The following is a 109,449-nucleotide window of genomic DNA, read 5'->3' on the forward strand; positions in this document are numbered from 1 at the left end:
AAATCAATTGAGGTTTTGTAAATTTATGAAGTTTGATTTGTTGCTATTTTTTTATCTTGGTAAGTTGCAGCACATTAATCATATGAAGACAGTAATGGGAACTTTGAGATTTAACAAATACAATTCCTATATTTGTTTTTAGGATTTTTTGAAAATCAAATTGCTCTTATGAATGTAAAAGTCAACTAATTGGTAATCAAAGGTATTATGCTCACTTTAGTCACTTTGTTTTTTCCTTTGAGGAAAAACCTGCAAAAAATTTTATGAAAGAAAATACATCCGAAAGAAACACTCGATCAAGAAAAATGACTGTGAATTCCTCAGGTATGGATGGGAAATTTGATTAGTGGAGGAACTACACCAACGTTATCAAGATTTGACTACTGATTGGTCCAATAGGTTAGATTAATGGTTTAAAAAACGGATCGGTGACCCAAATCGGGCACACAAAAAACCGATCCGGATTGACGAATCCGCGATTCGGATCGAGAATCGGGTGAATCGGTCAGAATAAAGCTTCAAAAAAATTCGAAAAAATTATTAAAATTCATTATAAATATTGTTTTTTAGGAATTCAATAAGAAATGAAGGTACTCTATTAAGAATTTTCATGTTTTTGAATGAATATGCGAATATTGATATGTTCTTTTCCTGCATGAACTGTCATTCAGAATTTAATTTATATCACACAAAAGGATAAACATATAATTATCATGGAATAAGTATATCAACATACATGAACTACAATAAAGCATAAAATTAGTAATATACGATCTGAAAATAAAATGATAGACGACGTTGTTGTTCTTCTTGGTCACGCTGGTGCCATTGATTGAATTCGTTTGACAATTCATTGATTCGATCTAAAAACGAATCATCGATATTAGTAGGCGTCTAACTATTCTCAAATCCCTGAGTGTTAGTGTTTTGTTGTGATCCCAATCCAAAATCCCCGAAGCTTGTCCATCCTTCATGCTCACCTGCATTGTCGTGTTCATCCCTATACTGTTGCTGTTGGGACTCGATATGTGAATAAAATGGTTGGGATAGGGTGGCCTCAGAATCATCATCTCTCTCATTTTCTCTTAGACCCTCTTCCCACTCTCTTTCATTAGGTACAATATCATCGACATCTCCGACGAATTGTGGATACGTTGATTGGTTGCTTCATCTTTCATGCTGCTCATCACTTTCTTCAAATTTTCAAAACAAAATTAACAAATTTTCAAAAAGTTCGATCATGGATTAAAAAAAAAAAATCACAAATTTTCAAAAATTCGATCATGGATTACCTAAAATTCGATCATGGATTACATAAAATTCGATTATGGATTACAAAAAAAAAAAACATAAAAAAACAAAAAATTCGATCGTGGATTACAAAAAAAGAAAAAAACAATTCGATCATGGATTACAAAAAATTCAATCATGGGTTACAAAAAAAAAAAAATTCGATCATGGATTACAAGAAAAAAAAAAAAAACATTTCGATCATGGATTACAAAAAATTCGATCATGGATTACAGAAAATTCTATCATGGATTACAAAAAATTCGATCATGGATTACCAAAAAAAAAAAAAAAAAAAATCTATCGTGGATTATAAAAAAAGAAAAAAACGATTCGATCATGGATTACAAAAAATTCAATCATGGATTACAAAAAACTCTATCATGGGTTACAAAAAAAACAAAAAACAAAAAATTCGATCATGGATTACAAAAAAAAAAACAAACATTTCGATCATGGATTACAAAAAAAAAACAAACATTTCGATCATGGATTACAAAACATTCGATCATGGATTACAAAAAATTCTATCATGGGTTACAAAAAATAAAAATAAAACAAAAAATTCGATCATGGATTACAAGAAAAAAAAACAAACATTTCGATCATGGATTACAAAAAATTCGATCATAGATTACAAAAAATTCTATCATGAGTTACAAAAAAAAAAAAAAAACAAAAAATTCGATCATGGATTACAAAAAAATCAGTCAAGTATTACAAAACATTCGATCATGGATTACAGGAAAAAAAAAAAAAAAAAAAAAAAAATTCTGTTCTTCACAGAGCCATTTCACATAAGCCATTTTAACTAAAAAATCCACCTCGAAGTGAATAAATTACATCCAATTGAGTACATTTTCTGATAAACAACAATATAAGGAATCAAAACCCTAAATTTTTAACACATTATTTCTAATATATCATGAAAAAACAAATCAAAAGGCAAAAAAAAAAAAAAAAAAACAGCGGAATTTTGTTTCTGCAGACATCTCTGTGTTCATCTCAAATTTCATGATGTAATTGACCAAATTATATAAAATTGAAAATTTTAAATCATAATAGACACAATAAAGATTAAAAACCCTACAAATTGAACTCATTATCTTCAAAATATGTCGTGAAATAAATCATATGGCGGAAAAAAAAAAAAACCCAAACTTCTTACTTGATTTTGTGAACCGAAGCCTTCAATCTCCAAAAAACTCTGTTTTTCTCAACGATTATCACAAATTAGTAACAAAAGGTTTTGATGCACAACTTTACGATCAAAATGCCTACAAATTTTGAAAGATTCATGCCCTATTTGGCATGAAACACAAGGAAAGGCGGAAACCCTAAAAGTGCAAGTTTCGTGATCCAAAAACACCAAAAATTTCAACCATTTAATCCGTGTAAAAGTTGAATAACACTGTTTACAGCCTGCAAATTAGATCACATGGCAAAAAAAACAAGAAAAATGATAAAAAATGACAAATTTCGAAGAATTCCGTGAAGAATACTGTGCAACCCGTGTTCTCCACGGACTCGCCTATTCCGTACGGTGAATCGGTGAGTCCCTGTAAAGAATCGTCCGGTTCTCTCTAGAACCGAAAGATTCCCGTTTTTTAATCCGATTCGATCCCCCATGACGATTCCCGAGTCGAACCGAGCGAGTCCGGTTTGACTCGACGTTTTTTTAAACACTAGGTTAGATTGCTAACCACTGTCTTCGCCAATTTGGTATAGAGCCAAATTCAGGTTTAATTGATCGATCAAAATTAATATTTAACCAAGTTTGATAAATCTTAAATGTTTTTTTTGTAATAATCCAGTAGGGATGATAGTGTTCCCTTCCTTTAGTTTAAGAATTAATTTTTTGAAGGTGGTAGTAAGGTGATATCAATGGAAATGGAAACCTCAACTCCTTTCCAACGGACCATATGTAACTCTAGATGAGTTGGATTGCTTAAATAGAACGACGTTCTTTTTAATATAATTCATATTTTTATGTTGTTAATTGTATGTTTTCTTTATTTTTGAGAATATTGGTATAACTATCGAATCAGTTGTTGGACAGATTTCGGTTAAACCAAACCCCAAACCAGCTTGGTGGCCTGTCTAATTAACAATATCTCGTGGAGAGAGAGAGAGAGAGAGAGAGAGAGAGTGTTAAGCACGCACATGCCCCCTCTTTCATAAATTGTAGGTGAAGTGTAAGCAGTCAGTACAGCTAACTACGTTTGTTTTGTTTATTTGCAAATGTTTATCCATTATTTGAAATATGGAAAAAGTTTATATAAGGATGCTACCTTATAATGTACATCTACTGCCCCTCAAAAATTCATCGGAAAAGATAGTTTTAATGTTGGAAAACACTTTGATTGATCATCTCGACAATGTTGGAAAACCCTTTGATTGATCATCTCGTCGAGACGTATAACCATGAAAAATAAAAAGATTTGAAGTCTTAAAAATAGTGTATTCTATGACATATTATCTACACTATTCATCTTCAAGATTTTCATATGTTTTATAGATCTACTTGATTTTAACCATTTTTGAAATTTAAAATTTTATAATTAGATATAAAAATAGATTTTGATATAATCCTAAAAACATTTTACATCAAAATTATATACCATGATAAAATTTGAAGGTGCACCTTACCTACCTACGGATGCATCCGTATGCAAACTGCACTCTTGAAATATTCAGGAAATATAGCAACTACATTTTTATAAAAGGAATTATCAAAATTTTAGCTGGTCATTTGAATCTCAGCCAGGATTTGGTGTTAAAATTCTACTTCTGAATTTACAAATAGAAGGCAACCTAATTGAGAAAAGGATCAGTTCATAAATAATTTTGTAAAACTATAAAAGTTGAATGCTTAGAAAATCAATTGATTATGAGACTCATTCTTAGCTCCCTTGAAGGTCTTCAGCTTTCCTATAATCTCATCAGCCAAGATCACACAAGAATAATCCCCCGATAGACTCTTAGCTCACAAAAAAAAGAAGAAAAAACTCAGCTTATCAAAACAAAACTTGATTCCTTCCTACTAAAAAAGGCAATAAATAATTTCACACAAACAATTAACAGTTAAATACAAACACGTCTAGTCCGGGGTGAGTCCCGATCCTCGCCCCCTCATATATGCTCGAATCACAAGATTCTCCGAAGCGTAAGTCATGAATGCCACTAATACCATACCACCACCAACCATTAGCCCTAATCTGCAAAAGTCGGCTACATTTGGTTAGAAATCTCAAAAAGTAATCCAAAACAGCTGATTTAATCTGCAATAATTAAATCTGATATGGCTACGGATCAGAACTAATGAGCAATATTAATCATATTTGTTGGAAATCCGAGAGAATACATCAAGGTAGCTGAAGAGAGCCAATAATGAGATTTGATAGCAGGCAAATTCTAGAAAACCAGGCTTGTTTTCCCAGTTCAAAGGCAGATAATATTCATGCTGATGCTAAAAATCTTGCATCCTATAGAGTTGCTATGAATGGTTTGAAGTCTCACTACCAAACTCTAAAACCCACAGACCAAAGAGCCCCAATTACACTGAGGTGGTCTCGGCTCTTTGAACTATTTTGACTCAGTACTCAAATCACACAACTGAGTTAATTTGGAAACGAAAACAAAATACCCCAGTTATCTAAAATAACCTCAATCTCTCTGGTTTTTGATAGTTTTACCTCGAGAAAAGAGCAGTGATCCCAAAGAGACAAGGTAATGATGGGGCAGCAATGGCCAAAAACCCCATCCCTAACCCATAATACCAGGTCACAGCATCACAACAGGATGCTTGGCGCTGATGCCCTGCATCACATGGTTATAGCACAGAGTTAATAATAGTTGGCATCTCTACTTACTGTAAAAACCAGTTAGCCAAATAATAAAATTGCCAAGAACCAATAAAACCCAACCAACCTTTTCCAGAGTTGTAGCGTGATGGAGACTCGGTGCCACTAGAAAAGGTTCCTTGATTTGATGATGACCTCCCACATTCATATATAATATGAAGATAGCTTCCAAATATGATGATAAAAAGAGCAAATGTCCACTCATAAAGCAGCGATAAACCAGTCCATGGCATCACCTGGCGTGGAATAATTGCAAATGCGGCCACAAGGGATGCTATGGCAGCACCAAAGCAAACCAAAACCGATATGCCTCCTAAATAAGGAGGTAGCTTGGCATTTGTTCCATTTGTGAACTGCTGAGACACCAGTTTCAGAGGTTTCAATTGCATGGTATAAGAGAAAAACTTCCCAATTTTTTTAAAAAATTACCAACTTAAGTAATCAAGTTTAATAAAGGATTCATATATCTTTAAACAAAAAAAAAAAAAAAAGACCACAAAAATCCAAATGATCAAGGTAACACCATTGACAATGGAAATGAATCCAATAATCTTTGTTATTTTAAGGCTGCTATCAATCCCTAGTATCCAAAAATTAATACCTGACCATTTATGACTAACTGGCAATGAATTTCATGAAACTCCCACTCTAGCTATTACATTTGGGTAACTAAGATGAATCTATTTATTTTATATCGATAATGATGAAAGGACTCACTAATCAGGAAAAATATTTATGAATATGAAAGGCTTGTTGTTCTTCATTGATATAAGAAGGTTTCATTTATCCTTCCCAAATAAAAAATCAGTACAATAACTATTTAAATAGAGTTGTAAAACTCCAACCAACAAAATAAATAAATTACTAAACAAATGCATGGCACAGTAGAAGGAAGAACAAATGACCTGTTGATTTGAGTTAGAAGAAACACCAATAGCGGAATAAGGAGCACCAGATCTACACTTGTAATAAAGATGCCTGATGTAATTGCATAAGGAGCCTCTACATAGTGCACCGAACAAATCCTTTTGCAGCTGATCATAGCATTGAATCACTTACTCTCAAAATTTCCCCAGTATTAATCTTTGAGCGCATATAATATTTGAGGGACAGGAAAAGATTGAACGAATTGTTAATATTTCAATCACTTGAACTCGTCTAGAAGTCAAGTTCAAACCTCAAAAAATGGGCGGTAGTAGCACGCAACCAGTGCAAGAAGGGGAATGAAAAAAAGGAACTTCACCAACAGCTCGTCATCAGCGTTATTGCCGCCGCCTGTGCCAGGAAGAGATTCCTTAAGTCCCACCCGAACATCCTATTGACACAATAATGAAAACTCAAATGTCAAGTTGAATAACAGCTATCATAAACAATAAGGTGTATAATACTTTTATAGCTCTTGAGTCATACTTTGAGATCTTGGTTTCTAGAGATTATGGAAATACATGTCCTTTTCACGAGAAATTATACAGACTTTCAAGCTTTGAAATATTAAAGAGAAAAACCAAAAAATCAGCAACAATTTCTCATCCAAATGACCAACATATCTTCAACCACTCATAAATTGCAGTGATAAATAATTTTACCATATCCCCTGCACAAAAGAATGACGAATACCTGCCACAAGTCAACAGGTTTTAACAGCCAAGCCGTCCACCAGTCCCATGGTTTTAGAGGACCGAGGGTGTAATGAATGATGCGCAGTTCCTTCTCATCTACCATCCACTGGAAGAAGAAAATCGTGAAAGGGAAAAATAATAAGAAGCACCTCTCAAGCCTGATGAAAACCAATAATACAAAATTGCATCCCAAAGCAGTGATTATAAATTGATCACTCCGATTCCATTGGCATTGGCACGAAACCCAAGAACTATAATACACATCTCCCAGAAGTTTCATTACCTTGTGAAATATATTTCAGGCCCAGATAAGAGAGGGTGAGGGGAGTGCTATATTCATTGAAAACTTAAATAACTAAAGTTGCCTAAACAAATCATGCATGCCACCAAATAGCAACATAATCCATATATTATGTGGAGAGTGCATCTATCAATACCTTATTTGCTAGCATGTACAGGCCAACATCAGCATTATATAAAGTTGAGAGCCTCTCCATTTCAGGTGTCAGTCTTGAATTTCTCACTTCTAATGATAAATTCGGCTCAAAGACATGTGCATTAGCAAACCCAGCATAATAAGAATTCAGGAAACCCTGATCTCCTGTCAATATCAAATAGTGGCATCAATCAGTGATTGGTAATAAATTACTACAAAGAAAATATCTCCAAAAATAGCATAACTTAAATAATAGATAATTAACTCAATGTATGAGTAGATGACAATCTATCATACTATCGTCAAACAATTATCAGGCAATAGGAACTAGTGATGAACACCACCTCCTGTGTAAGAGGGCAAGGTGTTCACTTTGCCCACCATATCCTTGAACAGTTCCTCAGATGGTTCCACCACCATGACTCCAGAGTTCATCCTTTCAGAATGTTTCAAGTTTGCACAGAACTTTCCACATTTAAAGAGATCCTCAATGCTTCTGAGAACAATTGTGTCTGCATCAAGATACACAACTGCACAAAGACTAGAAATAACGTGAGAAAACTTCTCTGTGGATACATCTCTAAAGTACCCAAAAACATCTGTAAAATAAACGAAGTACCGAAATCCACCTAATAGAAAACTGATAAAACCAAATCCAAACAAACTAGATCATTAAAAGTTTAAAGCGTAAACATGGAATTACAAGTTCAAGTCGCTAGAATAACTCAAAGCAATACCTTTCTTGTAGTTTGTCATATTAAATATTTTCAGTTTTGTATAGACACCCCAAAACCTCTTGGGTCTTTTAAGATTTGGATTGGCCAACAGGCTTATACGCTCCAGAATCCAGCCATCAGCCTGCAGATAAAAAAACTTTGTACATGAGGGAAAAAAGAACATGTGATGGCACATAAATCTTTACAAACTAAAAATAAAAAAAAAAATGATGAATGACTGCAATCAAATATATATAGTTTTTCTAAAAGTCCAGAGCTTCTCTACACCAAGTGCTGAATGCAAAATCCTAGTGGAACCACATAAAACAACATACCAATGGCAAAGAAGCAACAATCTTCAAACGTGTGAAACAACACTTGAAGTTTTGAACTTTGACATAATCCCTAGTATTCATCAGAGTACATCAGTTATTCAGTTCCAAGGATATTGCTTCTTAGCAATTAAAAAGTTATTTCAGTATCATATGTTCATGTAAAATATATGGTATGCCATGTGTGATTATATCAAATTGTTGACACTTAGCTAGATAAGCTCCTAACTATAAGGTGGTTCATGCCAAATTGCAATTTGGGCAATTTTGGAATTTTGTCACCTGCAATTTAACCACAAGGTATGTTTAATTTAAAATTTGAATGGATTGTCAATTGCAATGGGGTCCCAATTAAATTTTGTTCCAAAACCACTCCAAGTTTGCAAAATTCTCTCTCTCTCTCTCTCTCTCTCTCTCTCTCTCTCTCCACCACCACCACCACCGCTACCACTGACTGCCACCACAGCCACAACTACCAGCCCCACCAGGACACTTCCTCCACCACCATCACCAATCTGCTGCCACAACCACCACCATTACTCCACCGCTGCCGCCACCACCAACACAACCACCAGCCCCACCAGGACACTTCCTCCACCACCATCACTAATCTGCTGCCACAACCACCACCATTACTCCACTGCCGCCGCCAACACCACCACTACTACTATCAGACTGCTTCCAACACCACCATCGCAACACCCAATAACATATTGCAATTTAGACTAAAACAACCCAAGGCCCCAAGAAAGCAAATGATAATTAACCAATTTGCAATTTGCTCAATTACAATTTGATAGAAAATGCATTTTGACAAAATTTAAAATCAAATGGTACCTGATAATTCTCAAAAGACCATATTCATTGTAAGCTTGCATTACAACATGCCGTATAGATTGATAAATTTGCTCCAAAACCACCAGGGAATAACCTACGCTGTTTTGCATCAAAGTGAGCTAATTACGATCTGTAAATATTATTCATCCCAGCATCTGCCCAAATGCACAAGCTCCATTGAGTGTTTTATTTAGCATTGCCAACCGTCCAAGAGGGTAGGCATTTTCCTCAACTAAACAACCTAGTAGAACTCAAAAACAACCCCTAGCTACGTTCCAAACAACTTGAATAACAAACGGAAAACCTCAAATCTTCTATCATAATACTCTAAGAATGATCATCTCTTCCAACCTAACAACCTGATCAGCATCAATTTCCCATCCATGAGAACTCTCTACTTTCATTTTCTAATTGTTCACTCCCTAATTTCAAATTATTCAATAATTTCCTTTTTCTATCCCTAGGATATGATGCCATCCTTCTAAGCCTGCCAATCCTGAGTGATCCACTCCCACCCCAATCTTACTCACTTTCGAAACTCTGACTGGGCCCGCAAAATATTGATGCCAAAGAAACAAACAATCTTCTGCCACCTAAAGGCCTCACCAAATTAATTGGAAAAACCAAAGAGTCGGAAGCAAGAGCCTCCACTGTCAAATGTGCTGATACTTCATTTCTAGGAGAGAAGGCAATAGATTAAACTATATAAACCACCTCATTTGGCCATATTAAAAACTAAGATAAAATAAATGCGCAGAAAATAGTTTTCAATGAAGCTTTCTATTTGTGCACTTTTAGGAAAACTCTGAAAATTTGGCCACCAAAAGTTTGAGCAAATTTTGTCTGAAATTAAAAAAACTAAAATACATAGTTCAAGCCGACAAATTCCATAAAAAGAAAGAACCAATTATAAGGTTTATCAATTGGTTCCAACTTCATCCTTTACAAATTGGAAAGTAATTTAAATTTAGTTTTTACAGATAAACCATAGCCATCTTTCGACAGTTTTTGCATGGAAGGAAAAGAATAAGGGAGCAGCACAAATTTAGAAACAATCCATCCCTATTCGATAATGAGTTGAGCAAAAACACTGCCGTAAATAAGAACCAGAAAAACAGATAAGCAACACCAATATGCTAAATTTAAAAATATCTAAAAGCAGCTCATACTCCACCATAATGAAACTAGCAAAATGATTGCAATAAATAGGAAGAAAAACACATAAGCAATACAAACTTACACAACTAAAAGAAACACTTTCATACTACACAAAATAGCAGTCACCAAAATTTCTATAGGGACCCTTCCATAGCCGACTATCATCATCATCAAAAATGATAATTTCAGCTTCTTTTAAACAACCCATTAACCAACAACCAAAATATTGGCTTCTAAAATGGCATCCCTGACGATTATCCATTGATCCAATCGCCTTACTCATAACAAAGAAAAATAAAATACAATTGTCGAATGAAAACCATCAAAATCCGTTCTTCAGTATTCTGATCATATCATCCAAAACCCAAATTTTTATAGACTCACCTAACAAAACCAACCAAATTGATTAAACAAATAAGACATCCATCAATCTTTATTGACTAATTCAAGAAAACGCACTAAATCAATTCAACACTTAAATATTATTACTAATAACCAAAACTCATCAATTTCTCTAATGAAACTCACTAAAAAAATACACGAAACAATTAGAGAAAAGAAATACAAACAAGGAGAGTTAAATAAAGCCACACCTTTAAGAGACGATTTGCATAATCGGATACACCATCTGAAACCAGAACCACCATGTCCTTTGTCGATCCAGTGTCTCTTATTGACTTCCCCAAAACCCTAACACCCAAAAGGAATTCATCTCCATACAGAAGGGTCACATACGCCTCAGGTCTTGAATCATGGATTTTTTCACAAAAACCCAATTGAAAAAAGACAGAAAAAACCACAAAAACCCCAAGAATTGAACCAGAGAACCCCATCTCTAGCACCTTGAAAGAGCTTCACTTCCCTGATCCATAAACTGCTGCTACACTAACATGAATTCCTGCCAAGGTATAAGAAAACGTTTCTAAATTCTCAAACTAAATCGTATATAAATACATACAAATCCCTTAAAAACAAAGGAAAAAACAAGAAAAAAAAGAGGGAAAAATATTTAAAATAAAGAAAAGCAATTGAGTTTTGGTGTGAAGTTTCCATGTGCTGGTGGACATAGCGTACATGCCAGTTTTTTTTCTTTTTGGGTGAAAAATACCAAAAATGTCCTCTTGATTTACCAAAATACTAATTTTCAAAAACTAATATATAAAATAACCCTTAGGGTCACCAAATTATTTCATAAATGTTTTTTTGCTAATCAAAATTGTACATATTACTGGTTTCTAAAACAACCCTTAAGGTCACTAAAATATCATAAATGCCTTTTACTAATCAATTTGACAGCTTGATCAAATTGACTTTGAATTACAAGTTCATTCAATACGACTACTCTTCTTCTTATCATTATTTTGTGACATTAGATAAAGTGGGTTTCAATGATAGTTATCACTTATCAGTGTTTTAACCCCTTGAGAATCGGGTGTTGGATCGGTCCTCCACTCATCGGGTGTTGGATCGGTCCTCCAATCCATGTTGACGATTTTGATCTGGATTGGTTGATCTTTTGGGGTCATAAAATATTAAAATTAAATATTTTTTAAGGTCATTATGCGAGTTGCTGATTTTTTGGAGTCATATGATCTGAGGTGTTGATTCTCGAATGGAATCATCTAGTTCTCTGACAAAACCATGTGATTTTGTTCAAATCTAGTCCGGTATGAAATCGATCATGCGTGCTTACTGGTTCAAATCCAAAATTCTCAATCCAAATCAACAATTTTTAAAGCCTTGATTATTATAAACAGCTTATGCATGATCAATAGGGAAAACATTCTTGAAAGTATCATTTGAGAGCTGATTAATCATGAAATTATTACCGTAATATTATTGTTTTTTTTGTTACCATTATTTTCTAACATTAGACAAAGGGTGAGGTTTATATAAGGCGCTTTTCTTATACTATAGAAGTACAACATACTTTTATATTTTGCCTAAGGATATAGTTCCAGTGTGAGAAACCTTATTATAAAATTTAAATTTAAAAAATGGGATAGATTGAATAGATTTTTATAAACATTTAGAAATTTTAAATAGAAGTACAACATACTTTTATATTTTGCCTAGGGATATAGTGTGAGAAACCTTATTATAAAATTTAAATTTAAAAAATGGCATAGATTGAGTAGATTTATAAACAACTTAAAAATTTTAAAAAGGGTGTGGTTTATATAGAGCCGAGGCTCTAAACAATCAAAGTAACGCGCACATTCAAATAGTGTCAAGAAATGTGGTGTTAATAATGGAAATCTTTGTGATAGCTTTAAAATATATTTTAATATTTAATTATAAAATTTAAAGCTTAAAAAAATAGTGTAGAGCGAGCAGATCTATGGAAACTTGAAAGTATTAAAAATTGACGATCCAAAAATGTGTTACAAGATGCACTATTTCTAAATATTGAAATCCTTTTTTTCTCATGTCCATGCAGCTTGATGTCGAGATGATCAATTTGAGGATATTTGGGCATCAAAACAACTTCTTCTAGTGAAATTTTTGAGGTGGGCTCTAATATGATTGTTTAGAGACTCGGCTCTATATAAACTTTTTCCTTTTAAAATAGACCGTTCCAAATATCATGTTATAAGATTTATAATTTTTAAAGCTTGAAATTCTTTCTCTTCTTTATATCGACACATTTGAAAGTCGAGATGATCTATTACAGGTTTTCCAGCGTCGGAGCACTCTTCTGGACAATTTTTGAAGCCTACCCTATTAAATAGTATAAAGTTAGACCTTATATAAATTTGTTCCTTGGATAAAATCATAAGTGAAGAGGTTATGCATGGACACTTAGGACTAATGCTTGGATGCAGTGTTTTAAAAATCGGCGAGTCGAACCGGACTCGCCTGGTTCGACTCAAGAACCGGCACAGCCTGTATCGGTTCCGATACAAAACCGGGAATTGCTTAGTTCTAGATGAGAACCGTCGATTCCAATCCGGTTTTGTTCGGTTCAGCCCCTACACGCGTGCGACACGAACGTACAGGCGTGCGACACGTGTGAAGTTATCCTAATATTTCTATACAAACATTTTAATTTATATAACATAGGTATTTATATACTAAAGTGGAATACCCATTTTTCGATGTGGGACAATTTCCAAACATCATTAAATGAAAAAGGGAATTTAAATATATTTTATTAATCATCAAGTTATAATTACATATGGTGAGGTGGCATGGTGGTTAAAACCTTTGTGTTTTTGTGTAATGTCTCAAGGTCGAGTCCCCTTGTAAGCGTTACTTTTTTGTGTTGTATATAGTGTATAAATATTTTTGTAAATAATATAAAAAGCATAAAAAATAAAAAAGTTAATTTTTTGTATAGCAGTTAATTTTTGTTGTATATAGTGGTATAATTATTTTTTAAAATAATATGAAAGGCATAAAAAAATAAAACATAAAAAATTTATTCTATTTGAAATCTTCATCTTTCTACTAACAATCTCTTTCACTAAATTTATTATAGAAACCTAAAAAAATAAATTTTCAAAAATTTGAAGTGTTATTTCCAAAATTTATACGTATTTTATTAATTTTTACATTGATAACCAAATATTTTATTTTATTTATTAATTTTTACATTATAAATCATGTAATGTACTATTTTTCTTACAGTTGTCAGTAATACATTTTAAATTAGATAATATTATAAAATATTTTTAATTTGTTATTATTTGTCTAATAAAATAATTATAAAATATAAACTAATAATTATAATTTCAGTAGATAATATTATAATTAATTAGGTTTTAATAATTTTGGATTATAGTTAGTTAGGCTGTAATAATTTGGATTTTTTTAGCGGATTAGGGTTTTTCGTCAAAACGAGATTTTAATGGTCATTCTTTCATTGATTAGTCTACTCTTTATAATAGTCCATGTATAATTATATATTTTATCTATGATAATTCTATAATTTTTCTTTTATGTGATGCAAATTTAATTGTTAACATAAGTTTATACAGGAAAAGAACATCTCAATATTCACAAATTGATAAAAAAAATAAAAGTTAATAATGTAGTACCTTCAATTCTTATTGGATTCCTAAAAAAAATATTTATAATGAATTTTAATAATTTTTTTGAAGCTTTAACCTCACCGATTCAGCCGATTCCCGATCCGGATCGCCGATTCGTCTATCCGGATCGATTTTTGAAATGCAAGATCCGGGTCACCGATCCACTTTTTTAAACCATCGCTTGGATGTGTTAAAGGGCAAGTCATGAAGAGGTTGCATATGGTCGGGAGATTCCTACGTGCGTGTTAGCATTTGATATGGAAAACAAATGTTGGAAGCACTAATATCAAAACTTGCTTCCTGTCATACGTCCCTACACCATTTAAGAAAGGGAAACATTTAAATTTAGGTGACATCAACTTCCTTTTACAGTGAGATTTCAAGAAGAAATGCGAAGTCATGCGTGTCTGGATTTCTAAAATATAGATGTAGGTATTGCTCCATAGTGTATCAACACACACCAAAAACCGTAAGTGTCCTGGATCCGACCGGTCCATACCGGTTTTTTAATAGAACTGTTGGCTGGTTCTTTTAGAAAATTGGTACAGAGCAGCTCCACATTTTTTATTTTTTTAATCATTGAACTAGCTGATTCTTTGATAGATCGGAGAGAAGCGAACCCACTTAAATTTTAATTTTTTTTTTAGATTTTTTTGTATCACCGATGATAGGAAACCCAATGGGGCGATCCGGGTCAATGATCCGTTGTTTAAAACAAACGACTGAAGGTCTCTCCTTCGGTAGCACGAGTCATTAGGTAGTCAAGTTCATCATCAATAAATGAGAAAATGCACGTAATATAGAGTAGAGTTTTTAACTTCTAATATATAATATATGTAGGAAAAAAGTTTATTTTGAGCCGAGGTTATAAACAATTAAATTATAGTCCACCTAAAAATTTCACTATAAGAGGTTGTTTTGATGTCCAAATATCTTCAAATTGTTTATTTTCACATCAAGATGCATAAGAATGAGAAAAAATTCGATTTCAAGCCTTGTAACGCATTTTTGAACCGTCAATATTTTAGATTTTCAAGTTTCCATAGATCTTCTCGATCAACACTATTTTTTAAGCTTTAAATTTTATAATTAAAAATAAAAACATATTTCAAAGTCGTCACAAAGATTTCCAATATTGAATCCACATTTGTCAACACTAATTGAAGATGCGATTTACTTTGATTGTTGGCTCCATATAAATTGTTAAATAACAACAATAATATATTCAAAAAAAAGTTTACATAAAACCCAAGCTCTAAACAATCAAATTGGACCCTACCTCAAAAATTTCACTGGACATGTTGTTTTGATGGCCAAATATCTTCGAATTGATCATCTCAACATCAACATATATGGACATGAAAAAAAAATAGATTTAAAATTTGAAAATAGTATATTTTTTAAAAAGCATTTGTGGACCATCAATTTTCAAGGTTTTCATGCTTTATAAATCTGCCAATCTACACTATTTTTGAAGCTTTAAATTCTATAAATGAAGATGAAAATATATTTTATCTACACTATTTTTGAAGCTTTAAATTTTATAAATAAAGATGAAAATATATTTTAGTACAATCACTAAAATTTCCAATATTGCAACTACATTTCTTGATACTATTTGAAGGTAGGCTCTAATTTCATTGTTTAGAATATTCAAACCACACCCATATATCAATTGTTAAATAATTCATCTCTCACAAGTATTTTGATAAATTTCTTTAATAAATGAATAAATAAATAATACTAATTCATTAACATTAAGAATTAAGATATCGATTAATCATTTTTCAAGTTCAAAAGATATTGATGCAATTGTAAAATTGGTAATAATATTTTAGAAAAACGAAAGTCTACATTTGTGGTGTGGGGCCCATGGAGGTAAGATTGGTTTAGGGCGAGAGAAAGATGAAGTTAATGGCGTTGACTAATAGATGGGTATGGCATTTTGTAAGAAAGAAAAGATCATCGCGGTAGAAATAACGAAGAAAAACTTAATTGGGGGCTAACGGTCCAAAAGTTCTAAACTTGAGGGGGTACAAGGGATTTGCTGGGTTAATAGGGATGGAAGTTCAGGAGAGGAGGTAGAGGTCATTTTCCCTAATTAAAAATAGGCTATTTCCCAAATCTCCAAGTTTCCAAGAATCTAAGATCCAAACAATATTTGTTGGATCCAAACAAACAAGTCCAGCTTCTAAGACGATGGCTTCTATAACTGCAGCACTTTTGTCGTTGTTTGAAGGGCAACGTTGCTTTTGAAGCCACTGTTTCTAGAAAACACTTCTCTCTCTCTAGGAAAACATCACTTCTCTCTAAGAGAAAACACCATCTCGTAAGCTCTCTCTCTCTCTCTTGAAGACACAAGATCCTGTGAATGATCATGAAATGCAGCGTCATATCAAATGTTAAAACAAAGAAAGAAGAAAAATACTCTTATGAAGTTCAAAACTTTGGGCTATTGCCTGACAGCTACAACCAAAGGGGGCATAAAATGTAACGGCCCCATTAATACAGTTCCATGAGCTTTATTCAAACTTCCATTGCACTCAAAATCTTGAATGACTCAGAGAGAAAAGAGAAGAGAAGAGAAGAGAAGAGAAGAGAAATGGGGGGTGAGGCGAACCACAATGGTAGACAAGACAATACTGTGATCAGTTCAGGCATGAGTAGGCCAAGGACTTCTCCTCAGACAGCTCATCAGCAGTGGCATCTAACTTCTTCCTTGAAAAGTCATCAATTTGAAGACCTGCAAAAGAGAGAGAGAGATGATTGAGTAGAGTTTATATGAATAGGCTGATATACTGATCTGATTAAAAATTCATTTGTTGGATTCGAGAATCGCCCGTCAAACCACATAGTGAATATGGTGATTTTGGGTTGAAAACCCAGGAATCGCCAGATTCTCTTCATTTTCAAGTGTATTTTTTGTTTTATAAAATATAGCCTAGCTGACTTGGGAACCAGGTGAATGGCAATTGGATATAGAGTCAAAAATTGCATATGCAGATATGGTATTTCCAAAGTTCATTCCTTTTTTTACCCACTTTCCCATTTTTTGCCGTGTTCCAAAATTAGAGTGATTCATAAAAGTGGAAGAAACGAAAATGCTTACCCTGAACAATGGTCCATTCTCCATTGCGGCAAGTTACTGGGAAGGAGTAAATAAGACCAGGGGGCACATTGTAAGACCCATCAGAGTACACTCCCATAGACACCCATGTACCCTGTCAGAAAAAATAAAAATAAAATAAAATAATTTACAAGATTTATCAAAAAGAACAATAATTTTAATTAGGGATTTCAGACTACAAGGCCATTTACTTTTTAGTACAAGAACGTCTCACTCACCATTAGTTATTAGATGTGAAATCTGACAGCTTAAAGTTCGCTGTATAGTTTGAAAATTTTTATTTTGGACTCTGTGCCTAGTAAATGTAACACCCTCAGCAACCTGATTTCACACCTAGCAGTTGATAATGATTGTGACTTATATCAAAAGTCAACAGGCTTATCATATACATTCCTTTTCAGTGGGTGGCAAAATTTTTAAACATGTTTTCTAAAGATGAGATTAAATTCTAGACAAACAAGTAAAGAATCGAATAACTAGCCATATATGAACATAACATAACAGAAAAGAATTTAGCTGTCAGGCCAAGCACCAAGGACACAAGGTCGATCCAAAAGGATTGTATTTCCATATCAATTAGATAATAAAATAATAATAATCTTTCGAATGATGAGAGTCAATGAAATCGATGAAATAGAAAAACAAGAGATGAAATCAAGAGAGAGATTAGTGTAATAACCTCAGGAGTGCCAAGAACCCAATCACGAATGTGATCGCAAGCAGAGCTGGCAGCAGAGAGGGCACTTGAGAGCTTTCGAGCCTTGATGATTGCAGCGCCACGTTGTTGGACAGTTGTGATGAACTCGTCGTTCAACCTAAGGGATCCAAAGTATTATAAGAGTTAACGGAGAGAGAGAGAGAGCTATAGACTCACTGTTCAACCCAAGGGATCCAAAGTATGAGTTAATGGAGAGAGAGAGAGAGAGGTTCAACCTAAGGGATACAAAGTATAAGAGTTAATGGAGAGAGAGAGAGGCCCATGGTTAAGAAGTATGCATTGATTGGGTTCCCTGTTATCCCCTAAGGGTACCCAGCATCATTTCATTTTTATTTAGTTTTTATTGTAACTACTATATAGCTTATGGGGATCTATAAATACCAGTAGAACCCTAGCACACACGCGAACAGAGAGAGAAAGAGAGAGAGTGTATTTTGGGGATCACTTCTGTCTTGTAATGGAGTCCTTTGGAATCACTTAAACTCATCATGCTATGTCCTAAAAAGGAATATAATCTTATTCAGCTTAAACTACAGATGGATTGAACCTATTTCAAGAGTGCATGCGGATACTTTAGGAATCTATATCCTACTACTGCATTAGAACATCAACTAAGTATATCTAATATTGTATATAATTTGAGATTCAAATAATTAAGTTATGATGAAAATCCAAGTTCACATAATTGACAGGTTATCCGAAACAAAAACAACACAATAATAACAGTGGTATTACAACAGTAGATAGATAGAGAGAGAGAAGAGAGAGAGAGAGAGAGAGAGAGAAAGAGAGGGGAAGAGAGAGAGAGAGAGAGAAAGAGAGAGAGAGAGAGAGAAAGAGAGAGAGAGAGAGAGAGAGAGAGAGAGAGAGAGAGAGAGAGAGAGAGAGAGAGCTTTATACCATGCATCATCAGCAACAAGTTGGCGAACAGGCTTTTCTCCGCCTGGTGTCTTGACTGTTGCATGGTTAACATCAGGGTACTGAGTTGAAGAGTGGTTTCCCCAAATGATCACATTCTTAACATCAGAGACTTGGACATCTAGTCTCTCTGAGATCTGGCCAAGAGCCCTGTTATGGTCCAGTCGTGTGAGACAAGTGATGTTCTTCTCAGGAATCGATGGTGCAAACTCTTTCAAAATGAGTGCATTCGTGTTTGCCGGGTTAGCCACAACCAACACCTGCAAGTGCATCAAAAAATACGTAACTGTTAAGAGGAAGAAAGGGTGTGGCATAAATATTTCGAGATTGAAAGAACAAAGCTTTTATTGGTTTTGGAAAATGATGACTAAAATCCCCTAATTTAACATATATGACTATCAAACTCTTATGCCATAGAAAGAAACGGCAACATGAGCAACAGACTCTTTTTAAAGCAAGGTTTATAAAGAGTAGGTGCATAGGTCGACTTGGAAGTTCGAATCTCCCGATAGATGCATGTGTTTTTCTACACCTTAGGCTTTCGCTTAGTGGTAAACAATATCGGTTTGGGTGGTGAAGGTCAATGGTTCGAACCCTTGAAACTTGTCCCAAGAAGCGGACCTACCGCTTTTCTTTAAACCTAGACCTAAGGTAATATTATGCATCATTGGCATGCCTGACAGGGTAATAACAGATGGAATCTAATAAAAAGAAATCAGTTCTCTTATCATGAAATCACAAAATAAATGTTATTCTTTAATTGGAAAATCACTAGAAAAAGTTAATTATCCTGAACCCTTTTAAAACATGAGCACTAATTGACCTTGCAGTTTGCAGCTGCATGCTTTTCAAGAGCAGAGGCCTGGGACTTGTAGATGGAGACGTTCTTAGACATCACATCTTTCCTCTCCATTCCCTCTTTCCTTGGGAACCCACCAACCATGACTGCCACATTCACTCCAGTGCAAGCCTCAACAACATCGGTGGTAGCAATAACACCTGAAGAAAAAAAAAACCAATGATAAAATACGTTATTAAAACATTGCATTGTACTTGGAACCATAACCGCTCAAGCTATTGCAACTATGTAACTTAATACTAACTTGAGCATTTTATTACCATTAGGTTTGTGAAATGGCAAAAATGGCATCCAGTTTTTTTTTCCTTTTCGTCTGCATAATTCAATAACAGAGATGGATATGCTAATTTTTTAAGCAAATTAATGCACAATAGAAAAACCAAAATTTGTCTAGAACTACTTTTTTAATTGGTGAACAACAAATCCAAGTCATGCAGGGGAAGTGAGAAAATGGTGATATCACAAACAATAAGCCACAGAGAATGAGTCATTTTATGATTTCTCAATTGTATTACAAAAAATAAGAAGTTAATCCCTTAAAATCTGTCAATCTCAGTTATTAAGTCATTCAGTAGTATTTCTATGAACAAAATTTAAAAGAAGAAAAGGACATAAGACCTTTTAGAAGAGGAAATGCAGCATCTACTAGTTCCATTTTGACTCCATTCAAAGACTCGGCAGCAGGTGGAATATCAAGCAAGTGCAAAATAACGGGCTGATCAGGACCAAGCATCACTCCTCTGGCGATCATAGGAACAAGAGCATATCCAATTTGTCCTGTAAACCAAACAAATTTCTTCTCAAAATGTGCATAAAATTAAAGGAAATATGCAAATAATTTCACAAATATTCATTAAATTGAAAAACCGCAGTTTTGTTTTCATTTGGAGGGAGGGAGCATGTGGAAGAAGGCCAGGGTTTGGGAGCTGGTAGCGCAAGGAGGATGGGAAGAGAGGGAGGCATCCAAATATTGCAGGCAGAAAGAGAATGAGTAGAGAGAGAGCCAATCACAAAAAAAAAAAATACAGGAGCAAGAGGATGGAAAAATTGAGCCACTTTCAACATGGGACTCCAGTAGCCGTGCTGTTTGTGCAAAAAAAAAGAAAGAAGAAAAACCCAAGAAAATAAAGGTATTCAACAAGTATTTGCATTATAGATTTAGGACATGAAAGAGAAAAACAATGAATTCTATCAAACAAGAAGTTTGAGATGCAGTTGCGATCGCTACATCCAGGTTCTGATCCTCCAGAATCACAATTTAATGCTTGAAAAATTGGACTAGAAGTTCAGATTCTTCAGAAATAACGATTTATATGAATGCTTGAAAAAATGGCCTAGAAGTTCAGATTCTTCAGAAATAACGACTCATTAAAGCATTAAAATACATGTAAAACCAAAATAAAAGCTGATCCATACTAAATGGAGGAAATATTCATCACAAATCCAGGTGATCTCCACATTTGTAAAAGATATTAAAAACAACAAAAAACTGATCCATTACACATGAATTATATAAAGCTCAAGAATTAAACCAGTCTCCAGGAACTTGCCTTGGGCCATGTACTTGGCTGCGGCCCCAGGCGAGTTACTCACGTGAGGACTCAGGCCCGAGTCCTGTACAAGGCCAAATGCCCTAGAATAATTTGAAAAAGATAAAAAATATGAAAATAGAATAAAGGTAGTAAAACTAAAATAAAACCTAAAGAAACCTTAAAAAGCCCAAATAAGATTAAAAAAGTAGAGAAAAAATGGATTAAAAAATGATTTCTAGTTGGGAGCATTTCAAAAAATATAAAAAAAAAGGAATATATACAATGGGCATTATGGCAAAAACAATCACTAATCTCTGCCAAAAAGTCCAAATCACATACAAACTTTTTTTAGAACATTCCCACTTTTTTACAATTTTTTCGTTTTTTTTTTTATTTTAAATTATGTACTCCAAGTCATAAATACATGTTGGGGCAACTTGCCTCTGCCTCGGCCTAGTCCATGCTAAGTCCCGTAACACAGAATATTAGCTCTTCAGAAGAGCACCACAAATAGATCAACCAGAACTAAGAATGAATTAAATGCCCAAAAAAGCATTCAAGTGTAGCAATAGAAAATCAAACCCCTAATTATACCAGATCCAACACAGAATATAAATAAATGCTTTAATAGATTCCAAAATTTACATATCCTAGATTACAATACAATCAAAAGTAGCTGCAAGATGCCTTATGACCTGAATCCATCAGATCGTCTAAAAAATCTCCATAAAATAGCCAAATCACAGAAGAATCCATGCATGTCAAAGGAATCCAACAAACATAAAGTACAAGTGAAAATCACTAATCCACCTAAAAAATTTACAAAAACAGCACTAAATAAAAGACCTGGAATAAGCTAAAAAGTGCTCCTATAGTATCTAGACCTGATTCCAACAGATCCCTCAAAGAACAACAAAAGAGTACATAAAAACCAGATATCCAAAAAAAGAAAAAAGTACATAAAAATGTTTAATTTTAGATATAAAAACCCAAGATCATGATCAGTACAGTTAGATAGCTACCTTTTTATAAGATCGTCAAAAAGTAACCAAAATAGCAGTAAAAATCACCGAAAAATGCATGCATATGATACTGATCCATTAAAGCATGAAATTGAAAGGAAAATAAGAACCTGCTGCTCCAGTAACAAGGACTCTAACTGGTTCTTTCGCCATTGCTGAAGAGCTCGAAAACAAGATTGATAATCCCAAGAAAAGTGGAGCTTGGAGAAATGGGGAGCAGGACTCACTGTAAGAAAATGGAGCGGTTTATAAGGGAAAGTGGAAGTTTACGTATCCTCGTGTATTGTAACAATACCAATATAGTCCCCGTACAGTAAGGCATCGACTGCGCCTGGCGTGAACGCGCGGGAGGAAACTGTATAACAGACGGGATATTTTTCGACCCTCAACCAAACAGCTAAGCATTAGGGTACGTGGACTGGAGTTAGAGTGATCACGGCCATGATTCCAGTATGATTAAATCCGAACCTTTGATATCAATGAGTCAATCCATGTCTCTTTAGTGGTCCTGGGATGTCCATATCGGATGCCCTCTTGGTGCAAGTAGATTACACAAGAAAGATGGAGGAAGATAGTTTTTATTATTTTCTCTTGAACCCTTTTTTTTAAAAAGTTATTATTATTATTATTATTATTATTATTATTATTATTATTATTATTATTATTATTATTATTATTAGTAGTAGTAGTAGTTGACAACACATTTTTATTATTTTCTTTTGTTTTTATGTAAATAATTAGAAAAAATAAACAATGAGACCATTTATCTTTGGTATAAGGTGGTTCTAATAGATCTTCACCATTGGATGTGAAATTAGATGGCTACATTTTTTCCGTCGAACAAGCTCAAACTTCAAAAATAATTTTTCGAACTTTATAATACACTTAAGCTATCATATTTCACATCAAATGGTTGTAAGTAATTGTGACCTCCTTGTATCAAAAGTAAACCATCTTATTATATATATTCCCAAAAAACTATACAATAAACTTTGGAAAATTGTCAAACATTTGAAAATACAATAACATAAAAAAACTTAATAATCTAACATGATGTGTATTTTCTTGTAGAATGTTTAGCAATATGTGTAAATACTATATATTTGTAAACTAAAACGTTGAGTTTTTTTTTAGAAAAAGGGCATTTTGGATCGAGAATCGCTGCAGATTGAGAATAGGAACCCATCAACCTGGTTCCAACAAATTGATGTGATCCAAATGCAGTTCCCTAGTCCCCTAGTTTTGATAAGGAACTCGGCAAGTCTGTAAGGGAACTAGGGATCCAGACTTGCTGGATCGCTTTGTTCCCTCTCTCATATTTTTTATTACTTATTATTCTTTATTTTTAAAAAATTAATTTTTTTGCACTAGAAAATTGATTCGTTTCGCCAATCGAAATAATCAATTTACTAGTCTCGAACAAATTTTTGGAAGGTCAATTTGCCCCCTGTACAGTTTTTTAAAGGAAAATTATTTCACGCGGGTTGGACCGCATTTCTACATATGCGGTCCAGAGAGTATTAAGCATCCATCTTAAAGATGAATGCAAGCAGATTGTTCCATCTAAAAACAATGGAAACTAACCGTCCAAAATTTTTCTTACTAGAATTATTACTTCTAGTTTTTTAAAGTTCTTTACTTTTTCATATGCACGATCTCCATGTTAGAGATTACATGCCTTTAAAAATAAAGTCTTAAAATGCATCTCAAAAATATATTTATTAAGATGCCCGCATTTCTACATAGGTGGGCTTGGCTGCATAAAAACGGGGTCTTTTTTGAAATGCTCATCTTTAAGAAAGGGAATCTGACTTCTCTTTCTCTCTCTTAAAACAAAAATAAATAAGATCTTTTCTATGTTTCATACATTATTACTTAGGTATGTAATGGCCAAAATATAGTAGGGGTGGCAACGAGTCAAGTAGGATCCAAGTATTTGGACCTAAACCTAGGTTTATAAATTTAAAAAAATTTTAAAAAATATTTTTTATATTGTAAAATACATATATTTTATCTGGGTTATGTTAGATTAACCCAATAAGGTCCAAGCCAAACCCTGACCCAGTGGGTCGACCCAACCTAATTGTCACCCCTAGTTGTTCAATTCTTCCAAAAATTGTACATGAGTCACTTCCAAAACCTCTCTCTTTCTTTAGCATCCTTTTGGAATTTTATCAAATGACAAAAGGACTTTGAAAAAAGTGGAATTTTATGTCAACCGTCCATCCAAAGGGAAAATCTTCATCATCCATAGAGCTCATCGGACAGTCTAGATCTAATTTTCGATGAGTAAGAGCATGGAACTTCATGCGCTTCCTGCCTTTCGTCAGGTTCCCCGTCTTTCACATCACGGGATGGGTGCGAGTGGACACGTGGCACGATATGAACCGTTACGTTTTGGATGGCGCCTGACGTGTAAATTGGTATGCTGACTCAAAGGTTCGTTTCACGCGCCGCTCTAAATTTTGGCGAAATTTCGGTACTGCTAGGCAGTAAAGTTCTATTTTTTTCGCGAGAAATGGATGGTCTTCGTAATAATGTTAACAACATAGGCGATGGGTTCGTTGAATGGTATGGAATAAGAAAATTTATAATATTATTATTTTAAAAATATAAAATATATTACAAGGAGCTGCTCAACTTTATTGAGTCGATTGAACTAGCCAAAATCCAATAATTTAACAGTCCAAAATTGATAAATAATTGATTTTAATTAGTTTTTTACCAAAATCAATTTTTATTTTTGATTAGACTAGTTGAAGTACATGTCGACTGTCCGATTGATCGGGCTATTGCTTGATCTTGATGGCTATGATTGATATTATGTACTCAAAGAGTTGTTTCCTCTTTGGTAAAAGAAGGTAGCCATCACTCCGGATTGTTTGATTTTACTTCTCACGGTGTCGGATAATTAGAGTGATATTATATACTCAAAGAGTTATTTCCTCTTTGGTAAAAGAAGGTAGCCATCACTCCGGATTGTTTGATTTTACTTCTATGGGTGTCGGGTAATTAGAGTGGTCAGAAGTTCATTTTCCTTTTTTAGAACGTTGAGTAGTCAATAGTTCATTCCCAATTGTTTCACTTAATGGTTTCGGTTAATTGTGATATTTTTGTATCAAAAGTCGATTGTCACAGTTTTCCATTCAATTTTTGCTATGAAAATTGGCCAAATCATTCTTGAATGTACCTTTTTTTACTTTGTGAAAAAATCTACAACCAAATACAATAAGGAAAAGTATATGATAAGACCATTTATCTTTCATACAAGGTGGTCACAATTAATCTTGGCTTTTAGATTTGAAATTAGATGGCTGCATTTCTTTCATTGACCAAGCTCAAAGTTCAAAAGACTTTTTTTTGAACTTTGTGACACACACCAAGCTGTCAGATTTTACATCATATGATTGTATGTAATTCTGACCTTCTTGTATTAAAAGTAAATGGCCTCATTGTTTACAATTCTATACAATAAATGCAAAATTGAGAGTATGGATCCGACTGCCTTACTTAAGACCAATAGGCAACACTAATGAAACTGACGCTATATCTCTTTTGCAGAAGCAAAATTTATGGTATACTTCTGAGAGTAATTTCTGATTGAAGGGGACTCATCGAATGTAATACAATAGTCTACTGGAAAAGAGAGGGGCTCGTAGTGACTCAAATAGGTCTTAAGAGAGATTTGGAATAGAATCTCAGCAATGTTGTCAGATTCGCTTTTGGAGTCTTCTTAAGGTTGGTGAGAAAAATGAAGTAATTCAGTGCTTCAGCCAATTTGGGGGAAGATTATTTATTTATTTTCAATTTCATATAAATAAATTAGATATTTATATAAAAATATATTAAAATAATGCAAAAAATTAAAAATAAAAATTTCAATTTCTTTTAGATAGATATTTATTTTTTTCGGCTGAATCGGCCTGAAGTAGACTCAATTCTTACCGAAACAACCAGAAACAGACCTAATATGATTGAAACGGCAGCACCAAGTTTCGTTTCGCTTCGGTCTAGGTCTAAAATCTGAAGCTTCGACCACTTTGGCCTAAGCGGAGAGAATTTAACAACACTGAATCACGATGAGATGATCCTTTCCCTCATAGAATCCAACTAAATATAGTAAAATCGATGTTTGGCGAAAGGGTTACAATGCTTTAGAACTGTTCTACAAGACAGTTCAACCCCTCTTGTTAGGCATGCTCTTTGTTCATCAATGGAAAAGTCACTAGTGATTCAGATAATGAGTGTAGGGTTGGGGCATTTTAATCATTATTTTCATTATGTTTATGGAGACTGAAGTTATGATTTGGGCCACCTTTTTATCATGGTTAGATCAATGGGGAGGGACAATTAAAACTGGATTGAGAAATTAACCCTTGAATGGGAGATTGAAAACCAATGAGAGGAATCTGTGTAATGTTTGGAACAATTACAACTGGAGTTGAGGGTCCATTAGGTTTCAATAAGTGACTGCTGATTTCATACAAAAGGTCATTTTCTCCAAGCTGCCTATTGTAACATGCGATTGCTGGTCTATATCGTCCCTCATAACAATGTCTAACGAAACTACTATTCGCACTTCAAGCACAATCAACGGTACACCTCTATGGCTAAACTCGAATCGGAACGGTTAACTAGACAAGGGCCTAGAAGCGGTTCAACAGCCTAATCGATAAACCGTAATCGATAAACCGGAAGGTTCAATTGTTTTAACCGGGCAAGTCCTTGGCGGTCAAAAAAGTGTTCAAAGATAAAAAAAAATACAAAACAAATCTAATAAAATATAAAAAATATATTTAAAGAATGATCAAACAAAAAACATTCAAATGAAGTTGAAAATTAATGAAAAAATGGATTTTAAAGAATCAGTTTGTGCTAAGGGGTATTTTTTATTTTTTTAAAAAATTATGTTAAAATAAGTATTAATGGAAAAACAATTTCCAATCTTTTCCATAATGATGAGAAACATTAACAAATACATTACAAATAAAATTCTTTATTTTTGAGATTATATATATACGTATATATTTAAAATTTTAAATACCCTGATCGGTCACCAAAACCAGCCAATGGCCGGTTCCGATCTAACCGGGTAGTTACCGGTTTGACCGTCCGATTTCAATGACCTCTATACACCCAATTTGATATTTGTGCTGGAGTGATTATAATTTTTTTGTACGAAGGGCAATATTAAAAAAACTCTTTATTTTACTTATTTGAGAAACTATCAAGGAGTCAAAACCTTTTACAAAATCGTAAAGGGGGTCAAGACATCCTAATTTTAACTTTTCATTTCACTCAATTATCTCCTAAAAATATATCTTCAAACTTGCCCAAATTGCTCTTATTAAGCGTATTTTAGTAATTTGACCAACCATGAACTGGTAGTGGGGGAGTCATTGGCTACAAATAGCCCATTCCCTACCCTATATAGGGAGATTTTAGCAATTTTTTAGACTATCTTATCTTAATTGAGATGTTTTGACTTCCTTGATGACTTTGTAAAGGGTTGGATGTGATATTTGCCTACTTATTTTGGTGAGTTGGCATTTTATATTAGTGTTATTAGGATGGGAGCAACCACTGAACCAGTGAGAGGTTTGGTCTAGGCCAAACCAGTCCAACCACTAGTCAAGCTAATTAGACTATATTTTTAAAAAGGAAATAAAAATAGATAAAGTGGTTTAAAAAATATAAAATGTATTAAAAAATTTGCTCAACTTCAGGTCGAACTAGTTGGTCTAATCAGCCAAATCGGTCACTCATCGATTTCAGCTGGTTTATCACTAAACCCAATTTTTATCTTGGACCATACTAGTCAAGTCACTAGTCATTGGTCCAACATGTCAGACTACCGGTTGGTCCGGTCTTGATAACTACGTTTTATATGAGACATAACCTTTTTTTGAGAAAATATGAGATATAACTCTTATAAAACTTTTTAACCTTACACCATAGACCTAATGCCCTGCGACTAAAAGAAAGTTGGTTAGCTTCATTTAAGTTTAGGAAAAACCTATAATATGGGATCTAAGAATCTCCCTAACACAAATTGGGTGCAAAGGTCATGAGACCAATCCTTTTTAGCATTTTCAAAATATTGAGAGGAGACAAAAGATGGGGATAAAGTTACGATAACTTTGAGCGGCTTAAATCATTTTAAGACTTTAGCAATCAAATAGTGTTATAAATGCATTTGAAATTGTCTAAGAGACTATTTATCTTTTGTACATAGAGGTCACAAGTATTTGTAGAAATGAAATACAATCTACAAAAACAAGAAAGAAGAAACAAACACAAAAGAAAGAAACAACCAACCGTAACACAAAGGTATACGTGGTTCGGCAACTTGCTTACGTCCACGGGAGATGAGAGCTTCTTTATTGACAATGGAGAATAGGGTTACAATAGCTCTATTCCTCATGCCTCTCTGTTCCCTCTGATTGCAAAGATATCTGTGTTTTTCCCTTAACCCTAAAAACCCCCCATCGCAAAAATATATATTGAGTCCCAGATAGATGGTACAAATTACCGATGCACAGATATATATCGAATATCAGATATATTGAATCCCTTTGGATACCTTGGCAGATCTATTTCCTTAGAATACAAAACATCAATCCTCAACAATCTCCACCTTGGCTTGAATTCTGTCCAGCCACCTTGAAGATAACCTGAAGATGTCTTCATCCCCGTACCTCCATAAAGGTATGTGATTACACCCCCACCTGCCATAGGGTACTTCCCTCACTCTCAACAATGAGTGACATTAATCAAGTCCAAGCAAAGCTTGAACTTCTCCGTAGTGACCGGCTTTGTAAGTATATCTGTAGGGTTGTCATTCGTATGAATTTTCTTCAAGTGAATGATTCCTACTGACACAAGCTCCCTAATCTTGTGATATCTCACATCCATGTGTTTTGTCATTGTATGAAACACTTGATTCTTTGTAAAATTTATGGCATGCTGATTATCACAATACAACACAGTACCTTTACGCTGACTATCACAATACAACACAGTACCTTCTTGCTCCACCCCCAACTCATGAGACAAACTAGTCGATCGGATCGCCTCTTTTGCAGCCTCAACTGCTGCCATGTACTCTACCTTTGTCGTAGATAATGCAATCGTGGATTGAAACATTGTCTTCTATGAAATAGGTTAACCTGCTAGTGTGAAGACATACCCTGTAGTAGGCTTCCGCTTGTCTAAATCACCAGCATAGTCGGAATCGACATATCCCACAAGTTTTGTAGAGCTTCTCTTCCTACTGAACATAATTCTGAGATCTGACGTCCTGCTCAGATATTTGAAAATCCACTTGATTGCATTTCAATGCTCCCTGCCAGAATTACCCATGTATCAATTAACAACACTAACATCATAAGATAAACTTGCTACAAACCATTACATACATGAAGCTTTCGACTGTGTTGGCATAGGGCACTAGAGACATCTGCTCTATCTCCTCATTTATAGTGGGTCACTGCCGTTCAAATAACTTGAAATGACTCTCCAATGGAGTGCTAACTGAGTTGGTCTTTTTCATGTTGAAACGCTCAAACACCTTTTCAACATACATTTTCTGAGTTACCCAGAGTTTACTTGTACTTCTATCTCTACGAATCTCCATACAAAAGATTCTATTAGCAGCCCCTAGATCCTTCATATCAAACTCAGAACTTAACATAAACTTGAGAGAGGTTATGTCATATGCATTATTGGCAGCGATGAACATGTCATCAACATAAAGCATCAAGAGAATAAGGGAATTATCATAAAGAATTTTAAAATAAACACACAATCATACTCACTTCTTGAATAACCAATCGATACCATGAAATAGTCGAAGCGTTTGTACCACTGCCTGGGAGATTGCTTAAGACTATAAAAAGATATCTTGAACAATCAAACTTGATCTTTCTTTTCATGCACCATGAAGAAACGACGTCTTCACATCAAGCTGTTCTAGCCCCAAATCAAACATGACAACTAAAGCAAGTAATAGCCTTATTGAAGTGTGCTCAACAACCGGAGAGAATATTTCATTATAGTCAACTGCCTCCTTCTGAGCGTAGCCATTTGCTATGAGCCTCGCCTTGAATCTCCCACATTCTTTTTCTGTTGCTGCATATTTCTTCCGAAAGATCCACTTGCACCCAATCACTTTCTTTCCCTTGGGCCTCTTGACAAGCTCCCAAGTCTTGTTCTTTTTAAGAGACTCCATCTCCTCCATCATGACTGTCATCCATTTATCATTCTATGCATCACTTAAAGCATCTTCGAAAGAGTCGATTTCCCCAATACCAACTGTTAGAGCAAAAGCTACCATGTCCTCAAAGCCGTATCTCACAGGGGCTTTGTGAACACGTATTTTCTTGCCTTTTGCCAGATTGTAGGGTTCACTATGTGGTTGCTGCTGTTCTGGTATGGAACTAGATGATTCTTCCTTTTTTGGTATTTCAGACTCTTCTAGCTCCACTTAGACTATCGATCTTTTTCCATCACTTTCATCTACTTGTACTCTGTCATCTTACATATTGATTGACTTCACCACGTGAGATTAATAAAAAACAACATCCTTGCTAAGTACAACCTTAAGTGAAGTAGAATCCCAAAGCTTGAATCTCTTCACTCCCTTCTCAAAACCAAAAAAGATGCATTGCTTAGACTTAGAGTCTAATTTTGAACGTTGCCCACTCTGCACATGGACATAGGCTGGACATCCGAAGATCTTCAATATAGAGTAATCTACCAGCTTTCCTGTCCACACCTCCTCTAGAATTTTATAATCAATAGCTGTAGATGGTGACCTATTAATGATGAAAACAAGTCATGTTAACTGCTTCTGCCTAGAAACTTTTCTTCAAATCTACATTCAATCTCATACTTCGAGCTCTTTCCAAAAGAGTCATGTTCATCTTCTCAGCCACATCATTTTGTTGAGGAGTTTCTAGTATGGTAAAGTGACGTATAATTCTCTCTTTCTTACAAAATTCTTGAAATTCTCTAAACTTGTACTCCCCTCCATTATCTGATATCAAACATTTCAGTTTATTTTTTGTCTTCCTTTCTACCTTTGTTTTCTATTGTTTAAACTTTTTGAATACTTCACTTTTGTATTTCATGAAATAGACCCAGATCTTTCTTGAGTAATCGTCAATGAAAGTAATGAAGTATTTTGCCCCACCCTTGGATTTGATTGGTGAGGGCCCCCATACATCAGTGTATACATAATTTATTATATCCTTGCTCGTATGAACTGCAGTTTTGAATATAATCTTGCACTGTTTACTGAAAACACAATACTTACAAAAATTTAGTTTACAGGCTCTAACACCCTTCAACCATTTCCTTTTATGAAGTTCCATCATACCTCGTTTACTCATATGCCCTAAATTCATATGCCACAATTTTGTGTCATCTGTGCTGGACTCTACATCTATAGTTACAGAAGCTCCACCTGTAACTGTATTCCCTAGCAACCTGTATAAGTTCCCAGCCATCTGACCTTTCATGACAACTATAGATCCCTTACTAACCTTGAGGACTCCACCTGTTGCTGTATACTTGCAACCATGCAAGTCAAGGGCCCCCAAGGATGTTAATTTTTTTTTTAATTGTGGAACATGCCTCACATCTAATAAGATTTGTACTATCTCATCAAACATCTTGATTTTGATAGTTCATATTCCAATGGTCTTGCATACCGCATCATTCCCCATTAGAACATACCCACCACTGTATGATTTGTAGGTTTCGAACCAGTTTCTATTTGGGCACATATGATAAGAACATCCAAAATCTAAAATCCAAGAATCAATAAATTGATTCTTACCTGTAGATTTAGAGAGAAGATCCCCATCATCTCTGTCGAAGTTATCAGCCACGCTAGCTTCAATCAGATGCTTTTCTTGTTTCTATCATCTTTATATGCTCATTTCTTTTCGTGTAGTCTTTCTTCAAATGACATTCCTTTTTGCAGTAATAGCAAATAAACTTGCCATTCCCTTTCGATTTTGACCGACTTCTGCTTCTAGACCTCATTTGATTTTATCTACCTTTTTCATACTCTTTTTGTGTTTTCCAAATAGACTTTCTCCTTGAGATTTAATACTGCTAGTCTTCTTTCTTGTCTCGTTTGACATGAGAGTAGCAGTGACTTCGTTCGTCTCAAGAGTCTCCTTCCTGTGCAGCAGAGTCATAAACCAAGTGATTGTATGATCCTGAAAGCGAAACCAATAGAAGTAGGGCCTTGTCTTCATCCTCGATTTCGACCTCAAGGCTTGCTAACTGGCTTATGATCTAGTTGAACTCGCTGAGATGTTCAAGCAGATCTGTGCCTTCTTCCATTTGAAGAGAATACAACTGCTTATTCAAGAATAACTTGTTCATTTGAGGTTTCGTCATGTAGATACTCGCGAGTTTTGTCCAAACCTCTGGAGCAGTTTCAAGGTCTAGTACATAACGCAATGCCTCATCTGATAAATTCTGACAAATCGTGCTTACCGCCTTTTCCTCCATCTCTTGCCACTCTTCATCGTCTATCTTTGTTGGTTTCTTCGATTTCCCTCACAAAACCTTAGCCAGACCTTGTTGTATCAGAAGATCCTTCATCCTTCGTCACCAAAGAGTGAAGTTGTTCTTTACATTGAACCTCTCAATGTCATACTTGACGCTTGAGCCATTTTTTGTCATCGTGGTAGCAAACCCCAGAACGCGGAATAACCTGGTAGGCTTTGATACCAATTTGTAGAAACGAAATACAATCCATGAAAACAAAAAAGAATAAACAAATACAAAAGAAAGAGACAACCAATCACAATATAAAGATATACGTGGTTCGGCAACGTGCCTACGTCCATGAGAGATAAGAGCTTCTTTATTGGCAATAGAGAATAGGGTTACAATAACGCTCTTCCTCACGCCTCTCTGTTATCTCCGATTACAAAGAGATCTGCGTTTTTTCCTTAACTTTAAAAAGCCCCCCATCACAACAATATATATTGAGTCCTAGATATGTGGTCCAAATTATCGAAATACCCCATGTATCCCTCCGGAGTCGTCATTTTGACTCCACCTTGGCAGATCTATTTCTTCAGAATACAAAATATCAATCCTCAATACTATTCTCACTCATTAGATGTCAAATTGGATGGTTTGGGGTGAGTCACGAAGTCCGAGATTTTTTTTTTGAAATTTTGTATTTATTCAATGACGCTCTCACAATCACCCATTTAAAATTTAAGAGACAAGAATGATTGTGACCTCAATGTACAAAATGTAATAGTATATTTGTAGACAATCCCAATACAATTTGACTCCAAGCTTTGAAGAAAATGGATTATAGTCATGCAAGGTCACTCACTTTGCAATTGAGAGTTGCAATCATGTCTATTTACACTTTATAATGCAACACTTCAAATTTTGTTTCATAATTGCATTGCGAAGTCCGATAATATTTGGCAATATGCATATTGGGAATGAGCCACCACAGTCCTGAACTAACCTTCTTTGGGGGGTAAAAATGGGCAGGGTTGGGGACAAGGGCTCAAAGGACCGGCTTGACATCGGCCTTGGTTTGGGCCCTTCATAGACACTATTGGGCAAATGGGCTTTAAAATATCACATTAGTTTAATGGTATGAGACCGGGCCTTAATATTAAGGCCTGACGTGTCCTTATCAGTCTGATAGGGTACGGGTTCCTTTAAAGGGCGTGCGGATCAGAGGAGGGCTTGTACTTAAGGATTGTTAGCCTAAGGGTCTAAACCCAATCTAGGCCCAACATGTGCTTATCTTGCATATACCTTTACCTCCTATCATTTTCATCATTGGAGCCTTATCACAACTATTTGGAGTTCTTTGGTAGGAAATATTTCTATTTGACCATGTGTTAAGTGCTCCGATAAGAGAATTTCATGCATATGCTCCCTAAGTAAAAATATATGCTTGGGAGGTTTTGTTTTGTATGCATTTTAGGGTCCATATTACAATCACCAAGTGAGTATTCTCACCAAAAAGAAAAATTACCAAAAAAAAAAAATTGTATAATCCTTGTCCAACTTTAGGATGCTATGTTTTAGGGACATATAAAGCACATGATTTTTTCTTTTCTTTGGTTTTGGTCTTCGTTTGAGGTGGTCACATTCCCAAATTATGAGTTCAGAAAATACTCGTGGATGGAGTTTTAGCCGAGGAAATGAATGTACAATATGCTCGAGGAAGAGCATGTAGTCTTTTGGCTTTCTATTTAATGAGTGTGATTTGCGTAAGGGTGCAACCTTAAACAATCAAATTAAGGGGCACCTCCAAATTTTATCATAACATGTAATTTTGGTAAAAAAATTTCATAGGATGGTTTGAAAATCTATTTCCATATTTAATTATAAAGATTTTAAATTCCAAAATGATTCAAATCAAGTAGATCTATAAACATATGAAAATATTGAAAATGGACGGTCTAGATAATGCATAGCAAGATGCACTATTTTTTGATCTCAATATATATATATATATATATATATATATATATATATATATATTTTCATATTCATACATTCGATATTGAGATAATCAATTAGATGGTTTTTCAATATTAAACCAGCTTTTAATTTTTGAAGTGCACCTTAATTCTACATTTTAAGGTTGCAACCTCATATAAACTTTTTCTTATTTAGTATGTAGTTCTCGTTCGATCAAATTAAGTTAGCTCATCTTCAATTCTGCCTTTGGATTTTTGCCTCTAAACTTAGCTCCACATTATATCTAATAAACTTTCCTTCATAGTTGTATAGAAACTCCTTTCATGTTCCATTATCGCTGATTACTCGAAACACAAAAAAATCATCTATAAAAAAAAAAAAGGATAAAAGAAAAAAATTTATATGACAAGGCTATTGTAATTAACTTGTTGCATACTGGTAAACCAATAGATTAATGTATAATTTAAAAATCTGAAAGGATAAATCAAAACTCTGAAATTCCATTGATTGAAATGAATAATAGTGAGACATTTAGAATCATCAGAACAAACCAAGAACATAAAGAAAGAGACCGATGAGAACAACAATCAAGAAATGAGGCAGTTAAAAACCCCAGTTCTTGTCCATTTAGAATTGGGACTAGATTTGGTTCACCACCATCTTATCAACTTGGAAAGCTTTAGCCAACACATCAGTGGAGATGGCTGGTTTCGATCCAAAAACCGCATTAGAAATAGTGATCACCCCAGGATTCTCACTGCTCAGAGCTGCTATGGCGACTGCATTCTTATAGCCCACATTCTGTTAGAAATGGATGAGGCCATGAGGGAAAACAAACACATCTCCCTTTTGAAGAGTCTCGCTGATAGCTTGTCACGAAACCGATGTAAAGGGAGCCTTCCAAAATCATCAGGATCTCTGTGGCACGAGGGTGCGTGTGAGGAGGGTTCTGACCACCCGGAGCATAGTCTACACGTACCATGGAGATACCTAGAGTGCTGAGCCCTGCTAGTTGTGCAACATTTACGAGGGTCACCTTCGAGCCCATCGGGTTGGTCATGTTGCCAGGCTTATCAAACCCGGAGAAGAAGAAGTCATTTGCTTGTGCCAACTTAGGGTCCTTGCACACCTTGCCATTGGCAAACACTGCATGCAATAGAGACGTACATGATATCGCACTAAACATGAATAAAATGCAGAAAATTATCCCGGGGCCATAATATGTTAAATTAAGCAAAACCAATAATAGAAGTGTCTGTGAATTAAGAATCAGGCTGCAGCTTGACTAATTAGCAGTTGACAACGTTACATTTCAAGTTGATTCCTCCGGCTAAAATATCCCAAAAAAGAAAAGAATAAAATGGAAAATATTCGCATGAGAAAACAAACTATAAAACAATTCAAATCAATAAAGAAAAAAAATGAATGGGACACCTTGGCCTGATTGGTCTGTGATACAAAATCCTGGAGGGGGTTTGGATCAGATGCCAATGCAAGAGAAGCTATCAAGGCAAGGAGGGAGAGGAGGAGGGGGGTGGACTTCGTTGTCATTCTTTCTCATTCAAAAAAATATATGAATTCTTTGCTTCTCACTCAAAGAGAAATATGAAAGATTATAATTAATGGTTTGGGAGTATATAGGCCTTCATATTTATAGGGAATGGAAGTGGCTCAGGCCTCTCATGAATTATGATTGAACGAGTCTTAGGTATCCATTCAATCTCCTCTGAATTATTCAATACACCCAAGCCTGTGTTTCTCTTTTAAAACCATATAAAAGCCAATAAAGTATATGTTTTTGAAGAGGGAAAACTATAGAATGCACATAAAATACACTTTTCTCAAATCCAGTATATTAAAGTGTCTTCTTTGATACCCAAAAAATGATAAAATGATGGTGGATTTGACGCGTTTTTGACCGCGCATAAATACATATAATGTGACATTTGAAAGCTATAAAGAACAATTATTTAAAGAACATAAATTAGTTAGAGAAAATCTTTAGTGACTTCTCTTATCTCGATATGGAAAAAAGCATGCACCTTTCCCCGCCCCCACTAGGGGTGGCAATGAAGCCAGACTCAAACCGGGACCTAAAGGATATACCCGATCTGGGTTCAGGTTCAAATCTTGGATTTGAACCCTATTTTCGTATGGGTTTGGGTCCAATAAGGTCTCGTCGAGTTTGGGTTCGGTTCCAATAAGGTCCGGTTGGATTTGAGTATGGGTCTAGTAATTTTTTTTAGGTCCAAATATATAAAATACTTTTTAGGTCCAAATATATAAAATACGTTTAAATATAATTAGATACATAGATATTTTAATTTTGGGTTAAGTCAGGGTCTAGACCCGACCCGCACCCCTTTCTCCTTCCCTCTCTGAAAATCCTCACCCTTCATCTCTTTCTCTTCAAGAGAAAAAACATTATTCGTCCTACACCTTGGAAGGAACATTCCCCTCCCCCATTTCTCTCTAATACCATTTCGGCTCTAGCAATTTTAAAATCCGACGATCTTGATTTGGATTTGGTGGGTGAGCGATTTGTGTTTTTTCTCCCCCAAAATCACCCGATACTACTTTTTATTAAACTGTTAACTAATTTTTTACCGGTTCAGCCGATTCAAATAGCCGATCCTGCTGATCTGGATCAATATGGAACAGCAATGCAAGATCTGATCCAGATTTTAAAACACTGGTTGATCCTAGAGAGTTGAACCTCAGACCCCAAATAATAGATAAACACTTTTTATTTTATTTTATTTCTTTTTTGGACATTTGCTGAACGAGGGCCTTTGGAGTGACAAAAGTGCCCTTTTCAATTTCTCTCTCTCGATTCTCATAATGTCTACCAGCATTCTTATATGAACATCTTTTACCGAATTTAAAAGTCCCAAAAGCATGTAATTGCAATGATTTAATAGACAAGTGCCGGCTTTCTCTTCCTCCTTTTTTATCCCCTCTTTCTTTTTTCTTTATATGGACATCAAGGTAGACCGGCGTTCCTTTTTCTCACTTCTTTTTTACTCCCCATTTGTCAGTATCTTATTTCCATATATCCTTCAACATGCAAGTAAGATTTTGAGAGATGTTTAGATGTTTCATGTGAAAACATACTGGCACCAGTGGGATTCTAGTAGGAGCATCTCCATCTTAACGGTTAATTTTTTTTTTTTTAAATAATTTATGTTTTATATATGGTCAAAATGTGTCATCTCTAACAATGAATCTAGACCGTCCATTTAGTAAATTTTAAGATCTAGGATTTGATGAATTCAAAATCATATTTTTTAACGTTGTTAATCTAATGATAATAAAGTTATCTAAAAAATTCATTACTAGACAATCGTTGCATGAAATCATTTACATATATAAGCTAGAAGTTTCTAAACCCTAAATTCGATTAACAAACCTTCGATGCTTTCTCTCTCTCTATCTCTCTCTCGGATGTGAGCACACCTCTCTCTCTATCTCTCGAATGTGAGCATGTTTTATTTATCTCGTTCTCTGTAGAATATGATCACGCTCTTTTCGGATTCATCAATTTCGCTCTCTCCCTCAACAATCAAATGATGCCTTTTTGAAAATGTTTTTAAGAATGCAAATTTATTTAGTTATAACGATATTTCAAGAATGAAAGTTTATTCAATTATAACTATATCAAATCATATGCAATGCACGTGTATAACACTAGTACTTTATAATGCCACACTTCTAATTATTTTGCACTAGCTTGCGTAATTGCCTTGCCAATTGTGAGAATAATTGGCAATATGCATAGTGGGAATGAGGCATCGACACCACGGTCCAAGCTAACCTCCTATTAGGGGTAGATATAGGCGGGGCTGGTCATAAGGGCTCAAAGGACCGGCCCAACCATACTTATCGAGAGCGGCCAACAAGGGCGGTGCTCCCGCTCCAGGACCCGCTCTGGCGCTCAGTGGCCGGAATCTCGTCCGGAACCTGTTCCCAACTTTTTGGGAGCTCGCTCCTATTTTTAGTATTCTCGATCCCATTCACAACGGACCTGCTACCGTATGGGTCTCGCTTCCACTATCCCATGGAATGCGTTCCCGAACAAATTAAATCCCCGCTCCTAGAATTTTAGGATCGCGATCCCTACGTTCCCGGAACTCCATCCTTAGGGAGGATCCCACTATGAACAAAAACAGAGCCTCCCACCATTAAAATAGTAGGGTTACAAACTAAAAAACGCGTAGAAATTGGGCCTCCAGGACTCAAAGCAGCTATTCTAGCCCTAATTCCAGATGGGTAAGTTTTGGGTGCTCCATTAAAAATTTTAATTTGCTTTTCAAATCTCTTACAAAGATTTTTCATTTGAATTCCTATAAAAAACCAGTCACCCTAATTCTTGAATTCGTCAAGACCAACTTTTATAGCATACTTGAAATCTCCTTGTATATTCAGGCTTTCATAGTTTCCCTGTAAAATTATCAACTTCCCATTTGATTTTTCTGTGTCTTGCTTGAGTTTTTCTTAAAAATAAAGGAGCTTGAACTCTTCTCCTCCTCTGTCAAGGATATCACCAAGCTTCACAACCATGGAGTTGGCTACAATCCAGTGAATGTTTTTTCATCGAAGATTTTAGCCATTTTCAGAGCTTGTTTGGCCTTTGGGAGATCTCCATGAAGGTCCCCAACTGCTAGCTAGTGAGGTTGAGATGAGTATGTAGATTTTTGTTGCTGTTGTGCTTTTTGAGGAGAGAGAAAGATTCCGCTCACTGTGAAGTCAGACGAATGTGTTCATAAAGTTAAAGAGAGAGAGAGGGACATGTTTTGGCAGATGGGTCCATTGGATTAGGGGTACGGAGGTTGAAGAGGTGGTGAATGTCTGGTCAAGAGAGAGAGAGATAGAGAGAATAGGGAGAGAGAGAGAGATAGAGAGAAAGAGGGAGAGAGAGAGAGAGGTAGAGAGAAAGAGGGAGAGAGAGAGAGAGAGGACAGGTGGAGATTGGCTCCAAGTTAAGCATAACACGATCTAACCTTGAATGGAGCTCAATCCATTCCAAATAGAAACACATTTTTCTTAGATGGGGCACGATTCAACTTTAAATGGGATCTCGTCTTGTTGTCTATGGGAGCGCAATCCTAATGAGCATGGGAACACGATCCCATTTTACATGGAACATGTTCCAGTTAAATAAGGTCCTCGATCTCAATGTATCGAGAACGCGCTCCCTGTTCATACAGGATAATGATCCGTAACTTTTACCCTCACTGGAACTCGCTCCCCGTGCTCCGGAGCTTTAGGTAGCCCTCAATCCGACGCTCCTGCAACCGGAGCCGTTCTCCCGCTCCCATTAACTATGGGCCCAACATGGGCTTGAGTTTGGCCCCTTCGTAGGAACTATTGGGCCAATTGGAATTTAAATATCACATTAGTATAATTGGTTGAGATTGGGCCTTAATATTAAGGCCTTACGTGCCCTTATTGGTCCATCAGTGTACAACAGGTCTCTTTTAAGGGCATGCATATCAGAGAAGCGCTTAAACCTAAAGCCTGTTACCCTAAGGGGCTAAGCCCAGTCTGACTAGGCCCAATGTGTGTCTGTCTTGCATATAACCCTACCTCCTATCATCATCATTATCGAATCCGTATCTCAACTATTTGGAGTACTTTAGCAAGAAAGATTTGTATTTGACTGCGTGTTAACTACTCCTATAAGAGAATTTCATGCATTTCCACCCTGGGTAAAAAGATATACTTGGGAGGATTTTTTGATATAAATTTCGGGATACATATTACAATCACCAAATGATTATTGTCACAAAAAAGGGAAAAAAAAAAATAAAAAAGAAGAAGAAGAAGAAAATTTTGAGCTCCTATATTGACTGTTCAAAGATTGCATAATCCTGGTCCAACTTTAGGATGTTTGTTTTTCTTCTCTTTGGTCTTTGGTGGAGGTGGTTACATCCCCAAAATTTTGGGTTTTCCAAATACTTGTATAGAGTTTTAGCCGTGGAAGTGAATGTACCACATGCGCCACGAAGAGAATGCAATCTTTTGGGTTTGTATAGAGCCGAGCCTCTAAACAATCAAAGTAAAGCGCACCTTCAAATAGTATCGAGAAATGTGGTTTCAATAGTGGAAATCTTTGTGATATTTTTAAAATATACTTTCATCTCTAATTATAAAATTTCAAGCTTAAAATTTTTTGTAGATCGAGCGGATCTATGAAAACTTGAAAATCTTGAAAATTGTTGGTTTAAAAAATGAAATACAAGATGCATTATTTCCAAAACTTGACATCCATTTTTTTCTCCTGTCCATGCATCTTGATATCGAGATGATCAATTTGAGAACATTTGGGCATCACAACCTTGGCTCTATATAAATTTTTTCTTTAAGTTATTATGTAGACAAACTACTTAGTTCTCATTCTTCCTTTTTTAAGTAAGCTTATCATTGAACTTTTTGCTCTAAACTTAGCTCCACATTATTTCTAATAAACTTTCATTCATAGTAGTATAGAAACTCCTTTCATGTTCCATTAACGCTGATTACTTGAAGGAAAGACAACATCCAAAAAAAAAGAAAAAAAAAAAACACTATATGACCAGGCTATTGTAATTAACTTGTTGCATACTGGTAAACCAATAGATTAATGTACAATTTAAAAATTTGAAATGATAAATCAAACTACGAAATTCCATTGATTGAAATGAATAATAGTGAGACATTTGGAATCATCAAACCAAGAACATAAAGAAAGAGAACGATGAGAACAACAATCAAGAAATGAGGCACTTAAAAAGCCCCAGTTATTGTCCATTTAGAATTGTGACTGGATTTGGTTCACCACCATCTTATCAACTTGGAAAGCTTTAGCCAACACATCAGTTGAGATGGCTGGTTTCGATCCAAAAACCGTATTAGAAATAGTGATCACCCCAGGATTCTCGCTGCTCAGAGCTGCTATGGCGACAGCATTCTTATAGCCCACATTCTGTTGGAAATGGATGAGGCCCTGAGGGAAAACAAACACATCTCCCTTTTGAAGAGTCTTGCTAATCAAGCGGTTGTCGGGATTGCTTGTCACGAAACCGACGTAAAGGGAGCCTTCCAAAACCGTCAGGATCTCTGTGGCACGAGGGTGGGTGTGAGGAGGGTTCTGACCACCTGGAGCATAGTCTATGCGTACCATTGAGATACCGAGAGTGCTGAGCCCTGCTAGTTGTGCAACATTTACGGGGGTCACCTTCGAGCCCAACGCGTTGGTCGTGTTGCCAGGCTTGTCGAGCCCGGAGAAAAAGAAGTCATTTGCTTGTGCCAACTTAGGGTCCTTGCACACCTTGCCATTATTGGCAAACACTGCATGCAATAGAGACATAAATGATATTGCACTAAACATGAATAATTATCTCGGGGCAAGAATATGTTAAATTAAGAAAAACAAATAATAGAAGTATCTGTGAATTAAGAATCAGGCTTGAGTGGTTAGCATTTGACAAAATCTTAAGTTTGATTCCTACTGATAAAATATCAAAAAAAAAAAAAAAAAAAAAAGGAGAAATATTCACACGAGAAAATAAACTATAAAACAATTCAAATCAATAAAGGAAAAAATTAATGGAACACCTTGGCCTGATTGGTCTGTGATACAAAAATCTTGGAGGGGGCTTGGATCAGATGCCAAGGCAGGAGAAGCAATCAAGGCAAGGAGGGAGAGGAGGAGGGGGATGGACTTCATTGTCATTCTTTGTTTCTGACTCAAAAGAGAAATATGAAAGGTGATAATGAATGGTTTGGGAGCATAGAGGCCTTCATATTTATAGGGAATGAAAGTGGCTCAGGCCTCTCATGAATTATGATTGAATGAGTCTTAGGTATCCATTCAATCTCCTTTGTATTGTTCAATACACCCAAGCCTGTGTTTCTTATTTACAACCATATATGTTTTTGAAGATGGAAAATTACATAAGGCATACTTTTCTCTATTCTATTCCATTAAAGTGTCTTCTTCGATAGCTTGAAAACGATAAAATGATGGGGGATTTGACGCGTTTTTTGACTGCACAACTATATACGATGTGACGTTTGGAAGCTATAAAGAACAATTAATTATAGAACATGAATTATTTAAGGAAATGGTTTGATAGGGTGGCAACCCTATAAAAAAAAAGACGAGATCCGCATGCCGCCAGCCCGCATATTGTAGAAATGCGGGCTTGGCAATAAATATATATTTTAAATATAATTTGATCTTAATTTTTAGAGAATATATAATTTTTAACATGGAGATCATGAATATAAATAAAAATAAATTTTGAAAACTAAAACAATAATTATATTAAAAAAATATTTAAACCGTTAGTTACAATTGTTTTTAGATGGATCACCTATTTGCATCCATCTTTAAGATGGATGCTTTATACTTCTAGACCGCATATTTTGAAAATGCGATCCAGCCCGTATGAAATAATTGTTCATAAGAAAGTAAATCCTTACTTCATAACTCATCGAAAATTGCAATTCAAGCATTGAAAAAACTTTACATTGATCATCTCGGCTTAAACATTATAGTTGTGAAAAAAAAAAATGAACATTATCGTTGTGAAAAAAAAAACAATTTGAAGTTATAAAAATAGTTTACATCGTAATAAATTATCTAGATCGTCTATTTCACCAGAAAAATAAGTGTTCATAGTTCCACAAGATCTGTATTATTTTTTGAATTTCAAATTTTATTGTTGGTATTTGAAATTGATTTTAGAGGTATCATTTTTGTTGCTGAAAGTAAGTATTTTTTGGACGAGGATTTGAGGTGAAACTTTATTTCGTTTTTATAAAGCCTAGGCGATATAGAAACTTCTTCTATTGGTTAAAGAACTTCCTTTATCTCGATGGGGAAAAGAACCTTTCCCTTTCCCCACCCCTTTTTCTCTCTCTAAAAATCTTCACCCTTCCTCATCTTTCTCTCAAGAGAAAACTCATTATTAGTCCTACACCATGGAAGGACCATTGCCCTCCATCTCTCTCTAATACCATTTGGCTCTAGCATTTTAAAATCGGACGATCTGAAATAGGAATAGCTAATTTGAATAGGATTCAATGGGTGGGCGATCTGGGTTTGCTTTCCCCCAAAATCACCCTATACTACTTTTTATTAAACTTTTAATTGATTTTTCGCTGATTCAGCCAATTCGGATAGCCAATCGAGATGCTCTTGATTGATACAATGGATGAACGATGCAAGCGCTGATCCAGGTTTTAAAAGAATGGCTGATCCTAGAGATTTCAACCACACACCCCATAGATGAACACTTTTTATTTTAGAAAAAAATTATTTCAAATTGGACGGTTATGAATGTATCATTGATTAGACTCCAAATTCAAAAGATTTTTTTTTTCGAGTCATCCAATCTTATATTTAATAGCTAGTACCAATTAGGACTTTTTTGTATAAAAAATAAATGGCCTCATGAAACCCTTTTATTTTATTTTGGATGTTTGATGTGAACGAGGGCCCATTGAATGACAAAAGTTCCCTTTTCATTTTCTCTCTCTCGATTCTCATAATGTCTACGAGCATTCTTAAATGAATTTTTTTTACCCAATTTAAAAATCCTAAAAGCATGTAATTGCAAATGATTTAATAAACAAATGCCGGCTTTCTCCTCGTCCTTCTCTTATCTTTGATTCCCTCTTCCTTTTTTATTTATATGGACATCATGGTAGACACGCGTGGCTTTTCTCACTTCTTTTTCCTTCCCATTTGTTGGGCATATTTGTCTTTTGCCAATGTTTTATTTCCATATATCCTTCAGCATGCAAGTGAAACTTGAGAGATGTTCAGATGTTTTCCCTTTTTTTTTAATGGAAAAACATGCTGGCACCAATGCGCTATTCTAGTAGGAGCATATTATATTTACATAAAATATCTACTCATAGAAGATTTTCAAATGAGATTTTAGGATCTACTTTAAAATCATAAAATAAGTATATATCAAGCTTTCTATACTTTTCTTAATGCATAAAACTCATATACATTTTGAATGGACAGCTGAGATGGCCCCAATCACAATTTCACGCTTCTATTATGAAGCGCCAGATCTAGATCAAACGATCAGTAACTCACATGATCAAAATTAAAGGGTTAGATGGGGGAAGTATATATTTTCCATACAGTAGGAGAAGTATAGAAACCGTTCTTATATATAACCTAAGAATGAGTACACAAACCTTCGATGCTTTTCAATCTTAAGACGTTTCTTTAAGACACTTATAAACAACATCTGTTGTTGTAGTAGTTGTTATTCAGAAGTGCGTCTCTAGGTCAAGGAAGTTACATTCCTATGGGTCCTAAAATTACTCCTACATAGACTTTTACTTGAGGGAGGGTGTGAGTGTAATACTTGCTCCTGCAGGAGGATATAATCTTTTGGCAAAAAAACATATTGAGCAAGGAACTTCAAAATTGAAATTGTGGGGTATGATCTTTCAATGGTTTACAGACAGTCTTTAGATAAAGTAAAAGAAAAGAAAAAATGGAGCTAATGAGTGCATTGAAGTGGCCCTATAGGTAAACCTTGAGACCCTTTTCAAAAACTACTTTCATCAGTCTATGACTCTAACTTGAACATACACCCCTAAAACCTATAAGTATGCCTTTCCCCTCTTCAAAGCTTGGCAGTTAAAAGCTATTTCCTAGTTTGATTTCTTGGGATCTATGATTTAGAGAGAGAGAGAGAAATAGGTGTTTTAGAGTGAGAAGATGAAGTCCTTGTTGGTGGCCATGCTTTCTCTTACTCTCTCTCTCAGCTTTGCATCCGATCCGAGTCCCTTGCAGGATTTTTGTGTTGCCGACAAAACGAGCTCAGGTTGGTACTATTATAAAACTGTTTTCTTTAGCAAACTCATGGGTGAGTTTTGGCATGTAAATTGCACTGTTGTGTTATAAAAATCGGATTCGGGCTTCGGCTAAACAGGGGCTCAGCCTGATTCCCCTCTACCGTCTTTGGGGAGTCCAAGTCGGCTCGGTGATTTTTTAAGCACTGCCTTTTTGGGGATGGTTTTTACGGTAGAATTTAGTGTATATTGGTTATTTGTTTAGAAGAATTGAGGGGATCTACGTATATTTTTCATGAAAAGAGGGGATAAAAAAAAGGAGAAAAGGTGAGCATGGAGTCTGTGGGGGTAACAACCCGGCATCTAGAAAGTTGAGTATTTTGAGCTTACGGCAAGTTTTGTTGCAAAGTTATTTTATAGGTAAATAGGACACAAGACTGATTTTGAGAGGCCAAAGGATCTTTCTTTTTGTTATTTATTTGGTTTTTATAATTAGGGAGCTTCACTTGGCAATAGTGCTCATATATTTACTGATATAATAAATTGTATGCAATGGGACCATTATTATTATTCCTACTACTATTATACTTAGCCAAATGATATTCAACTCCCTCGAGAGTGGAATGTGCAGGTACTCCCTCGGGTAAAGCCCGACTAAGAATTAATCTTAGGATCCCAAATTTCTGGGGACGTAACTTCTTCAACCCATAGAATAAGCTCAATGAAAAAGATTTCCTGATTTTACCCTCTATATGCATAAAAAAATGTATCTAGATTGAATAGAGACCATCCAATTTTTAGATGATGAGATCTAATTGTTAGAAAACTCAAATTTCAACCTTTTCTATGAAAATAATCATCTATTAATTGTTACTTAGTTCCCAAAATTTCATATTGAAAAAATCCTCCCAAGTAGGTCTTCTGACCAAGTGAGTAGAAATATACTTTTGAGGGAGCATAATATACATGCTCTTACTATCAGTACTACTGCTATCACTACTACTGCTAACACTACTACTCCTACGACTACCACTACGACTACTACCACTACCATTACCACCATTTCTTCTAAATGTTCTCTAACTACAATTGCTTAGGTCAAAAGACATTTTATTCCCTCAGTTAAAACTTCACCTAGAATTAATTTTAAGACCTCAAATTTTGGAGATGTAACATCTTAGACCCATAGATTAATCTCAATGAATTGGACCTTCTGCATGCACTTGAAAAAATAATGCCTCGAGATTGAATAGAGATCATCTAATTTTTAGATGGTGAAATCTAAGTGTTAGAAAACTCAAATTTCTTTTCTTATTTTGAGAAGAATCATCTATTAATTCTCAAGTAGTTTCCAAAATTTCAGATTGAAAAAATCCTCCCAAGTAAGTCTTATGACCGAGGGAGTATAAGTAAGCTATGCTGCCGAGGGAGCATAGTATAGATGCACATTGCCTAAAGCTTGTTCTCTATAATGAGACTAATTATTTCTTGTACACAAAGGTCTTAAACACCCTTAACTGTTAAATAGAAATTCGTATGGCATTTCCGTACAATGAGAAATTTCTCCTATTAGCCTATTTGACATCCAATGCTTGAAGGTGAAACCTTTTTGTACCAAAAAGTAAACGACCTCATTATATACTCCCCCTTAATTTATTAAGGCTGGATTTCTTATTTATCTTTGCTTTTGCATATAGTCTTTGTGAATGGTAAGGTGTGCAAGGACCCAAAGTTGGCTCGAGCAAATGACTTCTTCTTCTCCGGCCTTGCCAAGCCTGGCAACACGTCTAACCCACTAGGTTCAATGGTGACCCCAGTGAGTGTGGATCAACTACCAGGGCTCAACACCCTCGGCATCTCCATGGTCCGCATAGACTACGCGCCCAATGGTCAGAACCCTCCCCACACCCACCCTCGTGCCAGCGAGATCTTGACAGTATTGGAAGGCTCCCTTTATGTCGGTTTTGTGACAAGTAATCCTGATAACCGCTTGATTAGCAAGACATTGCAAAAAGGAGATGTCTTTGTGTTTCCGGAAGGCCTAATCCATTTTCAGAAGAATGTGGGCCAACAGAACGTGGTTGCCATTGCAGCCTTGAGCAGCCAAAATCCTGGGGTTACAACCGTCGCTAATGCGGTTTTTGGGTCGAACCCCCCCATCTCTACTGATGTTTTGGCTGAGGCTTTCCAAGTTGAGAAGGAGGTCGTGGATAAATTGCAAAAACCAGTTTTGGGTGGACAATAATTGAGAAATTAGTGTGGTTTTTTTAATTCTATTGTTTGAACTTTTTGTTTGGGATTTATCGGATTTCTTTTTTGGGTGGATCAGTGAGGAACATAAACCCCTACCCGGTTTTAAAAATAGTGAGTAGTTTTCAAATAGGTCAGTGAACATATAAACCTAGACCGGTAGCTCAAGCTCAGGTGGTGCTACCATCACGATCTCCTCCCATTCTCAGGATTTATTGGATTTGATTAAATGAAATTTAGTTTCTCTATGAGTGAGAGAATTGTCTAGGACTGCATTTATTCAAAAGCAAATGTAGAAACTCAAATTTGACTGTTGAAAAAGTTATATATGTGAATCATGGGTCTACCAAATGCTATATAAGAAAAAGGCTAGTAATGCTTTTAACTGGAGTTAGTTTCAGGCACCTACTCAAATTGAGCTCTAGACTGTTAATTTGAGTGGGCTCCTCACTTTTTTTCCCTTGAATTTGAGTTGGCTTCTCATGAGATGGTGATGATATTTATGCCCATTAAATTATGTGGTCATGTGGATTATGGTATGCAAACTTCCTTTACAAATTCTTTCATGTATTAATACTCTTATGATACAATGATACCCAGGCTTGGGCTTAATGTCCTAAGGTATTGACGGGGTGCAATATTATATCGGCAGTTCGAATCCAGACACTGAATTAAAAATAACAAAAAAAAAGAGGAAAAAAATGAATCTTAAAAGTTGGGTAGCACAATTGTGTATTAAATGGAAAATCAGATATTGTTAATTGACGGCTAGTCATTTGCGAGCATGCAAAGTGCAAAATACGGCTTAAACATCATTACGCTTGTTTTAAGCGCTTTCCAATTTGTTATGTGAATATAAGGCTAGAAAGTCTTTTCATATAAATACAGTGCTTTTCTCTCTATTCCTCAATGGGACTAAAAACCTTAAATCATATTATTGAAATTCAATGTAGCACCTATTCTGCAATGGGGCTAAAAACCCACGACTCCTCTTTATATAAATTAATATTTTAGAAATGGGTGAGGTTTCTACCTTAAACAATTCAATTAAGGTGCAAATTTTGATGTATTTTTTTTTTAGGATTATCTTAAAATCTATTTTCATCTTTAATTATGACATTTTAAAGTTAAAAAATGGTTAAAATCAAGTAGATCTATAAATATATGAAAATCTTGAAAATGGACAGTCTAGATAATGTGTTGCAAGATGTACTATGTTTAAGACTCGAAATATTTTTCTTTTTTCATATTCATACATCTTGATGTCAAGATAATCAATTAGAGGATTTTTCAGCATTAGAACAACCTTGTTTCATGGATTTTTGGGATACATCTTTAATTCTACATTTAAAGTTGCAACCTTATATAAACTTTTTCCTTTAGAAATACTTTAGCCTTAAATCATATTATTGAAATTCAATCTAGTATTTTACAAATCTAAGGTACTAACACCTCGCTTATTGCACTTAGACCCTACCATAAATCTTGGTTAAGTTTGATTTAATTTTGGTTGAAGGAACCATCTTGATAAAACATAGCTAGAAACCAAAATTGAATTAAAGAAAAATAAATTCAGCCTGATCGATTTGCTCTGGTACTTCGTTGGTTTGCTCATCTAGATCCGTCAATTTGGCTCATTTCATTTAGAGAGCAAAGAGGAGTTTGGTCGGCTCCCTCTATCATGGCATTTGTTTGTTCATTTACATGTGCCCAGCTTGCTAATTAAGATTCCTTTAAAAGGTAGAGACCTACTAGTAGTGGACTTAATGAACCATCTAAGCTAGCCTTTGGATGCTAAGATGAAAAGCCTTTGGATGCTAAGATGAAAAGACCTTGTCTATAAAGAGTCCGTTTATCTTTTGTACATAGATATCACAATCATCTTTGTCCTTTAAATTTCAAAATGGGTAGTTGTAAGCGTGTTACTGAATAGGCATAAAGTTTTTTTTTTAAAACTCCTAGACTTCGTGACTCACTCCAAACCATCAAATTTGACATCTAATGAGTGAGAACGTTTGTGACCTCTATATACAAAAGATAAATAGTCTCTTTGTATATAATCCCAAATAAAAAATGTAGCTAACTAGTTTTTGGCAGAATCGGCGGCGATTCTCTTGCTATATGAAATGCCAAACATCAACTTATTAACGGTGTTTTGCATCAACGTACGGGGGAATTTTTTGATGCGTCTCCTACGTAAATATATTCTATATTTGGGTGTGGTTTGCATATGGTACCCTCCTTATACTAATAAAGTAAGACGCAACTCTAAATTTTATCCGTATATATTCTAGGATTGAAAACCTTTATGATGGCTTGAAAATTTATTTTTATCTATAATTATAAAATATTAAAGTTCTAAAAATGGTGCAAATGTGATAGTTCTAAAAATACTTGAAAATCTAAAATGTAGACGGCCGGATAATTTTTATAAGATGTACTATTTTTAAATTTTGAATTTTTTTTTTCTACATCCATGCATCTTGAGGTCGAGATAATTAAATTGAAGGGCATTCTAACACGAAAAGTCTCTTTTAGAGGATTTTCAAAGTGCACCTTACTTCAATAGTATAAGACTGATACCTTATATAAACTTTTTCTTTTATGCTTTTTTTACCCACATATAATATACAACTGTTTGGCTAATCACATTTGTCCAATATTCCACATGCGATCAATAGGTTGTTAGCGGCATTTATTAAACCGCATAATGTGTGACATGGTTATTTGCCTCATTGTTTGTATAAGCGTCCAATCTAACTGCTAACCGCCCAATTAAATCGGATTCCGGTTATGGGCGGTTAGGGTGATCAATCACTATTTTAAAAAAAAAGAAGAAGCATATAATTCTAAAAAATAAAGAATTTGATTTGTAATGCATTTTTAAATATTCTTTACATTATGGTAAATATTAAAAATTGTTTTGGTCATTAATACTCACTTTTATATTTTCCCATCTTTTTAAGAAAATTTTTAAAATAGCCTTTGAAAAATATAAAATGGGTTAAAATCCAGTTTTTGTTATTAATTTTCAACTTCATTTGAATGTGTTTTTTTAATCATTCTTTATATGCTTTTCATACTAGATTTTTTTTGTATTTTGTATTTTTGTATTTTATATTTTTGTATTTTTATTTTTTTCAGCACTTTTTTGATAGCCAGGGACTTGCCCTGTTAGAGTGGTTGAATCGGCCGGTTTACCGGTTAGACCGGTTAAACCGTTTCTAGACCCATATCCGGTTAACCGTTCTAGTTTGATTTTGCAAACACGGGTCTGCCTACGATCCCATTTGAGATCGAACAAATGAGATATCTCAATACATATAGAAATGCATGGATATAGAAAAACTTGTCCACCCACTATCCCATTGAGATGGAACAATTTGGGATATCTGAATACATGGATATAAAAACATAGAAAATTGGAGCTAACATGGAAGTTTCAAAAAAGAGATCAGTATTGACTACCAATGCAATGTCATCGTTGTGGACAGCAAGCCTTCCCAAATAAAGCCTAACATTTTACTCTTAACCGCTACACTATGATATCGAAAATTGATAACTTTGTGTTGAGTTGCAAAAAAACCATCATTAGCACCATAAAAGGGCAAAATCTGTAAAAATCGTGGTGAGACATTAAGTATTCTCTAAGGAAAATGATTATATAAAGTTGTGACCTTTTTGTAGATATAAGGCTGCTGTAATGTACAATGTCTATTAGAAATCGGGTTTAGGTCAAGATAGTAGCAGCTGGGTTTTCATAGCACTACCTCTTAAGTTTTATTCCTATGCAATCTTATCAAAAAAAAAAAAAAAATTTACAATGTGTACCTTTTTATACCTCTTAAGTTTTATTCCTACGCAATCTTATCAAAAAAAAAAAAAAAATTACAATGTGTATCTTTTTATATCGTATAGGTTAACCATTTTATTAAAAGATGTGTCACTTTTTAATATTGTCTTAAAGATGTGTTGGATCAAAATCATCGAAAAACATTGTAAACTTACTTCTACAAATAAATTTGTCACTATATACAAACCACACCTTTCTCTTCAAAGAAAACCAAATTCGAATACCAAAAAAAGGGGTGACGTTTTTATAGCGATACGGTTTTGATATTGATTTTTGGTAAGGTCAAAATTTATTACCGCGGCTCTTGAATGCTAGTTATAGATTGCAAATCTATTGCTCTATCTAAAAATTGGAATTTGAAGCTCTCAAATGATATATAGATGTGACAGATCTAGGAATATTTGGATAGTAGAAAAAATGTATCACAAGATAGACTTTTTTTGAGCTTCAATTAGTATTATTGTTATTGTTGTTTATGTTTTTTTTAGGTTTTTTGTGGATCCAAGATTGTTGCGGTCGAGATGATTGATTTTTCTAGTTTTTTGAACACTAAAGCTAGTGTTATCAAGATCGGATTGATCATCGGACCGGTGAGGGGTTTGGTCTAATCAAAATTAATATGAATACTTGTAGACTCCATGTGACTAGATTTTAAAAATGTTAAAAAAATAAATAATAAATTTTAAATACATATTATATTTAAAAAAAATTACCCGTTTTGTTTGGGCACTTGAACCTACCAAAATCGATCAAATACTGATTTCGACCGTTTTTTTTTTTTAATAAAAATCGATTTTTACTCTAGACGGGCCTGGCCATTATACCGCTTCGGTCCGGTCTTGATAATTAGGACCAAAACTGCGTATTGATATTTTAGGTGGGGCTTTAGAAAACTGTGGCCCTTACTTTACGCACGTAAAATAAATTGAGTGGTTTGGTTCCGATTTGACTTGGGGAAAACCTATTACTAAAATTTTATTTTCTTTAAACTTAGTCCTTCCCTCCCCCTTCCCCTTCCCCCCTCTCTCACTCTCTCTAATTTCATTATTCTCTTAAAAAATATTTCTCATTGCACATGGGAGGCCAAATTACGTCTATCAGAAAAAACAAATTCCATTTATTCGAATCATCTTTATTCAAACACAAATACTAAAGAATTGGGGCACATGAATTATTTAGTTATTGTCCATCCAAAACTGGGATTGGAGGTTGTTCACCACCATCTTGTCAACTTGGAAAGCCTTAGCCAACAGATCAGTGGAGATGGCCGGTTTCGATCCGAAAACCGCATTAGCAACAGTGATCACCCCTGGATTCTGGCTGCTCAAGGCTGCTATGGCCACTGCATTCTTATAACCCACATTTTGTTGGAAATGGATGAGGCCCTCTGGGAAAACAAACACGTCGCCCTTTTGAAGTGTCTTGCTAATCAACCGGTTGTCGGAGTTGCTAGTCACAAAACCGACATAAAGGGAGCCTTCCAACACTGTCAGGATCTCGGTGGCACGAGGGTGAGTGTGGGGCGGGTTTTGGCCACCAGGAGCATAGTCTATGCGGACCATGGAGATGCCGAGAGTGTTGAGGCCTCGTATCTGGGCCACATTCACAGGGGTCACCTTCGAGCCTAGTGGGTTGGCCGTGTTGCCAGGCTTGTCGAGCCCGGAGAAAAAGAAGTCATTTGCTTGTGCCAACTTAGGGTCCTTGCACACCTTGCCATTTACAAACACTGCATAAAAAAACAAATAAGTAGAAATTATCTTAGAAAAACTCGTATTTCAAAACTATTAAATTCTAAACCCCAGTATGAAAGGTGGGGTGACTTCTTTAAACTAATTGACATAGCAACGCAACGATGAAAGCGACGCTTAATGAAATTATATTAAGATCTAAACCTATGCTTACGGAAAGGAAAAAGTATTAGGGATGTTTAAAACGTTTATTTTTTATACAAAGGACCTGGTTTTTATGCGGTCAAGCCCGCATATGTAGAAATGGGGACGTATTGAGAAATCTATTTTTCAGTTGATTTTTAGACTTAATTTTTTAAATACATATAATCTCTAACATAGAGATCATGAATATGAAAAAATAAATAAAATTTTAAAACTAAAAATAATAATTCTAGTGAAAAAACATTTGAAAAGTTAGTTTCTATTGTTTTTAAATGGAGCACCTACTTGCATCCATCTTTAAGATGGATGATTTACACCATCCCTAGTCTTAGATGTGATATTGGCCAGCAAAGGGTGAACCATAGATCATATTTGAAGTTTGATAAAATTTTGCACAATATTTATACCGGGAAATGACACGCCTAATCATCTAATTTCACATCTAATGACATGGGGCATTTGTGAGAATTGTATACAAAGTTACGGGTCCCAGTATATAAAAGTCATTCTTCTTCGGAGCTTTATATGTAAGGAGGCAACCGTACTTGAGTAAGTAAGATTACATATTTCTACACCAACTATTTTAGTTAAAATAATATAGATTTAACATGTCTTATAAGACAATAATAAATCTACACTGTTCAACTAAAAATAAACGGTATTGGCTATTGCAAACCTTACCTCTATAATTAAGTTTGCCTCCTTATATAAACTTTTTCCTTCCTAATATGAAATGATCATAAACTCATAAAGGCACTCACATTGGCTTGCATTGTCAGACACACAGAAGTCTTGTAGGGGACTCGGATCAGATGCATAGGTGAGGGAGGCAGTGAGAGAAAGGAAGATGACCAAAAACAGCTTCATTTTCTCTATCTAAAACAGCTTTGAAATTGGATTAAGAAGAAGTAGTTGTAGATGTGAAGATTTAAACCAAGAGGAGTTCATATTTATAATGGGACTCTTGGTGTTTGGTGTTCAACTTGGGTCTTAGATTATTGGATTTTTAATGGTTAGTTATTGAAGAGGTCTTTGGGGGAAGGGCAGGCCATTGGGCCATTTAAAATAACGTGTTTGGATCCATTTATTTCCATTATTTAATCCAAACACTATCTTATCCATTGACAAAGTTTTACCCCACTTATTTTTATATATTTTTTAATGCCACATGAGCATATTGTGAATTTGCTCCCATGGGCAAAAGCTCATATTGTATTTTTTTTTTTAGAACCTAAAATTTAGGGATATAATCTCTAGAACCTAATATCCAACTTCAAAGAAAAGGAACATTTAAATAGGTGTGTCTACATGGCTAAAAAAAATTAACCTCCCAAGGTGTTTAGCACTGAATACTCCAAATACTAAGATAGGTACCAAAAATTTAGATTGAAAAGGTCTTTTTCCCGAGGGATTAGTTAAATGGTATTATACCCAATTTGTATGTCTTAATTTAGAAGTATTCGTGGGGTGTATAGGAAATGAGCCTTAAGAAAGGAAGAGACAAATGAGAGAAAGAAAATAGGAAAAAGGCATGCCGCTCAGCCATGATCGAAAGAGAAAGACTTGGTTTAGTCAAATGTGATCATCGTTAGTTGCCTCCATCCATTATTATACCAAGTGTGAATTGAAGACTTACAATATCAGCAGTGGGGAGAGGATAATGTTTAGTGAGAAAGAGAGAGAGAGATTTCGTTTGCAGTTTGACAACAAAAATTCTAGTGAGTTTTACATGGTCTTGATTCAAAAAACAGAGACAGAGAGAAAGAGAATTGTTTATCTAAACAACTAATGTATTAAGTTTTACATGGTCTTGCTTCAAAAACACAAGCTTGCGTGTATTGAATTAGCCCTCAAAGGGAGATGAGATTAAAGACTCATTCAATCCTACTCTACCAGGCTCTTCTAAATTGATTCTTTACACACATTCCAATGCCTTATAAATATGAAACACATCACATAACTCGAAACCATCATCCTCTTTTATCACCCTAAACTTTATCTTATCATTCATATATTGTTTTTGAGAGGAAATATGAAGTCTTTTTTCCTTGTCCTCTCCTTTGCCTTGGTGGCTTCTCTTGCCTTGGCATCTGATCCTAGTCCCCTCCAAGATTTTTGTGTTGCAGATAATGCAAGCAAAGGTAACTCTTATACTAGTGTTTTTGCTTTATTGATTTATTTTATTTCAATTTTTTCATTGATAAAAGAAAGCCATCTAATTACTGTCTTACTCCTTTTTCTTTTGGTACTATTTTTTATGCATTTGTTAGTTATTACCGAACATCATATAGTTTCACCTATAGGATTAGTCTGCAAATTTTACATTGTCTTTTTGGAAAGTACTAAAATTTCTAAATTCTTTTATTTTATTTTATTTGTTTTCAAGTGTAGTGTCACAAAACAATGCATATATTTTACCTCACCTGATAGCGTAATGTGACTTATGTTTCTATTTCATGCAGTGTTCGTTAATGGCAAGGTGTGCAAGGATCCAAAGTTGGCACAAGCAAATGACTTCTTTTTCTCCGGGCTCAACAAGCCCGGCAACACGGCCAACCCACTAGGCTCAAGGGTAACCCCCGTGAATGTGGCCCAAATACCTGGCCTCAACACTCTCGGCATCTCGTTGGTCCGCATAGACTATGCTCGTGGCGGTCAAAACCCTCCCCACACCCACCCTCGTGCCACCGAGATACTAACTGTCCTAGAAGGCTCGCTTTACGTCGGTTTTGTGACTAGTAACCCTGACAACCGCTTGATCACCAAGACACTTCAAAAGGGAGACGTGTTTGTTTTTCCTGAAGGCCTCATTCATTTCCAGCAAAATGTTGGCTCCCAGAATGCAGTGGCTATAGCGGCCTTGAGCAGCCAGAATCCGGGTGTGATCACTATTGCCAACGCAGTTTTCGGATCAAAACCAGCCATCTCCAATGATGTCTTGGCTAAGGCTTTCCAAGTTGACAAGAAGGTGGTGAACCGGCTCCAATCCCAGTTCTGGATGGACAACAACTAGGAATTCATTGTGCCCCCAATTCAAAAAACTATTTGTGATTGAATAACATGATTTGAATGAATGTCTTTGAATAAAATTCTTTGAATAGATTTCTTTGATTAAGATGAATTAAATAAAGGGGATTTTTTCCTCAAATATATACTCTAGCTTTTTTACTAGATAGAATATTATTTTTGTGTTGATTTTTAGGATTAATGGGAATTTTCGATGTGGCAGAGCGGTAAATCATGGTTTCAATGATATTTTCCTTCCAAACAGACCATTAAGCGCCACAAAGACACAAGAGTACAAATTTTAATGACAATGAGTATTATCATTGATTTAACTGCAGTTCCATATTTTTAAATATGTTTACTCGAAACCATTGCAATCTCCACAGTCCGTCATCGACACTGACAATTGTGAAGATGTATTGTGTCTCCTCTTGGGTAGAAAATTATAGGGGAACTATTTATCTCCACCATCAGTTATTAAGATCGGAGTATGGAGATTGCATGTAACATTCAAAACAGTTTACTACATTGGAGCATTCCATGCCTTCCTTATTTGATTTGGGAGAGAGCAAGAGAGACTAACTTCATGTAATCATAAGTGAAACTATTTAAGGTTCAACATGCATACTTGTTTCCTCTTATTTTAATCAAACATAAAAAGTTATATGTTCCTGAGGGTATGTGGTGCAATGGTGAAAACTTTATCTAGGAGTACTTTTAGGACCCAAGATTTCATGGATATAACCACCTCAATCTATCAACCAACTTCTGGTAAAAATAAGAGAGAGAGAAAGGAAATATAGTTATACACATACTATATGTACTAAAAAAAATAATGCTCTATGATTGAGTGGAGATGGTGCAAGTTTTTGATAATCTGGTCTAAGTGTCCAAAAACTCAAAAGTTTTCAAGAATAATCATCTAGTACTTTTATGGTGGATCTTAAAAGTTTTGATAAAGAAAATGCACTCAAGTGGGTCTTTCACCCATGGGAGTAAGTGTACAGTTTGCTCCTACGGTAGCACGCTGGTGTGTTGAGCAAACATTGACACTCACCACATTTCGAATTAAAAATGGATAGGGTGGCTAGTTCAAAAAAAGCCACTAGACAAAATCCCTACGACTTTCGTTTCTTCGTTCCATAGGCATTAAGGCACAAAGATCGTGGTTATGTTTTATGTGGATTTGAATCCCAACTCAACCACCCGAACTTAAAGAAACAACCTGATGAAGGGGGAAATGAATAACTAAAATCAACGAGAGAATATATCATCTCTCAGCGTCTGCAAGGAAATCCACTCTTAATAATCTCTTCTCAATATCTCAACACAAATTCTTTCTTCACATAACCACCATCTTCAAGAGGGAGCTCTTCCCGTTAAATACAATAATTGAAGTAACTCAAAATCCTAGAAAGCTCCTATGAAATCCTAGGAGTCTATTCTATTTAATCCTAACTATCCGTTATTAACTTAAAATAAATGATGAATTTTACCCTTGACAAAATAAAAAATAAAAATATAATAAAAAGAACAATAATTATTAAACCCTAATAATCTAAACTAAAATAATTATTAAAAATCCCCAAAATATAACCATTAATTAGAATACATAAAAAAACCCAAATCAAATCATTCCATGCATGCATCTATCTCCTTCGGTTGGAGAAAACTCCTCCTCGAGTTTTGAAGAGGGCTAAGATGATATTTATATCAAACCCACGTCCTTCTTTTGCCTTGTTCTCTTTTGGCTCTAGAAGTATGAATAGTTGTAAAATTACCTCTACGAATGGATCAAAATATGAAAGAGGAGGAATTAAGGCAAAAATCATAAACTCAACCATCTTTTCATCATTTATGGGCTTGTGATTGACATTTTCTTCCTCAAAATCCAACGACTTGTCTGAGATAGGATTTTCCACATGATGTTTGACATGGATAGAAAGCTTTCCAATAATCACCTGGAGAGGAATCTTGATATCAAGAATATTGTTTTTGATAGGAACAAGATGAAAGTCACTTCCTTCACCATCATTGTTTTGATCTCCAATGCTAATCTCCAGATTCCATTAACACCAAAGTTGATCGACCTCTTGCGTGGGCTCTTCTACCCTATTAGCTAAAGTCATGAGTTTTTCTACTTTTCTTCACTAAGGTTTGAGCTTTTTGAGTCAACAACCACAACTTGAATATTTCAAGGGTACCTACAAATGAGACAAGAAATAGGGAGAACTCAGTGACCCTTTGGTCCGTCTTCCTCATCTCCCCGAGAAGAATCATAATCTTCCTCATCAGCAGCTATTTGTGCTCGGCCTGCCTCCAAGCCTGCAACCACTTGTGCCTGGCCTGCCTCCAAATCAGCAGCCACTTGTGCCCTACCCAATCTCTGATCTGGGGCTTCTGTTCGACCCCGGCTTTTGGGCCGGGGCTTCCACTTGATCCTTGCTTTTGGGCCTGGGCTTCCACCTGATCCCTGCTCATAGGCCAGGGCTTCTGCCCGACCCTTGCTCTTGAGCTAGGGCTTCCACCTGTCCACTGCTCTTGGGCCGAGGATTACAAGAGTAGGCAGTCATCACCCAGAGCCATATGACATAGCTACTGTGTACTACAAAGCTCATGTAAATAGGTTTTCAAAGAGCTTTGCCCACCAACCCTCGAGCACGACAGGCATCGCTCATATAGTGATATGATCCGATTTTTAGAAAAATTATTAAAATTCATATAGTGATATACATTTTGAACTACATGATGAAGATCTGACGGATGATATTCCACCTATATTAAAATTCATTATAGCTGATCAGCTAATGTTATCATTTTCCATATATATATATATATAAAAGGAAAAGTTTATATAAGGTTGCAACCTTAAAATGTAGAACTACGGATGCACCTTAAAAATCCTTAGGAAAAGGTTGTTTTAATATTGAAAAACCCTCTAATTGATCATCTCGATGTTGAAATGTATGACTATGAAAAAAAAAAGGATTTTGAGTCCCAGAAATGACGCATCTTACAACACATTATCTAGATCGTGCATTTTCAAGATTTCCATATGTTTATAGATCTACTTGATTTTAATCATTTTTGGAGTTTAAAATTTTATAATTAGATATGAAAATATATTTTGAGATAATCTTAAGAATATTTTTACATCAAAATTATACGTTGTGACAAAATTTTGAGGTGCGCCTTAAATAGATTGTTTAAAGTTGCAACCTTATGGAAGTCATACCTATAAATATATATATATATATAAAATACTTTTAGGCGAAAATGAACAGTGATTTCACTTACCCTCATCACCATCCAAACTTCATCGTACGGTCACAATTGTCTGGTTGTATTTTATTTTTTATTTTTTTATTAATAAAAATGATTTAAAATTTATAATGTGTGTACATCTTAATACGACACACCTAATTAAAATATAAAAAAAAAATTTCACATAATATAAATTATCCAAAATACCGTCATAAAATACTCACTAACTAGTATCCATACAAAAGCCGTGGCCGTGTTTCTCACTCTAGTCCCTATACCCTTCAACGGCTTAAAATATTTCCCTCGAGCCATCTTCCTAGAAAACCCACCGTGGCTCTTAAATAATAGCCCACGTTGATAAAATCCACGTCAGGGATTGTAATTTAATATTACTTTCTCGCCTTGTGGCTTTAAATACCACACTGCGAGGTAGAGGGATTTTCAGGCCTCGGGGTTTAGAGAGAGAAAGATGGGGAGAGTTCCTTGTTGTGAGAAGATGGGTCTCAAGAAAGGACCATGGACACCAGAAGAAGATCAAGTTTTAATTGCTTATATACAAAAATATGGCCATGGAAACTGGAGAGCTCTTCCTAAACAAGCTGGTAATTCTCATTTTCTTTCAGCAGTGGGCTGCAATCCCCAAACCTTCAAAAACCCAAATGGGAGTTTCAGCTTTAGAGAGAGAGAGAGAGAGAGAGATGAATCAAGAGGGTGTTGGTTTTCTCAATTCTCGCTACATGTAGAGAGAGAGAGAGAGAGAGAGTAAATGTCTTCTCCTGTACTTCATGAGAGAGATTAAAATGTGTTCTCTTTTTACTTTCTGAGGGGAGAGAGAGCAAATGTCTTCTCTTTTTAATTCATTTGTTTGGAACTTGGAACCCGAAGATTTTATGTTATTTGAGGATTTGATTATGATTCTTACAGTTTCTTATGGTGTATGAATAGGTCTCTTGAGGTGTGGAAAGAGTTGTAGACGGAGATGGACAAATTATTTGAGACCAGATATTAAAAGGGGGAATTTCAGCAGAGACGAGGAGGAAACCATTATTAAACTACACGAATTGCTTGGCAACAGGTAATTCTCCAATTTCCATTTTTTTTTTAATTTCCTCACTCCTTAGCCGAACAAACATAAACACACTCAAAATTTCAAGTGTGAATGCTCTCTACGTAATCTTTCTCTCTCTGTCTCATTTAAGAATTTTAATTTCCTCACTCCTTACCCGAACGTATACTCTCTCTCAATAATTCAATATATGAATGTTTCTTCTGCTAAAGATTATTTACTTTTTCATTTTTTTTATTCGCAAGCTTCCTTTCTCCTCCATAAACACAAACCCTATCTCAAATTTTATTCTAAATTTCCATCACCTTAAGCACAAGTTTGGTTTGTGTGAAAATATTTTTATATGAAAAAAATATTTCATATAGAGAATTTTTCATGTAAAAACATTTTCACATCAATCAAACGTGTCATTCACTTTACTCTTTTTCAAAGTTCAAAAAACTTTACTCTTGGTCTCTCTCTCAACATCCCCATTTAACCTCTTTGGCTATCAAACTTAATAATTCTCTCTCTCTCTCTCTCTCTCTCTCTCTCTCTCTCGTAATTATCACTCAATTTCAACGTATAATCTCCTTAGTTTTCTCGCACAGTAGCCCTCTTCCCTGTCCTTAACTATCAAACTCAGTAATTCGCTTTCCCTGTCTTAGTTCTCAATAAACTTCAATTTATAATCTCCTTAGATACCAGACAATAATTCTCTCTCTCTCTCTCTCTCTCTCTTAATTATCAGATGGTCTGCAATTGCTGCAAGACTGCCAGGAAGGACAGACAATGAAATCAAAAACGTGTGGCACACTCACCTCAAAAAGCGTCTACCAAAAACCGAGTCCTCCGAAAACAAGAAACTCTATCTGGAAATTCCAAAGGCCGACGCCCAGCTACAGAGTGAAAATCTACAGAGAGAAACCCAAGTCATGGCCACCCAACAAAGTTTCCAATACTCTAACCAAAACCCAGTTTCCCCCCAGCAATCTTCGAGCACCGATTCCTCCATTCTCACATCCGAAAACTGCGGCGAATACTGGCCCGAAACTTCGATTGGGGTCGATGATTTACTGGTAGATGACCCCCGTGTCTCAATTTCCGGCAACCTCGAGAAGTTTTCCGGTTACTACGACGGGATGGACTTTTGGGTTAATGTTTTGATGGGAGCCGGACACGTGTCCCTAATACCGGAATTTTGACAGGTTATTGCCGGCGTTTACTCATTTTACCCGGGGAATTCAAATTTTGGGCGGTTTTTGGACGTTTGTGGAAGTTACAGAGAAAAAGAAGAAAGAGAAGAGGAAGTTTCCTGGCAAAATCGAAAGGTAAATATAAATACTATGAAATTAAAAAAGAAAATTCAAATTTTTAATTTGGATTTTAGCCCGTGTCCAAGAGCGGTAGGCGGATAGAAATGAGAGGGAGTCAAGAGTGGTGACAAATTTTAATTTTTTTTTTTTTTTTTTTGTTGTTAAAGTTTGTAAAGAAAAGTCATAGACTTTAACATGAGAGAGAAATAAGTCTTAAACTTTAGAGGAAGGCCAAGTCCAACAAAGCAAAGTGGGCCGGTGCCACACAGATTTGTAATGATTTATTTTTCTGTTTTTCTAATTAAATCTTAATCTCATCACGACTTTGTCTATCTACAATGTCTTTCTCTCTCTATCATCACTCTCTTTCCTCCCTCTTTCTCTATCATGATTCTCTCTTTCCCTCTCTTTATTTATTATTATTTTTTTTTAGAAAAATAGTTTGAGAGGGTTGCAACTTTATCAAAATAAGTAAATCTTCACCTCGTTACTCATCAAAGATTGCAAGACAAGCACAGGAAAACCATTACATCGATCATCTCGACGTGAGCGTTATAGTTGTAAAAAAAATTAGGATTTCAAACTTTAAAAGTAGTGTATATTATTAGAAAACAATATCTAAGTCATCCATTTTACTATAAAAATAATTGTTCACATATCTGTACTAGTTTTTAAGTTTCAAATTTTATTATCGGTGTTGAAAATTGATTTTAAAGCCATTATAAATATTTTCGTCACCAAAATACTTTCTAGATGAAGAGTTGAGGTGAGGCTTTATTTTGTTTTCATAATGCCTATTCTTTATATAAACTTCATCCTTTTGACATTCTTCCTCTCTTTTCTGAATGTTGCACATCACTCTCTCTCAATCTTGGCTCACTCTTTTTTCCCCCCCTCTCTCATGAGTCTCATTCCCTTTCATAATCTTGCTCTTCTGTGTATCTTTCCTCTCCATTCATTACTCTCGTTGGGCTTCGTTGGCTCCATCAATTCCATTTATTTTTATCAGGTTGAGATAGAAATATATGGATATGAAGAAGAAAAGTATTTTAAGTTCTAAAAATAATGTATTATAACAAATTATTTGGATCATCTATTCTCAAGAGTTTATAGATCAGATCTATATGTACCATTTTAAAATTTTCAAAATTCATTAAGTTCGGATAAAAGTAAAATGTAAAGCCATCATAAGATTTAGATATTGGAACTACACACACTTTACTTCTATAGTATAAAGCGGGCGCCTTAGACAAACCTCATCCATTATATATATATATATATATATATATATATATGTGTGTGTGTGCACGCGCATATAAAAAATTATGCTAACCTATAAACTAGATTGTACAAGTTCTCTTAACCCCAATTTTCGGTGTTGGTGCATTTTTTGGGGTCATTTACATAGAATGGCCCAAAAAAGCTTGATGAATAATTCAAAGAAATTGATTTGAAGCACATCTAACTATATTTAGCTTAAAAGCTAAGCATAAGGCACACCTTACACTAAATTCACTCTTTTTGAAAAATTAGTTTTTGGTAGGCTTGCATGTACGTATCTTTGTACATATTTATATTAGTGATCACATACAATAAATATGTAATTTGGAACAGTAACCCACAACTTCCAAAGCTATCGGATGTAGAATGTAATGGGTTATTTCATCATCGTCAAAACCTTTAGAATATAATGGTTTATTTCATCATCGTCAAAACCTTTTCTCCATTAATTGAAGTAAAAAATTTAGTGCTCTCGTTGTATACATCTCCTTTCCTCCATTCCTCTCTACACTCACCATCTGTAATATCTATGTCCCTCTCGTAGTCTGTTCTCTCTTAAATATTAATCTCACCCATAACTTCTCATCCATAACTTTGCTGTCATGTAAGCATACTGTCTGTTTGTTATTCGGGTCACTGTCATATTGTCTATTTAATCTCTCGGGTAACAAAAATCTGGACTAGGAGTATGGATTTAACGTTTAAACCTAGCAACCAACCTCATAAAAAATTAAAAATTTTACCTGAATATGTGAGTGTCTGAAAAAGCCAATGCAAAAATATTGAATATGTACCACCGAAAAATTTAAAAAATACATAATTAATTTTTCTTGTTTTTAGAAAATAATTGTGATTCTTAAGTGGATCACAAAATTTTAAATCGAAAACATCTCCTAAGCACTTAGGGAATAAGTTGACAGCATGCACCCCTCAAGAGCACTATGTACACACCACTCATTTATATCCCCTTTCTGTCTCTCGTGGTTCTATTATCGATCACATCCTTAGCCATGTCTAGTGTTCAAAGGACTCTGCGAGTGCCTGTAGCATCTCATTTCACTACGTTATGAGTGGGACTCACCGAGTCCCTAGAAGGGTCTTAAAATGTCTCAAAATTTTGGGAAAGTTCAGGATTAAGAAGAGGGAATTCACAAAATATGGAAATATCATAAACATAGGATTAGGGATAAATTTAAATGGTGGATAAAGCTAGGGATGCAAAAAACATAAAAGAAAACATATTATGCCAAACCCTAGTTTGGAAAAAGGAAAAGAAAAAATGAAAACGCATAAATATGTAGTTTTTGAAATTTTTGTTGAATTTGATGCTTGGATTCGATAGAGGATGCAAAAGTATGACTCGGATGAATTCCAAGAGATTTGAGTTCAAATGTATAAGGAAATATAAGGAGGGGGTTTACATTTACGGGGTATGTTTTTTCTATTATTGTTTTTTTTAGGGTAAAAAGCTCTACCCATAACCGTGTTACTAGTGTCGTGATAATCAAGGTTCTTTGGAACATTACTCTAGTAATAGTACCGTGATGGTTCAACGCGTTATTTTATAGACCAACACGGGGACTATCACAATAGTAATGGTCCATAATCCGTGGCGATCCATAAAATAGGGCATTGAACCATCATGGTACTATTAGTTGAGAGGTAGTGTATAAAACAACTTGAGGTGTGAGAGTTGGATACGGGGTCATCATAGTTCTAATAAAACCATAAAGTGTATTTTTGATAAAAATTATGGAAAGTTAAAAAATGGGAATAAATATAGTTTTCAAAAAGTATAAGTATTTTGAAAATTTATTAAAGAAAAATTATTTCATACGGGCTGGACCCCATTTCTACATATGAAGTATAGAAAGTGTAAAGCATCCATCTTAAATATGAATACAAGTAGGTATTCCATCTAAAAACAATGGAAACTAACGATCGAAATGTTTTATTACTACAATTATTATTTTTAGTTTTTAAAATTTATTTATTTATTAATATTCATGATCTCCATTTTAGAGATTACATATCCTAAAAAATTAAGTTTTAAAATCCAAACTAAAAACAGATTTATTAAGAGGCCCGTATTTCTACATATGCGGGATGATATGCATAAAAACCGGGTCCTTTATTAAAAAAATAAAATTTAATCATTACTCAACAAAAAAAGTTAAAAAACAAGTTGAAAGATCTAGCTTATATAATCAACAGGTGTTCCACTTTGAGCCAATCCTTTCACTTGCTTTGGAAGATTTTGGAGAGCTTCTTACGCTAGGACTAGGCGAACTGAAATGATGGGTTATTGGTTAGAGAGTGGGTCTCTAATGTTTGGCACGAGCAAAAGAGAGTGCACTCCAAAAAAGTTGAGGACCTAAATAATAAAGCACGATTAATTTGCTTCCAAGAACTTTTTGAGGTACAATTCAAGGAAGATGTAGCATATCATTTGTGTCATGAAAGGTAAGACCGAATGGTTAGTCCTACACAAAGTCACCACCAAATGTCGCATAGCACTTTTCTCTCGAGGATCATTCATGTCTTTCTTTCTCTAGGATGATTCCTCTCTCTCTCTCTTATGGGTGGCAAATCGGATCTGATTGGACCGACCCAAAAATAAAAAATATATTTTAATATATTTAAATATTATATAAAATATATACATGTATTATTTTAATATTGTAACTAAAAATATGCCATTATATTCATTCAAATATTATTATATTTAAATAGTATTTAATAATAATACTATTTAGATCGGGTCCACATGGACTCGGATGACACGAATAGTATTCAGGTCTAGTGTTTGAACCTAAACCTGACCCATTAGGCCCGAATATCTCTCTCCCGAATACTATTCGTGTCATCCGAGTCCATTATATTGTATATGTATGGATGTGAAAATAAAAAAGATTTTATGTCTTAATCTGCAACATTTTTAGAACTTTAAATTGTCATCAATAGTGACAAAAATAGATATTTAGGTCATCAAAGAGGTTTCCGGCACTAAGACTGCATCTTTAGTAGTGTTTGAAAGTGTGCCTTACTTTGGTTGTTTGAAAGTTAATGCCTTATATAAACCACACCTATAAACAAATATTTGAAATAAATGCATATCCGGCAACTTAATCGGGCACCGTCTTATTTATTTATGTTGGGTTTATGTGGCCTTTAAAGGCTTTATGAGTGCTTGTAAAATGAAATGATATAGTAGAACATGAACTCAGTGGGAGTGTGGTCCATCGTAGATCATACTAAGCAAATGATAGTTTGCTGATACCGATCTGTGTTTAACGATCTAGGCCAATCGATTAAGAAAAACCCATTTTACCTGGGCATGAAGAACAAACCGATGAGGGTTTATGGGTTAGCCCTTGATGAGGTCGAAGAACATGCCCGGATGAGTGAGTCGAGGGACTGTGTAACCCTTGTGTGTGATGGTGGCCTACTGAGATGGGGGACCAAAACTTCATCATGTTCCATCACCGGCATACATATTGATAGATCGTTCGAAAAAACCAAATATCCACCTTTGGGTGAAGCGTATGCATGTGCGAGAGATATCCCTATGTGTCATAGAGCCGTGGTCGCATCAAGTCGTGGTGATCTTGACTCGTCTCTAGGGGAGGACCTGTAATCCACACACTGGGATTGCGACCCCTTGATTCATCGACCTAACTTTGGTGACCCGCTAATGAGCCCCTGCTTGGACTGTGGGTCATGGGAAATACTGGGTCGATTCGATAAAGCTACTGTGGTTTGTAGTCCACAGTTGAAGGTGGAGTACCCCGTTATTACATATTCGATTTTTAAAAGCATATGGATCATTTTCCCATCATATTAATTTAATTGTGTTCCTTTTATTATTGAAATAATTTTAGTTTTATTATTTGAATTTTTATGAATCTCTCAATATTTTATTTGTAAATTTTGGACTTATAAAAATACAATTATTGTTCTTATAAAGTTATAAAAATTTAAATATATATTTTAAATTGCTTTATTCAATTTTAAAAATAATTTTTTTTTTAATATTCCATGTGGGCCCATAGTGCACATGAGCCACCATGTGGCATGTGGGTGGCGGCCCACATGTGCCACAAAAGGGTGGCACACCCCACCCTCTTTGGATTCACTTGTTTGTTTTTAAGATAAATTCTCTTGTTTGCTTTTAAGATAATGTTAGTTTGATTTGACCCTCTTTGGATTCACTTGTTTGTTTTTAAGATAAATTCTCTTGTTTGCTTTTAAGATAATGTTAGTTTGATTCGTGGCATGTGGGCAAATCTTTGAAAGGGATACATTGATCATGGCTTTATTTATTTTGCAGCAAGTTTGTTTTAAAGAGAAATGGTCAATTTGAATTGATGTGGATCTTATCTTATTTATATTTGGTAGTATTTATCTACTTGATATTATTTGACATATCCTTATGGAATACGTGACATGGGTCGTGCAATTTCATAGAATGCATGATATTTATTTTATTTAAATATATTGATGGGAAAATAGTTTAGGAAAGGGGGATAATGGTCCATGCACATTCCATAATGTTGATGACCAATCTATGGAATGGATGACTCAAATCTCTCACGCCATAAGTCACTCTAGATCGACGGTCTATTTAATCTCACAAGAAAAGGCAAGTTAAGGAAAATCCTAAAAAACCCTAATCTTATTGAAAGCCGATAAAAATGGATTGTCTCTACCCAAAAATCTCTACACCTTATCTCTTGTACCTAATTCCCATCTTTTTTTCTATCTCAAACTAGATTGCTAAGAGAATTCACCTAGGGTTTGAGTTTGTGAGGGTTTTAGGGTTTAGCAAAAAGAGAATCCATCTCTCTCAAACTAGGTTGCTAAGAGAATTCACCTAGGGTTTGAGTTTGTGATCAAAGGTTTCGCCGAAATTTGCTTTCCTGATTCGAGATTGAAGCTAGGCCGTTGATCTCTCACCATCGGATGGTGGTGACTCAGTGTGGGGTATAATAAGCCTGGTTGAAGTAATCTCGGATACTCTTCTTTTTATTTTATTGCAATCTTATCTTTTTTTCTCAAGCATAGTGCATCACGTTGTTAAGATCTTTGTTTTATTGTTACGTTGATTTTATTTTGAAATTTATCTTATTATAATAAAGACCACCTCTAAGTGATCTTTTGCCAAAAAAAAAGAAAAAGTATTCCCTGGTGAAAGATCACATAGGTCTATCTTTCAATTTAACGTGTCCTAAATTTAACCCCTAGCCAGCCCATTGGCCCATTATTTGTGACCTTGGTCATAGACTGTTTTGGGTTCAGCCGGCTCTTTTTTTTTTAAGAAAACCAAACATTATTATATTTTATCTTTTGTCGAGAAAAATGTTCAAAGAGAGTTTAAAAGATTGCCTAAGTTTTATTCTTTTTCATTAGTTTCCCCAAATGAATTAAGAATTTTAGTCTTGATTTGATTAAATACATTATGAACTACAACTGCGCTTCTTAAGGTAAGTATAAATGACCGCCCTTCCCTCACACACATATAAACTAATGGCCATATATACACCTTATTTTTAACTCCATTTTTTAAGTTGAATTCGAATGAATCACATTTTTTCACTCAATGAGTTTTTAGAGTTCTATTTCTTTGAGTTGGTTTTCGGGTTCCACTTTTTTTGAGAAAACCAAATTTAAAACTGATGTTTTGGTTTGCCGATATATTCTCTTTACGTACAAAACACTGCTGAATACGCACCGAACTTGCATTCGAATTAGGTTGAACCCGAAAGTTGTTCCATTGCATGTTCTTTAGAACAAAATGAAATTACATTTTAATTAAAAAAAACAAAAAGGAAGAAGAAAAAATTGCTTGTTTAAACAATGTATTTTTTTTTGTAATTTCCAAACTTAATATATGGTTTATTTAAAAATTATATTGTTAGCACTTAAAAACGTTCTGGTGGGGTTTAACCATATTTATTTATTTGACCCATGGGGTTTAATCATTTTTAAATTTATTCACTAGTAAAAAATAAAATTCTTTGCACTTTTTTATGATTTATTATTTATGTATTTATGAGAAAATATCATATAGGATCCTCCCCCACCAATGTGTGTAGGGCCCCAAAAGATCACAATTAAATTTGACACGGATATTTAAAAAGTCAAGTCCCATACGATCCGTGCCAAATTTAATGGTCATCATTTGAGGTCCTACACTCATAAGTGGGGAAGAGTCTTATAGGATCATTACTCTTTATTTATTTATTTTGTCTTTCAAAAATCATATATCTCTCAACTTTTTTAAAAAATAAAAAGCAAATTGGCCAGTGCTTTCATAGTTAGACAAACATAGTAGTTTACTGGCAAACCAAAATATCAAATATTAATTCGGTTTTGCTCGAAGAAATAGGCAAAAAATTTGACCTAAAGAGGATGTGCGCCAAAGGACTGTTGAATGAAAAAAAGAAAAGAAAAAGGATTTGTCTAAAAATGGAGCAAAAAACGCACACGTATATATATGCATTTTTTTTAGTAGAAGAGGTTATCTCTAAACCATCAAATTTGAGCCTATCTCAAAAATTTCACTAGAAGAGGTTGTTTTGATGCTCAAATATCTTCAAATTGATCATCTCGACGTCAAGAAGCATGGATATGAAAAAAAAATATATTTCAAGTTTTAAAAATAGTGTATTTTGTAACACATTTTTGGACCGTCAATTTTCAGTTTTCACAGATCTGTCGATATACACTATTTTTGAAGCTTTAAACTCTATAAATAAATATAAAAATATATTTTAAGGCTATCACAAAGATTTTAAATATTGAAACCACATTTTCCGATACTATTTGAAGGTAGGCTCTAATTTGATTGTTTAGAGCCTAAGCTCTATACAAACTGCATCCTATTTTAAATATCTCTCATTTTTTATGTTTTAGGCTCATTATTTCCAAACTATCCCCAGTTTGGAACTTATTTTGAACTGGTGTCTTTTTTTTTCCCGAGTGACATATCTATTCAGAACCTGAAGTTTGGAACTAATTTTTTTGAAAACTAAATGAGTTTGAACTTGATGTTCCAAACCACTTATTCATTTACAATTGTTCTTAGTCCAGAGTTTGAAGTTTCAAACTAAAGACACATGTTGGTTTTTGAGTAGGAGACCAGTTCATAACATCAAAGTTCAGAACTACTTAGTTTTCAAAAGTCGCTCTAGAATTTTAAGTTCCAAACCAGTATGTCACTTAAATAATAATAAGAAATTCATAACTTGAAGGTTTGAACCAGGGTATTTTGGAAAATAAATAATGAAAAGACAGCATATGAGAAGCATGTGCACTCTATAAGGGGAGATCAAAGTCATCCTTAGTTATCAAATGTCAAATCAATTTTTGAGTAGCTCATAAAGTTCAAAAAACTTTTATTTGAACTTAACGTCCGTCCAGTAATACACGCTTAGTCTTCCAATTTTAAATTTAAAAGAATCAATGGTGATAGTGACTTTTTCGTACCAAAGATAAAAAGCCTCTTGTATGTTTTTTTATATGAAAAAAATAAAAAATAAAAATATTATAACATATATAAGACATTGACAAAATTTTTATAAAATACCATGTTGTATTTATAATTATGAGAGTCACCACGGCATCATCAGTTTTTTTGTGAAGAAGATCGATGGAAATGAGCTTCTTTTCTAAACCTACTCCGAATGTTGTAAAGAGACAAATGGGGGTGGGGTCACATCATAAATAGTGATTAATGACTTTCTCTCCATTTTTTGAAAACTACAAGCATATTCTTTAAGGAACCATGGTAGTTGCTTAACACATGGGCGCATTTAAAATAATAGTCAAAATGCATGAGGATTTTCACAAACAAAATCGTGTCATGCAGCCCTTGTGAAAGAGATGGCAAACGAGAGGGATGCTTATATATTTTGTATTGTATATAATAAAAATATCGCTAATTCTAATTAGTTTGGAAAAAGTATTGAATATTTTTACTTTTCTGGACAGTTGTTCGAACGACCAAAAGTGTGAAAACCATAATCTTCGCTTAAGGGCCGGCCGGCAATTGGCGACAGGCTTGGACCAACCTGATCTGGATTGTGCTGAAGAGGACCTAGCCCAGTTTGGGATAGCCCTAGCCCTAGCATGAGCCTAGCACAAGCTTGGCTTTGGGCCATATGGTGTGGTACAGCCCTATTGGCCCGACCCAGACTCAAGCCATATTGTGTGGCGTAGAACTTAGTTTCTTAGGCTGCCACACAAACCATTGCCGACCATAGTTTCTTAGGCTGCCGCCCAGGCCATTGCCGACCATAGTTGGATTGTGTCTTTTCTCCTTCATAATTTCAAAAAGATCTTATCAAACTTTCAAATGAGTGACACAACCCAGCCGCCTTAAGGATGATTGTAACTTTTTGTCTCAAAAGTAATTATTCTTCTTGTGCTTTCACTAAAGGTGCGGTTTGTATAAATCAGTGTTTAAAAAAACGTCGACTCGTTCGGTTCGATTTGGGAATCGCCATGGACAGATCGAATCGGCGCAATAATCGGGAATCGTCCGGTTCTAAAGAGAACCGGACGATTCTGCACAGTGACTCGCCGATTCACTGTACGAAATAGGCGAGTCCCGTATGGATTTTTTTTTTTTTTTTTTTTGTTGTAATCCATGATAGATTTTTTTGTAATATTTGATCGATTTTTTTGTAATCCATGATTGAGTTTTTTTTTTTTTTTTGTAATCCATGATCGAATTTTTTGTTTTTTTGTTTGTTTTTGTAACCCATGATAGAATTTTTTGTAATCCATGATCGAATTTTTTGTAATCCATGATTGAAATGTTTTTTTTTTTCTTGTAATCCAAGATCGAATTTTTTTTTTTTTTGTAACCCATGATAGAATTTTTTGTAATCCATGATCGAATGTTTTGTAATCCATGATCGAAATGTCTGTTTTTTTTTTGTAATCCATGATCGAAATGTTTGTTTTTTTTTTTTGTAATCCATGATCGAATTTTTTGTTTTTTGTTTTTTTTGTAACCCATGATAGAGTTTTTTGTAATCCATGATTGAATTTTTTGTAATCCATGATCAAATTGTTTTTTCTTTTTTTGTAATCCACGATTTTATTTTTTGTTTTTTTTTGTTTGTTTTTTTATGTAATCCATGATCGAACTTTATGTAATCCATGATCGAATTTTATGTAATCCATGATCGAATTTTTTGTAATCCATGATTGAATTTTTAGAAAATTTGTGATTTTTTTTTTTTAATCCATGATCGAATTTTTTTTTGTAATCCATGATAGAATTTTTTGAAAATTTGTGATTTTTTTTTTTAATCCATGATCGAATTTTTTTTTGTAATCCATGATAGAATTTTTTGAAAATTTGTGATTTTTTTTTTAATCCATGATTGATTTTTTTGAAAATTTGTTAATTTTTTTTTAATCCGTATTATTCAAAGAGAAAATGAGAGAGATGATGATTCTGAGGCCACCCTATCCCAGCCATATTATTCACATATCGAGTCCCAACAGCAACAGTATAGGGATGAGCACGACAGTGCAGGTGAGCGTGAAGGATGGATAATCTTCGGGGATTTTAGATTGGGAACACAAAAAGACACTAATACTCAGGGATTTGGGAATAGTCAGACGCCTGCTAATATCGATGATTCGTTTTTAGATCGAATCAATGAATTGTGAAACGAATTCAATCAATGGCACCAGCGTGACCAAGAAGAACAATAACGTCGTCTATCATTTTATTTTTAGATCATATGTTACTAAATGTATGCTTTATTGTAGTCCATGTATGTTGATATACTTATTCCATGATAATTCTATGTTTATCCTTTTGTGTGATGTAAATTAAATGCTGAATGGTGGTTCATGCAGGGAAAGAACATATCAATATTCGCATATTCATTCAAAAACATGAAAATTCTTAATGGAGTACCCTCATTTCATATTGAATTCCTAAAAAACAATATTTATAATGAATTTTAATAATTTTTTTGGATTTTTTTTAAGCTTTATTCTGATCGATTCACTCGATTCCCGATTCGGATCGCCGATTCGCCGATCCGGATCGGTTTTTTGGGTGCCCGATCAGGGTCACCGATCCGTTTTTTAAACCATTGGTATAAACAATAAGAGTAAAACGCACCTTCAAATAGTATCCAAAAAATGTGGTTTTAATACTAAAAATCTTTTTGATAGCCTTAAAATATATCTTCATCTTTAATTATAAAATTTAAAAATTAAAATATAATGTAGATTGAACAGATCTATAAAAACTTGAAAATTTTGAAATTGACAGTCAAGAAATGCCTTACAAAAAACTTGAAATCTATTTTTTTTCTCATGTCCATACATCTTGATGTCGATTTCAATTTGAGAATATTTGAGCATCAAAACAATCCCTTCTAGTGAAAATTTTGTAGTAGGCTCTAATTTGATTGTGTAGAGCCTCGGTTCTATATAAACCTTTTCCTACAATAAATTCTGTATGCATGTGCCAATACTGAGGCAGAAGCGCAAGAAAATACATAGAGGGCATGACAATGGTTCGATTGTACGAAGTACACCTTTTAGCATGGTTCTAGGGGTGGCAATGGATCCAAACCCGGCTTGGGACGGGTAGACCCAATTCGGTCCGAGTATGGATTCAAAAATTGGACCCAGCGGTCGGTTTGGGTTTAAATCTTGGACCCGGACACTATTCGGGTCCGTGTTCGGTAATATTTCTTGGGTCCCAATATATGAAAAATTTAACATAGTTGAATACATAGATATTTCAATTTTTTTGCCGGGTCCGGATCTCACACCATATTTTTGTGTCTACTGGGTCTGGTTCGGTTCTGGTGAAGTCGGGGTTTATCGGACCCGACCTGTTGGCACCCCTACGGGGCTGATTGGATGCATACGAATGAATCTATCAATTTAAGAATTTAGCATCAATCTATAAGTCGAAATACCACGCTTGCCAACCCATAACAAGTAAGAAACATGAAATAGGGGACAGACTTGTTGGCATTGAGATCAATAGATAGAGGTGCACGATCGGGTATAGGTCTACTAAGATAGGTAAACGTCTTTAAGAGAGAGAGAGAGATGGGCACATCACAGATTTCCATTAGAGTTTCATCAATTTGGCTCCTCTTATAATGCTACATTATGGTCTGATCCGTCGGGTTGGGTTAGATCCAAAGCTCGATATCCCATAGAAAAAGAAAAAAAAATAAATGAAGTCATATGTGTATATATACACACATATAGAACATTCATGGCCAAGTAGAGGAACTGGGAATGCTGTAATTAGTGTTTGATTACTCGAACGAGCTAGCTTAAACTCTCCCAAGAAGCTTGGGCTTGCCAAATGAGTAACCCATAATTGGGTGTCTAACTTGGGATCTTGAAAGAAGATATTAAAATATTATAAAAATTTTAAAAAAGGAAGTTTATTAGTAATATTTTTTTGTGTTCTCTACTATTTTGGAAAAGATTGAAAAGTGTTTTGGTCATGAATATTTATCATCTTTTTTTGAATTATTTCTAAAATACCTTTCATCACAAATTGATTTTGTCAAAATCCATTTTTTCACAATTTTTTTTAACCTCATTTAGATGTGTTTTGTTTAATTTTATTTCAAAGATATTTTTCTATTTTTAATTTATTATTATTTTTAATTTTTTGAACACTTTATGGCCTTGTCCGAGACTCAGCCCAATTGAGGCCAAGTTACTTGGGCTCGTGCCTAGGCCAAGCATCTGGCCCGAGCCACTCTTTCTAACCTTGATTGTAATAGAAAATTGTTTGTAATAGAAAATAATTTCTGGTAACTATTTCTCTTAGAAACCCGAATGAACGTGTAGTGTTGTAAATTCAGGTTTTTATGATAAATTTGTAGTTATCTCATTTAAGAGGAAAAATAGATGGGATTGTATACAATGAGACCATTTACTTTTGGTATTGGGAGGTCACAATTACTTACAACTATTCGATGTGAAATACGATAACTTGGGTGTATCACGAAGTTCGAAAAAAATTCTTTTAAACTTTGAGCGTGGTCAATGAAAAAAATACAGCCACCCAATTTCACAACTAATGGTCAAGATTAATTGTAACGTAAATCGTCTCATTATATACTTTCCCAAAAAAGAAATCTTCGCCTTTGGAACCCGATCAAAATCCAAGTGTCTATACTTTGTGTTGATGAGCGAACCATTAATGGAGTGCCATCTAATTAATTCTAATACAAAGTCCATGTCGCAGGTATTTGTAGCTTCATCATACCATAGCAAGGAAAAACACTTTGGCGGCACATCAGGTACTTAAAAAACTGGAGTAATTTACATTCGGACCGTAAAATTTTAAGTGAAATACAAAATGCAAAGTTCGGTCAACCTTTTCTATAGTTTTTTTTAAAATTGCCCCTGGTTAACCCGAATTTTAAATTTCTATTTTTTTACATTAGTAGGGCAGTGCCCCAAGCTTTAAGACGCTTCCCTATTAACGAAAAAAAAAAAAAAAAATTCAAAATTCTAGTTGACTAAAAGGCAATTTTGAAAAAATAAAAAAGGTGGGTAGGCTGATCTTGTTTGTAATATTTGCATATAAGTAGAGTATATTTCACCTAAAATTTTGGTTCTATACATAAATTACTCTAAAAATTACAGGGGCAATGGTTTTTACTTGGGGACTCCATTTCAGGGCCATGGTTATTGCTTGGGGACTTCATTTCTTTTTAAGCTTTTAGATTTGTCTCCGCATGGAAGAGTGATATCTCCTTCAGTCACCTAATTGAAAAAACATGGAGGATTTGTCCAAATTGAAAAGATTAAGGGTGGATCTTAAAAATTTGAATAAAGATCTATTTTGCAATATTACCTATAAGATTAATTTGAATAAAGTGTGTGATGAATTATCTGTTATACATGGGAATCTTGCTAATAATCCGAGCAATCTTCTTATGCAGGAGGCCGAAGAAAAGGAACATCCTAATCAGCTTAAATTCTGGATGGAATATTAAGTAAAACAATGGTGATGCCAATACCTAATTCTTCCGTTCGATCTACATATGTGACAAGGAGAAATGACAGCGTTATTGTTGTTAAAGATGGATATTAGAATTCAATTTCTAATGAAGAGGAAGTTAAAGCTCACATGCTGGAACCTTATCAGACTCCCCATGCCTTCTTGCGAACCACACAATGCTCCAATTCACATAGTCAACTACTTATTCGTGAGGTAGCTATGGATGAATTGAACGAAAACATTTGGGACATGAGAAATGAAAGCGCTCTTGGCCCTGATAGTTTTAATTTGATTTTTTCAAATTGAGTTGGGATTCTATTAAAAAGGATCTGTTCAGGATTTCTCATAATTTTTTCAAAAAAAGAAAATATTACAGCTGAATTTTGGGCTTTGGAGAGGGGAAGCATTGAGATTGAGAGTGTCTGCAAACTTGTGGTTGGTTCGATGCAAAATTTTGTGATAGTTCCATGGAAATATCACATTTATATTTGGCTGCTTCAAGATTACTGGTGGAACTTTAGAAACATCTATCGTGAGGCCAATCAAGTCGCTGATTTATTGGCCAAAAATGGAGCTATAGCTTCAGGTGTGCCAACAAGACTACCCGATTTTATCTCTTTCCATTGATGTCATAAATATTCCTCATCAAAGGATATTCTTTTCCACTCGATGCATTTTAGTTTTTATGTTAATGAACATGGGTAAGGGATCGACTTCATCAGTGACTTACCCAATATGTGTTTGTATGAAATTATTGAAAGAGTAAACAGGCGCAAGAGCCTGCTGACTCGCAAATATCCATCCTAAAGATAGATGTTCAGTAAAGTATACAGCCTGTTGACTCACAAATGTCCATCCTAAAGATGGATGTTCAGTAAAGTATTCTGCATATAAACAACATATGAACGGTTTGAAAAGTATCTCTTTTAAAGGGAAAAGTATCTACTTTAGTGACCGTTCATATGTTTTTGGGATTGTTCATTAGAATGAGAAGAGTGTTTAGTTAAAAATTTGGGTCAATCAAATGACCTTAACATAGTTCATTAGAATGAGAAGAGTGCTTATTGAGAGTGACTCAAAGCTTCTTGTTGATTCTATGAATCATTGTCGCAAGGCTTCTTAGAGATTGCACATAATTTTGGAGAATTGTAAATCCAAGCTTGCATCTTTTACGGATCAACAATGGAACATTCAACATACTTATAGGGAGATCGATGACTGCAGACTCCTAGCCAAAGTAGCGGTCTCTATGAATGATGCAATGGTGTGGTATTCTTGTCCCCCATATTTTATTACGCCTTTCATTTTATCTAATGTTGCTAGTGTCTCCTTGCCAAAGATTGTATGAGATATGTTCATATAACATCTTTTTGGTTTCTTAATCAAATGGGTAGGAGCCGATATCCCACTTATTCACCCAAAAAAATAAAAAAACGTGGATCCACCAGGTCAACAGGTTGATCTAACCTGATTCCTGCCTGTAATGGATAGTTAGACTTCTCTAATTTTTCTCGTTTAAATTCTACAGCTACTTTTGGGATTTGGCAAATTCAAATTTGTGATAACATTGAAACAAGAAGAAGAGTATATGAGAAAGGAGTTGAAGGCAAAAGGCTCTTATGTAGCTGAATAAATCATGAAAGCTTCAAATTAAAATATTAGGAAGACATTAATTTTCCAAACAAATGAATAACAAAGAAACCAAAGATATCACAAACAAGCAAACAAGAGATGCATGGTACACCTCAAACAAAATTCGACACAGATGAAAGAATATCAAAGCTTCAGGACCACAATAAATCCCTAGTTGTTATCCATCCAGAACTGAGACTGGAGTTGATTCACCACCTTGTTATCAACTTGGAATGCCTTAGCCAGTACATTACTGTTGATTGCCGGCTTCGATCCGAAAACCGCATTAGCAATAGTGATCACCCCTGGATTCTGGCTGCTCAAGGCTGCAATGGCCACCGCATTCTTATACCCCACATTTTGCTGGAAATGAATGAGGCCTTCAGGGAAAACAAACACGTCTCCCTTTTGAAGTGTCTTGGTGATCAAGCGGTTGTCGGGATTGCTTGTCACAAAACCGACGTAAAGGGAGCCTTCAAGTACCGTTAAGATCTCGGTGGCACGAGGGTGGGTGTGGGGAGGGTTCTGACCACCAGGAGCGTAGTCTATGCGGACCATGGAGATGCCAAGAGTGTTGAGGCCTGCTATCTGTGCTACGTTAACTTGGGTAACCCTCGAGCCTAGTGCGTTGGCCGTGTTGCCGGGCTTGTCGAGCCCAGCAAAGAAGAAGTCATTTGCTTGTGCCAACTGTGGATCCTTACACACCTTGCCATTCACAAACACTGCATGAACAGAAAAAATCAGTGGAAATTACCTTAGAAAAACTCATATTTCAAAACTACGAAACCGTAAACCCCAATATGAAAGAAGGTGGTATGGCTTTTGGAAACTAATATGACAACTCAACGATGAAAGCGATAATGAAATTAGGGGTCTCAGTATATAAAAGTCATTCTTCTTCGGAGCTATATATGTAAGGCGGCAACCATACTTGCGTAAATAGGATTACATATTTCTACACCATCTATTTTAATTAAAATAGTATAGATTTTGCATGTCTTATTAGACATTAACAAATCTATACAATTCAACTAAAAATAAACGGTGTTGGCTATTGCAACCTTATCACTACAATTACGATAGCCTACTCATATAAACTATTTCCTTATCGTAATTTGTAAGGGCACTCACATTGGCTTGCATTGTCAGCCACACAGAAGTCTTGCAGGGGACTCGGATCAGATGCATAGGTGAGGGAGGCAGTGAGAGAAAGGAAGACGACCAAAAACAGCTTCATTTTCTCTATCTAAAACAACTTTGAAATTGAATTAAGAAGAAGTAGTTGTAGATGTGAAGATTTAGATCAAGAGGAGTTCATATTTATAATGCGACTCTGGGTGTTTGGTCTTCAAGTTGGGTCTTAGATTATTGGATTTTTAATGCTTAGTTGTTGAAGAGGTCTTTGGGGGAAGGGCAGGCCATTGGGCCATTTCAAATAACGCGTTTGAATCCATTTACTTCTATTACTTAATCCAAACACTATCTTATCCATTGACAAAGTTTTATCCCAAATATTTTTATATATTTTTTAATGCTAACGATTTGCTGCTCCCACATGAGCATATTGTGAATTTTCTCCCATGGGCAAAAAGCTCCTATTGTATTTTTCTTTTTTCCTTTTAGAACCTAAAACTTAGGGATGTAATCTCTAGAACCTATTAACCAACTTCAAAGAAAAGGAACATTTAAATAGGTTTGTCAACATGCCTAAAATAAATTAACATCCCAAAAATTTAAATTAAAAAGGTATTTTGCCCGAGGGATTAGTTATATAGTGTTATACTCAAGCAGGATCATAATATATAGGCCCTATTTGTTTGTTTTAATTTAAAAGTATTCCTAGGGTGTATAAGAAAAGAAGAGACAAATGAGAGAAACAAAGTAGGAAAAAAGGCATGCCGCTCAGCCACGATCGAGCGAGGAAAGAGAAAGACTTGGTTTAGTCAAATTAATCCTTAGTTGCCTTTATTATACCAAGTCTGAATTGAGGACTTACAACTTACAAATTCGGCCGTGGGAGAGGATAATATTGAGAGAGAGAGAGAGAGAGAGAGAGAGAGAGAGAGAGAGAGAGAGAGAGAGAGAGAGAGAGAGAGAGAGAGAGAGAGAGAGAGAGAGAGAGAGAGAGAGAGAGAGAGAGAGAGAGAGAGAATTGTTTATCTAGTTTGAAGAAAACAAATAATGTATTGAGTTTTACATGGTCTTGCTTTAAAAACACACGCTTGCGTGTATTGAATTAGCCCTCAAAGGGAGATGAGATTAAAGACTCATTCAATCCTACTCTACCATGGCTCTTCTAAATTGATTCTTTACACACATTCCAATGCCTTATAAATATGAAACACATCACATAACTCTAAACCATCATCCTCTTTTATCACCCTAAACTTTACCTTATCATTCATATATTGTTTTTGAGAGGAAATATGAAGTCTTTTTTCCTTGTCTTCTCCTTCTTTGCCTTGGTGGCTTCTCTTGCCTTGGCATCTGATCCTAGTCCCCTCCAAGATTTTTGTGTTGCAGATAATGCAAGCAAAGGTAACTCTTATAGTAGTTTTTTTACTTTATTGATTTATTTTATTTCAATTTTTTCATTGATAAAAGAAAGCCATCTAATTACTGTCTTACTCCTTTTTCTTTTGGTACTATTTTTTATGCGTTCGTTAGTTATTACCGAACATCATATAGTTTCACCTATAGGATTAGTCTGCAAATTTTACATTTTCTTTTTGGAAAGTACTAAAATTTCTAAATTCTTTTATTTTATTTTATTTGTTTTCAAGTGTAGTGTCATAAAACAATGCATATATTTTACCTCACCTGATAGTGTAATGTGACTTATGTTTCTATTTCATGCAGTGTTTGTTAATGGCAAGGTGTGCAAGGATCCAAAGTTGGCACAAGCAAATGACTTCTTTTTCTCAGGGCTCAACGAGCCCGGCAACACGGCCAACCCACTAGGCTCAAGGGTAACCCCCGTGAATGTTGCCCAAATACCTGGCCTCAACACTCTCGGCATCTTGTTGGTCCGCATAGACTATGCTCGTGGTGGCCAAAACCCTCCCCACACCCACCCTCGTGCCACCGAGATACTAACTGTCCTAGAAGGCTCCCTTTACGTCGGTTTTGTGACTAGTAACCCTGACAACCGCTTGATCACCAAGACACTTCAAAAGGGAGACGTGTTTGTTTTCCCTGAAGGCCTCATTCATTTCCAGCAAAATGTTGGCTCCAAGAATGCAGTGGCTATAGCGGCCTTGAGCAGCCAGAATCCGGGTGTGATCACTATTGCCAACGCGGTTTTCGGATCAAAACCAGCCATCTCCAATGATGTCTTGGCTAAGGCTTTCCAAGTTGACAAGAAGGTGGTGAACCGGCTCCAATCCCAGTTCTGGATGGACAACAACTAGGAATTCATTGTGCCCCCAATTCAAAACTATTTGTGATTGAATAACATGATTTGAATGATTGTCTTTGAATAAGATTCTTTGAATACATTTCTTTGATTAAGATGAATTAAATAAAGCGGAATTTTTCCTCAAATATATACTCTAGCGTTTTTACTTGATAGAATATTGTTTTGGGATTGTATACTATGGGCGGCAGCCTAAGAAACTATTGTCGGCAATGGGTTGGGTGGCAGCAGGCCACCATCACACATAAGGGTTACACAGTCCCTCGGCTCACTCATACGGGTATGTTCTCCGACTTCATCAAGGGCTAACCCATAAACCCTCATCGGTTTGTTGTTCATGCCCAGGTAACATGGGTTTTTTCCAACCGACTAGCCTAGATTGTTAAACACGGATCAGTATCAGCAAACCATCATTTGCTTAGTATGGTCTACGATGGACCACACTCCTACTGAGTTCATATTTTACTATATCATTTTATTTTACAAGCACTCATAAAGCCTTTAAAAGCCACATAAACCCAACATAAATAAATAGGACAAGGCCCTATTAAGTTGCCAGATATGCATTTATTTCAAATATTTTTTATAGGGGTGGTTTATATAAGGTATAACTTTCAAACAACCAAAGTAAGGCACACTTTCAAACCCTACTAAAGATGCAGTCGTAGTGCTGGAAACCTCTTTGATGACCTAAAAATCTACTTTTGTCACTATTGATGACAATTTAAAGTTAAAAAAATGTTGCAAATTAAGACAAAATCTTTTTTATTTTCACATCCATACATATACAATCTTTTTTATTTTCACATCTCCGGTTGGGTCTGTCCATTGCTACTCCTATATCTCTCTCTCCTTAGCACATGTTTACAATCGTGAAATACTACCCCTATATCTCTCTCCCCTTAGCACATGTTTACAATCGTGAAATACATAGAAACCTTATACAGTAGAAGAGGTTTATATAAGGGGTGCGGTTTGTATAGAGCCGAGGCTCTAAACAATCACAATAAAGCACATCTTCAAATAGTATTAAAAAATATAATTTCAATACAAGAAATCTTGGTGATAACCTTAAATATAATTTCATCTTTAATTATAAAATTTCGGAAAAATATCTCCTTATCCCTTATTTTTAACTTCCATATCTCATGAGACCCGAGAATTGAAAATATTAGTTGTAAGTAAAAAGTCTATATCTTTTCTATCTTACAACCCCCTAGACCCTTTTGGCCATAATTTTTTACTCAAACAAATACTAAAATGACACCCTATTCAAACTCCATCTCTCTCTCTCACTAAAACTACATCTCTCTCTCTTTGCTTCTTGGTGAGTTTACCAGCCAAGAGGTTTAGCTTGAGCTTGAACATGAGCCCACCTTCTTATGTGTGAGAGCGAGATAGAGTTTTAGAGAGAGAAGGAGTTTGGATTTTAGAGAGAGTGAGTTTTAGAGAGAGGGAGATGGAGTTTGAGTTTTAGGGAGAGAGATAGAGTTTTGAGGGAGAGACGATGATGTGAGAGAGAGAGATGGAGTTTGGATTTTAGAGAGAGAGAGAGAGACGATGATGTGTGAGAGAGATGGAGTTTTAAAGAGAGAGAGATAGCATAAGTTGTTGGGGTCAATAATACATGGTCAAAAGGGTTTAGGGGGTTAGAAGATAGAAAAAAAGGAGTCATTTTGCTTACAAGTAATATTTGTAATTCTTGGTTTTTTTTTTTTTTTTGCCACAAAACATATAGTGGTATTGGATATGCTAACAGTTAAGCTTTTCATCTTAAAAAAAAGAAAATCTCCTAAAATCCCTGTTTAAATGGGATCACATCATCCAACCACTAGATCACAACCATGACTTTCTATTCAATTTCTCGTAAATGATAAAATGTTTCACGAAGAAAGATTTCATTTCTCATCCTGACTTACCAGGCTTAGAGGCCATTCGTATTCATGTCTCTTAGAAGAACAGTATCAGTTGTCATTTAAAACATGCCACACGTAAGGTAATGCACAAAATGCATGATGCCTTCTAAAGAAACATGCACAAAATTGAGTCGTGGAGCACGTAGGCATTGCCACACAAAAAAGGGCAATTTAATTGTAATTGTGCAATAATGGATGTTCCAAACAGGATAGCTAGGGAAAATTTCAATGAAATCAATAAAATTATAAATTATTAGAAACTAGATAACATTAATTATCTACAATGGAATGCCATTCCTGAGTACTTTATAAAGATTATAAAGGAGGGAAATTTCGTAAACATGCTATACATTTTATGATATTTTAAAGGGAAAAGTTTACATAGAGCTAAAGGCTCTAAACCATCAAATTTGATGATATTTTAAAGGGAAAAGTTTACATAGAGCAGAGGCTCTAAACTATTAAATTTGAGCCTATCTCAAAAATTTCACTAGAAGAGGTTGTTTTGATGCTCAAATATCTTCAAATTGATCATCTCGACATCAAGAAGCATGGACATGAGAAAAAAGTATATTTCAAGTTTTAAAAATAGAGTATTTTGTAACACATTTTTGGACCGTCAATTTTCAAGATTTTCAAGTTTTCACAGATCAGTCGATCTATACTATTTTTGAAGCTTTAAACTCTATAAATAAATATAAAAACATATTTTAAGGCTACCACAAAGATTTCAAATATTGAAACCACATTTTTCGATACTATTTGAAGGTAGGCTCTAATTTGATTGTTTAGAGCCTAGGCTCTATACAAACTGCACCCTATTTTAAATATCTCTCATTTCTTATGTTTTACGCTCATTGTTTCCAAACTATCCCCAGTTTGGAACTTATTTTGAACTGGTGTCTTTTTCTTTCCTGAGTGACATATCTATTCAGAACCTGAAGTTTGGAACTAATTTTTTTGAAAACTAAATGAGTTTGAACTTGATGTTCCAAACCACTTATTCATGTACAGTTGTTTTTAGTCCAGAGTTTGAAGTTTCAAACTAAAGACACATGCTGTTTTTTGAGTAGGAGACCAGTTCATAATATCAAAGTTAAGAACTACTTAGTTTTCAAAAAGTCGCTAAGGAATTTTAAGTTCCAAACCAGTATGTCACTTAAATAATAATAAGAAATTCAGAACTTGAAGGTTTGGATCAGGGTATTTTGGAAAATAAATAATGAAAAGATAGCACATGAGAATCATATATGAAAATGATTGTGCACTCTAAACCATTTACGTCTAGTATTGGTAGATCAAAGTCAACTTTAGTTACCAAATGTCAAATCAATCTTTGAGTAGCTCATAAAGCTCAAGAAACTTTCATTTGAACTTATCGCCCGACTAGTAATACACACTTAGTCTTCCAATTTTAAGTCTAAAAGAACCAATAGTTGATTGTGACTTTTTTATATCAAAGATAAATAGACTCTTGTATGTTTTTTTATATGAAAAAAATAAAAATTAAAGATATTATAACATATATAGGACATTGACAAAAGTTTTATAAAATACCATGTTGTATTTATAATTATGAGAGTCACCACGGCATCATCAGTTTTTTTGTGAAGAAGAGCCATGGAAATGAACTTCTTTTCTAACCCTACTCCGAATGTTGTATAGAGACAAATGGGGGTGGGGTCACATCATAAATAGTAGTTAATGACTTTCTCTCCATTTTTTGAAAACTACAAGCATATTCTTTACGGAACCATTGTAGTTGTTTAACACATGGGCGCATTTAAAATAATAGTCAAAATGCATGAGGATTTTCACAAACATAATCGTGTCATGCAGCCCTTGTGAAAGAGATGGCAAACGAGGAAGCTTATATATTTGGTATTGTATATAATTTTTTTTAACTTCATTTAGATGTGTTTTGTTTAATTTTATTTTAAAAATATTTTTTTATTTTTAATTTATTATTATTTTTAATTTTTTGAACACTTTTTGGCCTTGTCCGGGACTCAACCCAATTGAAGCCAAGTTACTTGGGCTCGCGCCTAGGACAAGCATCTGGCCCGAGCCACTCTTTCTAACCCTGATTGTAATAGAAAATAATATCTGGTAACTATTTCTTATAGAAACTCGAATGAACGTGTAGTGTTGTAAACTCAGGTTTTTATGATAAATTTGTAGTTATCTCATTTAAGAGGAAAAATAGATGGGATTGTATACAATAAGACCATTTACTTTTGGTATTGAGAGGTCACAATTACTTACAACCATTCAATGTGAAATACGATAGCTTGGGTGTATCACGAAATTCGAGAAAAATTCTTTTAAACTTTGAGCGTGATCAATGAAAAAAATGCAGCCACCCAATTTCACAACTAATGGTCAAGATTAATCGTCTCATTATATACTTTCCCAAAAAAGAAATCTTCGCCTTTGGAACCCGATCAAAATCCAAGTGTCTATACTTTGCTTTGATGAGCGAACCATTAATGGTGTGCCATCTAATTAATTCTAATACAAAGTCCATGTTGAAGGTATTTGTAGCTTCATCATACCATGGCAAGGGAAAAACATTTGGCGGCAGATCAGGTACTTAAAAAACTGGAGTAATTTACATTCGGACCTTAAAATTTTAAGTGAAATACAAAATGCAAAGTTCGGTCAACCTTTTTTTTATATTTTTTTTAAAATTGCTCCGGGTAAACTTTTTATTTTTTTACATTAGTAGGGCAGTGCCCCAAGCTTTAAGACGCTTCCTTATTAACGAAAGAAAAAAAAAAAAAATCAAAATTCTGGTTGACTAGAAGGCAATTTTGAAAAAAAAAAAAAGTGGGTAGGCTGATCTTCTTTGTAATGTTCGCATATAAGTAGAGTATATTTCACCTAAAATTTTGGTTCTATACAAAAATTACTCTAAAAATTACAGGGGCACTGGTTTTTACTTGGGGACTCCATTTCAGGGTCATGGTTATTGCTTGGGGACTTCATTTCTTTTTAAGCTTTTAGATTTGTCTGCGCATGGAAGAGTGATATCTCCTTCCGTCACCTAATTGAAAAAACTTGGAGGATTTGTCCAAATTGAAAAGATTAAGGGTGGATCTTAAAAATTTGAATAAAGATCTATTTGGCAATATTACCTATAAGATTAATTTGAATGAAGTGTGTGATGAATTATCTGTTATACATGGGAATCTTGCTAATAATCCGAGCAATCTTCTTATGCAGGAGGCCGAAGAAAAGGAACATCCTAATCAGCTTAAATTCTGGATGGAATATTAAGTAAAACAATGGTGATGCCAATACCAAATTCTTCCGTTCGATCTACATATGTGACAAGGAGAAATGACAGCGTTATTGTTGTTAAAGATAGACAATTTCTAATGAAGAGGAAGTTAAAGCTCACATGCCTTCTTGCGAACCACACAATGCTCCAATTCAACAAAAGAAAATAATACAGCTGAATTTTGTGCTTTGGAGAGGGGAAGCATTGAGATTGAGAGTGACTGCAAACTTGCGGTTGATTCGATGCAAAATTTTGTGATAGTTCCATGGAAATATCACATTTATATTTGGCTGCTTCAAGATTACTGGTGGAACTTTAGAAACATCTATCGTGAGGCCAATCAAGTCGCTGATTTATTGGCCAAAAATGGAGCTATAGCTTCAGGTGCGCCAACAAGACTACCCGATTTTATCTCTTTCCATTGATGTCATAAATATTCCTCATTAAAGGATATTCTTTTCCACTCGACGCATTTTAGTTTTTATGTTAATGAACATGGGTAGGGGATCGACTTCATCAGTGACTTACCCAATATGTGTGTGTATGAAATTATTGCAAGAGTAAACAGGCGCAAGAGCCTGCTGACTCGCAAATATCCATCCTAAAGATAGACGTTCAGTAAAGTATACTGTCTGCTGAGATATGTTTATACTACATTATTAAGCAAGAATTAAAGGGTGGACACACGTCGCAAAAATAAGTAGGGTCCCTAATTGTATATAGGTTGTAGGACAAATTCGTAACTCTAAGAGAAGAGAGAGAGAGAGAGAGAGAGAGAGAGAATGGGCTCAGTTTTCTGAAAGACAAAAGTAAGTGTGGGGAGAGAGACAGAAAGTACGTATATTTAGGGTAATAAAGGGAAGAGATATAGTATGCATAAATCTTAAGGGGAAGGAGAGATAGTAATCTCCTAAATTACCATATTATATCCTCATCTAAATGTAGCATATCTTCTAAAATAGGGAACAGTGAGCAAGCGAGGAGAGGGAGAGTATAATGTCCATCCTAAAGATGGATGTTCAGTAAAGTATTCTGCCCATGAACAACGTATGAACGGTTGCCAAAACCAATACCAAAACAATCATATTTTTATTTTTAAAATTTTAGATTTCTTTTCATATCATGATCATCTTGGCTTAGATGATGAATCTATAAAACAATTAGATAAAAAATCCATCTTTAAAATCAAGTTTAAAGGGAGACCGCATTTGTACATATGAGTCGGATGACTCATAGAAACCCCATCCTACCATCTTTTTTATATATATATATAGGTGCAATGATTTGATGCAACCGTTGTATAGTAATATGATGCAACAACTTTAAAAAAACCATCTTATGACCAATTGTTTGATCCAAATTTTGGAATAAACACTCTTTTCATTCTAATGAATAATCACAAAAAAAGGAAAAATTGAAAACACAACTTAGAAAGTATTTGGAAAGAAAAAATATCCATCTGAGACCTAGATTTAACCATCTCACCAAAATGGACGACCTGTGTTAACTAGGTAAAAAAAAAACACTTTCTAGGTTGTGTTTGTAAATTTGTCTTTTTGGGATTGTTCATTAGAATGACAAGAGTGTTTAGTTAAAAATTTGGGTCAATCAAATGACCTTAACATAGTTCATTAGAATGAGAAGAGTGCTTATTGAGAGTGACTCAAAGCTTCTTGTTGATTCTATGAATCATTGTCGCAAGGCTTCTTAGAGATTGCACATAATTTTCGAAAATTGTAAATCCAAGCTTGCATCTTTTACGGATCAACAATGGAACATTCAACATACTTATAGGGAGATCGATGACTGCAGACTCCTAGCCAAAGTAGCGGTCTCTATGAATGATGCAATGGTGTGGTATTCTTGTCCCCCATATTTTATTACGCCTTTCATTTTATCTAATGTTGCTAGTGTCTCCTTGCCAAAGATTGTATGAGATATGTTCATATAACATCTTTTTGGTTTCTTAATCAAATGGGTAGGAGCCGATATCCCACTTATTCACCCAAAAAAATAAAAAAACGTGGATCCACCAGGTCAACAGGTTGATCTAACCTGATTCCCGCCCGTAATGGATAGTTAGACTTCTCTACTTTTTCTCGTTTAAATTCTACAGCTACTTTTGGGATTTGGCAAATTCAAATTTGTGATAACATTGAAACAAGAATAAGAGTATATGAGAAAGGAATTGAAGGCAAAAGGCTCTTATATAGCTCAATAAATCATGAAAGCTTCAAATTAAAATATTAGGAAGACATTAATTTTGCACACAAATGAATAACAAAGAAACCAAATATATCACAAAACAAGCAAACAAGAGATGCATGGTACACCTCAAACAACATTCGACACAGATGAAAGAATATCAAAGCTTCAGGACCACAATAAATCCCTAGTTGTTATCCATCCAGAACTGAGACTGGAGTTGATTCACCACCTTGTTATCAACTTGGAATGCCTTAGCCAGTACATTACTGTTGATCGCCGGCTTCGATCCGAAAACTGCATTAGCAATAGTGATCACCCCTGGATTCTGGCTGCTCAAGGCCGCAATGGCCACCGCATTATTATACCCCACATTTTGCTGGAAATGAATGAGGCCTTCAGGGAAAACAAACACGTCTCCCTTTTGAAGTGTCTTGGTGATCAAGCGGTTGTCGGGATTACTTGTCACAAAACCGACGTAAAGGGAGCCTTCAAGTACCGTTAAGATCTCGGTGGCACGAGGGTGGGTGTGGGGAGGGTTCTGACCACCAGGAGCATAGTCTATGCGGACCATGGAGATGCCAAGAGTGTTGAGGCCTGCTATCTGTGCTACGTTAACTTGGGTAACCCTCGAGCCTAGTGCGTTGGCCGTGTTGCCGGGCTTGTCGAGCCCAGCAAAGAAGAAGTCATTTGCTTGTGCCAACTTTGGATCCTTGCACACCTTGCCATTCACAAACACTGCATGAACAGAAAAAATCAGTGGAAATTACCTTAGAAAAACTCGTATTTCAAAACTACGAAACCGTAAACCCCAATATGAAAGAAGGTGGTATGGCTTTTGGAAACTAATATGACACAACTCAACGATGAAAGCGATAATGGAATTATACTTAGATCTAAACCTGTGCTTGCAGAAAGGAAAAAGTATTAGGGATGTTTAAAACGTTTATCTATGATAAAAAAGGTCAAAAGCATCCCTAGCCTTAGAAGTGAAATTTGCCGGCAAAGGGTCGACCGTACATCTTATTTGAAATTTGACAAAATTTTGCGATCCATAACATAAGGTATTTGTGACAATTGTATACAAAGGTAGGGGTCTCAGTATATGAAAGTCATTCTTCTTCGGAGCTATATATGTAAGGCGGCAACCGTACTTGCATAAGTAAGACTACATATTTCTACACCATCTATTTTAATTAAAATAGTATAGATTTTGTACGTCTTATTAGACAATTAACAAATCTACACCATTCAACTAAAAATAAACGGTGTTGGCTATTACAACCTTACCACTACAATTACGTTAGCCTCATTATATAAACTATTTCCTTATCGTAAATTCGTAAAGGCACTCACATTGGCTTGCATTGTCAGCCACACAGAAGTCTTGCAGGGGACTCGGATCAGATGCATAGGTGAGGGAGGCAGTGAGAGAAAGGAAGACGACCAAAAACAGCTTCATTTTTTCCATCTAAAACAACTTTGAAATTGAATTAAGAAGAAGTAGTTGTAGATGTGAAGATTTAGATCAAGAGGAGTACATATTTATAATGGGACTCTGGGTGTTTGGTCTTCAAGTTGGGTCTTAGATTATTGGATTTTTAATGGTTAGTTATTGAAGAGGTCTTCGGGGGAAGGGCAGGCCATTGGGCCATTTCAAATAACGCGTTTGAATCCATTTATTTCTATTACTTAATCCAAACACCATCTTATCCATTGACGAAGTTTTGTCCCAAATATTTTTATATATTTTTTAATGCTAACGATTTGCTGCTTCCACATGGGCATATTGTGAATTTGCTCCCATGGGCAAAAAGCTCATATGGCTTTTTTTTTTTAGAACCTAAAACTTAGGGATGTAATCTCTAGAACCTATTAACCAACTTAAAAGAAAAGGAACATTTAAATAGGTTTGTCAACATGCCTAAAAAAAATTAACATCCCAAAAAATTAAATTAAAAAGGTATTTTGCCCGACGGATTAGTTATATAGTGTTATACTCCAGCAGGATCATAATATGTAGGCCCTATTTGTATGTTTTAATTTAAAAGTATACCTAGGGTGTATATATAGGAAATGAGCATTAAGAAAGGAAGAGACAAATGAGAGAAACAAAGTAGGAAAAAAGGCATGCCGCTCAGCCACGATCGAGCGAGGAAAGTCAAATGTAATCCTTAGTTGCCTTTATTATACCAAGTCTGAATTGGGGACTTACAACTTACAAATTCAGCCGTGGGAGAGGATAATATTTAGAGAGAGAGAGAATTGTTTATCTAGTTTGAAGAAAACAAATAATGTATTGAGTTTTACGTGGTCTTGCACAAGCTTGCGTGTATTGAATTAGCCCTCAAAGGGAGATGAGATTAAAGACTCATTCAATCCTACTCTACCATGGCTCTTCTAAATTGATTCTTTACACACATTCCAATGCCTTATAAATATGAAACACATCACATAACTCTAAACCATCATCCTCTTTTATCACCCTAAACTTTACCTTATCATTCATATATTGTTTTTGAGAGGAAATATGAAGTCTTTTTTCCTTGTCCTCTCCTTCTTTGCCTTGGTGGCTTCTCTTGCCTTGGCATCTGATCCTAGTCCCCTCCAAGATTTTTGTGTTGCAGATAATGCAAGCAAAGGTAACTCTTATACTAGTGTTTTTACTTTATTGATTTATTTTATTTCAATTTTTTCATTGATAAAAGAAAGCCATCTAATTACTGTCTTACTCCTTTTTCTTTTGGTACTATTTTTTATGCATTTGTTAGTTATTACCGAACATCATATAGTTTAACCTATAGGATTAGTCTGCAAATTTTACATTTTCTTTTTGGAAAGTACTAAAATTTCTAAATTCTTATATTTTATTTTATTTGTTTTCAAATGTAGTGTCATAAAACAATGCATATATTTTACCTCACCTGATAGTGTAATGTGACTTATGTTTCTATTTCATGCAGTGTTTGTTAATGGCAAGGTGTGCAAGGATCCAAAGTTGGCACAAGCAAATGACTTCTTTTTCTCTGGGCTCAACAAGCCCGGCAACACGGCCAACCCACTAGGCTCAAGGGTAACCCCCGTGAATGTGGCCCAAATACCTGGCCTCAACACTCTCGGCATCTCGTTGGTCCGCATAGACTATGCTCGTGGCGGCCAAAACCCTCCCCACACCCACCCTCGTGCCACCGAGATACTAACTGTACTAGAAGGCTCCCTTTACGTCGGTTTTGTGACTAGTAACCCTGACAACCGCTTGATCACCAAGACACTTCAAAAGGGAGACGTGTTTGTTTTCCCTGAAGGCCTCATTCATTTCCAGCAAAATGTTGGCTCTAAGAATGCAGTGGCTATAGCGGCCTTGAGCAGCCAGAATCCGGGTGTGATCACTATTGCCAACGCGGTTTTCGGATCGAAACCAGCCATCTCCAATGATGTCTTGGCTAAGGCTTTCCAAGTTGACAAGAAGGTGGTGAACCGGCTCCAATCCCAGTTCTGGATGGACAACAACTAGGAATTCATTGTGCCCCCAATTCAAAAAACTATTTGTGATTGAATAACATGATTTGAATGAATGTCGTTGAATAAAATTCTTTGAATAGATTTCTTTTATTAAGATGAATTGAATAAAGCGGATTTTTATATACTCTAGCTTTTTTACTTGATAGAATATTGTTTTGGGATTGTATACTATGGACCATTGATTTTTGTTCTGAATAATATTGTTTTGGGATTGTATATATGTCACGCCCTAAGAATTTACAATACTGATATTCTTGAGATGTGACAGTCAAAACATATATACATCTCTTGATAGGACAAATTTACAATGGCCAATTCTTACAGAGTAACAAAAGAAAGTTTAAGCACAACTACAATATCTTCCAAAGTTGATCCTGACGAGCACTCAAAATGAAACCGCAGTTATCCTGAAAAAAATGTTTACCATAGTTTGATGAGTTTAGCTACTCAGTAAGTGATCATCATAATCCTAAAAATAATCATGGTTGAAAGATATCAATATTTTCAAAAAGGAGATCTATTAACAGAAATGCATCAACAGTTTCACTTTAAAAAATGCATAATTAAGTATAATTTGAATAATTGAAATGCGTATAACACTTTAACGGCAATGCATAATTCAAAGGATTTCACAAAATACCCTACTTTCGTCCCAAGTAGGTCACCTATATACCCCATCAGCGTCTTGATGGGTCCACTTAATCCCTGCAGGTCCACTTATACCTCACCGACGTACCGGATGAATCCACTTAATCCCTATCGACGTACCGGATAGGTCCACTTATACCGTACCGACGAACCGGATGAGTCCATTTGAATACTTAAAGTATTTCTAAATCTCTTTAAACATTCGAAAGCAGCAATATCATGTACTCAACATATCAATGTAATTATTAATATGAATTTCACTTAAACCATTAATAACAGTCACTTTTAATAACATTTCAAAAAATACCCAATCAAATATTTTGGGTTCAAATTCAGAAAGGTAGCAGTTCGTAAAGACACCAATCTAGTATGTATAGAAAAACTCCTATAGAAATCCAAGAATACGGAATTATCACAATTTATGGGATGTCAATTCGTAAATAAACATTTCACAAACAATGCTATAATCAAATGCAAAAATATCAGTTTTCAAAGAATAAGGCAGTCATTTGCATATGAATTTTACAATGTCTAAATATTCAAAAACAGTAGAAAGAAATCTCACAATTTTACTAAAGCAGAAATATCACACATATTTCTAATAATTTTACAGTGTCTAAAATTCTCTAACAATAGACAAGAAAAATAAATTTATTTTTAAGAATTTACAGCATTTAAAATTTCTAACATAGATAAAATATCACAATTTTATTACAAAGATTATTTTTAAAAATAATGAGGTAGACCGCGCATAAAATTTATCGCGCCTAAAATTCATGATAATAAGCAGAAGTAATTATTTCATTTCATTTTTACAAAGAATGGATTATTTTTCAACATAATGAAGTCACTTACCTACAATATGTGAGAGGGAGCTTCCGATAAAAATTCGGCTAGAGAGAGGAGCTCACTGTATTTGTAAGAGGGAGAGCGAGAATGGAGTTCTGTAAGGCGACGCCTTAGCTTTTGTCCTATTTAATTTATTTAAAACACCTCCACCTCATGCATGAGGTGATAGTGAGGTGTACTATAAGTAGTAAACCTCTAATGTTTACAACCGACGGTCCACTAAAGGACGTGGCAGAAGATTAGAAAAGTGAAGTACAAGTAGTTAATGACCATAATGCCTATATGGACCATCATACTATAAAGAGTTTTTTTTTTTTTTTTTTTTTTTTTAAATTTTAGGATTGATATAATATTCTTTACCCTTTTTATTTTTGGTGAAATCCAATTGATGAACATGTGCACCACATTCAAGTTCTGTTTTGGACATTGTGCCTAAGTAATGCTACATCTTCAACCACCCGATTTCAAATCTAACGGTCAATGGTGATTGTGATTTCTTTGTATCAAAAGTATGTGATTTCTTTGTATATATGTTCCATTATTTTTGTGTATTTTTTTAGGATTAATAAATATTTTTGGAGTGGCCGACCACGAAAAAGTATGGCTTCGACAACATAGTTTATTTTCCTTCCAAATAGAACCCTGAGTGTCGCAAAGATTAAAAGGTATAAATTTGTTGGCAATGAGATCTATCGTTGATTTAGCTGCATTTCTAACTTTTTAAATATGTTTAGTCAAAACTATGACAATCTCCACCATCCATCGTGGACGCCGACATTAATGAAGATATACTTTTATGCTCTTGTGAAGAAAATTGTAGGGGAACTATTTATCTTCACCATCAGATATTAAAAACGGGCTATGCGAATTACATGTCATCATCAAAAAAAATTTCCAACTAATATTGGGGTCAACTATACAAATCCGGATCCGCCATATATTACGGATTTATGGAAAGTTTCAGTAAAATTTTATATTGACTGTCTACGTAAAATAAGGTTAAAAAAAAGTTTTGGATCCTCACGATTCGTAGACCACTACGAGATTGCATGTAACATCAAAAATAATTTACAAAGTTGGAGCATGCCATGCTTTCCTCGTTTGATATGGGAGAGAGCTAAGAGAGAGTAATTTCATGTAATCAGGATCAGGCAGCTGCGAACGTAGATTCAAGTAGAAGTGAGTCTATTAAGGTTCAACACATATACTTGTTTCCTCTTGTTTTAACAAAACTTAAATTGTTAGTTCTCAAACTAGAAGTATTTGTAGGGTGCATAGGAAATGAGCATTAAGAAAGAGAGAAGTGGAAGAAATAAAATAGGAAAAAGGCATGCCGCTCACCTATGCAATGATCTCATTTAGAGAGGAAAGGTACTCGTTAGTAGCCTCCATCATATTCTATTGTCTTAACTATTACATGCGTGAGAACCAAAGAATTGAAGACATACAAGTTACCATAATAATTTAGAGAGAGAGTGCCATCGTGTTTGCAGTTTGACAAAAAATAATGTTGAGTTTTACATAGTCTCGGTTCCAAAAAGGTAAGAGAGAGAGAAAAAGAGAATGGTTTTCTAGTTTGAAGAAAACAAATAATGTATGGAGTTTTACATGTCTTGCGTAAAAAACACAAGCATTCGTGTATTGCATTAGCCCTCAAAGGGAGATGAGAGGATAACTAATGACTCATTCGATCCTACTCTACCATGGTTCTTGCAAATTAATTATTTAGAAACATGCCCATGCTTATAGTTGCAATAAAAGAAATAGAGAAGAGAAATAGATTACAAAAAAAAATTCTATCATGGATTACAAAAAAAAAATCGATCATGGATTACAAAAAAAAATTCGATCATGGATTAAAAAAAAAAAACACAAATTTTCAAAAAATTCGATCATGGATTACAAAAAATTCGATCATGGATTACATAAAATTCGATCATGGATTACATAAAATTCTATCATGGATTACAAAAACAAAAAAAACAAAAAAAAACAAAAAAATCAATCGTGGATTACAAAAAAAGAAAAAAACAATTCGATCATGGATTACAAAAAATTCAATCATGGATTACAAAAAACTCTATCATGGGTTACAAAAAAAACAAAAAACAAAAAATTCGATCATGGATTACAAAAAAAAAACGAACATTTCGATCATGGATTACAAAAAAAAAAACAAACATTTCGATCATGTATGACAAAACATTCGATCATGGATTACAAAAAGTTCTATCATGGGTTACAAAAAAAAAAAAAAACAAAAAATTCGATCATGGATTACAAGAAAAAAACAAACATTTCGATCATGGATTACAAAAAATTCGATCATGGATTACAAAAAATTCTATCATGGGTTACAAAAACAAAAAAAAACAAAAAATTTGATCATGGATTACAAAAAAAAACAAAAACAATTCGATCATGGATTACAAAAAAATCGATCAAGTATTACAAAAAAATCTATCATGGATTAAAAAAAAGTACGGAACTCGCCGATTCACTGTACGGACTCGCCGATCCCGTACAGTGAATCGGCGAGTCACTGTACAAAATCGTCCGGTTCTCTCTAGAACAGGATGATTCCTGTTTTTTTTGCCGATTCGATCCGTCCATGGCGATTCCCGAGTCGAACCGGGCGAGTCCGGTTCGACTCGGCATTTTTTTAAATACTGGTCTTAACTATTACATGCGTGAGAACCAAAGAATTGAAGACTTACAAGTTACCATAATAATTTAGAGAGAGAGTGCTATCGTGTTTGCAGTTTGACAAAAAATAATGTTGAGTTTTACATAGTCTCGGTTCCAAAAAAAAGTAAGAGAGAGAGAAAAAGAGAATAGTTTTCTAGTTTGAAGAAAACAAATAATGTATGGAGTTTTACATGGTCTTGCGTCAAAAACACAAGCATTCGTGTATTGCATTAGCCCTCAAAGGGAGATGAGAGGATAACTAATGACTCATTCGATCCTACTCTACCATGGTTCTTGCAAATTAATTATTTAGAAACAATCCCATGCTCATAGTTGCAATAAAAGAAATAGAGAAGAGAAATAGATCGACACAACATATACACGGTTCGGAAATGGTGTTTACGTCCACGGAAGGTAAACCATTATTTTATTTATAGGGATTACTTTGGTTTACCAGATATTTATAGAGTTACAATTCTGATCTTTTTAAGAAACAAATCTCACCACACTAGTAATCCCACAAAAAAGGAAACTCAATATAGGAAACCTAATATTTTATAATATACAAGATCGGAAACTCAATATCTGATTTCTATAACTGTCAATATTCCCCCTCAAGTTGGTGCGTAGCTATCAATGGAGCCCAACTTGGATAGTATCTGATAGAACTTTGTCTTTGCAATAGTTTTGGTAAACATGTCTTCTAGTTGGTCTTCACTTCTAACATAAGGAGTCCTAATAATTTTTTACTGAATCTTTTCTCTCAAAAATGACAATTAACTTCTATATGCTTGGTTCTTTCATAAAAAATTGAATTTGAAGCTATATGCATTGCTACTTAATTATCACATAACATCTCCATTGGATTGACCGTTGGGAACCCCATATCTCGAAGTAGGTATTTTAGCCACATCAATTCACTTGTACCTGAAACCATAGTTTTATATTCAGCCTCTGCAATTGATCGAGCAACTACATTTTTTTTCTTGCTTTTGTAAATAACTAAGTTTCTTTCGACCAATGTACAATAGGCGTTAGTGGACCACCAATCAATTGGACTACCTGCCCAATCATCAGCAGAATAACCAATAATATTAGTGTGACCATTCAGTTTCAACCAAACACCTCTGCTAAGTGACGATTTAAGATATCTGAGAATCCTATCGACAACCTCTATATGACATGATCTAGGAGCATGCACAAATTGGCCCACAAGACTGACCACATACATTATATTCGATCGTGTCACAGTCAAATAAATCAATCTGCCCACAAGTATCTGAAAGTGGCCCACATCTTTAAGAGGTTTTCCATCTATTGAATTATGCTTGCAATTAATATCATTAGGAGTGTCAACGGGTTTGATTCCAATTTTTCAAGTTTCTTTCAATAGATCTAATACATATTTTCTTTGAGAAATGAAGAGTCCATTTTTTTAATGTGCTACTTTAATACCGAGAAAATATTTTAGTTGACCAAGATCCTTGATGACAAATTTCTTGTGAAGATAATTTTTAAGCTTCATGATGTTTTCTTTATCATTACATGTAATAATAATATCGTCAACATAAATGAGTGCAACTGTTGTACTTGAAGTTCCCATTTTTGGGAATATTGAAAAATCAACTGAACTTCTATGAAACCTGACACTCGTCAAAGCTGAGCTTAGTTTGGCATACCATGCGCGAGGTGATTGTTCAAGCCCATATAAAGCCTTTCTCATTTTCTTTAGAATGACCTGAAGGAAAATTCATATAGACTTTTTCTTCAAGGTCACCATGTAATAACGTATTTTTAACATCCATCTTATGTAGAAACTATCCACAATTAACTGCGACATACAAAAAAACGTGAACAATATTCATCTTGACAACTGGTGCAAAAGCCTCTTTATAGTCGACTCCATAAGTTTGAGTAAACCCTTTGGCCACCAACCTGACCTTATATCTCTCAACAGACACATCACTATTATATTTGATTTTGCAAACCATCTACAACCAACTGTTTTCTTCCCTTTTGGTAGCTTGACAATATCTCAAGTATGGTTCTCGTCAAGTGCTTGAAGTTTTTCTTTCATGGCCTTCATCCACACAGATTGAGAAATAACGTTTCGAAAATTGGCTGGCTCAGAGTTATTAGAAATAGAACTAAAAAAAGCAAAACAGTCAGGAAGGATATTTTCATATGAAATATGATTTTGAACAGGATACGAAACTGTATGGTAAGTATAAAAATATTGAAATCTAGAGAAAGGTTGAGAGATACGAGAAGACCTGCGAAAGGGAGGATTAAGTGAGACCACGACCATGGCAGAGTCTTCTTCTACTAAACTAGTTTGGTGAGTTTCAGATATATCTTCAGCTTCGGTTTGATCATCATGACTTGTTCTGGGTGTGTTAGATAAATCATTGGTGCTAATATCAGACAAGGACAAAGGACCTCTTCAACACTCTCCTGGAGTCCTATTTTTCAAACCACTCTCCAATGTGTTATGGAAATATGACCCAGTTTCAATAAATTGGACATCTCTCGAAATATGTATTTTTCTGGCTGTGGGATCATAACACTTGTATTCCTTTTGAGTAGAGGAGTATCCAAGTAGGATACGTCTACTGGAATATTTATCAAGCTTATCCCGGTGGTGCCCAGCCACATGAACATAAAACACGAATCCAAATACTCGCAAATGGGACAAATCAATTTTTCTATTTTTCAAAACTTCAAAGGGAGATTTATCCTTAAGAATTTTACTTGGAAGTTTGTTAATTAGATAGCAAGCAGTTAAAACAATTTCTGACCAATAAATTTTCGGAACATGCATCAGAAACATCAGAGACCTTGTAGCTTCCAAAAGGTGTATATTTTCCTTTCAAAAACTCCATTTTCCTGAGGTGTTCTAATACACAATGTTTTGTGTATAATACCAAGATCAATAAATGCTCGGAGAAATCTTGTTTCACATATATAGCAAATATTGTCATCATTAAGACGACATCAATTATCATTCTTTTTATTTTAGTAATTATTGTTCTTTTTATTTTAGTTGTTATTTCTTATTTGTCAGGGGTAGAGATAGTAATTTATTTTATTTTAATAATAGATGATTAGAATTAAATAAAATAGACGGCTAGGATTTCACAGGAGCTTTCTAGGGTTTTGAGTTTCTTCAATTATTGTATTTAAAGGGAGGATCTGTTGAGATCTCGTGAAGAGATTATTGGGGGTGGATTCCCTTGCAGACTTTGAGAGATGGTATATTCTCTCGTTGGGGGTGGATTTTTTTGAAGACCTTGAGAGATGATATATTCTCTCACCTTTGTTATTGTTTTTATTTTAGTTATTCATTTTCCCATGCATAATTTAGTATTAGAGCAAGTTATGATAGCATCAATGGGGGCATCCCTTAAAGTGGAAAAAGTGGAAGAACTAAAACTATTAGCTAATAGAGTAGAAGAGCTCACCTAGGAAGTCGATCAGCTTCGACGTGAATGGAATCTGAACACTAGCATAGGAGATCAAGGCAATGATGGTGAAGGATGTGACTTTCATCTTGTTCCTATCAAAAACAATATTCCTGAAAGGATAATCATGTGGAAATATTTTATGTCCATATCAAATATCATGTGGAAAATCGTATCTCAAACAAGGCGTTGGATTTTGAAGAGAACAATGTCAATCACAATCCCATAAATGATGAAAGGATGGCTGAGTTCAAGATTTTTTCTTTAATTCCACTTTCATATTTTGATCCATTCTTGGAGGTAATTTTGCAAACATTCATATTTCTAGAGCCAAAGGAGAAGAAGGCAAAAGGAAGACGTGGGTTTGAAATAAATCTCATCTTAGCCCTCTTCAAAACTCAAGGACAAGTTTTCTCCAACCGAAGGAGAGAGATGTGTACATGGAATGATATGATTTGGGTTTTTTTTTTTATATTCTAATTAAGGGTTATATTTTGGGGATTTTTAAGAATTATTTTAGTTTAGATTATTAGGGTTTAGTAATTATTATTTCTTTTTATTTTAGTCATTATTTTTTATTTTTTCAAGGGTAGAGTTAATCATTTATTTTAAATTAATAATGGATGGTTAGGATTAAATGAAATAGATGATTAGGATTTCATAAGAGCTTTCTAGGATTTTGAGCTACTTCAATTATTGTATTTAAAGAGAACAGCTCCCTCTTGAAGAGGTGGTTATGTGAAGAAAGAATTTGTGTTGAGATATTGAGAAGAGATTATTGGGAGTGGATTCCCTTGCAGACGCTGAGAGATGGTATATTCTCTCGTTGATAATGAATTCTCTTAAAGGCTTTAAAAGATTGTATATTCTCTCACCTTAGTTATTATTTTTATTTTAGTTATTTCATCCGGTTGTTTCTTTAAGTTCGGGTGGTTGAGTTGGGATTCAAATCCAAGAAAACATAACCACGATCTTTGTGCCTTAATACCTATGGAACGAGGAAACGAAAGTCGTAGGGATTTTTGTTTAGTGGTTTGTTTTGAACTAGCCACCCTATCCATTTTTAATTCAAAATGTGGTAAGTGTCAATGTTTGCTCAACACTCCAGCGTGTTACCGTAGGAGCAAACTGTACACTTACTCCCATGGGTGAAAGACCCACTTGAGTGTATTTTCTTGATCAAAACTTTTAAGATCCACCATAAAAGTAATAGATGATTATTCTTGAAAACTTTGAGTTTTTGGACACTAAGACTAGATTACCAAAAACTTAGACCATCTCCGCTCAATCATAGAAGATTATTTTTTTTAGTACATATAGTTTGTGTATAACTATAACTCCTTTTCTCTCTCCCTTTTTTTAACTGGAAGTTGGTTGATAGATTGAGGTGGTTACATCCATGAAATCTTGGGTCCTAAAAGTACTCCTAGATAAAGTTTTCACCATGGCACCACATACCCTCAGCAACATATAACTTTTTATGTTCGATTAAAATAGGAGGAAACAAGTATGCATGTTGAACCTTAAATAGTTTCACTTATGATTACATGAAGTTAGTCTCTCTTGCTCTCTCCCAAATCAAATAAGGAAGGCATGGAATGCTCCAATGTAGTAAACTGTTTTGGATGTTACATGCAATCTCCATACTCCGATCTTAATAACTGATGGTGGAGAAAAATAGTTCCCCTATAATTTTCTACCCAAGAGGAGACACAATACATCTTCACTATTGTCAGTGTCGATGACGGACAGTGGAGATTGCAATGGTTTTGAGTAAACATATTTAAAAATCCATCTTTAAAATCAAGTTTAGAGGGAGACCGCATTTGTACATATGAGTCGGATGACTCATAGAAACCCCATCCTACCATCTTATATATATATATATATATATATATATATATATATATATATATATATATATATATATATATATATATATATATAAGGGTTAAAAACTTCATTCATAATTTTCTGGAATTCAGATGGTGTATTTTTCAGACCGAACGGCATTACGTTCCATTCGTATTGACCAAATGGAACATTGAAGGCTGTTTTATAACGATCCTTTTCATATATCTGTATTTGCCAGTAACCTGATTTAAGATCAAATTTTGAAAAACTGTAAGCATTTACTAACCTATCTAATAAGTCTTTTTTATTAGGGATAGGATATCTGATCCATTTGAGAACTTTATTTAATGGTTTATAATTAATAACTAATCTTGGAACTCCTCGTTCCTTTTCAGTATTATTTTCTACATAAAAGGTGGCACAACTCCATGGAGATGAGCTTGGCCTGATTAATCCTTTTTGTAATAGAGACTTTATTTCTGTATGACAAATTTCAAACATTTTTCCTTTTTCAAAAAGCTATTATATCTTTTATGAGTCATTTGTATTAATTCTTTTGAGAACTTAGATAAGTACCAATCTCGAAAGTCATTGTTGTTTTCACTTAAATAGTCGTTTTTTATATAATCTTTATTTATTTTTTTTTCCTTTTGTAATGTTAATAATTGAAAATCTTGATCTGAAGTATTAGTACTTATTGGGTGATATATAGGTTTGTGTATATTATCCTGAGTTCTAATTAATCCTTGTATTTCAGGTTCTGAAGATGATGCAGTGTCAGGTCTGGATATACTAGATACAGATCTTCTAGATAATAAGAATTTGGCTGAATTCTTGAATAAGGGAAGATAATTATAATCTTTTATTCGTAACGAAGGAGTTCTTGTATTAAATAATATTCCTATATCTGATTCTTCATAAGAACTTTTTGAATATGAAGAGGAAGTTGTACTAATATCATTATCTTTATCATATAATTGAATAATTTCATGTAGTTGATTTCGTACATTTTCATCTGATATTAGAGCGTCGATCTTTTTCTTTACATTGCAATTATTTTTATAGTGTCATAATTTTCCGTATTTATAGCATCTAGGTATGTTTCTTTTATGCCTTTTGTATTTAGAATTTTCTTTAGGATTTTGTTCATATTTTTTGAATTTATATTTTTTATATCTTTTTTTATATGATTTGTGTCTCTTTTCTGGTTTTATTCGTTTATGGGGTTTATTTTGAGAAAGATTTAGATTATATCCGTATTGTTCACAAAAACCACCTAGTTCTTTATGACCAGTCATCTTTTGTTTATCTAATTATCTTTTGAGTTTCAAGTCAGTACAAAGGGCTAAGCCTTTTGCACATATTTCGGCTGATAATTCGCCAAGAGTATAGAGAAGATAGGGTATGATCCCCCCATTTTTTGTATTAAGTCGATTGCGGACTTTTTCAGCAAAGAGATAAGGAAGACTAGAAATAAATTTTTCTTTCCAATGATCGGCACTACTATTTTCTCCGATAAGGAGGCAAGAGAAGAAAACATCTTTATTCCATTTATAGTGAGAAAGGGTCGGACATTTAAGATTAAAAAAGAAGTCTTCTGATCTAGCTTTTAGTAGGGCAGTACTTCCAACAAAGTGTAAAGTTATTGTGTAGATGAGGGTATTAACAGCATCATTTTCGGCTTGGACAATTTCTTGGTTGAATTCATTTTTAATATATGATTGTTTAGTGGCAGTTCATATTTGTTGTTTCGATGTATCATTAAGATGGAAGTCCCACCATCCTTTGAGCTAACCAGTAAATCCACAGATAATAGCTTTAGCTACATCTTGGTCATGGGCTCTAGAGACCTTGCATGCAGTGGCAGACATGGTCATGTGTTTCATTGTATCAAGAATCTCAAGTTCAGACATTCCGTCTATATTCTAATTAACAATAGTTCTTCCTGAATAGGATACAGTATGGAATATAAGGTCTTTTTCAAATTGTATATCAACTAGAGTAGGTCTATGATGGTACATTCTAGATTGAGATGTGAGTCTCATTTTTTTACCATAATCTATTCGGTTGATATTATCTCTTGAGTAAAGGAATTTTTGATATTAGAAATAGTATTCGGAATTTCAGGTATTTCTCGTAATACCATAACTGCTGGTTCTGTTATTATTATTGACTCTTGAATTTTTATTTTTTCCTTTATCCTGGATATCTAGATTCGATAACTTGGTAATTAATTGTTGTATTAGTTCAGAAGGATGTTCTTCTTTCATTTGAAATCTTTCTTTATTAATTAGAGAAGAAAGTTTAAATAATATTACTTTTTTCTTTTCTTCAATTTTTTCTTGTGGTTGTCGGATAATATTTTCTATTCTGGTAGTCTGTTTCCCTATTGTCTGTAAATATAAATTTGTATAATTATTTTGCTCTAAAAGATGAGGTAATAGTTCTATTTTATGATAATGTTATCCAGGAAGTGTTTTATATGGAGTAGCTATAGTTTCTAATTCTTATTACTTATCTTTTCTTTGGATTTTTATACTTTCTTCAGGAGGATGAATGCTTCGAATCTGTTTCTTTTGATCCGTAGTATATGTTTGATATTGATTTTCAAGGGCATGAAGTTTATTGAATTCAGGGATTTTTATTCCTTTTAAAAGTAATGTAGTTTTAAGTCATTCCAAAAATCCTAGGTTTATTTTTTCCTTTTTCAAAAAGCTATTATATCTTTTATGAGTTATTTGTATTAATTCTTTTGAGAACTTAGATAAGTACCAATCTCAAAAGTCTTTGTTGTTTTCGCTTAAATAGTCGTTTTTTATATAATCTTTATTTATTTTTTTTTCCTTTTGTAATGTTAATAATTGAAAATCTTGATCTGAAGTATTAGTACTTATTGGGTGATATATAGGTTTGTGTATATTAACCTGAGTTCTAATTTATCCTTGTATTTCAGGTTCTGAAGATGATGCAGTGTCAGGTCTGGATATACTAGATACAGATCTTCTAGATGATAAGAATTTGGCTGAATTTTTGGATAAGGGAAGATAATTATCATCTTTTATTTGTAATGTAGGAGTTCTTGTATTAAATAATATTTCTACTTCATCTATATTTTCAATTATTTGATTCGGAATACTATTTTGAGGAGTTTTAATTGTTGGATTTGAAGTCTGAATTTTCCATTCCAGTGGAAGTTGTATCTGTGACCATTGTATTGTTTTAGGGATAATAACATTTGATCTTTCAGTATTTGTTTGAAAGAAAGTAGTTTGTCCTTTTGTATCCATTTGTATAACATTTGGACTTAAAGTGGTCATTACTTTATATTATATTCGATAGATGATAGCTATATTTTGTGATCCGTGTAACATATCAAATCCTTGAGTTTTAATATTTAAAGTTAGTACTTTAAGTAAATTAGGGTCATGTAATGATATAGCATAATTAATTAAAATAAATTGGTCCATTACATAAACTGGATTCAATTATTCCTAATAGTGAATCTGAGAAATTATTATGTCTTTCATCTTTAGGCATAGTAGAATTGAAGTGTTTAATCCTAGTCTTGTTAAAGGCTTAACAGCTACCTGTATTAATCCTATATGAAGATATTGGTATTCTTTATTTTTATGAGATTTGATAATTTTATTTGTTAAGAGTTGAAGATTTTCTTGTTCATTCTGAACAGGTAAACTTTGTTCAACGGTTTTAATTGCGTATCCAATTTTTAGATTAAAGTTTCCTTTTTTATATACGTCTGTTATAAGAACCTTGGGTATATTTCAGTTTTGAATTTGTTGTTCAACATTTTCAATAACTACGTTTTCTTTATTTTTTACTCTTAGAGTATTTTTAGAAGATGATAGTGTTTTATTAGATAAGGTTTTAATAAAATTCTCCATTTATCGGTACGGATAATGACTCTAGTCAACCTCTTACGTCTTGGATGACCTGAAACGGCTCTCCTTGGCCTAAATGGTCTTTAGTAAAAAATTATTAGGACTCCTTATCTTAGAAGTGAAGACCAACTAGCAGACATGTTTACCAAAACTATTGCAAAGACAAAGTTCTATCAGATACTATCCAAGTTGGGCTCCATTGATATCTACGCCCCAACTTGAGGGGGAATATTGACAGTTATAGAAACCTGATATTGAGTTTTCGATCTTGTATATTATAAAATATTAGGTTTCCTATATTGAGTTTCCTTTTTTGTGGGATTACTAGTGTGGTGAGATCTGTTTCTTAAAAAGATAAGAATTGTAACACTATAAATATCTGGTAAACCAACGTAATCCGTATAAAAAAAAATAAAGGTTTACCCTCCGTGGACGTAAACATCATTGCCGAACCATGTATATGTTGTGTCGATCTATTTCTCTTCTCTATTTCTTTTATTGCAACTATAAGCATGGGCATGTTTCTAAATAATTAATTTGCAAGAACCATGGTAGAGTCGGATCGAATGAGTCATTAGTTATCCTCTCATCTCCCTTTGAGGGCTAATGCAATACACGAATGCTTGTGTTTTTTGCGCAAGACATGTAAAACTCCATACATTATTTGTTTTCTTCAAACTAGAAAACCATTCTCTTTTTCTCTCTCTCTTACCTTTTTGGAACCGAGACTATGTAAAACTCAACATTATTTTTTGTCAAACTGCAAACACGATGGCACTCTCTCTCTAAATTATTATGGTAACTTGTATGTCTTCAATTCTTTGGTTCTCACGCATGTAATAGTTAAGACAATAGAATATGATGGAGGCTACTAACGAGTACCTTTCCTCTCTAAATGAGATCATTGCATAGGTGAGCGGCATGCCTTTTTCCTATTTTATTTCTTCCACTTCTCTCTTTCTTAATGCTCATTTCCTATGCACCCTACAAATACTTCTAGTTTGAGAACTAACAATTTAAGTTTTGTTAAAACAAGAGGAAACAAGTATATGTGTTGAACCTTAATAGACTCACTTCTACTTGAATCTACGTTCGCAGCTGCCTGATCCTGATTACATGAAATTACTCTCTCTTAGCTCTCTCCCATATCAAACGAGGAAAGCATGGCATGCTCCAACTTTGTAAATTATTTTTGATGTTACATGCAATCTCGTAGTGGTCTACGAATCGTGAGGATCCAAAACTTTTTTTTAACCTTATTTTACGTAGACAGTCAATATAAAATTTTACTGAAACTTTCCATAAATCCGTAATATATGGCGGATCCGGATTTGTATAGTTGACCCCAATATTAGTTGGAAATTTTTTTTGATGATGACATGTAATTCGCATAGCCCGTTTTTAATATCTGATGGTGAAGATAAATAGTTCCCCTACAATTTTCTTCACAAGAGCATAAAAGTATATCTTCATTAATGTCGGCGTCCACGATGGATGGTGGAGATTGTCATAGTTTTGACTAAACATATTTAAAAAGTTAGAAATGCAGCTAAATCAACGATAGATCTCATTGCCAACAAATTTATACCTTTTAATCTTTGCGACACTCAGGGTTCTATTTGGAAGGAAAATAAACTATGTTGTCGAAGCCATACTTTTTCGTGGTCGGCCACTCCAAAAATATTTATTAATCCTAAAAAAATACACAAAAATAATGGAACATATATACAAAGAAATCACATACTTTTGATACAAAGAAATCACAATCACCATTGACCGTTAGATTTGAAATCGGGTGGTTGAAGATGTAGCATTACTTAGGCACAATGTCCAAAACAGAACTTGAATGTGGTGCACATGTTCATCAATTGGATTTCACCAAAAATAAAAAGGGTAAAGAATATTATATCAATCCTAAAATTTTTTAAAAAAAAAAAAAAAAAAAAAACTCTTTATAGTATGATGGTCCATATAGGCATTATGGTCATTAACTACTTGTACTTCACTTTTCTAATCTTCTGCCACGTCCTTTAGTGGACCGTCGGTTGTAAACATTAGAGGTTTACTACTTATAGTACACCTCACTATCACCTCATGCATGAGGTGGAGGTGTTTTAAATAAATTAAATAGGACAAAAGCTAAGGCGTCGCCTTACAGAACTCCATTCTCGCTCTCCCTCTTACAAATACAGTGAGCTCCTCTCTCTAGCCGAATTTTTATCGGAAGCTCCCTCTCACATATTGTAGGTAAGTAACTTCATTATGTTGAAAAATAATCCATTCTTTGTAAAAATGAAATGAAATAATTACTTCTGCTTATTATCATGAATTTTAGGCGCGATAAATTTTATGCGCGGTCTACCTCATTATTTTTAAAAATAATCTTTGTAATAAAATTGTGATATTTTATCTATGTTAGAAATTTTAAATGCTGTAAATTCTTAAAAATAAATTTATTTTTCTTGTCTATTGTTAGAGAATTTTAGACACTGTAAAATTATTAGAAATATGTGTGATATTTCTGCTTTAGTAAAATTGTGAGATTTCTTTCTACTGTTTTTGAATATTTAGACATTGTAAAATTCATATGCAAATGACTGCCTTATTCTTTGAAAACTGATATTTTTGCATTTGATTATAGCATTGTTTGTGAAATGTTTATTTACGAATTGACATCCCATAAATTGTGATAATTCCGTATTCTTGGATTTCTATAGGAGTTTTTCTATACATACTAGATTGGTGTCTTTACGAACTGCTACCTTTCTGAATTTGAACCCAAAATATTTGATTGGGTATTTTTTGAAATGTTATTAAAAGTGACTGTTATTAATGGTTTAAGTGAAATTCATATTAATAATTACATTGATATGTTGAGTACATGATATTGCTGCTTTCGAATGTTTAAAGAGATTTAGAAATACTTTAAGTATTCAAATGGACTCATCCGGTTCGTCGGTACGGTATAAGTGGACCTATCCGGTACGTCGATAGGGATTAAGTGGATTCATCCGGTACGTCGGTGAGGTATAAGTGGACCTGCAGGGATTAAGTGGACCCATCAAGACGCTGATGGGGTATATAGGTGACCTACTTGGGACGAAAGTAGGGTATTTTGTGAAATCCTTTGAATTATGCATTGCCGTTAAAGTGTTATACGCATTTCAATTATTCAAATTATACTTAATTATGCATTTTTTAAAGTGAAACTGTTGATGCATTTCTGTTAATAGATCTCCTTTTTGAAAATATTGATATCTTTCAACCATGATTATTTTTAGGATTATGATGATCACTTACTGAGTAGCTAAACTCATCAAACTATGGTAAACATTTTTTTCAGGATAACTGCGGTTTCATTTTGAGTGCTCGTCAGGATCAACTTTGGAAGATATT

General features: G+C 34.5%; 11 protein-coding genes and 2 pseudogenes across 15 annotated transcripts in view; 6 read left to right on the forward strand and 7 right to left on the reverse strand.

The window, feature by feature from the left end:
* LOC18426365 (histone acetyltransferase subunit NuA4-domain protein) overlaps nt 1-30 on the forward strand; it is a 15,298-nt gene extending 15,268 nt beyond the window's left edge. For all 4 annotated transcript variants that reach the window (XM_088872085.1, XM_088872083.1, XM_088872086.1 and 1 more), the window contains exon 7: nt 1-30. This exon is cut by the window's left edge. The gene's annotated coding sequence lies outside the window, so the exon portion shown is untranslated.
* Nucleotides 31-4,304: 4,274 nt separating this feature from the next.
* On the reverse strand, nt 4,305-11,293 carry PGSIP6 (plant glycogenin-like starch initiation protein 6). Its single transcript, XM_088872082.1, is given in 11 exon segments — nt 4,305-4,417; nt 4,419-4,508; nt 4,986-5,109; nt 5,221-5,506; nt 6,059-6,187; nt 6,331-6,468; nt 6,771-6,878; nt 7,210-7,373; nt 7,553-7,738; nt 7,946-8,066; nt 10,845-11,293. Coding segments are annotated over 11 exon segments (1,629 nt in total). The 5' UTR covers nt 11,085-11,293; the 3' UTR covers nt 4,305-4,374.
* A 5,364-nt stretch (nt 11,294-16,657) lies between these two features.
* LOC105420834 (malate dehydrogenase) lies at nt 16,658-22,679 on the reverse strand. Its single transcript, XM_088872087.1, has 7 exons — nt 22,572-22,679; nt 20,526-20,684; nt 19,872-20,047; nt 19,031-19,308; nt 18,092-18,227; nt 17,395-17,506; nt 16,658-17,028 (listed from the first exon to the last, which is right to left on the reverse strand). Exons 1-7 carry the CDS (start codon nt 22,612-22,614, stop codon nt 16,934-16,936), a joined length of 999 nt encoding a protein of 332 aa, XP_088728213.1. The 5' UTR covers nt 22,615-22,679; the 3' UTR covers nt 16,658-16,933.
* A 12,895-nt stretch (nt 22,680-35,574) lies between these two features.
* On the reverse strand, nt 35,575-36,498 carry LOC110006335 (putative germin-like protein 2-1; annotated as a pseudogene).
* A 5,094-nt stretch (nt 36,499-41,592) lies between these two features.
* Nucleotides 41,593-42,701, reverse strand: LOC105420835 (putative germin-like protein 2-1). The gene is made up of 2 exons (XM_020668662.2): nt 42,544-42,701; nt 41,593-42,276 (listed from the first exon to the last, which is right to left on the reverse strand). The coding sequence occupies exons 1-2, from the start codon at nt 42,659-42,661 to the stop codon at nt 41,738-41,740; spliced, it is 657 nt and encodes a 218-aa protein (XP_020524321.1). The 5' UTR covers nt 42,662-42,701; the 3' UTR covers nt 41,593-41,737.
* A 2,901-nt stretch (nt 42,702-45,602) lies between these two features.
* On the forward strand, nt 45,603-48,133 carry LOC105420831 (putative germin-like protein 2-1; annotated as a pseudogene). Its single transcript, XR_016059354.1, has 2 exons — nt 45,603-45,785; nt 47,451-48,133. The product of XR_016059354.1 is annotated as a putative germin-like protein 2-1 (transcript).
* Nucleotides 48,134-52,972: 4,839 nt separating this feature from the next.
* Nucleotides 52,973-54,671, reverse strand: LOC105420832 (putative germin-like protein 2-1). The gene is made up of 2 exons (XM_011625988.3): nt 54,510-54,671; nt 52,973-53,582 (listed from the first exon to the last, which is right to left on the reverse strand). The coding sequence occupies exons 1-2, from the start codon at nt 54,613-54,615 to the stop codon at nt 53,032-53,034; spliced, it is 657 nt and encodes a 218-aa protein (XP_011624290.1). The 5' UTR covers nt 54,616-54,671; the 3' UTR covers nt 52,973-53,031.
* A 1,013-nt stretch (nt 54,672-55,684) lies between these two features.
* On the forward strand, nt 55,685-56,896 carry LOC105420833 (putative germin-like protein 2-1). Its single transcript, XM_088872089.1, has 2 exons — nt 55,685-55,889; nt 56,211-56,896. Exons 1-2 carry the CDS (start codon nt 55,781-55,783, stop codon nt 56,759-56,761), a joined length of 660 nt encoding a protein of 219 aa, XP_088728215.1. The 5' UTR covers nt 55,685-55,780; the 3' UTR covers nt 56,762-56,896.
* Nucleotides 56,897-60,430: 3,534 nt separating this feature from the next.
* On the forward strand, nt 60,431-62,713 carry LOC148781168 (transcription factor MYB15-like). Its single transcript, XM_088872088.1, has 3 exons — nt 60,431-60,620; nt 60,964-61,093; nt 61,815-62,713. Exons 1-3 carry the CDS (start codon nt 60,488-60,490, stop codon nt 62,266-62,268), a joined length of 717 nt encoding a protein of 238 aa, XP_088728214.1. The 5' UTR covers nt 60,431-60,487; the 3' UTR covers nt 62,269-62,713.
* A 15,590-nt stretch (nt 62,714-78,303) lies between these two features.
* Nucleotides 78,304-79,616, reverse strand: LOC18447341 (putative germin-like protein 2-1). The gene is made up of 2 exons (XM_088872090.1): nt 79,445-79,616; nt 78,304-79,035 (listed from the first exon to the last, which is right to left on the reverse strand). The coding sequence occupies exons 1-2, from the start codon at nt 79,548-79,550 to the stop codon at nt 78,485-78,487; spliced, it is 657 nt and encodes a 218-aa protein (XP_088728216.1). The 5' UTR covers nt 79,551-79,616; the 3' UTR covers nt 78,304-78,484.
* A 1,052-nt stretch (nt 79,617-80,668) lies between these two features.
* On the forward strand, nt 80,669-81,856 carry LOC18434931 (putative germin-like protein 2-1). Its single transcript, XM_006844988.4, has 2 exons — nt 80,669-80,851; nt 81,173-81,856. The coding sequence occupies exons 1-2, from the start codon at nt 80,740-80,742 to the stop codon at nt 81,721-81,723; spliced, it is 663 nt and encodes a 220-aa protein (XP_006845051.2). The 5' UTR covers nt 80,669-80,739; the 3' UTR covers nt 81,724-81,856.
* A 7,259-nt stretch (nt 81,857-89,115) lies between these two features.
* On the reverse strand, nt 89,116-90,630 carry LOC148781169 (putative germin-like protein 2-1). The gene is made up of 2 exons (XM_088872091.1): nt 90,489-90,630; nt 89,116-89,870 (listed from the first exon to the last, which is right to left on the reverse strand). Exons 1-2 carry the CDS (start codon nt 90,601-90,603, stop codon nt 89,320-89,322), a joined length of 666 nt encoding a protein of 221 aa, XP_088728217.1. The 5' UTR covers nt 90,604-90,630; the 3' UTR covers nt 89,116-89,319.
* A 969-nt stretch (nt 90,631-91,599) lies between these two features.
* Nucleotides 91,600-92,776, forward strand: LOC148781170 (putative germin-like protein 2-1). The gene is made up of 2 exons (XM_088872092.1): nt 91,600-91,774; nt 92,096-92,776. Exons 1-2 carry the CDS (start codon nt 91,663-91,665, stop codon nt 92,644-92,646), a joined length of 663 nt encoding a protein of 220 aa, XP_088728218.1. The 5' UTR covers nt 91,600-91,662; the 3' UTR covers nt 92,647-92,776.
* The last annotated feature ends 16,673 nt before the right edge of the window (nt 92,777-109,449 follow it).

The sequence above is a fragment of the Amborella trichopoda genome, chromosome 7 (genome assembly GCF_054954075.1).
Source record: "Amborella trichopoda isolate Santa Cruz 75 chromosome 7, AtrichopodaSantaCruz75HAP2 v2.0, whole genome shotgun sequence".
Classification (NCBI taxonomy): Eukaryota; Viridiplantae; Streptophyta; class Magnoliopsida; order Amborellales; family Amborellaceae; genus Amborella; species Amborella trichopoda.

Excerpts from the sequence above, each read along its gene's own strand:
- LOC105420834 (XM_088872087.1), bottom strand. The coding sequence starts at position 22,614 with ATGGCGAAAGAACCAGTTAGAGTCCTTGTTACTGGAGCAGCAG. Across the intron at positions 20,685-22,571 it reads CCTTGTTACTGGAGCAGCAG|GACAAATTGGATATGCTCTT; the intron begins GTTCTTATTTTC and ends TTTGGTTTACAG. Across the intron at positions 19,309-19,871 it reads ATGCAGCTGCAAACTGCAAG|GTGTTGGTTGTGGCTAACCC; the intron begins GTCAATTAGTGC and ends ATGCACTTGCAG.
- LOC105420835 (XM_020668662.2), bottom strand. The coding sequence starts at position 42,661 with ATGACAATGAAGTCCATCCCCCTCCTCCTCTCCCTCCTTGCCTTGATT. Across the intron at positions 42,277-42,543 it reads CACAGACCAATCAGGCCAAG|TGTTTGCCAATAATGGCAAG; the intron begins GTGTTCCATTAA and ends TATTGCATGCAG.
- LOC105420832 (XM_011625988.3), bottom strand. The coding sequence starts at position 54,615 with ATGAAGCTGTTTTTGGTCATCTTCCTTTCTCTCACTGCCTCCCTCACC. Across the intron at positions 53,583-54,509 it reads GTCTGACAATGCAAGCCAAT|TGTTTGTAAATGGCAAGGTG; the intron begins GTGAGTGCCTTT and ends TTTTTTATGCAG.
- LOC105420833 (XM_088872089.1), top strand. The coding sequence starts at position 55,781 with ATGAAGTCTTTTTTCCTTGTCCTCTCCTTTGCCTTGGTGGCTTCTCTT. Across the intron at positions 55,890-56,210 it reads TGCAGATAATGCAAGCAAAG|TGTTCGTTAATGGCAAGGTG; the intron begins GTAACTCTTATA and ends TATTTCATGCAG.
- LOC148781168 (XM_088872088.1), top strand. The coding sequence starts at position 60,488 with ATGGGGAGAGTTCCTTGTTGTGAGAAGATGGGTCTCAAGAAAGGACCA. Across the intron at positions 60,621-60,963 it reads AGCTCTTCCTAAACAAGCTG|GTCTCTTGAGGTGTGGAAAG; the intron begins GTAATTCTCATT and ends GTGTATGAATAG. Across the intron at positions 61,094-61,814 it reads CACGAATTGCTTGGCAACAG|ATGGTCTGCAATTGCTGCAA; the intron begins GTAATTCTCCAA and ends CTTAATTATCAG.
- LOC18447341 (XM_088872090.1), bottom strand. The coding sequence starts at position 79,550 with ATGAAGCTGTTTTTGGTCGTCTTCCTTTCTCTCACTGCCTCCCTCACC. Across the intron at positions 79,036-79,444 it reads GGCTGACAATGCAAGCCAAT|TGTTTGTGAATGGCAAGGTG; the intron begins GTGAGTGCCCTT and ends CTGTTCATGCAG.
- LOC18434931 (XM_006844988.4), top strand. The coding sequence starts at position 80,740 with ATGAAGTCTTTTTTCCTTGTCTTCTCCTTCTTTGCCTTGGTGGCTTCT. Across the intron at positions 80,852-81,172 it reads TGCAGATAATGCAAGCAAAG|TGTTTGTTAATGGCAAGGTG; the intron begins GTAACTCTTATA and ends TATTTCATGCAG.
- LOC148781169 (XM_088872091.1), bottom strand. The coding sequence starts at position 90,603 with ATGGAAAAAATGAAGCTGTTTTTGGTCGTCTTCCTTTCTCTCACTGCC. Across the intron at positions 89,871-90,488 it reads GGCTGACAATGCAAGCCAAT|TGTTTGTGAATGGCAAGGTG; the intron begins GTGAGTGCCTTT and ends CTGTTCATGCAG.
- LOC148781170 (XM_088872092.1), top strand. The coding sequence starts at position 91,663 with ATGAAGTCTTTTTTCCTTGTCCTCTCCTTCTTTGCCTTGGTGGCTTCT. Across the intron at positions 91,775-92,095 it reads TGCAGATAATGCAAGCAAAG|TGTTTGTTAATGGCAAGGTG; the intron begins GTAACTCTTATA and ends TATTTCATGCAG.